General features: G+C 43.2%; 2 protein-coding genes, 16 non-coding genes and 1 pseudogene across 18 annotated transcripts; 14 read left to right on the forward strand and 5 right to left on the reverse strand.

Moving 5' to 3' along the window:
• Positions 1–5,517: 5,517 nt before the first annotated feature.
• On the reverse strand, positions 5,518–36,656 carry LOC139310017 (zinc finger protein 721-like; annotated as a pseudogene).
• A 4,368-nt stretch (positions 36,657–41,024) lies between these two features.
• LOC139311918 (zinc finger protein 558-like) lies at positions 41,025–46,992 on the reverse strand. The gene is made up of 5 exons (XM_070936444.1): positions 46,588–46,992; positions 46,210–46,327; positions 46,024–46,106; positions 45,000–45,126; positions 41,025–43,320 (listed from the first exon to the last, which is right to left on the reverse strand). The coding sequence occupies exons 1-5, from the start codon at positions 46,990–46,992 to the stop codon at positions 42,362–42,364; spliced, it is 1,692 nt and encodes a 563-aa protein (XP_070792545.1). The 3' UTR covers positions 41,025–42,361.
• Positions 46,993–55,163: 8,171 nt separating this feature from the next.
• TRNAV-CAC (transfer RNA valine (anticodon CAC)) lies at positions 55,164–55,236 on the reverse strand. The gene has a single exon. It is a non-coding gene; the product is annotated as a tRNA-Val (tRNA).
• A 291-nt stretch (positions 55,237–55,527) lies between these two features.
• On the reverse strand, positions 55,528–55,600 carry TRNAN-GUU (transfer RNA asparagine (anticodon GUU)). The gene has a single exon. It is a non-coding gene; the product is annotated as a tRNA-Asn (tRNA).
• A 683-nt stretch (positions 55,601–56,283) lies between these two features.
• On the forward strand, positions 56,284–56,357 carry TRNAN-GUU (transfer RNA asparagine (anticodon GUU)). Its single transcript has one exon. It is a non-coding gene; the product is annotated as a tRNA-Asn (tRNA).
• An 11,729-nt stretch (positions 56,358–68,086) lies between these two features.
• TRNAV-AAC (transfer RNA valine (anticodon AAC)) lies at positions 68,087–68,159 on the forward strand. Its single transcript has one exon. It is a non-coding gene; the product is annotated as a tRNA-Val (tRNA).
• A 2,756-nt stretch (positions 68,160–70,915) lies between these two features.
• TRNAN-GUU (transfer RNA asparagine (anticodon GUU)) lies at positions 70,916–70,989 on the forward strand. The gene has a single exon. It is a non-coding gene; the product is annotated as a tRNA-Asn (tRNA).
• An 867-nt stretch (positions 70,990–71,856) lies between these two features.
• On the forward strand, positions 71,857–71,929 carry TRNAV-AAC (transfer RNA valine (anticodon AAC)). The gene has a single exon. It is a non-coding gene; the product is annotated as a tRNA-Val (tRNA).
• A 611-nt stretch (positions 71,930–72,540) lies between these two features.
• LOC139310018 (zinc finger protein 675-like) lies at positions 72,541–75,483 on the forward strand. Its single transcript, XM_070934195.1, has 2 exons — positions 72,541–72,647; positions 74,709–75,483. The coding sequence occupies exons 1-2, from the start codon at positions 72,541–72,543 to the stop codon at positions 75,481–75,483; spliced, it is 882 nt and encodes a 293-aa protein (XP_070790296.1).
• A 3,453-nt stretch (positions 75,484–78,936) lies between these two features.
• Positions 78,937–79,008, forward strand: TRNAE-UUC (transfer RNA glutamic acid (anticodon UUC)). The gene has a single exon. It is a non-coding gene; the product is annotated as a tRNA-Glu (tRNA).
• Positions 79,009–80,105: 1,097 nt separating this feature from the next.
• TRNAN-GUU (transfer RNA asparagine (anticodon GUU)) lies at positions 80,106–80,179 on the forward strand. The gene has a single exon. It is a non-coding gene; the product is annotated as a tRNA-Asn (tRNA).
• Positions 80,180–81,921: 1,742 nt separating this feature from the next.
• Positions 81,922–81,994, forward strand: TRNAV-AAC (transfer RNA valine (anticodon AAC)). The gene has a single exon. It is a non-coding gene; the product is annotated as a tRNA-Val (tRNA).
• A 3,292-nt stretch (positions 81,995–85,286) lies between these two features.
• On the forward strand, positions 85,287–85,358 carry TRNAE-CUC (transfer RNA glutamic acid (anticodon CUC)). The gene has a single exon. It is a non-coding gene; the product is annotated as a tRNA-Glu (tRNA).
• A 2,142-nt stretch (positions 85,359–87,500) lies between these two features.
• Positions 87,501–87,571, reverse strand: TRNAG-UCC (transfer RNA glycine (anticodon UCC)). Its single transcript has one exon. It is a non-coding gene; the product is annotated as a tRNA-Gly (tRNA).
• Positions 87,572–87,732: 161 nt separating this feature from the next.
• TRNAN-GUU (transfer RNA asparagine (anticodon GUU)) lies at positions 87,733–87,806 on the forward strand. The gene has a single exon. It is a non-coding gene; the product is annotated as a tRNA-Asn (tRNA).
• Positions 87,807–88,635: 829 nt separating this feature from the next.
• On the forward strand, positions 88,636–88,709 carry TRNAN-AUU (transfer RNA asparagine (anticodon AUU)). Its single transcript has one exon. It is a non-coding gene; the product is annotated as a tRNA-Asn (tRNA).
• Positions 88,710–88,731: 22 nt separating this feature from the next.
• Positions 88,732–88,813, forward strand: TRNAS-GCU (transfer RNA serine (anticodon GCU)). Its single transcript has one exon. It is a non-coding gene; the product is annotated as a tRNA-Ser (tRNA).
• Positions 88,814–95,324: 6,511 nt separating this feature from the next.
• On the forward strand, positions 95,325–95,398 carry TRNAN-GUU (transfer RNA asparagine (anticodon GUU)). The gene has a single exon. It is a non-coding gene; the product is annotated as a tRNA-Asn (tRNA).
• Positions 95,399–95,665: 267 nt separating this feature from the next.
• On the forward strand, positions 95,666–95,738 carry TRNAV-CAC (transfer RNA valine (anticodon CAC)). Its single transcript has one exon. It is a non-coding gene; the product is annotated as a tRNA-Val (tRNA).
• Positions 95,739–101,478: the final 5,740 nt, after the last annotated feature.

Raw genomic sequence — 101,478 nt, forward strand, 5'->3', positions numbered from 1 at the left:
GCTTTCATCACTGAGCCAAATGGCTTTCTCTGGCTAACTATTATTTTATTTAATATAATTTAATAGACAGTTTAATATCATTTCTATGGCTGCACAGTTAAAAGCAACCATTTGCACAATCCAAATCACAAATGTCCCAGGTTGCAAACAGCAATTGACGTGAAGAGCTCTCTAAATCCATTTAATAAGTAAACAAATCAACTAGGGAGTTCAACACCCAGGATTGACAAAGGCCAAACTTGACAAAAAACAACAACATTGGCCTAATCATATTGTTTGAATGATACATCTCAGCCCAAGGAGCACCTCCCTCCTCCAACATTTTCCTTCTTTACCTGGCAGCAGAACCAAACTGGTGACAGTGGCAGGAAAGCAGGAAATTGAGTCCCACCTTGCATGCGGAGTTGAAGCCTTGCATGCAAAGCCAGCAGGAGGGACTGGAGGAGAGGGAAAACCCTTCTGAAAACGGGGCCACGAAATACGCAAGAAATTGCAAGGCCGGCGCAACATGTAACATGTTCACACTGGTGCAATAGGACTGAGTATTTGTTAATATGATTTATTGAGTTAGGGATTTTCGGTCCTCACTGTGAGTTGTATTGTGTTGGGGGGGGTGCATTGAGGGAGGTCCACCAATCTCATTGTACATATGTTGTGCAGTGATAATAAAGGTTATTATTATTATTAATTGTCCAGGAGTCAAGGCGGACTTGGAGGCACAAATCTCTCATTTGCAAAGGCGACCTCTCCTCCTCTCCCTTCCATGCAGAGGTTTTCCCATCCAAATGGAGGGTAAATAAATGGCTCCCTCCTTTCTGAGGCTTTCTTCTCTCTAGGGGCAACGGGAAGGATCCGAAGCTTTGCTTTCTCCCCTGCCTGGCCTGTGCATGCATAGGGGCTGCAGGGGAACATGGGACCACTGCTTTCCCCCCTCCATCCCAGGACTCCGAATCTGGTGCAAGTTTTGCATGTCTCCATGCGAGCCCCCATCATTGAACCCCCAACTCACGTCTGGGTCTCGGACCGTGCAAGACTTCCCTGCAGCCTCTTCCCTTTGCTAGAAAGGCTTACCCGAAGGCTCACAGCGGGGGGAGCAGAATCGGAGAGCGGAGAACGAGCGGAGAAGCTTTCAAGCCTTTGCTGGAAAATGTCTCGGGAAACACGCATCTGTCTTTTGACTTGGGGAAGAGGCCGGCGCATGCTCAGTTCTCTTGTAAGGCGGGGGGGGGAGAGGGAGCTGCCCTTCCTCTTTAAGGGAGCCCCCTAGAGGATCCTGTGCACAATGTCTGAGTACCTTGCAAAGGCTCAGAACCTGAGTATTTTTTAACAAATTACGAGTTGGAAAGGACTTTGTAGGTCATCTCCAACACACACACACCCGCCCAAACAGGAGACCCTACACCATTTCTGACAGATTACAGTCCAGTCTCTTCTTGAAAGCTTCCAGTGACGAAGCTCCCACAACTTCTGAAGGCAACTTCTGTTCCATTGGTTGACTGTTCTGTCAGAAAGTTTCTCCTTATTTCCAGGTTGAAACACTCCTTGGTCAATTTCCATCCATTATTCCTGGTCTGCTTTTCAGGTGCTTTGGAAAATAGGTTGACCCCCCTCCTCTCTGTGGCAGCCCCTGAAATATTAGAATAGAATAGAATAGAATAGAATAGAATAGAATAGAATAGAATAGAATAGAATAGAATAGAATAGAATAGAATAGACAGAGTTGGAAGGGACCTTGGAGGTCTTCTAGTCCAACCCCCTACCCAGGCAGGAAACCCTACAGACAAGGAACAAAGGTTTCTCTATGAAACCCAGCCTGTGTCATGTGGCTGATGGCAAACTCAGCCTTGAAGTGAGGGAAGATCAGGGGGCTGGCAGAGACACAGGGAGGAAAGCGACAGGTTGAGGAAAATTAAGATTTGTATTGATTTTTTCCCCAATTTAATTAAAAAAAAAATTTTTTTTTCTAGCCAAAAGTAATTAAGATTTCACTGGCTTGAAAAGATTACGCTGGATTTGGAGATAAGAGTTTTAAGAAAAAACAGATTTATCCACAATTAATTAAAGGAAGGAAGGAGGGAAAATTGTGGTTAAGAAGCAATTTTAAAGGAGTGCCCATAAACTCTCATTCTGGCTCTGTTCTGTCCATCCCATTTCTCTATATAGCTCTATATAGATTCTCTCTATAAAAGAATCTATGGATTCTCTAAATCCAAGGTGTTTCATTTTTGTGTCTTCCGTGATGAAAAAAATTGACATGATTAGAAAACCATAATCAGTGCCGTTTCACCTGTTTGAGGCAAAACCGTCAATGAACAATATTGGAATAAATATTTTCAAAGAAGCCTGGTCCTCTGAAAGCTGAAGTATTGCCTCCCACAAATCTTTCAAAAAGTTTCATGTATTTTTAATTTGTACAGTTAGAACAAAGTGGAATTTAATAACGTCTCATGAATAACCATACCAGTGATATTTAATTATATTTTAATCACATTTAGACTTTTTCCTAAACCTTGTCATATAATATAAAGGCAAAATGCTTGAAAAAGGTTTTTTTGAACATGCATTTCATGGGTTCCCCTCATTCTGGCTTCTTTTGTGAGAGGAATTCTTCATCCTGAAGCTTTTTCAAAAGGGATACAATGATATAAATGGGATGCGGCCTTTGATCAAATAAATTTCAATCGATCAGAATATAGCTTGCAGGGACCTTGGAGGTCTTGTAGTCTGGCCCCTGCTCAAGCAAGGGATCCTATACAATTTCAGACAAGAGGCTATCAAGTCTCTTCTTAAAAACCTCCAGTGATGAAGTACCCACAACTTCTGAAGGCAATTCTCCTCACTGTTAGGAAGTTTCTCCGTAATTCCAGGTTGCTTCTCTCCTTGATTAGTTTCCATCCATTGTTTGTGCCTCGTGGTGCTTTCGAAAATAAGTTGACCGCCTCCTCTTTGTGGCAACCTCTCAAATACTGGAACACTGCTATCATGTCACCCCAGTCCTTCTTTTCTCAAACCATACCCAACTCCTGCAATCGTTCATGTTTTTAGACTCCAGGACCTTATTCATCTTAGTTGCTTTTCTCTGCACTTTGTCCAAAGTCTCAACATCTTTTTTGGAATATGGTAACTAGTAATGAATGCAGTATTCCAGGTATGGTCTTACTAAGTTTTTGTAAAGTGATACTAATAGTTCACAATTTATTTTTTGCCCCCGTTTATTCACCCAAGGATTGTATTCGCTTTTTTGGTTGCTGCCACACATTGCTGGCTGATATTTAAGTGATCGTCCACCAGGACTCCAAGGTTCCTCTCAGTTACTGTTTTTGAGCTAGGTTTCGCCTAATCTGTACTTGTACCTTTTGGGTTGTTGTTCTTGTTGTTGCTTAACTTAGGTGTAAACCCTTGCTTTTCTCCCCATTTTTATTTTCTTGGATAGGGCCCATTCTTCATTTTTGTCAAGATCTTCTTGGATTCTGAACTTGTCTCCTGGGGTGTTGGCTCTTCCTGCCAATTTGGTGTCACCTGCAAATTTGATGATTCTATTCCCTCATCTAAGCCTTTTATCAAGATATTGAAGAGTACAGGGCCTAAGACAGAACCTACTAATTTAGTCACTTTGTCAAAGAATAAAATCATTGTTTTGGCACGATCTTTTAAGCAAAACCATGCTGGCTTTCTGTGATACTACCAAGGAGCCTTGGTAGTACAGTGGTCTAAAGCACCCTGTTATTAAAACCAGCTGCCTGCAATTACTGCAGGTTCGAATCTCGCCAGGCTCAAGGTTGACTCAGCCTTCCATCCTTTCTAAGGTAGGTAAATTGAGGATCCAGTTTGTGGGGGCAATAAGCTGACTTTGTATAAAATATACAAAAGTATGAAGGCTATTGCTTAGCGCATTGTAAGCCACCCTGAGTCTCCGGAGAAGGGCGGCATATAAATCAAATTAAAAAAATAAAATAAAATAAAAATTTGCGAGTAGGATGATCTACATCTCCCAGAGCCAGTTCTCCCCACCTCTATCTATCTATTTGTCAAGAGAAACTGAAGTTAATTTCTGAATATGACCCCAGGGCACTGCAACTGGCATTAATAGGAACCAGTTCACAAGCATTTGATCACATGTTCATGGCGATGGTGCAGAGCAGGGGTGTCAAACTCTATTTCATTGAGGGCTGCATCAGCATTATGGTTGCCCTCAAAGGGCTAGTTGCATGTAAGACTATGACAACTCACAGAGGCCGGGTGGGCATGGTCAGTTCGATACCACTCACTGGGTGAGGCTGACTTGGGACAGCTGGGTCAGGATGGAATAAGTTGCACTGGCTAACTCAAGGTGGGGAAAATTCGGTGCCTTCTTCTCAAGCCCAGCCATGATTGGCAGTTTGCAAGCTCAAATGCGGATAAGTCTCCAAGCTTGGATTGGTGTGTGTGTGTGTCTGTGTGTGTACGTGCACAGCATGCCGAGGGAGACGTACTCCCAATCTCAGACATCGTTCGGGTTTGTTTCCCTGTCCGGTAAACCCCTCCCTGCAAAGCAAGAGGTGGAGGACAACTCTGCTAAGTGTGGAAGAAGTGGAGGAGAAAGTTTGCTGGGAGCAGTTCCCTCCGAGTCCAACTTCCGCCTTGACAGACCTTTGCAGAGCAAGAGGAAGGCAGTCTATGAGTCAGAGGGAGGCCCACTTCCTTTCCATGCAAGGAGACACGGCTTTGTAAGCAAAGCATCCTCACTGTTAGATGGGAGATGGAAATGTGATAATTGCATTTGGTATTTTGGAATATCTGAAATATAATGAAAAACACTCAAGAATATTTCTACATTTAGAATTGGACTTAGTAAAAATTACAAGCAGGATTAGGGATCTACACTGTGTGGGTTTGCACTAGAAAGGCAATTTATGCATACATAGCTAAGAAGGTCTACAATTTATTTGGATTATTACGGAAATGGTCCTAGCATAAGATTTGAGACAACTATAGGTAGTCCTCGATTTTCTACAGTTCGTATAATGATTATTCAAAGTTATAGAAGCACTGAAAAACATGACTTCTGAACATTTTTCGCACTTATGAACAACATCCTGATGGTCACCTGATCCAATTTCAGATGCATGGCAACTGATTTGTGACAGCTGCAGAATCCCTGGATCATGTGATCACTTTTTGTGAGCTTCTGACAAGCAAAACCAATGGGGAAGCCAGATTCATTTCACAACAGTGTTACTAACTTAACAATTACAGTGATTCTGTTAAGAAATGTGGCAAGAAAAAGTATAATATACGCCAAAACACAGTAAGTCTTTTACTTAGCAACAGAAATTTTGGGCTCAATTGCAGTCATTACCTGAGGACTACCTGGATTTCTCTTGGGAATTCTACCCACACTTCCTTTATTGATATGGTTTCTGCCATGTGTGATTCCTCTATGGCGAGTAAGAGCATTACTCCTTACAAATCTCTTTCCTCACTACATGCATATGGTTTCATACGGTTTCTCACCTGTATGGATTATTTTATGGGAAGTCAGATCACAACTCTAAGGTCATCTCCACATTTCACACATTTATATGACTTCTCTTTGGTCTGGCTCCTCTTGTGGGAATTAAGACGATTACTACGAGTAAAGCTCTTTCCATGCTTCATGCATTCATACGGTTTCTCTCCTGTGTGAATCCTATTACGGGAAGTAAGATGACTACACTTCCTAAAACCCTTTCCACACTCCATGCTTTGATATGGCTTCTCTCCTGTGTGGATCCTCTTGTGGGAATTAAGATGACAGCTACGCGTAAAGGTCTTTCCACACTACATGCATTTATAAGCTCTTTCTCCTGTGTGATTCCTTCGATGATTTATAAAAGACTTAGAATAACAGAAGGTCTTTCCACACTCCATGCATTAATATGGTTTCTCTCCTGTGTGGATCAAATTGTGGGATTTCACACCACTGCTACAACTAAAGGGTTTTCCACACTCCATGCATTTATAAGGACTTTCTCCTTTGTGATTCCTCTGATGGATTCTAAGTCTTATAATAACAGAAGGTTTCATCACACTCCATGCATTGATACGGTTTCTCTCCTGTGTGGAACAACTTGTGAGTATTAAGATAACTGCTATGAGTAAATGTCTTTCCACACTCCATGCATTGATATGGCTTTTCTCCTGTGTGGATCCACTTGTGAGTATTAAGATAACTGCTATGAGTAAATGTCTTTCCACACTCCATGCATTGATATGGCTTTTCTCCTGTGTGGATCCACTTGTGAGTATTAAGATAACTGCTATGAGTAAATGTCTTTCCACACTCCATGCATTGATATGGCTTCTCTCCTGTGTGGATCCACTTGTGAGTATTAAGATAACTGCTATGAGTAAATGTCTTTCCACACTCCATGCATTGATATGGCTTCTCTCCTGTGTGGATCCACTTGTGAGTATTAAGATAACTGCTATGAGTAAATGTCTTTCCACACTCCATGCATTGATATGGCTTCTCTCCTGTGTGGATCCACTTGTGAGTATTAAGATAACTGCTATGAGTAAATGTCTTTCCACACTCCATGCTTTGATATGGCTTTTCTCCTGTGTGGATCCACTTGTGAGTATTAAGATAACTGCTATGAGTAAATGTCTTTCCACACTCCATGCATTGATATGGCTTCTCTCCTGTGTGCATCCTCTTGTGGCTCTTAAGATGAGTGCTACATGTAAAGGACTTTTCGCATCCCATACATTTATAAGGTCGTTCTCCTGTGTGGATCCTTTGATGTCTTATAAGAACGTGATTATAAGAGAAGGTCTTTCCACACTCCATGCATTGATACGGTTTCTCTCCTGTATGAATCCTATTATGGGAGGTAAGATGACAACACTTCCTAAAACCCTTTCCACACTCCATGCTTTGATATGGCTTCTCTTCTGTGTGGATCCTCTTGTGGGAATTAAGATGACAGCTACACGTAAACGTCTTTCCACACTACATGCATTTATAAGCTCTTTGTCCTGTGTGATTCCTTTGATGATTTATAAAAGACTTAGAATAACGGAAGGTCTTTCCACACTCCATGCATTCATATGGCTTCTCTCCTGTGTGGGTCAAGTTGTGGGAATTAAGACTACTGCTACGAGTAAATGTTTTTCCACACTCCATGCATTCATATGGCTTCTCTCCTGTGTGGGTCAAGTTGTGGGAATTAAGACTACTGCTACGAGTAAATGTCTTTCCACACTCCATGCATTCATATGGCTTCTCTCCTGTGTGGATCACGTTGTGGGATTTCAGACTACTGTTACATGTAAAGGTTTTTCCACATTTCATGCATTTATGAGGTCTTTCTCCTCTGTGATTCCTCTGATGGATTATGAGAGTCCTAGAATAAAAGAAGGTCTCATCACACTCCATGCATTGATATGGTTTCTCTCCTGTGTGGATCCTCTTGTGGGTATTAAAATTACTGCTACGAGTAAATGTCTTTCCACACTCCATGCATTCATATGGCTTCTCTCCTGTGTGGATCCTCTTGTGGGTATTAAAATTACTGCTACGAGTAAATGTCTTTCCACACTCCATGCATTGATATGGCTTCTCTCCTGTGTGGATCCGCTTGTGACACTTAAGATGAGTGCTACGAGTAAATGTCTTTCCACACTCCATGCATTGATACGGTTTCTCTCCTGTGTGGATCCTTTGATGTCTTATAAGATGGTAATTATAAGAGAAGGTCTTTCCACATTCCATGCATTGATACGGTTTCTTTCCTGTGTGGATCCTTTGATGTCTTATAAGATGGTAATTATAAGAGAAGGTCTTTCCACACTCCTTGCAGGTAAATCGTTTCTCTTCTGAATGTGTCTTTTTATGAGAAATGAGATTATCAGATTTTTTGAATCTCTTTCCACACTCCATGGATTTATATAGTATTTCCCCCTTATCGATAACTTTATGGTTAGGAAGCCAAGTGACCCGAGGAAGACTTTTTTTAATTCCACGTCGTGATTGCTTTGTTTCATCACTCTTTGGTTGCATCTGATCTACAAATTTCCTTTTTCCCCCTTTCAAATGGATCGCTTGGCATTCCGCATTGCAATTCTTATTCTCTTGCCCATTAAAGCCTTATGGAAAAAATGAAAACGGTGACAAGAATAAGGGAACAATCAAAACTTTTCTTCTGAAATCATTGTTTTGTTGGCAAACATGAAGAGTCCAAACTAAGATTATAGCAAAGACCCATTTCCAAGTAAAATGATCCTCATATAATAGGATTGGACCACAACCCTGATCTAATCTTTGACCTGGGACAACTCCATGGTGCCACAAACTCCCAAGGTATATTGGACACTGTATTATGTTGGGGCAGCAACATACCCAGCACCTCCCAACTTCAATAAAAGTCTCATCCCCACTTGTCTGCAGAGCAGAATCTTTGAAAGTCAAAGGGAATTTCTGGATGGCAATAGCTCCCCACCCTCAACTTAGGCGGATGCCAAATTTGGTATACAAGTGAGCGTATCTCTAAGAAGGGAACCTCCCGCTCAGGGCCATCAGGAACCCGGTGGCCAGGTTCAGGAGGGAATACCGAATCCTGGTAGGCAGAACCTTGCTCAAAAGAGGCCACACCATCAGGACATTCAGCCTCGTCCTCAGATTCTTGGTAATATCTTCTAGGAAACGAATATTATGCTTTATGAGCAGAAAACATTAAAAAAACCAATTTCCTTTATGTAAAAAGCCAGGGCATGCAGTTTTTCCAATTTCTCTTTCAATAAATTTCCTTCTTTCATAAAGTCAGATTGGGTTAGGACACCGGGTTAGAAACTAATAAATTAATAGACATTTCTAAAATTTTCTTTTCACTTTGTCATTATTGGGTACCCAGTGTAGATTAATGAGAAAAAAATAAATTTCAACACCTGTAGAATCATGCTGCACCATAACAACATTCTACAAGTCAGAATGCTTTCTGAATGCATTGCAAATAAATGATTTTTTTCCCCCAGAAATAACATTCAAGCCGCTTCTCTATGTTCCTGAGCACAGACAGTGATTCTTACCCAGAGAAAGGAGATTCCTGGAATTCTCCAGCATGACTTCTCTGTGGAGCACTTTTTGGTCAGCATCCAGTTGAGACCATTCCTCCTTGGAGAAATACACGGCCACTTCTTCAAAAGATACAACATCCTGAACAAGGACACAAGTTTCCTTATTAACAGTTAATCCCAAGAATAATGGGATAATTTTCTTCAACCAATTCTAGGAAAGAGATCAAGTGAACAAAATGGGCATCCTCTGCAGAATTCAGAATAAGGTCTCACCGCTTTTGGCTGATGGCACAACTAAATCATGTTTGATCAAGCTGGAAGTGTTTGGAATGCCTTACAGTTTAACCAACTAAAATATTCTTGGTCAATTGGTGGTTGGGTCTTAAATCCGCTACTTGTCAGTGACTCCCATTCTTCCTAGGATGGGCAGAGCAAAATCCTGGCAAAACCCAGCTGACATGTTTTTCAATGGCTCATTTTATCCACTGTGCAATCAACGTACCCGAACTCCACACCTTCATGAAGAAGTTGAAAGAGCTTGTAATAGTACTCTATATGTCTATAGCAGTAGTGGGTTCCTCTTATCTTTGCTACTGGTTGGGAATAGGGAGGGCGTGCACACTTATTTCACTCCTGCACAGTGCTTCTGCACATGCTTTGCTTGCGCAGCACTTCTGTGCATGCGCAGATCATCTGTGATGATGTCCGGGCGAGTGGGTGGAGCCTGCCGCCACCGCCACTACTATCAGTTCGCCCAAACCGGGGCGAACCGGTAGAAACCCACCCCTGGTCTATAGAGATTCTCAATCACCAGGTCACAGTTGTCCCAAAGATGCTTTTCAAAAGGGGAAAAAAGGGGTATTGGTCTGTGTGAACAACCCTGGGAGACAGAAGAAACAGCCCTGATGCTGACAACAGTCTGGTCAATGAAATCTGATGGTGAAGCAGGAGGGGTGGAGAAAGCAACTCACAAAGGATCCCCTCAGAAGGGAGAGGGTAGGTCAAGTTGAGTGTGAATGTTCAATGACCTGATATGAAATTTGTATTGCTTAGAAACAATAATTTTATACATTGAACTCTAGAACAAAATGAAATTCATCCAAGATTTATGGACCTTTTCCGATCTTATTTCTCCTTACCTGAAGTAATGGTTCAGCTAATCTTTCAGCTCCAGCACAAAGAGGTGATTCTAAAAAGTCCAAGGACAGCTTTCTACTCTCTATGAGAAAGAGGAAAATAGTGGAAGCAGGTTTGTTAAAGAGAGAAACTCCAATAAAGTGGAGCAAAATAATCAGCTAAATGTTGAAATCTCACCTCACCCAGAAAGAGCTTTTCTTACCTTGCGTAGCGTCTTGGCTTTGATCTTTCTGGAAGTTCTCCCTGAAGAGCAGCTCTTGAGAAGTTCTTAATGAATCTTTCCCCCCCTTGGGATACTCAATCAAAGCCTCCACGGATTTCTGGACATGATGTGATATGAGAAACAAAGGAAGAGCAGAGAGATAGAAATGAATTATTATACTGCACCTTTAAATTACCAGACCCCAATGTCCATTGCTACAACTTGAAACAGAATGGAAGAATTACCCCAAATAGATCCTCTGGAAAAATAAAATAAATTCCCTTAGGAGTTAATAAGCCCAGAAAACTCTGCCAGAAAGGAATTGAATTCAAGGTTGACTCAGCCTTCCATCCTTTCGAGGTAGGTAAAATGAGGACCCGGATTGTGGGGGCAATAAACTGACTTTGTATAAAAAGAACACCGCTTGGGGGGGGCGAAAGCCCTACTAACCAGGTATATACAAAAGTATGAAGACTATTGCTTAACGCATTGTAAGCCGCCCTGAGTCTCCGGAGAAGGGCAGCATATAAATCGAACCAATAAATAAATTGACAAATTCAGAGATCCTCTTTAGAATCAGAGATGATTCACACCCTGGTCAGTGTCTCTTCGCACTTGTACCATCGGACAGAAGACATTGAAGCATAACCAGCCAAACAAATAGGTTTAAAAATAGTTTCTATCCTTGGGCTGTCAGACTCTTAAACACAACCACAATCACTCCATGCACATGTGGAAACATATGACTAGTTTTCCTTTCTTTCTTTCTTTTTTCCTCTAATTACTTGCATAGGGATTATGCTTTATACTATTTATGTTGTATTTTTTTGTCATGGATTGCACCAGAGGCTAAAACAATTTCATTGTAAACATGATGCACAATGACAATAAAGACTAGACTAGACTAGACTAGACTAGACTAGACTAGACTAGACCTCCATGATTCCATTCTCCCACCTGAAATTCTTCTTGAATGTTTTCCTCCTCCTGAGTCAGCAAGAAGCCTTCTGCCAGGGACACCGCCTGGGAACTGGTCTCTGCTCCACACTCCTGCACCCATTTCGCCACCTCTGGGGGAAGGACAGCCAGGAATTGTTCCAGGAGCACCAGGTCCAGCATCTGAGCCTTGGTGTGTTTTTCTGGTTGCAGCCACTGACAGCAAAGGTAGTGAAGCTGAGTGCAAACATCTCGGGGACGGCTCCCCTCCTGAAACTGCACTTTTCTGAAGTGACAGCATTGGACCTCTGAACTGTTGGATGCCACTTCGTGGCTCCTCCGTCCAGGACTTGCCCCATTCTTCCCACAGTTCCAAGGCTGAGCAGCTGGAGGGCCTTTTCTAACTTCTGCATCTGCTGGGTGTTGTCCCTCCATCTTCTTTCTGGTCTCTAATAAAGCTCCAGAACAGAAGGGAAGGAAAAATCAAAAAAAGAAATTTGGATGAACCTACCAATGTCTGGGACGGGAGAGGGAGGAATCTTGATCTCTCTATATGGAGAAAATTGCAGAGAACCCTTCAGAATGTCAATGTCTATCAAAATGCTGGAAAAATATATATAAATCTGATTTTGATTTCTACTTCTTAGTTTCATTAAAATTTAACTGTTATTTTTATGTCTTCTGTATTATTGTAAATAATAATGATTAAATTACTCTAGCCAGTCCTTAATATTTCCCCCCCAACAGCCCTGTGAAGTAGATTGGGCTGAGAGTTGGGATGGGCTCAAGGCTTTCATGACAAAGGTTGGACTAGATGTTAATTTCTTGGTTTCAAGCCTTGTGCTTTCATCACTGAACCAAATGGCTCTCTCTGGCTAACAATTATTTTATTTAATATAATTTAATAGACAGTTTAATATCATTTCTATGACTGCATAATTAAAAGCAACCATTTGCACAATCCAAATCACAAATGTCCCAGGCAGGGATGAAATGTAAAATTTGTTACTACGGGTTCTGTGGGCGTGGGGGGGGGGGGGGGAGATAATGTGACTGGGTGGGCGTGGCCAACTTTTTTTTTTTAACTTTTCAAAGCATTTTTTCTGCAAATGCAAAAAAAAATGCTTTGAAAAGCCTCTGCCAGTCAGGCAACACAGCTGGGATCGTCAGAGCCTTTTCAAAGCATTTTTTTAAACCACCTCTTCCTCTGAAGAGGTTGCAGAAAAAAATGCTTTAAAAGTCTCTCTGATGATCCCAGCTGAGTTGCCTGATCATCAGAGAGGCTTTTCAGAGCATTTCACCCCTGGTCCAAGATCACAAATAGCAATTGAGGTAAAGAGCTCTCTAAATCCATTTAATAAGTAAACAAATCAACTAGGGAATTCAACACCGGAATGACAAAGACCAGACTTGACAACAACAACAACATTGGTCTAATCATAGTGTGTGAATGATGCATCTCAGCCCAAGGAGCACCTCCTTCCTCCTTCTTTACCTGGCGCCAGAACCAAACTGGTGATAGTGGGGAAAGGCAGGAAAGCAGGAAACCGACTTCCAGTCCTTGCACACCTTACACCCAACTTGCATGCGGAGTTGAAGCCTTGCATGCAAAGCCAGCAGAAGGGACTCCGACCGCTCGCTTCTCCCGGCCTAGAAAGGGGGAGGAGAGGGAAACGTCTGAAAACGGGGCCACGAAATATGCAGGAAATTGCAGGACCGGCGCAACGTGTAACATGTTCACACTGGTGCAATGGGACTGAGTGTTTGTTAATATGATTTATTGGGTTAGGGATTTTCTGTCTTCACTGTGAGTTGTATTGTGTTGGGGGGGGTGCACTGAGGGAGCTCCACCAATCTCATTGTACATATGTTGTGCAGTGACAATAAAGGTTATTATTATTATTATTAATTGCCCTGGTGGCGCAGCAGGCTAAAGCACTGTTATTAACATCAGCTGCCTGCAATTACTGCAAGTTCAAATCTCACCAGGCTCAAGATTGACTCAGCCTTCCATCCTTTCAAAGGTAGGTAAAATGAGGACCCAGATTGTGGGGGCAATAAACTGACTTTGTATAAAATATATACAAAAGTATGAAGGCTATTGCTTTTAAGCCGCCCTGAGTCTCCGGAGAAGGGCAGCATATAAATCAAATCTAAAAAAAAAAAAAAAAAATTGTCCAGGAGTCAAGGCTGACTTGGAGGCAGAAATCTCTGTTTTGCAAAGGCGACCTCTCCTCCTTTCCCTCCCCTGCAGAGATTTTCCCATCCAAATGGAGGGTAAATGGCTCCCTTCTGTCTGAGATTCAGATTTTGTTTTTCTCTAGGGGCAACGGGGAAGATCCGAAGCTTTGCTTTCTCCCCTGCCTGGCCCGTGCATGCACAGGAGCGGCAGGGGAACATGGGACCACTGCCCCCCCCCTCCATCCCACGACTCCAAGTCTGATGGAAGTTTTGCATGTCTCCATGCGAGTCTCCAGCGCGATAGAAAAGCCGCCCCCCCCCTCCATCACTGAACCCCGACTCACGCCTGGCTCTCCGACCGTGCAAGAAAGGCTCACCCGAAGGCAGAATCGGAGACCGGAGAAACAGCGGAAAAGTTTTCAAGCCTTTATGGGAAAATGCCTCGGGAAGCAAGCATCTCTCTCTTGACTTCGGAAAGGGACCGGCGCATGCTCAGTTCTCTTGTAAGGCGGGGGAGGGAGGGAGCTGCACCGCTTTTCCAGGGAGCCCCCTAGAGGATCCTTTGCGCATTGCATGAAGACGCTGCAAGGGCTCAGGACCTCATGTTCCATGCGGGTCTGGGATGATGGGCATTATTTATTTATTTATTTTGTCAAGCATGTATTAGATAACAGATATAAGCATAAACATGATTATGAATACATGACATGGATAGGAATAAAAGTAGAAGTAGAGTTACAAAGGACCCTGGTGCGCTTATGCACCATAAACTTTAATAATTCATGCCTCTGCTTAGCCAAGGAAATACTAAAGGCAGCCTGTAATACTGAGAATAACCATACATCCCAATAAAAATGAAGCATTAAAAGAAAAGTTCCAAAATGGAGAAAAAGCTCAAACTTGTTGACCTTTAAAATTTTTTACCTCAAAACAAGCCGCCATGATGGAAAAATTAAGATTGGCTGAATAAAGTCATATGTGACTAGTGAAAAAATAGAGTTACAAAATGAAGGAAGGCAAATACTGAAAAATAAATATAAATCTCAAATACCACAAAGTAAAAGAGAGAGAGAGAGAGATGAATCGCTTTATTTTGGTTGTTGAGTAGGAAATTTACCTCAGGAAATTTGAGTAGGAACCTTAAGAGCTTTGGAGTAAAAGACCTAGTTATCTTCGAGACCGCCTGCTGCTACCAACGACCTCCCATCGACCCGTGCGCTCCCACAGAGAGGGCCTCCTCGGGGTGCCATCAGCCAGACAATGTAGGCTGGTGACCCCCAGGGGGAGAGCCTTCTCTGTGGGGGCACCTACCCTCTGGAATCAGCTCCCCCCAGAGATACGGAGAATCCAAGACCTCAGTGCCTTCCGTCGCGCCCTTAAAACCCATTTATTTAAACAAGCCGGGCTGGCTTAAGATGAAATTTTTAACTGTTTTTTAAATGTTTTAAACGTTTTTAATTGGTAATGAGTTTTAATTGGGCCAAATTTATATATCTTTTAATTGTTTTTAATATTTGTTCTGCATGTTTTTTAATCTGGCTGTACACCGCCCTGAGTCCTCAGGGAGAAGGGCGGTATAGAAATCCAATATAAAATAAAAAAATAAAATAAAATATTTTTTGTCTAGCCAAATGTAATGGATATTTTACTGGTTTGAAAAGATTAGTCTGGACTTGGAGGTGAACAATGCAAGAAAAGAGAGATTTAGCTATAATTAGTGACAGAAAGGAAATTGTGATGAAGAAACAATTTTTAAAAAATGGCCTTAACTTCTCATTCTGCCTCCGTTTTTTCAGCCCATTTCTTTATATATAAAGGCTCCTTCTAAGTCCAACCTGACTAATTTTGTCAGTCTTCCATTATGAAAAAAAAGACAATGATTAGAAAATCAAAATCACTGCACTTTCGCCATCAGTGAACAATATTTGAATAAATATTTTCAAAGTAGCTTGATCCTCTGAAAGCTTGAAGTATCACCCTCCACAATTACAATCAAGTTTCGTGTATTTTTAATCTTTACACTTAGAACAAAACAGAATTTAAAAACAGCTCATGAATAACCATATCAGTGATATTTAATTAAGTTTATTTAAATCAAATTCAAATCCTTGTCATCCCTTAGAAAGGCAAAAAATGCTTGAAAAAGGTTTTTCTGAACATGTATTTCATGGGCTTCCTCTCATTTTGGCTTATTTTGTGAGAGGAATTCTTCATCCTGAATATTTTTCCATACAGGATACATTGATATATATGTGATGAGTTTCTCACATAAGAGGCCTTTCATCAGATAAGTGTCCATGATTTGCAAGTATGAGGATCCACACATCCCAGAGCCAGTTCACCTCACCTCTGTCTATCTATCAGGAAAAATTGAAGTTATTTTCTGAAATAGTTCTTAATTTCATATTATTTTATTAGATTTATTTATTTTGGCTGTCAATAAACTAAAGCTCTTTCACTCTCATTCTTCTGAGTATCCGTAACTTCACAGAGAGAGAAACTATAACTAAACTCCATTGAGCTCTGGAGGCGCAGTGGTTAGAATGCAGTACTGCAAGCTATGTCTGCTGACTGCCGGCTGCCTGAAATTTGGCAGTTCAAATCTCAAATCTCACCAGGCATAAGATTGACTCAACCTTCCATTCTTCCGAGATTGGTAAAATGAGGACCCAGATTGATGGGGGCAATATGCTGACACTATGAAGTGTTTAGAGAGGGCTATAAAGCACTGTGAAGTGGTATATAAATCTGTGCTATTGTTATTGCTATTGTAGTGTCATCTTTCATATTATATGAATGCACCCACAGTCCCTGATGTCTCTCCTTTGCTACAAACTTTGTTGTTTCCTGCTTCATTTTTGCAATACAGGTAGTCCTTGAGTTACAATCACAACTGAAGTCAACATTTCTGTTGCTAAGTGAAACATTTGTTAAGTGGGTTTGTCCCATTTTATGACTTTCCTTGCAATGGTTGTTAAGTGCATCATTGCATTTGTTAAATTAGTAACATGGTTCTTAAAGTCAATCTGGCTTCCCCATTGACTTTCCTTGTCAGAAGGTCGCAAAAGCTGATCACATTATCCCAGGACACTGGAATAGTCATAAATATAAACCAGTTGCCAAGCACCTATATTTTGATCACATGATCATGATGACACTAAGGTCGTAATCAGAGGTGGGATTCAGCCAGTTTGGACTGGTTCGGGTGAACCCGTTAAGATTTTGCGCAGTTCAGAGAACTGGCTAATTGCACCATTGGCTGGCCCCACCCACCCCTCCCAATCACTCATCTCACCTCGCCTGCTTTGGCCGGTGTCTAGAGTCACCCCCGACATATAGTTGCTGCTGCTGCTCTCTGGTTCCCTCTCTTGCCTCAACCACACAGCACAGCTGATCTCTGCCTGGTGAGTTTTCCTTCGCTTCTCACCCAGCTGCCTCCCACGTGGTCCCCTTGGCCCAGCCTGTTTGCCTACCTTCCCACACGGTCCGGCAGCCCAGCCTGCTTGCCTACCTTCTCACTTGGTCCCAGCAGCCCAGCCTGCTTCCCTGCAGCCTCCCACACAGTTCCAGTGGCCCAGCCTGCTTGCCTACCTTCCCACATGGTCCTGGCAGCCCAGCCTGCTTTCCTGCCTTCTAGTGGTGGGTTGCCCCTGGTTCGGACCAGTTCTATAGAACCAGTAGAAAAACTATTGACCTGGCAAACAGCCTTCCATCCTTCCGAGATCGGTAAAAAATGGGACGCCGACTTGCCACAGAGCAAAATACCATTCTCCAGAAAAATCATTTATTTCTTTATTTATATTCCATCATTATTTTTATAAGTAATTCAAAGCAGCAAACATTCCAAATATCCCTCCTCCTTCTATTTTCCCCAACACAGTCCTGCGAAGTAGGCTGGGTTGAGAGAGGGAATGACTGGCCCAAAGTCAGCCAGTCAGTTGTTAACTCACTGAGCCGTTTCTGAACTTTCCTGCAATGTGAAAAAGAGAACTATCTACAGCCAGTGTTTTTTTTTTTATAAAAAAAGTTTTTATTTTATAAACAAACAAGCAAACAATATATAAACAATCATTCAATGTATCATCTAAGTACATCTTTTGTGTCTTCTTCTTACTCCTCCAATATTTATCATATCTTAATATTATCATTTCATTTATTATAACATTTCCACCACATTTCTTACTTCTCTATTAATACACTTATCTATCTTTTTATTTTATTAAAAATTTTACAACAATTTCAACCCCACACAACCTTCAATCCCCCCTCCCCACACACCCCTGACTTCCCAGAGCAAAAACAGGGTATAACATTTAACAAACCTAAAATAAAATATGCTAACTTACTAGAAGATTCAAAATTCCCTCACATTCTTTTAACTCCCCTTTTAAAAGTTATTCATCAACCTTCCTTTTATAAATTCTCTTATCACATTTCACATTTATTACTAAAATCCTTTCCATATCTTCTTTTTCAGCATTACTCCTAGTAAAATTCTAAATTAAACATTTATCCTCTTTGGTCATTCATAAACCACTTGCCAATTTCTGATTGTAATAAAACATTTTTCAGAATACAACCTTAGAGATACTGTTAATCCATTGGGTTAAGTTATTTCTAAATCTGAAATTCATTCTTCAATATATAAGTTTCAAAACTTTCAGGAAGCTATCCATTAAATTTTAAATTAAACATTTGGATACCTCAATAACTTTTAAAAAGCTATCCATTTTAGTTAAACATTTTTACTTCAATAAGACATTCTTCAAAATATAACCCTCAAAAGGCTATCCCTTAAATTATATCCAAAGCTAAATATAATAAAATACTTCCTTTATATCATTGTCTTAAAAAATACTAATTTCAGTAAACTTTTCAGATTTATTACTAAGATCCTCCCCAAAAGAAATTAATCTTCCATTCTTCCGTTCTTTCTATATTTTTTCCAGTCCTTCTTCTTCAATACTTTCTTCTTCAGCATTGCTCTGTAGGAAGTTAGCACCCACCCCTTTCCTGGAAGAGTGAAATATTTTAGGAAATATGAAAAAAGGCAGAATATTATATTTCCCTGGATGAGAAATGGAGAAGCATATTTTACAGACAAAGCAGCTCCCACCTTCCTGCCCCCCACCCTTTGTCAATGGGCCAGAGGCAGAAACCCAATCCTTTGTCAAAGGACATTTGCAACACAATAGCAACAGAAACTAACACAATGGGCCCCATCTAGCAACCAAAACTCACTACGTGACCTGGGAAGCACATGTGACCATCAACCAGCAAGGTTAGCTAAGACCCCCACCCCCTGGGAGTCTGACAACCAATCAGGATACTCTTTCGGGGGCCCAGGAAATGTAAAGCCAGAGAGCATAAAAGCCCGTGGACTCACTGTATTCCGCCCTTTTCTGTTCAGGAGCTCAAGCCATGTGATCCTGTCCACCATTAAACCATCTTTCCAAGCAGTCTCCATGTTTCCAGTGTCTGTTTCCCCACTTGGAGCAGAACCCAGAAGGATGTTTCTTCCAACAGCTCCTCCCCCTGCTTTTATTTTTGAGAATTTTTCTCTTCTCCATTTTTTTGGGCTTTTTTACAAACTTTCTTCTTTCTTTCTTCTCCAGTCTCACTCCTCCGCCACAATCCTGTTCTCTTCCTCTCGGTAAGAACACCTCTTTAACTGCGATTGAGAATCCATCCCTGCAACAAAGTTGTAAAGTTCCATTTCAAATGTTCCTTTTTGTATAAAAAATCCCAACACCTCCTGACAAGTCTCCATTTGCCTGTATCAAAACCTCTGGAGGAATATCTCTCAATATACACTCCTTCAAGCCTCTCTGCTCCTCCCTCTCAATTTGAAAAGCCTCTATTTCATTTTCCAAAGGCACAATAAATTGGTTTTTTTCTTCCACCTCCTCTTCACTTATATCCTTGTTTGGGATTTGAGTAAAATCCTTCTTAAGAAACCCTTCAATTCTTTCCACGAACACTGAGGCAAATGATTCCAAAACTTCTTCCAAAAAATCCACAGTCAGCATTTGTGAGCCTTCATCACTTTCAAAAAAGCCAGCCATTTTTTTTCTTAGATATAATTTTTAAATCCTTCTCCTTTTAAAATAAAATCCTCTTCTTTTAAACAGGGGCTTTCAACACCACATAATACTTTGTATCTAAGTTTCACTTTTCCACGCCCCGTTAGTCACACGCCATCTTACTTTCTCTTTCTACCACAGAGATTCAGAGGGAAGTGATAGATTTTGGAGTTAAAGTTTAGTACTTGCAATTTTCGTTTCTCCTGTATTTGCTCTGCCAACTTTCAAGTCCAAAATTTTTTCCCTTAAAATTGAGTTGCTGATGCTGGTGTGGTTGCGATGCCTCGTTCTGCATAAAGCAGACTTGTCCCGGATCCAGAGCACTGAAGAGCTTTCAGGGAGCTCTCACCCTGCAAATCCTAGGCTTAAAAAGAAAAACCTGGGGGTCTAGGGGAGCTCTACCCAAACCCCTCTGCTCTTCTCTCCCCCTTTTCCCCAGCTGATTTTCGCTGTTCTAGCGGCAAACGGAATCGCGGGGCTGGAGCTCCTAAAGGAGCGTCCATCGGCGATCGCGGAGCCACCGGAAGTCGCCAGTGTTTTGTTTAGAAGTGTGTTCACCTGTCTTGAAAAAGCAGAAAAATTATAAACGTAGGAGTCGGCTTTGCTATGGTGGACAGGGATGCATTTGTCTGCAATTCTTTAAACAAAATAATTTTCTGGGGAAGAAAGGCAGCTGCATAATCCCAGGAAAAAGGAGCTTCCAGAGAAGATTGTGGAGAATAATAGAGCTAAGAATCTGTGGGAGTTCCGGATCCAGAACTACAGGCAGGCATTAGATAATCAGCTAGACATTGTAGTAGTAGACAAATGAATAGACAAAGACCAGAAGAGTTTAGGAGGTCAGGCAAGCGGGGTGAGTTGCCCCTGAATGTGAGTGATGTTGAATTGGCCACACCCACCCAGTCACATGACCACCTAGTCACGCTCACCCACCCAGTCATTAGGGCAGAGAACCGGTTGTTAAATTATTTGAATCTCACCACTGGTCGTAACTATGAAAAACTGTCATAATTCAAACTTTTCATTGCCATTGTAATTTTGAAGTTTTGTAAATGAACTGTTGTGAGGATTATCTGTATATATCTAGAGAGATTCTCTTTTTTAAATTTTATTTGTTTTATTATATATAATACAAAGAAAAAATAAAAATAGGAAATTAAGGGAAGGAAAAGGAGTGAGGAAAAGGGGATGTGAGGCAAAAAAGGGTATTGACTTCTGATTCTTAGCACAGTACAAGTAAAAACACTGCAACCTCAACTTTTTGCTTTTACACATTAATATATAACTAGCTATTTCTATAATAACAACTCTTTCTGATCAATAAGTCAAAATTGTGTCAACGATCCCATTGATTTAGGCATCAAAAGAAACTCCTGGAACATTATTTTACCAAGAGTAGAACTTCATTGAAAATTCCATTGGGGTACAGAAGTAGAAAAGCCAGTTTTAACATTTTTGCCTGAAAACAGCATAAGTAAACTTTCCTTTTGTAGCCTGACCCTCCACTGTCAATTGTTCATCAATTTTTTGTATTTGTCTTGATTTGGAAACAATCTGATTACCTTGTACGTTCCCAGCTGATGACCTTGGGGTACTGTCTTTTAAAGTATTTATCAACTCAGCCAACGAGACTGCCACAGGGGCCCCTTCTGGGAGTTTTGGCATAGGCATGTACTCTGCACCAGTGGCCACTTGAAAGGAGGTGAATTGATGCTGCTGTGTACAGTTATTGTATGCTACCTCAGTGAAAGGTAAAAGTTCAACCCAATTGATTTGCTGGTGATTCATGTGACATCGAAGGGAATCATCCAGGATAGCATTCAGACATTCATAGACTCCATTTGTATGAGGATGATGGGTGGAGCTAAGACCCTAGGACAGGCCTATAAAACTGGTGGCCCACGGGCCAGATGCGTCAGACACAGGCCACACCCACCCCAGCTCCACAAAGGCAAAAAACATTGCAATACATCACAGTATGTCACATGACGCGATCAAGTTTTATACCCGTGCTGACTTACTTCCGGTTGACGTTGCGGTGATATCAGACACAGGGAACAAATCTCCGTCTTCCCTGTGCTGACTTCTCCCTGTTTGTGGGCTCTGAGAGGAGCCAAAGCTGCCCTGTAGGGGTGGTGAAGCAAAGAGGGGCACCCTGTGAGATTGAGGAGAGTCGCAGCTCTCCTGACTGACCCGGGGTTCTTTTTCCCTCTCAGCCACAGCAAGAAGAGTCAGCCTAAAGATGGCTGCCACAAAGCTGGGACAACCGAGGAACAACTAAGACTGGCGCTGGAGCAAAGTAAGTGAAGAGTGACTGGACCGGGGTGGAGGATTTCTTTTTGCTTTAAATTTAACCCCAAGGAACAATTTAGGACTATTTGCTCAGAATTATTTGTTAAAATGTTGTCTAAGCATTCTGAGAAACTACTAGACCAGAAGTGAAAGGCACAGGAGAGAAAAATAAATTTTGAAATATACAAAAAATTGAACTCTAAACTGGGAAGATGTGGTACTGGGAAGGCATTTTAAAATGCTGGAATAGTTTACTTACAAAACGTATTCTGTTTTTATAATTGTTTTACAACAAAAATGATGCTTGATTAGTGGCAATACTGAAATTTAAGATGAGTGTACCACCTGCTGACAAAAGGAAAAATTACAAGTATGGGAATACCTACATGAAGGACTGTGAAAATATCTATTGGATTATTTTTAACTACCCTATGACTACTGGAGACCCAAATATGAAAATAAGGAAGTTATTTAATTAAAGGGGCCCCTGAATGTTATGCTAGAAGACTGAACCTGTAAAGCGATACAAAGAGGCCTTTGATAATCTCTGGGATTATCTAAATGGAACTGACTGTTTACCTATGGGATATAAAGAACTGGGGCTAGTACACTCCTTGAAGGGCAACTTAAGGACTGAATAAATAGTTCTTTAGACTGCTGGACAAAAGTTGAATTTTTTAAAATAAAATAAGATGCTTTATAAGGAAGAAATGAGTGGAATTTCGAAGGAGATGGTGTTACCTTTTCAAAACACAAAAGACATCATGGAGAAAGGATTTAAGGAGATTATGGAAAAAATGGAAAATACCATACGAGGGATGATGAGTAAAGACCAAGACACCCAGGAAAGTCTGGGAATCAATTGAAGAAATGAAGGAAGAAGAAGACAAAGAGGAGAGAACAATGAAAATAACAGTGATTGATGAATTAAACCAGGGGGAAAATATATTAAGAGAGTTGGAAGATATGTTTGAAAGGGAGATAGGGGCTTGGGCAGAAATTTTGGAAACTAGGCAGTGGAAGAGGGTAGAGGTGGGAGAAATACCTAGATTGAATAGTCAAGATGCAGATGCAGACAGATAAAGATCCAAGAGAGGAATTTGGGAGGCAAATTAAAAAAAACATAGCAATTAAAGTATTGAAGCAGGCAAGAGACGATGGATAGGTGATTTCTCTTTTTTGTTATTCTGATTTGCTTTTCCTTTTCTCTCTTTCTTTTTTTTAGGTAGATGACATGATTAGAAGTTAGGTAGGATAAAAGAAAACGTTTTTTAGTAAAGGGTGACATGATTAAAAGTTAGAATAAGTGATAGAAATAAGAGAAGGGAATATTAGTGTATACACCTTTATATAATAAAATAAAAGTAATAAGAGAAAGCATGGAATAATTGAATAATGACAGATTGCAATTTAATATGATTGTGTATCATTATTAGAAATATATACTGTAAGTTGATTGAATGTAATAACTATGATTTTACTAGTTTTATTTGTATTAGAATGTATGACACCCAGGTGCCAGACTGTTCACGCATTGATTTGATATGTTTGTAAAAAAAAAAAAACTTAAAAGTTTTACACCCGTGCCATAGGAGGACTCTAACAAGCTCGGGAATTCACACCAAAACTTTGATGTTGATTGCATTCCCTGATCTGAGATTATATGTTTCGGAACGCCATGCAACAATACAATAGCAATAGTTAACAATATATTTGCTGTAGAAATAGTATATCAGAGATCAGCAATCCCCAACATTTCCAGCTTGGTGGCCCGGCTGGGGGGAGAGAAGGGGTGGTTATGTTTGAGTGGCAGCTATACACGAACACGCACAGTTCCATCTGCATGAGTGGCAGGCATGCGAATGGAACTTCACACTCACATGAACTTGTCTGCAGCTCATGCAAGTGGAGTTGCACACTCATGCTCATCCACTACCTGTGCGGCCCAGTTCTGAACGGACTGAGGCCCAGGGCTTGGGGACCAAGAATATAGATGGACATCAGTATATAGCATAATAACAGTATCATATAACTCCATTTGCATGAGAGGTGGATGAGTGCGTGCATGTTGCTCAATTTATGCACCCGCCACTTAACGCAAATGGAGCTGCACACACTTGTGCGTGTCAGGTTTCGATGTCATCTCAAATAAATTGCATTTCCAAACAAATAATCTTTGCTGAAATCTTCCATTTATTGAGTACAACAATCTGTTCTTGACTCCGTTGTAGCCGACACTAACCCTCTGACCCCAAACCCTTCCCTTTCCGTTCCCCAATTCTCAGCGTCTCATTGGCCATCTTCCAAGTCAGTCTCCCCATCTCCTGACTTCAACTCACAGGAATGTCCCCCCTCCCATCCCATCTCCTAGGAGATATTATCTACAGAGAAAATAAGTAGGTGAAAAGTCAAGCCTCTTCTTCTTCTCTTTATGGCAGCACTAGAATGCTGACAGTGCGCACCTGCCACTCACACAAAGCCATCCCCTCTTCCTCCACCCCTCCGGGCCACTAAGCCGGAAGGGATGGGGACCACTGTAAATATATTGAAAACAAGGGCCTGGTGGCTCAGCAGACTAAAAGCATTGTCATTAACACCAGCTGTCTGCAATTACTATACACTCGAATCTCACCAGGCTCAAGGTTGACTCAGCCTTCCATCCTTTCTAAGGTAGGTAAAATGAGGACCCAGTTTGTGGGGCCAATAAGCTGACTTTGTATAAATATACAAAAGTATGAAGGCTATTGCTTAACGCATTGTAAGCCGCCCTGAGTCTCCGGAGAAGGGCGGCGTATAAATCAAATTAAAAAAAAGAAAGAAAAGAAACGAAAGAAAACAAACAGAGAAAGAACTTGCACATTGTATGTTTCTCTTTTGTACCTTGGATATTTTTTTCAAAATAAAATATCTCCACAATCCTTATGGGGAGACAGAAAACTTAAATTGTCTAGAATCCAGTATGATTTGAAATGAATCCATTTGTGGAAGCAGCCGACGCACACATCCGCCTCTCACACCAAATAGAGCTTTCAGTGGAGCTAGGCACGTGCGTGCTTACCCATTACTTCTGCAACCCACTTCCAAACAGGCCATGGCCCGGGTGTCGCGCACCCCTGGTTTAAAAAGAACCCATGACAAATTGGTGGCAGTAGTGGGATCGGTTCGGACTCAAGAGGCTCATTAAGTTAGTACTGGGTATGAAAACAAATCTAAGCTGCTAAAGGAACAGAATTTAGCTCTCACAAACTGCAAGACTTTGCAAACAGCAGCCAACAATCTGGATGCAGAAATGAGACCTCTCACTTGAGCCTTTCTCAGACAAGAAAGGATGGAAAAGAATCACAAAACACATTTTAATAACTGTCTCACTTGGCAACATAAATTTTGGGCTCAATTGCAGTCATACGCCGAGGATTATCTGGATTTCTATTGAAGGTTTTCCCACACTTCCTTTATTAATATAGTTTCACCCATGTGTAGATGCTTCTATGGCAAGTAAAAGTGCTACTCCTTGCAAGAGCTCTTTCCTCACTCCATGCATTCATATGGTTTTTCCTCCTGTATGGATCCTTTTATGGGAAATGAGATCACAACTCTTTCTAAAGCCCTCGCCACATTGCAAACATTTATATGACTTCTCTTCTGTGTGGCTTCTCTTATGGAAATTAAGACCATTACTACGAGTAAAACTCTTTCCACACTCCATGCATTGATATGGTTTCTCTCCTGTATGGGTCCTTTTATGGGAGGCAAGAGAAGAATTCCATACAAAGCCCTTTCCACACTCCACACATTTATATGGCTTCTCTCCTGTGTGGTTGCTCTTGTGGGCATTAAGATGACTGCTGTAAGGAAAGGTCTTTCCGCATTCCATGCATTTATAAGGTCTTTCTCCTGTGTGGATCCTCTTGTGGCGATTAAGAGTACTCCTACATCTAAAACTCTTTCCACACTCCATGCATTGATATGGCTTCTCTCCTGTGTGGACCATCTTATGGCCATTAAGATGACTGCTACAAGTAAAGCTCTTTCCACACTCCATGCATTTATAAGGTCTTTCTCCTGTGTGATTCCTTCGATGAATTATAAGAGAGTAATTATCACAGAAGCTCTTTCCACACTCCATGCAGGTAAATCGTTTCTCTTCTGAATGTGTCTTTTTATGAAAAAAGAGATGACTGGATTTATTAAATGTCTTTCCACATTCCATGGATTTATATGGTCTTTCTGCCTTATCGATCACTGTATGGTTAGGAAGCCAACTGACCCGAGGAAGACTTTTATTAATTCCACTTTGTGATTGCTTTGTTTCATCACTCTTTGGTTGCATCTGATCTACAAATTTCCTTTTTCCCCCTTTTGAATGGATTGCTTGGCTTTCCTCCTTGTAATTCTTTTTCTGTTGTCCATTAAAGCCTTGGGGAAAAAAAAGAGAAAACTGTAGCAAGAATAGAGGAACAAGCAAACTTTTCTTCTGAAATTTAGCCAAAGAATCATCAAAATATTTCAGTTGTTTTGTTGGCAAACATGAAGAGTCCAAATTAAGATTATAGCAACGACCAAGTGTCTCCCTAATGATCCTCATATAATAGGATTGGATCACAACCCTGAACTAATCGTTGACCTGGGATAATTCCAGAGGTGGGATTCAGCTGGTTCGGACCAGTTCGGGTGTACCTGTTGTTAATTTTCTGTGCAGTTTGGCGAACCGGCTGATCATACAACTGGCTGCCCCCACCCCACCCCGCCCAGCCCCTCCTTATCTCGCCTTGGCCTCTTGCCAGTCACAGCCAGGGCCCAGCTTCTCTCTGGCTGCTCTCTGGTTCCTTGCCCAGGTCCAGCCTTAGATCTGCAGCACCGCCTTGGCCCCGACCCCTGGGTGTGCACACAGGAGGTTGCGAGCGCACAGGGCCTGGCGTCCCTGGGGACTGCTTGCTGAGTGCTGCCCTTCACCGAGGATGCCACGCGCTTGGAGCCTCCTGTGTGTACACCAGGGGGCGGGGCCAAGGTGGCAACCTGGATCTAAGACTGGCCGCAGGTGGCACCGGTGCCTCCATGCCCCGCTTGCTGGTCTTTCCCTGGGACCGCCCCACCCCCGTCTGGGAAAACCACATCCCTATCTGTGCATGGAGGAAGGAAGAGATAGGAAGAAGAGGGCATGGGATCCAGGGGACTTCTGCCTGCCAGCACTAGGAGATCGCATGGACTCTGGGGGGGACGTGGAAGGTGAACGGCGGTGGCATGCAGCTTCTGGCATTGCGAAGGGGGGGGGAACAGAACTGCCCTTTTGGCATCAGGCATGGAGAGAACGGAGGGGAGGGTGACTAAACGGGAAGCTCCGCAGGTTGTTTTTTTTTTTAAAAAAATGGGCAGAGCAGGGGTGAAATCTGTGGGCGTGGCATGGTGGGGGAATAATGTGACTGGGTGGGCGTGGCCAATTTTTTAAAAACTTTTAAACTTCGGCTAAGAGGTTGTAAAAAAAATGTTTTCAAAAGGCTCTGAGGATCCAAGCTGAGTTCCCTGATCGGCAGAGGCTTTAAAAAGCCTCTGCCGATCAGGGAACTCAGCTGGGATTTGGCATTTAAAAGAAAACAAGGTTTTTTTTTCTTTTAAATGGCTTTGATGAGCTGCGCAATCATCAGAGGTTTTTTTTTTTTACTTTTAAAAGCATTTTTTCTGCCGAAGAGATTGTAGAAAAAATGCTTTTAAAAGTAAAAAAAGAGCCTCTGATGATTGTGCGGCTCAGCTGGGCATGGGGGGGGATTTTTGCTACTGGTTCTCTGAACCACCCGCCTCCATTGCTACCGGATCGGGCGAGTCGGTCCGAACCGGGAGCATTTCACCCCTGGGGCAGAGTCTTCCCATTTTGAACCCCTTCACCTGTTGTTGCCTCTGTGCCTGATGGACTTCTGAGTGACTCTCAGATCACCTCTCCAGCCCGTGTGTGTGTGTGTGTGTGTGTGTGTGTGTGTGTGTGCATGCACACGTGCGTGCCTGCCTAAGGTCTCCCCCCTTGCAGCTCAATGTTGTGACAATGGGGAGGAAAACATCGGGAGAGGCTGCTGCGGGCTGAGAAAAACAAACATTGCAAAAAAAGAGTTTTTGTTAGTTTGCACTTTTCAGCCTACCATCACAGAAGTTTGTTTGAGTGTGTGTGTGTGTGCGCATGTGGGGAGAGGGGGCAGGGGGAGGTGTCTCATTCATTGCAGCCTGCAAGCTCACTGTAGGCTGCAAACTAATGAAAGCTCTTTTTTTGCAATGTTTGTGTTTCTCAACACCCCCAATCCCCCCCCCCAGCCCCCAGCCCAGACTCTACCGATCTTTTCCAATGTCACAGTGCCGGGGCGGCAAGGGGCACACACATGCACACAAACATACATGAGTCTGGGAGATGTGAGTTAAAAACCACGCTGAAGCAACAATGGGGGAAGGGTTCGAAATGGGAAGAGGGAAGCAAAAAGAAGAAAAGGGAACAAAGGAGGGAGGGAGGGAGGGAGGGAGGGAGGGAGGGAGGGAGGGAGGGAGGAAGGAAGGAAGGAAGGAAGGAAGGAAGGAAGGAAGGAAGGAAGGAAGGAAGGAAGATTATAATGAGGGAGTCAGATTCTGAGGGAAGCACTTGGACACCAGCAGCCCTGCTGCCCTTTCGCCATCCCCTTGTCCCCTTCTCCTGGTGGTCTCCCATCCTATTGCTGAGGATGCTTTGGTTACAAAGCTGGGTCTCCTCACATGGAGAGGGAGTGGGTCTCCCTCTGACCCACACACTTTGCCCTCCTGCATACACCATGAGCAACATGCCCAAGGAGAGTGAGCACAGCAGCAGCAGCCTTGAGGTAAGCGCAGTCGGGCAGCGCCTCAGTGAAGCAGAGCTGAGCTGTGGGGTCCCAGTGCCCAGGGAGCTTGTCGGCCAGACTGGGCTGTCCTTTGCATGGCCTGAGAGGGACAGCGAGGCTCCTCTGGAGAACGAACATTTGGCTGTCACCCTGGTCTTGCCTGAGAGCTGCCTGGACCACCATAGGCGCCCCCTGACATGAGCGATGTCGAGCTGGCCACACGCTGCCACCCCGACCATCTCCACTTTGGTCATGCCCACTCAGTCACATGCCCACTCGGCCACACCCACCCAGCCAGTCATTAGGGCAGAGAACCGGTTGTTAAATCCCACCACTGGATAATTCCATGGTGCCACAAACTCCCGAAGTGTATTGGACACTGTATCATGCTGGGGCAGCAACATACCCAGCACCTCCAAACTTTTTTTTTTATTTATTTATATGCCGCCCTTCTCCGGAGACTCAGGGCGGCTTACAATGCGCTAAGCAATAGCCTTCATCCTTTTGTATATTTTATACAAAGTCAGCTTATTGCCCCCACAAACTGGGTCCTCAATTTACCTACCTTAGAAAGGATGGAAGGCTGAGTCAACCTTGAGCCTGGCGAGATTCGAACCTGCAATAATTGCAGGCAGCTGGTCTTAATAACAGGGTGCTTTAGACCACTGTACTACCAAGGCTCTTCAATAAACTTCAATAAAAGACTCATCTCCACTTGTCTGCAGAGCAGAATCTTTGAAAGTCAAGGGGAATTTCTGGATGGCAATACCTCCCCACCCTCAACTTAAGACTAATGCCAAACTCGGTACAGAAGTGGGCATATCTCTAAGAAGGGAACAACCCTCTCAGGGCTCACCCGGTCTTGGTTATAACAGCTCAGAGCCACCAGGAATCCAGTAACCAGGTTCAGGAGGGAATACCGAATCCTGGTAGCTAGAAACTTGCTCAGTACATCCAGCCTCTTCCTCAGAGTCTTCCTAATATCTTCTATGAAATGAGTATTTTGTATTTCATAAGCAGAAGACTTTTTTTTTAAAAAAAATAAACCAATTTCTTTTATATAAAAAGCCAGGCTATGCAGTTTGCCAATTTTTCTTTCAATAAATTTTCTTCTTCCATAAAGTCAGTTTGTTCAAAAGGTTTCTGACACCAGGCTACAAACTAGTACATTTACAGACATTTCTAAAATTTTGTTTTCACTTTGTCATTATTGGTTACCCAGCGTAGATTAATGAGAAAAAAATGAATTTCAACAACTGTAGAATCAGGCTACAACATAACAAAATTGACAAAATGGAGTTTGAATACCTTCTGAATGCACTCTATATCTAGAATACAATAATAGAGTTGGAAGGGACCTTGGAGGTCTTCTAGTCCAACCCCCTGCTTAGGCAGGAAACCCTACACCACTTCAGACAAATGGCTATCCAACATCTTCTTAAAAACTTCCAGTGTTGGAGCGTTTACAACTTTTGGAGGCAAGTTGTTCCATTGATTAATTTTTCTAATTGTCAGGAAATTTCTCCTTAGTTCTAAGTTGCTTCTCTCCTTGATTAATTTCCACCCATTGCTTCTTGTTCTACCCTCAGGTGCTTTGGAGAATAGCTTGACTCCCTCTTCTTTGGGGCAGCCCCTGAGATATTGGGACACTGCTATCATGTCTCCCCAAGTCCTTCTTTTCATTAAACTAGACATACCCAGTTCCTGCAACAGTTCTTCTTTTGTTTTAGCCTCCAGTCCCCTAATCATCTTTGTTGCTCTTCTCTACACTCTTTCTAGAGTCTTCACATCCCCACATCTCCTTCCTTTAATTTTTGTAAATAATAAAGGCAGCGGAAAAACCTGATATTCCTTCTTCCTGCTATTTTCCCTATAACAACCCTGTGAAATGGGTTGAGCTGAGAGCGTTTTGGCCTAAAGTCACCCAGCCAGCATTCATGCCTAAGGCAGAAGTAGTACTCGCAGTCACCCAGTTTCTAGCCTGGTATCTTAAACGACTTGATCAAACTGACTTTAAAGAAGAAGAAAATTTATTGAAAGAAAAATTGGAAATCTGCATAACCTCCCTTATTACATAAAAGAAATTGTTCTTTTTAAAATAAAATGCTTTCTGCTCATAAAATACAAAATACTCATTTCAACAACTATAGGATCATGCTGCAGAGTAACAAAATTGAAAAACTGAAGGGGGTTTGAATACTTTCTGAATGCACTGTAAATAAATGACACCCCCCCCCCCAGAAATAACATTTAAGGTCCTTCTCTATGTTCCTGAGCACAGAAAGGGGTTCTTACCCAGAGAAAGGTGATTCCTGGAATTCTCCAGCATGACTTCTCTGTAGAGCTCCTTTTGGTCAGCATCCAGTTGAGACCACTCCTCCTCTGAGAAATACACAGCCACTTCCTCAAAAGACACAACACCCTGAACAAGGAAACAAGTTTCCCTATTAACAGATAATCCCAAGAATAATGGGATAATTTTCTTCCACCAATTCTAGGACCGAGATCACGTGAACAAAATGGGCATCCTCTGCAGAATTCAGAATGAGATCTCAACACTTTTGGCTGATGGCACAACTAAATCATGTTTGAACAAGATGAAAGTATTTGGAATGTCTTATGGTGTAACCAACTAAAATATTCTTGGTCAAGTGATAGTTGGATCTTCAATCCACTACTTATCAGTGACTCCCATTCTTCCTAGGATGGGCAAAGCAAAATACTGGCAAAACTCATCTGACATGCTTTCTAATGGGTTATTTTATCCACTGTGGAACCAACGTACCCCAACTCCACACCTTCATGAAGGAGTTTTACATATTAATAGAGTTGGAAGAGACTTTGTAAGTCCTTCCCAAGCAGGAGACCCTACATCATTTCTGACAAATGGCAGTCCAATCTCTTCTTGAAAATCTCAAGTGATGAAGCTCCCACAACTTCCGAAGGCAAGCTGTTCCATGAGTTTTTTGTTCTCGCTGTCAGAAAGTTCCTCCTTATTTCCAGGTTAAATCTCTCCTTGTTCAGTTTCCATCCATTATTCCTTGTCTGGCCTACAGGTACTTTAGAAAATAGCTGGACCCCTTCCTCTCTGTGGCAGCCCCTCAAATATTGGAAGACGGCTATCATGTCTTCTCTGGTCCTTCTCTTCACTAGACTAGCCATGTCCAGTTCCTGCAACCGTTCTTCGTATATTTTACTCTCCAGTCCCTTAATCATCCTGGTTGCTCTTCTCTGCACTCTTTCTAGAGTCTCCACATCTTTTCTATAGTGTGGTGACCAAAACTGGATGCAGTACTCTAGGTGTGGTCTTACTAAGGCTTTATAGAGTGGTATTAGTACCTCAGTATTCCAACTACATCATATCTGCCTTCATGTATTAGTAGTTCGAGTTTACCCTGTTTGCTCCCCAGACTTTGTGCATTTGTATATAGGCACTTGAGATTTTTATTCTCTGATGCTGGGTCTGCTTCCTATGTATCCTATTTGGTGTTTGAGTCAGTCTTCCTTCCCATCCCTCTTTACTTCATTATTTGACTTGCTTTCTAGGGGTTTCTGCTTGGAATTAGGTCCTGGAAATCCTAAAGATTGGTCACTCTCCCCCCTCAATTTTAGTTTAAAGCTCTCCTGATAAGTTGAGCCATTCGTTTTCCGAAAATATCCTTCCCAATCTTTGTGAGGTGCAACCCATCCCTTGCCAGACATCATGGAGATAGTACAGACCATGGTCCAGGAATCCAAAGGTTTTTTGGCGACACCAACCCTTTAGCCAGTGGTTCATTTCTAGAATCCTTTCTTCTCTTACCAGGTGTTGTCCTTTCATTGGCAGTACAGATAAAAAAAATACTCGTTCACCTAAGTCCCTGACTTTCTTGCCTAGCTGCTCATAATCATTCAATATTGTTTTCAAGTCCTTTTTTGTGTCATTCGTCCCTACGTGTAGTAATAGAAAGGGGTAGTAGTCTGTGGGTTTTATTATTTTGGTTAGCTTCTCAGCCACATCTTTGATTTTAGCTCCAGGGAGACAACATACCTCTCTGGTCTACAGATGGCAGGTTCTGTTCCCTTGAGAATTGAATCTCCTATCACCAGCACTCGCCTTTTTTTTTTCCTTGGGAGGTTTGGGGTGTTTTTCTATCTGTCACAGAAGCATTTGATGGTGTTACTTTTTTAGGGACATTTGATGGTGCTTCTTTTCTACGTGTTTGCATGTTTTCTTCTAGTGAGAGTCCATGACATCGATTGCTTAGTACCAGTGGGGCTGCATCAGAATGGGTTAGTTTAGACAGCTGTTTTGTACTAGGTTTGTGTTTTTTTTTATGAGTGACATGTTTCCATCTGTCGTCTTCATCCTCTACGGGGTCAATTATTTTAGAAGTTGTTTGATCATTATTATGTTCACTTTGAGCATATTCTTTTTGCAAGGTTTCGGGTTTCTCATTTTGTAGGTTGAGTTTCAGAGTGGTTTAGAGCTTCCTCTAGACCCTTTACTTTTTCTTCTAGTAACTTGATTAGTTTACATTTGGTACATATAGTGGCAGCGGTGGGAGGCTCCGCCCACCCACCCGGATGTCATCACAGATGCTCTGTGCACGAGCGCTCAGAGTTCCGAACCGGTAACAAAGGTAAGTAGAACCCACTACTGGGTACATATACAGTTTGGGTATTCTATGGGCATGTGTATACATGGAACATGTTCCGCAGATCACAATAGTATCAGTTTCTTCTTCCATGAGTGGATTTAAAAAAATTAAAAGTGGATGTGTAGTTACCACAGTAGTTACTACAGATTTTTAAAGGGAAAAATGTCCAATTTGGAATATATATATTCTAACAGATCATTTAAGTTTCAAATTAGGGGCGGAAAGTTTAGCTAAAAGTTTAAGGTTCTAGCAATTAGGAGAATGTCTAATTTAAGGATTTAAAGTTCCATAGTTCAGAATTGTCTAGTTTAAAAATCTGAAGTTCTAGCAGATCATTTAGATTGGGCAATTTAAAATTTTTTAGTGTTGATTGGGCTTAAGTGCGAGTTGAAAAAGCTTGTAGTAGGACTCAATATGTCTAAGATTGTCAATCACCAGGTCACGGTTGTCCCAAAGATGCTTTTCAAAAGGCAGAAAAGGATATATTTTTTGTAATGGTGTGTGAGAATAACCCTGGGGGACAGAAGGAGGAGCCCCGATGCTGACAACAGTCTGGGCAATTAAATCTGATAGTGAAGCAGGCGAGGTAGAGAAAGCGACCCATAAAGGATCCCCTCAGGAAGGGAGAATGTTCAAGGATCTGATATCAAATTTGTATTCCTTAGAAATAGCAATTTTATGCATTGAACTCTAGAACAAAATGAAACCCATCCAAGATTTATGGACCTTTTCTGATCTTATTTCTCCTTACCTGAAGTAGCGGTTCAGCTAATTCTTCAGCTCCAGCACAAAGAGGTGATTCTAAAAACTGCAAGGAGAGCTTTCTACTCTCTGTGAGAAAGAGAAAAATAGTGGAAGCAGATTTGTTAAAGAGAGAAACTTCAATAAAGTGGAGCGAAAGAATCAACTAAATGTTGAAATTTCACCTCACATAGAAAGAGCCTTTCTTACCTTGCGTAGCGTATTGATCTTGATCTTTCTGGAAGTTCTCCCTGAAGAGCAGCTCTTGAGAAGATCTGAATGAATCTTTCCCCCTCTTAGGATACTCAGTCACAGCTTCCAAGGATTTCTGGACATGATGTGATATGAGAAACAAAGGAAGAGCACAGAGATAGAAATGAATTATCATACTACACCTTCTAACTAGCAGATCCCAATGTCCATTGCTGAAAGAATTGCCCCAAATACATCTTCTGGAAGAATAGAACAGATGCCCTTAGGAATTAATAATCCCAGAAAATTCTGCCAGAAAGGAATTGACAACTTCAGAGAGATCCTCTTTAGAGCTGCCATGATTCCATTCTCCCACCTGCAACTTTTCCTGCATGTTTTCCTCCTCCTGAGTCAGCAAGAAGCCTTCAGCCAGGGACACCGCCTGAGAACTGGTCTCTGCTCCACACTCCCGCACCCATTTTGCAATCTCTGGGGGAAGGACAGCCAGCAATTGTTCCAGGAGCACCAGGTCCAGCATCTGAGCTTTGGTGTGTTTTTCTGGTTGCAGCCACTGACGACAAAGGTAGTGAAGCTGACTGCAAACATCTCGGGGACGGCTCCCCTCCTGAAACTGCACTTTTGTGAAGTGACAGCATTGGACCTCTGAACTATTGGATGCCTCTTCGTGGCTCTTCTGCCCAGGACTTGCCCCATTCTTCCCACAGCTCCAAGGCTGAGCAGCTGGAGGGCCTTTTCTAACTTCTGCATCTGCTGGGTGTTGTCCCTCCATCTTCTCTCTCGTCTTTAATACAGCTCCAAAATGGATCCATGGATCTCCACAGGTCTTTCTGTTCACAAGAGGTCTGGCCAAATTTTCCAAGGCCATTCAGCTCTCCTCTCAGACAAGATACTTAAGATTCCAGAAGAACCAGAAAATATTTCCACCTTACATACCTGAAATGGAAAACAAATAATTCAGGTGTTTATTAGGGTAATTAATTGAACTACTGAGCATCCTTATCAAGAGAGGAAATTGAAGAGAAGGGTAGGGGGAAGGAAAAATTTTAAAAAAGAAAATTGGATGAACCTACCAATGTCTGGGGGGGGGGAGGAATCTTATTAATTAGTTTAATCTCTCTACATATGGGGGAAATTGCAGAGGATGTCAGTCTATCAAAATATTGGAAAAAAACATCTAAATATATTTTTGATTTCTAATTCCTAGTTTTTATTAACATTTAATTTTTATTTTTATGTCTTCTGTATTATTATAAATTAGGCAGCAATTATACACAATGCTCAGTCTTACTATTTCTCCCACATCAGCCCTGTGAAGTAGATTGGGCTGCTAGATGAGATGGACTTAAGGCTTTCATGCCACAGGTTGGACTAGACATTAATCTCTTGGTTTCAAGCTTTGTGCTTTCAATCACTGAACCAAATGGCTCTCTACGGCTAACTATAATTTCATTTAATATAATTTAATAGACAGTTTCATATCATTTCTATGGCTGCATAGGTAAGAACGACGATTTGCACAATCCAAATCATAAATGTCCCAGGTCACAAACAGCAATTGACACGAGGGGGCGCTGTAAATCCACTTAATAACTAAATAAACAAACAATGGGTTTAGAAAGGCCAAGCTTGACAAAAACACTGGCCTAATCCGGGGCATAGCGACAATGATGCACCTCCCTCCCTTCAACATCTTCCTTTTTTACCTGCTGGCACAGCCAGCTGGTGACATTGGGGAAAGGCAGGAAAGCAGGAAACAAGAGTTCCAGTCCTTACACACCTTGCACCCAACTCCTTGCACACTCAGTTGCAATCGGCCTAAGAAGGGGGAAGAGAGGGAAACCCCTTCTGAAAAAGGAACCACGAAATATGCAGGAAACTGTGCAGGAGTCAAGACTGACTTGGAGGCACAAACCTCTGCACAGACCACCTCTCGTTCTCTCCCTCCCATACAGAGGTTTTCCCATCCAAATGGGGGTGTGTGTGGGGTGTAAATGGCTCCCTCTTTTCTGAGACCCCGATTTTTTCCCCCTGGGGGCAATGCGAAGGAGCCAAAGGTTTCCTTTCTCCCCTCCCCGGCCCGTGCATGCACAGGGGCGGCAGGGGAACATGGGACCAGTGGCTCTACCCCCCCCCCACCCCAATCCCACCACTCCAACCCTAATAAGGTTTTGCAGGTCTGCATGCGAGCCTCCAGCGCGGGAGAAAAGCCCCCACCGACTGAACCCCGAGTCGTATCTGGATCTCCAAGTCCAAGACTTCCCCGCAGCCTCTTCCCTTGCCTGAAAGGCTCACCCGGGCACTGGAGAAAGAGCAGAGCAGCTTTCAAGCCTCTGCTGGAAAATGCCTAGGGAAGCACGAATCCCTCTTGACTTGGGAAAGAGACCGGCGCATGCTCAGTTCTCTTGTATAACGGGGGGCGGGAGGGAGCAGCGCCGCTTTTCCACGGAGCCCCCTAGAGGATCCTGTGTGCATTGCGAGAAGATCCTGCAAGGGCTCAGGACGTCGTGTTCCATACGTATCTGGGTTGATGGGCATTAAACTTGAAGGAAAGGTTCCCTCTAAGGTTGCCTATCTAGAAAGGAAGTGGCCTCTCCAGCAGGCGTCACTTTCTAGATTTTCCCCATTCCTAAGGGGTCTGTAAGGGGCGTGCATAAGAGCACCAGCCGTCCCTGTCCTAATGTTTCCTCTATTTTATGTAGCCAATCTAGGTTTATACTTATTACCTAATATGTTCTTGACAAATAAAATAAAATAAAAAAATTGCGAAAATCTCTTGTGGAGACTCAAAAATCCCTTTCCTGAAGAGCAGTTTTTATTCTAGAAAGGAAACGGGCCTCTCCGGCAAGCATCAGTTTGTAGATTTTCCCTCTTTTTAATTTCTAAGAACCGTCTGTGATCTTGTGAAGATTGAGAAAAATCTCTTGTGGAGACTCAAAAATCCCTTTCCTGAAGAGCAGCTTCTCTGAAAGGTCTCCAGGGATTCCCAGGAGGCGGCGTCAGAAATGAGGAAAATCCTGTCAGAAATGGCAGGGCAGTCAAAAGACAAGGAAGAAAAGTCTCTCTATGAAACCCGGCCTGTGACTTGTGGCTGATGGCAAACTCAGCCTTGAAGTGAGGGGAGATCAGGGGGCTGGCAGAGACACAGGGAGCAAAGCGACAGGTTGAGGAAAATTGAGATTTGTATTGATTTTTCTTTTTCAATTATTAAATGTGCCTTTTCAAATTCATGCCTCTAGGTCGCCAAGGAGGATTGGAAACACCAAGAAGCAGCCTGTAATAATGAAAATACAGGTAGTCCTCAACTTACAACAGTTCATTTAGTGACCATTCAAACTTACAATGGCACTGAAAAAAGTGACTTATGACCATTTTTCACACTTACGACCATTACAGCATCACCATGATCATGTGATCAAAATTTAAATGCTTGGCAACTACTCATATTTATGAGGGTCGCAGCGTCCCAGAGTTACGTGAGCCCCTTTCGTAACCTTCTAACAAGGAAAGTCAATGGGGAAGTCAGAGTCACTTAACAACCGTGTTACTATTTTAACAACTGCAGCGATTCACTTAACAATTGTGGCAAGAAAAGGCGTAAAATGAGGCAAAACTCACTTAACAAATTTCTCACTTAGCAACATAAAATTTTTGGCTCAATTGTCATCATAAGTAAAGGACTACCAGTAATACTGAAGAGAAGATTCTGATGAAAAAGAGGCATCAAAAGAAAAGTTCCAAAATGGAAAGTTCAAACTTGTGTGGACCTTTTAAATTTTTTACCTCAAAATAAGGTGCCATGATGGAGAAATGAAGACTGTATAAAGTATAAAGTCTGATATGCGATTGTATATGGAATTAAAAAGTATGAAAATGAAGGAAAATACTGAAAAATTAAATATAATTTTATAGCTCCAATACCACAAGACAATAAAAAGAGGTGAATAGTTTTATTTGTGTGTTGAGTAGGAAATATGCCTCAAAAAATATGAGTAGGAACTTGAAGACCTTTGGTGCTAAATAATGTACTTCTTTTTCTAGCCAACAGTAATGAAGATTTCACCGGTTTGAAAAGATTACTCTGGATTTGGAGGTGGGAGTGCAAGAAAAAAGGAAATTTAGCTACAATGAATGAACGAAAGTGTTGGAAGAAAAATCCGGTCTGGTTCCAAGTCGGGAGAAAGACGCTGGAAATAAAATGGAGGCTGGCTGAAGGAAAGGTCTCTGTTTATTTGGATGCCAGAAATTTCAGTGACAGCCGAATGTTTCTGGGGTGGATGAAAAAATGGGGTTGAGATAGGTGGGTTAGGCTTATACGTTCTTTGGGGCTTTGTGATTGAGATGCCTGTTCCTGTGTAAGAATGTGTCCTTTACTATCCCAAATGTGCTTTTTCAAGGGGCAACTGGACTTTCTGTTTTTTCTTTGAAGACATTTCGCTTCTCATCCAAGAAGCTTTTTCAGCTCTGACTGGATGGTGGGGAATGGAAGGATTTATACTCCTTGCAGACAGCTGGTCATTTATATTCTTTTAGCTAGCTGCTAGTCATTAAGGCTATCTGAAAGGTTTATCTGTATCATCAGGGTCACCTGAGTGGTGCAAGTGGGTGTGGAGCCTTCTTGGAACTGTTGAAAGTTCCAATCCCCACCATCCAATCAGAGCTGAAGAGGCTTCTTGGATGAAGAGCAGGGGTGAAATTCAACCAGTTTGGACCAGTTTGGGCGAACCTGTAGGAACAATTTGAATCGGTTCGCCAAAGTGGTAAAAACCACCCCTGGCTAGCCCCGCCCATGCCTGCTCGCTCGCCGCTCACCCCTTCCAGCCACTCACTCACCCCTTTAGGCCGCTCAACCCATTCAATGTTAAATGGAGGGAGAAAAGTTCCGATTCTCTCCACCACAGCATTCATTAAGAGCCCTTCTGGTGCTCATACACACATTTTTTCCTACCGGGTTCTGTGGGCATGGCTTGGTGGTGGTGGGGTCATGTGACCGAGTGGGCGTGGGTGTGAGTGACCCCCCCACCAAGCCACGCCCACGGAACCAGTAGGGAAAAAATTTGAATGTCACTATTGATGAGAAGCTAAATGTCTTCAAAGAAAAAAACAAAGTCCGGTTGCCTCTTGAAAAAGCACCTTTGGGACAACTATGACCTGGATGACTGAGAATCTCCATAGATGTGTCCTCTAATATTTTAATGGCTGTTGCCAGATTCCTATGGAGTCATGTAGGGGTCCTGGCTGGCTCTACAGACAAAAGGAGAAATGCAAATTTTAGGTGTTTGTCTAAGCTAATCTTGTCAGCTCTGGTTTGCCTTATTGTGTTGCTTATTTGGAGTCTCTTTGCTTATGAATAGATTGGCCCAGTCTTTCTGAATGGATACAAAATCTTCATGCCAAAAGACCAGCCTCTTCAAGCTTTTTTGTTGTTGTTGTTAGTTGCGAATTCGTGTCCGACCCATCAGACCCCATGGACAATGTTCCTCCAGGCCTTGCTGTCCTCTACCATCCTCTGGAGTCCATTTAAGCTCACGCCTACTGCTTCAATAACTCCATCCAGCCACCTCATTCTCTGCCGTCCCTTTCTTCTTTTGCCCTCAATCTTTCCCAGCATTAGGTTCTTCTCCAGTGACTCCTTCCTTCTCATTAAGTGGCCAAAGTATTTCAGTTTCATCTTCAGGATCTGGCCTTCTAAAGAGCAGTCAGGGTTGATCTCCTCTAGGACTGACCAGTTTGATCGCCTTGCAGTCCAAGGGACTCGCGGGAGTCTTCTCCAGCACCAGAGTTCAAAGACCGCCATTCTTTGGCACTCAGCCTTTGATATGGTCCAACTTTCTCAGCCATACATTGCAACTGGGAAAACCATGGCAAAAACGCACTTTTGTTGGCAGGGTTCAAGCTTCTGCTTGAGGCTATTTTCCTATGGCAAGAATACTGGGGCTGCTTTCTGCATTTAAGAACATGTTTCTCCTCTTCTCCTTTAGGGGAAATATAATATTTTGCCTATTTTAATATTCCCCAAAATATTTCATTCCCTGGGGGTGTGGGCTTCCTACAAAAGGTGGAGGGAAAGTAGTGGTTAAGAAGCAATTTTAAAAGAATGGCAACTTCTCATTCTGGCTGCATTCTTTTCAGCTAATTTCTTTACATATCAAGGCTTCCTTCTAAGGACAACCTGCCAAACTGTGTCAATCTGGTATTATGAAAAAAATTATGCTGTTTGATCCAGAATGATCAGTGAACAATATTTGAGTAAATAGCTTCAAAATAACCTGAACCTTTGAAAGCCTGAAGTATTGCCCCCCAGAAATCCTTCCAGGCGTTTTCATCTATTTTTAGCTTTTACAGAATTTAATCACATTTCATGAATAACCATTCCAGTGGTTTTTAATTAAGTTTATTTCAATCAAATTTAGTGTTTTCCCTAAACCTTGTCATCCCATAGAAAGGCAAAAAAAAAAAAATGCTTGAAAAAGGTTTTTTTTCAAAGATTTTTCCACACAGGATACATTGATATATGTATATGTGATGAGTTTCTCAAATAATAATAGGCCTTTGACCAAATCTTTTCCATGATTTGTAAGTATGTTGATAAAATAAATAGTGCCAAAGGAATTATGCAATTAAAAGGTAGAAAAGTCTGCAGCTGCATAACAAGCAAAGAAAGAAACTGAATAAACAATCGAACTTGATCTATCGGGCTATTTATTACCAGTATTTATTTAATTTATATGCACACATCTTGCAGTTCAAGGCAACCTTAAAAGTGATCACGGATGTGTACTTTCAGACTTGCAGCATTCTATTAATAAATTAGCCTATTCAGCTATGTTTCCTATCTGGATAACCTTGGAGTCTGGATAACCTTAGAGGAGTGACAGAATATTGTTGTCTTGTGTGTAAATGATTTCAGGTTGCCATGAATTCCAAAACCCCTATGTAGGCTCCTCCAAACATAACCCAATGCTTGAAATTGATAATCAGCCCAAAGTTTATTAACTACCGTGTTTCCCCAAAAGTAAGACCCTGTCTTATATTTTTTTGAACCCCAAAATAAGCGCTTGGCCTTATTTTCGGGGAGATATTATTTTGGGGCACGTGGAGCAAGACGGGGTTCCTCTTGCTGTCTTACTTGATTTCCAGCTCTGTCTCCGTAACCCTAATCAGAGGAAATGGCGGGGACCAGCTGCGCATCTGTTTAAATATTTTCGGGGAGGGCTTATTTTCAGGGAGGGCTTATTTTCGTGCATGCGCTCAAAAGCCCAATTGGGCTTATTATCAGGGGATGTCTTATTTTGAGGGAAACACGGTATATAACTAGAAAGAAATCATACCAACTGTACTTAATTTAATCGAAGGCTACAGGTATATGTTCCAAAAAAAATCCATTTTAGCTTTTGTCTGGGACAGGAAAACAGAACTTGGCACCTTCACTGGAGAAAAACTTTGGCATGTGCATTTATAGGACTTTTCATTATTGTAGCTCCTTTTCAGAGCTCTTCCTCTGAGTCTTCTTCCTGTTCAATAACAGGCTGGACAGATCCCTGAAATGGCAATTAACACCCTTTATCTCCACCGATACTCACTTTTTAGTTCTAACCTTCTACTTAGCAAAAACCACAAGTAAGATTTAGGATACACCTTGTTCTGGTTTGGACTAGATAGGCAATTTATGTATGAATATCTAAAAAGGTCTAGGGTTTATTTTGATTATTACTCAAGTGGTTCTTGTATGAGATTTTAGATAACTACAGGTAGTCTTTCACTTACAACAGTTTTGTTTAGTGAGTGTTTAAAGCTATACCACCACTGCAAAAAGTGACTTATGACTGTTTTTCACACTTACGACCGTTACAGCATTCCTGATCATACTATGTCACCTGATCAAACTTCAGGTGCTTGGCAACTGACTCATATTTATGAGGGTTGCAGTGTCCCTGGGTCATGTTTTTGTTTTGACGAACAAAGCCAAGGGGAAAGCCAGACTCACTTAACAACAGCGTTACTAACTTGACAACTGAAGTGATTCACTTAACAAATGTGGCAAGTAAAGTCGTAAAATGGATCCAAATTTACTTAACAACTGTCTTGCTTAGCAACAGAAATTTCAATCGCAGTCATAAACCGAGGATTACCCTTATTGCTATTGAAGCTCTTCCCATACTTCCTCGGCTGATATGGCTTCCCCTGTGTGTGGATCCTTCTGTGGCAAGTAAGAGCGTTACTCCTTGCAAAGCTCTTCCCACACTCCATGCATTCATATGGTTTCTCCCCCGTGTGGATCCTTTTATGGGAAGTGAGATCACAGATCCAACGAAAGCCCTCTCCACACTCCACACATTGGTATCGCTTCTCTGTTGTATGGATCCTCTTGTGGGAATTAAGACTACTGCTAAAACTAAAGCTTCTTCCACACTCCTTGCACTCATATGGTTTCTCCCCCGTGTGGATCCTTTTATGGGAAGTAAGATCACAATTCCACCGAAAGCCCTCTCCACAGTCCACACATTGATAGGGCTTCTCTCCTGTGTGGATCCTCTTGTGGGAGTTCAGGTAACTGCTATGAATAAAGGTCTTTCCACACTCCATGCATTTATATGGTTTCTCCCCTGTGTGGATTCTCTTATGGGAAGTAAGGTTACTGCTACAACTAAAGGTCTTTCCACACTCCATGCATTTATATGGTCGTTCTCCCGTGTGATTCCTTTCGTGACTTCTAAGAGAGTGATTATTACAGAGGGTCTTTCCACACTCCTTGCAAGTAAATTGTTTATCTTCCGAATGTGTCTTTTTATGGGAAATGAGATGAGCAGATTTATTAAAGCTCTTTCCACACTCCGAGCATTTGTATGGTTTTTCTCCTGTATTAATGCCTGTATGGTTAGGAAGCCAACTGATCCGAGGAAAGCCTTTTATAATTCCATTTTGTGATTGGCTTGTCTCACTGCTCTGATCCGCAAACTTCCCTTTTACCTCTTTCGGATGCATTGCCTGGCCTTCCGCCTTGTAATTCTTATTCTCTTGCCGATTATAGCCTGGAAAAAGAAAAACGAAAACTGTAGCAAAAATAGGGTAATGATGAAAGATCAAATCTTTTCTTCTGAAATTTAGCCAAAGAATCATCAATATATTTTGGCTGCTTATTGGCAGATATGAACATACCAAACGAATACTTTACCAAATACCCATTTCTAAGTGGGCTCCTACGAATTCTGATTTATCAGGATTGGATGACATCGCTACAAACGGAAGACAAATCCGTGATCTAATCTTTGAGTACTACTCTGTGTCAACCTGTTGATGACCTACCAGTAGGACAATTCCATGGTGCCATGAACTCCCAAAGTTTTGGACACTATATCATGCTGAGCAGCAACATTACCCACCACCTCCCCAACTTCAATGAAAAGTCTCACCTTCACTTGTCTGCAGACCAGAAACTCTGAAAGTCAACCTTCCTGGAAGGCAATAGCTCCCCACCCTCAACCTGGAATGATACCAAAGACAGTACACAAATGGGCCCATTTCTGAGAAAGGAGTGTCCCTCTCAGGGCACATCTGGGTCTTGGTTATGAATGGCAGTCTGGTATTTCATCCACCTTCAGTTCGTGGCTGTGGACAGTCATACTATTTACCAAGCTGACATTCAATAACATCTGCCTTCGAATAGCAGCTCAAGCCGAGTTACCAGGCTCAATATTAAGCCCTGGAAGGCAGGATCTTGCTCAAAGGCCACACCATCCCTACGTACAGCCTCTCCCTCAGATTCGAGCTAATATCTTCTATGGCAGGGAAATGAGTATAAGACGTACTTTCCCCCCCTAAAAGAGGGTGAAAATTTGGGTGTGTCTTATACAACAAATGTAGCTCCGCCCACCTGCTGGCCCCCACCCTTTAGCCTCTGCCTCCCAGCAATTTACCTCCTTGCAGCAAGCAGCAAATGGCCCATTTCAGCTTCAGCACAGCCTGATTATCATAAGCAGTTGATTGTCCATTGGATCAGCCTCCTGATTCTCAGCTGTTTCGGGCTGAAGGGATTGCCATTGCCTATTGCCGCGCGGGCCTCTGGTGTTTGCTGCAAGGAGGAAAATTGTTGGGAGGCAGCTTTTTTTTCCCTTGTGCTAAAGATGTGCTGAAAATGAAAATGAAACTAAAGCAGGCTGTTTGCTCTTTGCTGCAAGCAGGCAAATTGCTGAGAGGCAGAGGCAGATTTTTTTTCCCTTGTTTTCCTCTCCAAAAAAAGGTAGCGGCCTCTTATATTCCAGAGGGTTTTATACCCCGAAAAATACAGTATTTTTCATTTTATGAGCAGAAAGCATTTTGAAAGAAAGCCACTTCCTTTATGTAAAAAGGGAGCCTGTGCAGTTTTGCAGTTTTTCTTTCAATAAATTTCCTTCTTCCAGAGAGCCATTTGGTCCAATGGTTAAGGCACTGAGGCTAGAAACTGAATGACTATGAGTACCAGTTTTGCCTTAAGCGTGAATTCTGGCTGGGTGACTTTTGGCCTATCTTTGTTAGCCCAACCCATGTCACAGGATTGTTGTTGTGGTAGGAAAAACAGCAGAGGAAGGAGTATTAAGTATGTCTGCTGTCTTTTATTTACAAAAAATAATAAAGGCAGCATAGAAATAAGTGATTTGTCCCCAGAAATAATATTTAAGCCCCCCCACCTCATGCCTTCTATAAATTTCTAAGCACAGTTATGGGTTCTTACCCAGAGAAGCCAGATTCCTGGAATTCTCCAGCATGACTTCCCCATGGAGAGCTTTTTGGGCAGGATCCAGTTGAGACCACTCCTCCTCAGAGAAATAAATGGCCACTTCCTCCAAAGACACAAAATCCTGAACAAGGAAACAAGTTTCCCTATTAACAGATAATCCCAATAATAATTTGACAGTTTTCTTCCAATAATTCTAAAAAAGAGATCCAATGAACAAAATGGGCATCTTCTGCAGAATTCTGAATGATTTGATTGATTGATTTATTTTGATTTATTATCATTTTTATATGTCGCCCTTCTCCCGTAGGACTCGGGGCGGCTCACAGAATAAAAGCAACATAACAATAAAAATGCTAAAACAAGCCAATTTAAAATCCCCAGACAATTAAAACCTCGCAACAGATCAGAGAATTTGCTGAAAAAGCCATGTCTTCAGGTCGGCGTGGAAAGTGCGGAGGTCGGGAGCCGTCCGGAGCCCGGTGTGTAACTCACTTTTGGCTGACAGCACAATTGAAGCACATTTGATCAAGTTGGAAGGACTTGGAATGCCTTTCAGTGAAGCCAATTAAAATAGTTTTCTTGGCCAACTGGCCTTACAACCACTACATATCAATGGCTCCAATTCTTCCTAGAGTGCACAGAAGGAAACACAGAGAAAACCCATCTGACATTTTTTCCAATGGTTTATTTATCAATGGAGGGAAACTACCCTTCCTTCCCATCCACACCTCCATGAAGGTGTTGGGGGAGCTGGTAATGGTACGTGAGAATGACCCTGGAGACAGAAAGAGTATCTCCAGCCAAGATAACATCTGGTCAAGAAAATTTGGGCCTGAAGCAGGAGGGTGGAGAATGGACAGGTTCTTATCAGAAGGGACAGGTTAAGCAGTGTGTGAATTTTCAATGATCTGATCTAAAATTTGAGTTGCTTAGAAACAACAATATTATACACTGGACACCAGAACAAAATGAAACCCATCCAAGATTCATGAATATTTATCAAGGTTTCTCCTCCTACCTGAGACAGAAATTCAAGCACTCTTACGGCTCCACCAGAAAGAGGAGGCGATTCTAAAAAAACCAAGGACAGCTTTCTATTCTCTGTGAGACAGAAAATGGTAGAAGCATGTTTGTTAAAAAGAGAGATTACAATCAAGAGGCCGGATGTCCAAACTCCACGTCACATGTAAGGTGCTTCTGTTACCTGGCCTTGTCTCCTGACTTTGATCTTTCTGGAAGCTCTCCCTGAACTGCAGCTCCTGAGAGAATTTGGATGACTCTTTCCCTTCCTTGGGATAATCATATACATCTTCCAAGGACTTCTGGAAGTGATGTGCCAGGAGAAGCAAGGAAAGAGGGAAAGAAATGAATTATCATACTGCATTCTCAATCTAGCAGAAGACCACAATGTCCAACGCTGAAGCTGGAAAGCAAGAACAGAACAATTGCCACAAATACATCCTCTGGAAAAAGAATGGAACAACAGCCTTTAGGAGGTCATAATTCCAGAAAACTCTGCCAGAGAGGAATTGACAAATTCAGAGAGATCCTCTTTAGATGTGCCACGATTACATTCTCACACCTGCAACTCTTCTTGCATGTTTTCCAACTCCTGGGTCAGCAGGAAGCCTTCGGCCAAGTCCACCGCCTGGGAACTGGTTTCTGCTCCACATTCCCGCACCCATTTCTCCACCGTTGGGGGAAGGACAGCCAGGAACTGCTCCAGGAGCACCAGGTCCAGCATCTCAGCTTTTGTGTGTCTTTCCGGCTGCAGCCACTGACAGCAAAGGCGGTGAAGCTGAGTGCAAACATCTCGGGGACTCCGCCCCTCCTGGAACTGCACTTTTCTGAAGTGACAGGATTTGACCTCTGAACTGTTGGCTTCATTGTTTTGGGTCTTTTGCCCAGGATTCTTCCCAAAGCTCCAAGGCTGAGCAGTTGTAGGACTTTTTCCAACTGCTGCATCTGCTGGGTGTTTTCCTTCCATCTTCTCTCTGGTCTCTAATCCAACTTCAAAATGGACTGATGGATCTCCACAGGACTTTGTATTCACAAGAAATCTCGACAAAACATCCAAGGCCTTCAGCTCTATTCCTTCACAAGATAGCTAAGCCTTCAGAGGAACCAGGAAAGATTTCCAACTAACAAATCTGAAATGGAAAAGAGATGAGAGATTCAATAGGGTGAGTAACATAACTACTGAGCATCTTCCTCCTCCTCCGAAAAAAGCCCACCTCAAAATAAGAAATTCTTATGAACCCTCAATGTCTCAGTAGAAGGCAGGAATCTTATTAGTAAGACTGACATCTATGTTTGAAGAAAATTCCAGTGAGCCCTTTTGTATCAGCTACTATCAAGGACTATTACATGAATATCTGATCCGTTTGGGGGTACACTGTCATAATTTTAAACTGTTTTTAATAGGGTTGCTGATTTTAATTTTATTTCATTGTGATCTGTATTGGAATTTGTCATTTTGTAAGCCGCCTTGAGTCCCCAGGGAGAAAGGCGGCATATAAATCACAATAATAAATAAATAAATAAATAAATAAATAAATAAATAAATAAATAAATAAATAAATAAATAAATAAATATGTTAAAATATGTTTTGGATTTCTATTTCCTAATTCACCTAATTTCAATAGCCGCTTATAAAATTTAACAACTATCTCAGCACAATCCAAATCAAAATGTCTGAAATCACAACCGAGATAGCAATTGGGATGAGAGCGGCTATCTAAATCGATTTAATAAGGAAAATAAATGAACATCTGAACTTCTCTAGAACATAAAGCTTTAAACTAACAGAACCCCGTTAACCTCCTGGCCCTAAACCCTGGGTGAACTCCAGAAGCCAGAATTAACAAACCACCATTCAATGCATATAGAACTTAATATCCCAATGAATAAAACCATCTATGCTTTAAGATGATGTTTCGATTCAGGCACATCCTAGAAACAGTTTCCCCCCCACCCCCTTTTAGCCTAATCCCGTCTTTTTCAAAATTGTCCACTTGAAAACTTGTGGACTTAAAAACTGCAGGAACTTAACACTGCCCAAACTTAAAAACAAACACTGGCTTAATATGAATACACAGTGTGTGAACGATGCACCTCAACCACAAGCGCACCTCCTGTCCTCTCAAACATCTTCCTTTTTTACCTGCCGGCAAAGCCATTGGGAAAAGGTATTAAAGCAGGAAACCCGAGTTGCAGTCCTTGCACACGGAGTTGCAGCCTTGCGTGCAAAGCCAGCAGGAGGGACTCGGACCGCTCGCTTCCTCTGGTCTGGGAAGGGGGGAGGAGAGGGAAACCCCTTCGGAAAACGGGGCCAAGAAATTTGCAGGAAATTTCTCAAAGGCTGATTTGAATCTCCAAAGTCGACCTCTCCTCCTCTCCCCATCCACGCAGGGTTTTTCCTCCCGCAACGAAACGGAGGCTAAATGGCTCCCACGTTTCTGGCGATCCTGGTTTGTTTTGTTTTTCCTCCCAGGGGGGGGGGGGTCACAATTTTTGCTTTCTACCCTATCTGTCCCGTGCATATCCAAGGGCGGCAGGGGATTCGGGGCTTCCCACTTTCCCCCGACCTCGAACATTATAAAGCTTTACGTGTCTCCCTGAAATCCTCCGCCGCGAGATAAAAGACCCACCACGCTCACTGGACCGAGTGGATCACGAGTGGATCACCGTCTGCTAAAATCTTCCTTTAGAGGCTCCGGGGGAAAAAAAAGGCTCCGCGTAAGGCTCGCAGCGAGGTGCGGGAGGGGAGCAGAATCGGAAACTACAGGAAAGGCTGACGCTCTTCCAGCCTTTTCTGAAAAAAAGAAAAAAAAAAAGCCTAGGCTAAGCAGCACGCGTATCTCTTGAGCTTAGAGGGCCAGGCGCATGCTCAGTTCCCTCCTGAAGCGGGATGTAGGGGAGGCTGCTCGGTTTTTCCAACAGCTACGGACAGAGCCCCCTGCTGGATTCTGCGCGCAATGCCAGAGTTTTTCCGCAAGGGGAGAGAAGTGATCGTGGTTCCCTGTGGGCCTGGGGGTGATGGGCCTGGGAGTCGAAAACGAGATAAAAAAAAAATCCTGTCAGAAACCGCAGGGCTGTCAAAAGACAAGAAACCAGGAGCCTCTCTATGAAATCCTGACTAGGTGGCTCAGTGGCTAAGACACTGAGCTTGCCGATCAGAAAGGTTGTCAGCTTTTGTTGGTTCGAAACCCTAGTACAGGTCTCCTGCGTGAGCAGGGGGATGGACTAGATGACCTTCCAAGGTCCCTTCCAACTCTGTTACTGTTATAAACCCAGTTTTTGTCTTTGTGACCGATGGCAAAGTCGGACCTGAAGTGAGGGGAGGATTTGGGGGCTGGCTGGGAAAGGACAGATTAGGAAAATTAAGATTTATATTGATTTTCCCCAAGTTTTACAGCTGCCCTTCTCAAATTCATGCCTCTGGGTAGCTAAGGAGGGTTGGAAGCACCAAGAGGCAGCCTGTAATAAGGAGAAAAATCCTGGATGAAAGATCCTGATGAAAAAAGAGGCATTGAAATAAAAACTAGTCCCAAAATGGAGAAAAAACTGGAACTCATGGAGATTTTAGAAAATTTTACCTCAAAACAAGGTGCTATGATGGAGAATGGGAGAACGCGTCTCATCTGTGACTGGAGAACAAGTGGCATTACAAAATGAAGAAGAGAAGAGAATGATAACTTTATTGTCACTTTGAATGTACACTAATCAGCATACATTAACATGAAATTTCACTGCATATAATTTGTCCCGGGCCAAATTATTTAATGTAGTTTTATACTGTCTTTTAAATTTTGTTATCTATGTGTTTTATTTTTTGGCTGTTCACCGCCCTGAGTCCTTCGGGAGTAGGGCGGTATATAAATCTAATCAAATCAAATCAAATCAAAATCATATAGCTCTCAAAGGGTCACTATCTCCAATATACATTACATAAACATGACAAAATAAATAAATAAACAAATAAATCCAAAAATATGCATATAACCACATATATGACTCAGAGAAACAACACAGTCTGGTTCGGATGTATTCATGTACATGGCGAGAAAAATGAATCATGTGAGTTTACCAGATGGATGGCATAGGGAACAAAGCTGTTACAGAATCTGGTAGTCCTGCTAGAAATACTTTGAAACCTCCTCCCAGAGGGGAGCAACTGTGGAGTGGGTGTGTGGGGTCTCTAACAATGCTTTGAGCTCTAAGCACATAGTGCTTATAAGCAATATCCTGAATGACAGGAAGCGAGCTTCCTATAATCTCGGCTGTCCTTACCACTCTCCTTATGGATTTTCTATCTGAGACACTGCTGCCCCCAAACCAAACAATGGTGCAGTTTGTTAAAACGGAAATTCTCATTTAAAGCCTTATCCTGTATTGGGAAGGTGCCAGGGCTTTATCTGCTGCCCATGAATAAACAAGAAAAATAACAGAGGAAATCCTAGAGAGGCTTTAAAGACAGACCAAGGTTTGTAAAAGCATGATGTCTAGAAAAAGCATGATGTCTAGGACAGAAGTCTAGACATCTAGCTTCGCTGGCTGAGGAACTCTGGGAGTTGAAGTCCACAAGTCTTAAAGTTGCCAAGGTTGGAGACCCCTGGACTTGGAAGCACAATCAGTAGTGGGTTTCAAATTTTTTAACTACCGGTTCTGTGGGTGTGGCTTGGTGGGCGTGGCATGGCTTGGTGGGCGTGGCATGGCTTGGTGGGCGTGGCAGGGTACAGGATCCCTTAAAATCTCCATTCCCAACCAACTCGGGGGGAAGGTTAGTGCAAAATCCCCATTTCCTCCTGATCAGCTGGGACTTGGAAGGCAGAGAATAGATGGGGGCGGGGCCAGTCAGAATTTTTACTACCGGTTCTCTGAACTAGTCAAAATTTCTGCTACCGGTTCTCCAGAACTGGTCAGAACCTGCTGAAACCCACCTCTGAGCACAATCCTCTGTTTTGCAAACACAACCTCTCCCCCCCCCAATGTGGTGTTTTCCCCCAACGAAACAGAGGGTAAATGGCTCCCGCGTTTTCCCTCTTCCCACGACCTTATGAAGTTTTTACATGCATCCATGCAAGCCTCCAGTGCGAAATAAAAGCCCTTCCTCACTGAACTCCGGGCAACGTCTGGGATGTCTATCCGCTAAAGACTCCCTTGCAGCTTCTTGGCTCCTAGAAAGGCTCCACTTAAGCTCACAGCGAGGAGAGAGCAGAATCGAACACCGTAGAAAAGTCGGACTCACTCCCGGACTTTTCCGAAAAAAGCCCCGGTTAGCATAGCACGCATCTCTCTTAAGTTTGGGGGAAAGAGGAAGGCGCTCAGATTCTGCCCTCAATGCCAGAGTTCTACGCAAGGGGAAAAGCGATCAAGTTCCACGGCTCTTTAATAACATTTTCTTGATTGGGGTGTCGTTTACTTGATTGTTGATCTGACGTTAACCTTGGAGTTAATCTACGTTGATCTGGGTGCTGATTGCTGGTGGAGTGGTGCTTGGGTCTTTTTGATCTTTTTTTAGGCTGGGTGTTATTCTCTTTTGCATAATCTATAGATGTTATTAATGCAGTGGTGAAATTCAAATTTTTTTTACTACCGTTCTGTGGGCATGGCTTGGTGGGCGTGGTGTGGCTTGGTGGGCGTGGCAGGGGAAGGATGCTGCAAAATCTCCATTCCCTCCCTACTCCTGGGGGAAGGATATTGCAAAATCTCCATTCCCACGCCACTCTGGGACCAGCCAGAGGTGGTATTTGTCAGTTCTCCGAACTACTCAAAATTTCCTCTACTGGTTCTCCGAACTACTCAAAATTTCCTCTACTGGTTCTCCGAACTACTCAAAATTTCCTCTACTGGTTCTCCGAACTACTCAAAATTTCCTCTACTGGTTCTCCGAACTACTCAAAATTTCCTCTACTGGTTCTCCGAACTACTCAAAATTTCCTACACTGGTTCTCCAGAACTTGTCAGAACCTGCTGGATTTCACCCCTGTATTAATGTCTACGTGTCTACAAGTCTGTAGAGATTCTCAAGTCAATCAATCAACCAATGGAACAGCTTGCCTTCGGAAGTTGTGGGAGTTTCATCACTTGAGACTTTCAAGAAAAGATTGGACTGCCATTTGTCAGAAATGGTATAGGGTCTCCTGCTTGAGTGGTGGGGGGTGGATGGACTAGATGACTTATAAGCAGTGGTGAGATTCAGCCAGTTCGCACCACTTCGGGCGAACCGGTTGTTAACTTTCTGAGCAGTTTGGTGAACTGGTTGTTGGAAGAAATCATTAGGGCAGAGAACTGGTTGTTCAATTATTTGAATCCCACCACTGTCTATAAGGTCCCTTCCAACTCTGTTAATCTGTAAAAAAATCCAGGTCATCCAGGTTGTCCCAAAGGTGCTTTTTCAGGAGGCAACTGGACTTTGTTTTTTCTTTGAAGACGTTTCACTTCTCATTCACGAAGCTTCTTCAGCTCTGACAGTGTTAAGGATATTGTTGTTGTGTTACCAACCAGCAGAGTGTAGAGCACAGAGAAACGTTGCTGAGAGCAATGAATAAAAGATGTGCAAACTGGTTTATCAAAAGTTTACTTTATAGTGAAAAAACAATCTCATAGTCTTTAAACAAATCCAAGTCTTTGCCAGTTAAATCAGTCCAGTGATACAGAAACTCTTCTTACCACACAAACAGTAGTTGGTTAGAATAACAAACTCACTCTGGTTCACAAACCACGATGGTAGCAGATCCATCCAACGATGATAGCTCAATGATAACAACTCCACACACTATGGTAGCTTATCATCAACTGAATACTTTACAGTACCTTTCTTAAATACGGTCACAACTAGCGATTATCTAATTATAGCATGACTCAGCATTACAATGAATCAGCAGTAAAACTTTAAAGTCACACAATACATATTCATATTAAAGTCACAGAACACATATATTGCCTGGACAACTTGTTAGGCTCAGACCATATCTTAACAGGATAGTGGGGAATGGAAGGATTTAATACAGGGGTGTCAAACTGTCGGCCCACCGGCCACCCTCACCCCAGCTTTGTGAATGGGAAAAAACATTGTGAAACATCATGTGACGGCAATGTGACGCAGCAAGTTTGACACCCGTGATTTAATACAAATCCTTCCATTCCCCACTATCCTGTCAGAGCTAAAGAAGCTTCTTGGATGAGAAGTGAAACATCTTCAGAGAAAGAAACAAGAAAGTCCAGTTGCATCCTGAAAAAGCATCTTTGGGACATTTTTTGTGTCTATCAATGGCTGATTTGTCAGAGTGCCAGGCTTCTGGGCCTGGGATGATGGGCCTTGGAGTGGAAGAAAAGGGTCCCTCTAACATTACTTAATTCAAAAGGTGGTGTCATTTCCAGCAGGCAGCAGTTTCTAGATTTTTCCTCTTTTTTATTATTATTGTTATTATTATTTATTAAAATTGTATACCGCCCTACTCCCGAAGGACTCAGGGCGGTGAACAGCCGAATAAAATACATATAATATAAATGTTAAAAAAACATTAAAATACAATTAAATAATTGGCCCGGAAAACGAAATTTAAAACACCCCAAATTCATAAGACAAGTTTTAAATTTAAAAATTTAAAAAAATTTTAAAAACAATTTAAAAGAGAGGTTAGGCCAGGCTGGCCTGCTGAAATAGAAATGATTTGATGGCACGGCGGAAAGTGTGTAGGTCCGGGATCCTTTTTTAATGTCTAAGCATTATCTGTGATCTTGTGAAGACTGAGAAAATCTCTGCGGAGGCTCAAAAGTCACTTTAAAGGAAGGCCTACAAAACAAAGAGCAAAAATCCTGTCAGAAATGGCAAGACACGGTCAAGAGACAAGAACAAAGAGGCTGTCCTTGAGGCACCATTTGTGTCTTGTGGTTGTCAGTGTACTGTGGCTCAAAGAGACAAAGCATAATTGGTCTGGATCAGGGGTCTGCAACCTTAAACACTCAAAGAGCCATTTGGACCCGTTTCCCACAGAAAAGAAAACACTGGAAGCCACAAAACCCTTCCCGTGCCTGACTATTTCTTGAGAGGCCACAAAACTAGCATATGTAGTTGAATTAAACGTTCTGTTTTCTTCTGAAACTTTTCTTTTCTTGGATTTATCCATGGTTGGCCTACTGGGGGTTGAAAAACTCAATAAATTGCATGCCGGCGGGTGTCACACATTGGCGGTTGTGACGCATATTTTGAGTGACAGGGAGCCGCAGCAGAGGGGTGAAAGAGCCACATGTGGCTCCAGAGCTACAGGTTGCTGACCCCTGGTCTGGATGCACCTGGAGAAATCTCCCCCTCCCACCTTCTCCTGTTGTGGATTAATTAGACCAACACAACTTTTCTGGGTTAGCTAGAGACAGTATATTGCGCAATAGGTTCAAAGCTCATTTGTACATGAAGCATTGAACAAAGACAGAACCTAGTTACAATGGTTTTATACCCTTCTAAGACAAAGGATTCTGTTAACTCAGCAGTTTATGTGGTCATATACATTTGTTATATTTAATTGACATTTCCTAATTACTAAGTTTCACATTATCTTTGCCAAACAGTCATAATTCTTCTTGTAAATCACTGAAGCATAGATTCAGATTATCTCTTGTTGATATTTCATGTGGTCATCCTTGGTCTCTTTTAACCTTCAAACTGTATATCACCAAATGTCTCTATCTCTGACAACTGAGGGGCCTCTCTTGTAGAATGTTTCTACTTCAAAGGAATTTCTCATTATCTTTGTACTGTTTCAACTGGATATAATTGCTTCTCTCAAACAAGCACATTTTCTTTCTTACAATACTATGAATAAAGAGGGCCCCTCAGTGATCATCCAGCTGGACTCGCATTACCTACATTACTCCTGTTCTTAAGGTGATTCAGGTAGGCTATGGATGGGGAACCCTCCTTCTTCCCTCATGCTCAGAATTCTGGGAGTTCAAACTTAGACAGGCTTTAATTTTCACTAGTTGCTCCATCGGGATAACCAGCCCTTCTTGACTGGTGTCTTGAAATCCATCTCTTCTCATTCATTCCCACTCCAATAAAATAGAAAAGAGAATAGGGTTCTTGCTTGTCTCAGTGCAGCCTTTTCCTGCTCTTTCTTTGAGCAAGGAGTGGCTCTGATGCTGGGGGAAAAATGTGTTTCTGCCTGGTTTTGATCCAGGGACCTTTTGCGTGTGAGGCAAATGTGATAACCACTACACCACAGAAACGGGCTGTTCTCAGCCAGCATGCCCATATCTTTGGCTGGCCATCCCAGTCTGACATTTACAGCATCAGTGGGGTTAAGGAGATGTTATTCTTTATGTTTCCTCCCCCTTTTGCATTCTGGAAGGTAAAAAATAATACAAATATTTAAATCCTGGTGAGAATCCTTGCATTTCGGGAGATAAAGCTGACACAACAGATGAACAAATATTTATGCCTCAGTAACAAAAAAGCATCAACAGTGTGGGAATCAAAGCCCACAGACCTTCATCTCTGGATCATGCCATCAAGCAGGCCATCCCTGGGTGGGCTCAAACCACCATCCTTCTGGTTAACAGCCAGATGTGCTACCCCTTGCACCACAGAGACTTGGCATAGGGCAGTGATGGCTAACCTTTTTGCCGTCGCATGCCAAAAGTGGGGAGAGCGTGGGGGGTCATGGGTGCGGGTGCCCACATCCATAATTCAATACGCCCTGCCCTCCCGCGCATGCACACGTGACCCCCCCACACTTCCCCCTGCTTTTGGCACGTGATGGCACGGTGGGCACGGTGGGCCCGTTTTTTCCACCTCCCCAAGCTCCAGAGGCTTTCTAGGAGCCTGGGGAGGGCAAAAACAGCCTTCCCCATTCCCCCCGGAGGCCAGAAACAGCCACTTTCCCGACTTCCAGTGGGACCGGAAGGCCTGAAAGTGAGTTGGCCGGTGCGCACATGCGCGCTGGAGCTGAGCTAGGGCAACACTCGTGTGCCCACCAATATGGCTCCGCGTGCCACCTCTGGCACTCGTGCCATAGGTTCGCCATCACGGGCATAGGGCTTGGCATCAGCCTCCCTCAGTCAGGAGATGCATACTTGGTGCCAGGGCTTCTTTTTGGCTTTTGTAGTGTGGCTTTTTTTCTCCCACTGAAAATAAAATCTGGGATGAAACCTAGAAGGGATTGTTCTTATTGTTATAAGGCACAGTGTCTTCTGACCAACATATCTGATTGGTGTCTATCCAGCCCAAACTACAGATGCTCAGGTGAAGGGAGCTAAGGGGGAGGCCTGTGCCAGGTCTCTGTGGCGCAATGGGTTAGCGCGTCTGGCTGTTAACCAGAAGGATGGTGGTTCGAGCCCACCCAGGGACGGCCTGCTTGATAATTCAAATGTGAAGGGGGTGGATTTTTAATGCATCAGGCTCTTCATATGAGGGCTTCAATTCCCATCCTGTCAATGCTTTTTTGTTACTGAGGCATAAATATTTGTTCATCTGTTGTGTCAGCTTTATCTCCCAAAATGCAAAAGGGAGATGAAGACACCCTACAGCAGGGTTGGGCAGCTATGGCAACATTACGACCTGTGGACTTCGGCTCCCAGAAGTCCACAAGTCGTAATGTTGCCATAGTTGCCCACCTCCGCCCACCAGTATCTTTCTCTGGGCTTCTGCTGGCCACCGGGAAGAGCTGGAGCAATGTCCTTTTTAGGCAAAGATAATGCAGCCCAAATGAACCTATGTTCCCCTCTCTACATGGGGCTCCCCTTGAGGAGCACTCGGAGGCTCCAACTGGCGCAGAGTGCGGCCACACGGGTGGTGATGGGAGCGACGTGGCGCTCCCATGTAACGCCTCTCCTGTGCGAGCTGCACTGGCTCCCAGTGGTCTTCCGAGTGCGCTTCAAGGTTTTGGTTATCACCTTTAAAGCGCTCCATGGCTTAGGACCTGGTTATCTACGGGACCGCCTGCTACCACCAATAGCCTCCCACCGACCAGTACGCTCCCATAGAGAGGGGCTCCTCTGGGTGCCGTCGGCCAAACAATGTCGACTGGCAGCCTCCAGGGGGAGAGCCTTCTCTGTGGGGGCACCTACTATCTGGAACGAGCTCCCCCCGGAGATACGGAGGATCCCGGATCTGCGTACCTTCCGTCGCGCGCTTAAGACGTTCCTATTTCATCAAGCTGGCCTGACCTAAATTTTCCTCTTTTAAATGGGAATTTTAAATTTGGTTTTAAATTATTGGGGTTTTAAAATGGTTCAGCCAAATTTATTTAATTTGTTTTATCACTATTTTAAATTTTGTATCTATATGTTTTATTTTATGGCTGTTCACCGCCCTGAGCCCTTCGGGAGTAGGACAGTATACAAATTTAATTAATAATAATAATAATAATGTTGGGTGCTCTCCGTGGTCCTGAAACATCAAGCTCTTTCTTTGTGTCTGTCCCTATACAATCCATGGCTGGTTTTCCTGGGACACCTTGAATTAGAATCAGAATCAGAATAGAGCTGGACCTTGGAGGTCTTCTAGTCCAACCCCCTGCTCGAGCAGAAGACCCCATACCATTTCAGACAAGTGACTGTCCAGTGTCTTCTTCAAAACCTCCAGTGATGAAATACCCACAACGTCTGAAGGCAAAGCTATTCCACTGGTTAATTGTCTTCACTGTTAGGAAGTTTCTTCTTAATTCCAGGTTGCTTCTTTCCTTGATTAGTTTCCATCCATTGTTTCTTGTCTTGCCCTCTGGTGCTTTGGAAAATAAATTGACCCTCCTCTTTGTGGCCGCCTTTCAAATACTAGAATACTGCTATCGTGTTCCTGCTATCCTTTTTTTCTCTAGGCTACTCAAATCCTGGATGGAGTGGTCAGGGACTTTTTGATAAAGTTGCATGGATATCCTTATTTTTTTGTACTATATTGCAGTGGTCCCCAACCTTTTTATCGCCGCGGACCAATCAGCCTTTGATAATTTTACCATGGCCCGCTGAGCGCGCGCAGGGGTGGGGGCTTTGGGCCACATGTGCGTACCTGCGTGGGGCTCTCTTCCCTGGAGCCTTTGCGCACGGCCCAGGAGCTTTTGCGCACGGCCCAGGAGCCTTTGCGCTGCAGCGTTCATGTCCCCCGGCCGCTGCGCGGCCCGGTGCCAGGTACTCCACGGCCCGGCACCGGTCCGCGGACCGGGGGTTGGGGACCACTGCTATATTGTATAGTTGCTCTATTTCCTTTTTCTGTTGTTCCGGGTTGCTGCAGTATGTTTGGGCTGATTTAAATAAAGCCCTTAGGAGCTTTTCTTGCAGGAGGTTGGGTTGTTGCTTTGGTAGTGGAGCATCTGGTTAGTATGGGTGGTTTTTCTGTAGGTGTGAGTTTCTAGTTTGCCATTGTGGTCTTTGCTGATCAGGATGCAGAATGCATCTATGAACATCAACTAGCAGTCAGAAGACATGACGAAAATTCTTTAATTTCACAACATATAGAGCGGTGGTGGAATTCAAACTTTTTTACTACCGGTTCTGTGGGTGTGGCTTGGTGGGTGTGGTGTGGCTTGGTGGGCATGGCTTGGTTGGCGTGGCAGGGGAAGGATAGTGCAAAATCCTCATTCCCTCCCTGCTCCTGGGGCCAGCCTGAGCTAGTATTTGCCGGTTCTCTGAACTACTCAAAATTTCCGCTACCAGTTCTCCAGAACCTGGCAGAACCTGCTGAATAGCACCCCTGATATAGAGAGATTTAACCATAATTTCAACTGGGAAATTATGGACCATCTTAGACCAAGCCAAATCCAAAAATGCCAGGGAATTTCTAGAAGCCTGGCACTGTGACAAATCAGCCATCATTGGACACATAGATATTAACAACATCTATAGACTATGCAAAAAAGATTATCAACCAGGCCAAAAGGGAACAAAAATACCCAAGCACCTCTCCACAGGCAATCAGCACCCAGATTACCATAGAATAACTCCAAGGTTAACATGAGACCAACAATACCATTGTTAGGATATGGTTTGAGCCTAACAAGTTGTCCAGGCAATATATGTGTTCTGTGACTTTAATATGAATATGTATTGTGTGACTTTAAAGTTTTACTGCTGATTCATTGTAATGCTGAGTCATGCTGTAATTAGATAATCACTGGTTGTGAACGTATTTAAGACAGGTACTGTAATGTATTCAGTTGATGATAAGCTACCATTGTGTGAGGAGTGCTATCCATTGTGCTATCATCGTTGGATGGATCTGCTACCATCGTGGTTTGTGAACCAGAGTGCGTTTGTTATTCTAACCAACTACTGTTTGTGTGGAAGAGTTTTTGTATCACTGGACTGATTTAACTGGCAACGACTTGGATTGATTTAAAGACTATGAGATTGTTTTTTCACTATAAAGTAAACCTTTGATAAGCCAGTTTGCACATCTCTTATTCATTGCTCTCAGCAACATTTCTCTGTGCTCTACACTCTGCTGGTTGGTAACACAACAACAATATCCTTAACAACCACAATCAAGAAAATATTAAAGAGCCAACAGTAAACAGCCAGCAAAGCATTTCTAAGACCACCCCCACCCACACTGACAGGGCAAGCCACCAGAATATAAACTAACAGCAAACTGCACTCTACTAGCACTGACGATGTTTACCTAATTTTGGTAAAGAAACATCTGCAAGAAAACAAGCAAGCTCAGAGAGCACCATGTCAATCCTCATGTCCCTCATGTCAACCCTGAGCTACAAATATTCTCCTTCATTAGTGCCAGTGTAAACATTTAGGACACCCACAAGCTTTTCCCATAATGGTCTCTATGTTAGCACTCCAAACTATGATTTCCCCAGCGCTGACATGAATGAGTGGGAAAAAGCCTGTTAGAAGTAGTAGCTTGACTTTTCACCCAGTTCTTTCCCCGGGCAGATAACGTCACCTAGGTGATGGGAGGAGGGGGAAATTCCTGTGACTTGAAGTAATTGAAATGAAAGATGGACTTGGAAGATGGCCAATGAGACACTGAGATTTGAGGAACGGAAAGGGAGTGGTTTGGGATCAGAGGGTCAGTTTCGGCTGCAAATGAGTTCAGGACTAGATCGTTATTCTTCAATAAATAAGAGATTTCATCAAAGACTTTGTGTTTGAGAATGAAATTTATTTGAGATAACATCGGAACCTGACACTCTAGCTCTCCTGTAAAGTTTTATTATAATTTTTTAGTTAAAAATCATTAATCTGTTCTGCACCTCCTCTTTGGCATATAGTTTGGTATAATAGTCCACAAAAGCTTCTTTAATTAATTTTTGTTGAAAAATTTCTTTCCCTCCAGTTTCAATACTATCAATAGTCCGTATACTTTGTTTTTTCCTCAATGTGTAAGCCAGCCATCTGCCCGGTTTATTAGCGTTGCAAAATGTATTATGCTTCGCATATTGTAAGTTTGTTGCAACTTGTTCCGCCATAAGCATTTGAAATTGGTCTTTCAAAAGTTTTATAGCACTTCGTATTCTTTCATCTGTTGAGTTTTTAATAAGTAACTGTTCTTTATTCTTTATTTCCGTTTCCAATTCAGATCTTTTCTTTTGTCGGAACAGTCTATGTTTAGAGTTCATATAGATAAGTACCCTCTCATATAAGCTTTACTTGCGTCCCAAACAATTTCAATTGGGGTACCTTTATTCAAATTTGTTTCAAAAAATTCTTTCAAATGCTTTTTAAGTTCTATTGTATTTTTTTCATATCTAAACAAGTTCTCATTTAATCTCCAAGAACGTCTCTCAACCTTATCCATCTCAATTTCAATCCATACAGGGCTATGGTCAGTCAAAGTTCTTGGAAAAATCTTTGTTCTTTTTGTCTTAACAAGTAGATCATTTGACAACAGGATAAAATCAATCCTAGAAAAGGATCTATGTCTATCAGAAAAGAAAGTGTAGTCCAATTCATTTGGGTTATGTATTCTCCAAACATCTTTTAGTTCCATATCTTCTTTCATATCAAAAAAAGTCTGTGGTAGTCTAATTCTAGACTTTGCCAAACTCTTTTTATCTAATTTAGAATCAATTACTCCGTTCCAGTCTCCCATAATTAAAATAGATCTATAGTCCCATTGCAATATTTTAGTATGTAACATCTTATAAAAATAGTCCTGTTGTTGATTGGGAGCATAAATTCCAATCAAAAGAATTTGGCCATTTGCTGTAAACAATTCAATTGCTACAAACCTACCATCTTGATCTGCTTCTATAACTTTAGCTGTTAACTTTTTATTTACATAAATAACCACACCATTCTTTTTCTGCGAAGTTGAAGATATAAAGTGTGCTCCTAGTTTTGAATTTATCAAATATTTTTGATCTTGAGTTATAATATGCGTTTCTTGTAAACATATTATATCATTATTAAATTGTTTCAAATATGTAAATAGTTTCTTCCTTTTTTGTGCTGAATTCAACCCATTAACATTCCAAGATAAACACTTAAAGGTCATCAGCCTCTTTCTGGAGCACAGAGCAAAATACTTGAAGTTCATCCGAAAGCTTCGATCTCGCTCCTCCCATAGCTCCACTCTCTTGTACAGTACTCTTAGCTGCCTTCTTGTCTTGTCTTTCCTGTTGTTGTTGTTGCTTTTGTTTAAGTAGCTTAGATTGAGCTCTAGTTATACGTTGATCTTTAACTTCAGTCAACTGAATCAAATCCAAAATTGGAGAAGAATCAAGCAAGGGCTCACTCAGAAAACCTCCTTCTGCACCTTGCACTACTTCTAATTCCTGCTTAGACTGTTCTTGCAATTGCCTCTCTTCACTCTCTTTAATCTCCAAAACTGTGGATGTACGTGGAGATGGTGTTCTTTCCTTAAGAATAGTAGTGTAAAAGTGTTGTGCCTTCTCCACGGTATTCAACCGATATCCTTCTCCCTTATATTTGAAAATTATCCCAGCTGGTGCGTCCCACCGGAAGGGTATCTGTAAATTTTTCAATTCCTTAACAAGAAAACCAAATTCTTTTCTGGCTTTCAGCATTTTAGGAGGTAATTCTTTAAAGATTTCAAGTCGTGAACCCCCCACTTGTACTGAAGTATGAAAAGATTTTTGCAGGATATCATTTCTAATTTCCCTATCTGTAAAGTATATGACCACATCTCTAGGCAGTTGTCTTTGTCTGGCCACCCAAGAGTTCACTCTGTAAATTTTATCTATTTTGTGAAATACCACATCAGGATTAACTTGTAAAATCTTGGCCAAGGCTTCAGAGCAAACTTGTCTCAAATCCTGTCTCTCCTCCTCTCGAATTCCCCGAAGCCGTATGGCGAATTCCATCGCCCGGAATTGTATCATAACAATCTCATCTTCAATTCTCTGCATTTTATTATCAACTTCATCAATTTTATAATCATTGTCTTTCATCTTGACATTAACTTCTGATTTAAATTCTTCAACTTTAAAATCAACTTTCCCAATAAATTCTGCCAGGCCAGACGCCACTTCTGATATTTTTTTGGTCACCTTATTTTGATTCTGTTTCACCATATCTTTAACTTCATTAATTTCCTGCATGAATTCCTGATGTGATTTTTGAAGTTTATCATCTATCTCCTGTTGAGATTTTAGAAATTTATCATCCAGAGTTTTAGAAATAAATTGTTTTAAATCTCCCACATCAAATTCTTTTTTCTGGGTTTGTAACTGCTGTGCAGAGGGAAGCTGCGTTTCTTGTTTATGTGTGGGGGATCCCCCCCCTGCTGCCTTCCCTTCCTGCTTCTTTGAAGCCATCCTGCTGCGTAGTCTGGATTTTCTGAAAAGGGAAGTTCCTTTTCCTTTCCCTCCTGCACAAAGACTTCTAAAAAAGTCCCCCAGATTTGATCAATTAAAAGCTAGGGTAAAACAAAGTCCAATATTAGAAAGGGAGAAATTTTCCACTTGCTTCTCTTATAGCAAACAAGGCAACTTTGCAACAACTTGAAAACTTGTAACACAAAATAACTTCACCAATCCACACTCATTGGCTCGTTAACTTTAAGGCTAAGCGCCATGTTTTTTTCAAAGCACTTTCACTCACTCAAATTTGTCTCAGTTTGAAAAATCAACAAAGCGCTGATACTTGCGTTTCCAAATTTGAGGGTTCCGATAGGTTCGCTGTTTGTTAAAACTGATTCTTTTCAAATTACGTTTCCTGCAGCCGGCTTGTTTTGCGAAAGCAAAGTCGTCCCACGTCGCCCGGAGTTTCCGCAGGTTGGGAGGGAGCCACACCCGTGGACTTATAGAAAAATATTTAAATGATAAGAGAGTTACAAAAATTACTGATCAACAAAAGGAAAGAATGAATTATCCTATAACAGAGGAGGAGATAACAGCAGCAATTAAACAGTTAAAAACAGCTAAAGCTCCTGGCACGGATGGTTTGACTGCAGTGTATTACAAAACTTTACAAGCTGAAATGGTGGGACAACTTAGAGATTTATTTTGCAATATTCAACAAGGGGGTAAAATACCCCCATCATGGACAACTGCCTATATATCTTTGATACCAAAAGAACAAGTTGGTCCTAAAAAACCAGAGAATTATAGACTAATATCTCTTTTGAATACAGACTATAAAATCTATGCGAAAGTATTAGCCAACAGGTTGATGCCAGTAATCCAAAAGGTGATTCATGAGGATCAAGCGGGATTTATTGAGGGCAGATATATGAAGGACAATGTAAGGCAAGTAATAGATTTATTGGAATATCTTGATAAGAATAAACAGATTCCTGCAGTGCTGGTTTTTTTGGATGCAGAGAAGGCCTTTGATAGAGTGGATTGGAATTTTCTACTAAAGACTTTAAAAAAGATGGACTTTGGGGACTGATTTATACAGGCGATTTCAGCAATTTATCAAGAGCAAAAGGCACAGATTATTATTAATGGAAGTTTGACGACAGAGTTTAAAATTGAAAAAGGAACAAGACAGGGATGTCCGTTGTCCCCACTTTTATTTATTTTAACATTGGAAGTCTTGTTAAATACAATACGGGACTCTAAAATTTTGAAAGGCATAATGATAAGGCAAGAGGATTATAGAATAAAGGCATTTGCAGATGATCTGGTTGTTACCCTATCACAACCTATGGAATCAACAATCTTGATGAAGGACATTATACAAGACTATGGTAGAGTTTCGGGTTTTAGACTGAATTCAAAAAAGACTAAAATGATAGTTAAAAATATGACACAAGATCGTAAACATGAGCTTGAAAGGAGGGCAGGTTTTGAAATTGTACCTAAGGTAAAATATCTTGGAGTTCAGGTTGCAGAATCAAACATGAAATTGTTTCAAAATAATTATGAGGTGTTGTGGCGAGAGGTTCAGAAAGACATGGAGACTTGGAAAAAGCTGCAACTGTCTTTACTTGGAAGAATAGCAGCAGTTAAGATGAACATTTTGCCAAGATTTCTGTTTTTGTTTCAAATGATTCCGGTGCTTAAAAGTGATAAACAACTGAAAGTTTGGCAGTCTGGTGTGAATAAGTTTGTCTGGAACGAGAAGAAGCCGAGAGTGAAATTGAAAATTATGCAAGATGTTCCAGAAAGAGGAGGCCTTAAACTCCCAAACCTACAGTTATATTATGATGCAGCAGCTTTAACTTTAACAAGTGATTGGTTTGGAAGTAAAAAGACTGGAATATTGAATGCAGAAAGTTTTGATCTTGAATTTGGATGGCATGCTTATTTATTTTATGACGATAAAGTAGATAAAGTATTTAAAAGTCATATACTTAGAGACTCTTTGATGAGAGTTTGGAAGAAGCACCGACTCAAATGGGATTATAAAATACTGCTATGGCTGGATCTTGGTCATACTTTGTGGAATACAAATATAATGTCACTCGGGGGGTTTTTATATAAAGAGGTTCTTTTTACAGATGCGGGCAGATGGCAGCTGAAGACATTACAGACACTGTTGGATGAAGGGTTTAATTTAACTTGGTTACAATATAATCAATTACAACTGAGATGGAAAGAGGACCAAAAAACTGGCATTATGTTGCATGAGGAAGAATTGGTTAGACATATAAGAGAGAAAGGTCCAATGCATATTAAAAGGCTTTATAATGTTTTGTTAGAAAGAGATTCAGAAACGGAATTAGTTAAAGATTGTATGATTAAGTGGGCACAGAATTTTGAAGAACCAGTGATGCTGGAAACTTGGGAAAAAATTTGGGTTCAGAATGTTAAATTTACACAGTCGCAAAACCTGAGAGAAAATTTTTATAAAATGTTTTATAGATGGCATTTAGACCCTAAAAAGTTGTCATGTATGTACCCTAATGTTCAGCCAAAATGTTGGAGATGTGAATGTTTAGATGCTACGTATTATCATGTTTGGTGGACCTGCAGGAAGGTTAAGGCTTTTTGGATAAAAATTTGGTGGGTCATGCAGAATGTTTTGAGGAAAAAAATTCAATTTTCTCCACAGTTGTTTTTATTGGGTATAGTTAAGGGTTTTACACAGGGTGAAATAAAACTGATATTGTATATGATAACAGCAGCAAGATTGTTGATAGGTAAATATTGGAAGAATGAAGCTTTGCCCACTATCGAGGAATGGACATTGAAGATGGCTAGTTTTGCAGAGATGGCGAAGATTTCAGCATATTTAAAAGACTGTTCACAAGAGACTTATGAATGGGAATGGAAAAGCTGGATAGAATACGTCCAGAACAAATACCAAACTAGAAAGTATCAAATAGCTTTTATTTGAAAATAATGTATTAGAAATATTTTAATGTAAAGAGATAAAGAGGAAAAATTATACAGGGGGAGGGATGGGTTCAAGCTTATATATCAGTGTTATTAGTTATGAATATATAATAGGGAAGTCTGGGGGGGGGGAAGGTTAGGGAGGGTTAGGGAGGATGGGAAGTTTGGGGAGGGAGGTGGGGGGGGTGAAAAAAGGGGTGAAAATGTAATTGTAAAACTTTTGCAATAAAAAAAAAATCATTAATCTGGGTTTGGAGAAAATAAATCTGCCATAGTGCAGAGCAACTGTTTCCAATTTGCATTAGGATGGCCATTCCTTTTGAGCATCAACAGCTGGTCTTCGGTGAAGCACTTTCTTTGCTGGGAGCAAAATGATGTGAGACATTTGGGGCTTCGATTTCCTGACTTGCATTCATTTCTCAGGCAATTTGGTTTCACGTCACCCTTCCCAGGCGGTCCCCTGGGAAGTGAGTGTTTCTTTGCCTGGTTGCATTCACAATGGCAGCCTTTTTCTAAGTTACCCATCGATCTCCCCTCAAAAGACCCCTCGCATCCTGGACATAAACTGTTTCAACTCCTACCCTCAAAACGACGCTATAGAGCACTGCACACCAGAACAACTAGACAAGAGGTGGGTTTCAGCAGGTTCTGACCAGTTCTGGAGAACCAGTAATAAAAATTCTGACTGGCCCCGCCCTCATCTATTCTCTGCTTCCCAAATCCCAGCTGATTGGGAGGAAATGAGGATTTTGCGGTAATGTTCCCCTGAATTGGGGAGGGAATGGAGATTTTACAGTATCCTTCCCCTGCCACGCCCACTAAGCCATGCCCGCCAAGCCAAGCCACGCCCACCAAGCCACGCCCACAGAACCAGTAGTAAAAAAAATTTGAAACCCACCACTGAACTAGACACAAGAATAGTTTTTTCCCCGAATGCCATCACTCTGCTAAACAAATAATTCCCTCAACACTGTCAAACTATTCACTAAGTCTGCACTACTATTAATCTTCTCATCGTTCCTATCACCCATCTCCTCCCACTTATGACTGTATGACTGTAACCTTATTGCTGGTATCCTTACGATTTATATTGACTGTTTCCTAATATGATTTGATTGCTTATTTCTTCCCTATGACTATCATTAAGTGTTGTACCTTATGTTTCTTGACGAATGTATCTTTTCTTTTATGTACACTGAGAGCGTACGCACCAAAGACAAATTCCTTGTGTGTCCAATCACACTTGGCCAATAAATAAAGAATTCAAAAAAAAAATCATAAATGTGACCGAAAAAGTCAAAAAGGTTTGGGCTTTACTGTTGGGATCAACTTTTGAGTGTTCCTGCCAGAAATGGAACCCTTGGTCAATCTGTGGGATAAAATTGGACTTTTTTTCCATCTGATGGGAGTTGGAGGGATTATAATGTGACTGTCAGTAATATGTTTAATTCTTGGGAAATTAAAAATAGATAAGTAGCTGTTGCAGAAAGGTTGTCTAGGTTTTTAAGTCTAACAAAAGTTACATGGGGGAATCTTTTGCAAAAAAAACCCAAAAAAACCTTTCCTGAACAACAGGATTCAGCCAGCAGCCCGAAAATGCCTTAAATTATGCTCCCTTATCCTTTACTTTGCCACTGAGTTCTGTAAAGGCACAAAACAATAGCAGATCTTTAATCCATTCCCCAGGGGTGAAATGCTCCCGGTTCGGACCGGATCGCCCAATCCGGTAGCGATGGCGGTGGGTGGTTCGGAGAACCGGTAGCAAAAATCCCTGCGGTCCCCCCCCCATTGCCCAGCTGAGCCGCACGATCATCAGAGGCTTTTTAAAAAAACTTTTAAAAGCATTTTTTCTACAACTTCTTCTGCCGAAAAAAATGCTTTTAAAAATTAAAAAAAAGCCTCTGATGATCGCGCGGCTCAGCTGGGATCTCAGAGGCTTTTCAAAGCTTTTTTTAAAACCATCTCTTCCCCGGAAGAGGTTGCAGGAAAAAATGCTTTAAAAGTCTCTCTGACAATCCCAGCTGAGTTGCCTGATCTTCAGAGAGACTTTTCAAAGCATTTTTTTCTGCAACCTCTTCAGTGGAAGAGGTGGTTAAAAAAATGCTTTGAAAAGGCTCTGACGATCCCAGCTGTGTTGCCTCATCGGCAGAGGCTTTTCAAAGCATTTTTTTGCATTTGCAGAAAAAATGCTTTGAAAAGTTAAAAAAAAAAGTTGGCCACGCCCACCCAGTCACATTACCCCTCCCCCCACCAAGCCACGCCCACAGAACCGGTAGTAACAAATTTTACATTTCACCCCTGCCATTCCCTATTGCAAGCAACAGTCTTGGATAGCCAGCAAAAGATATGGGCATGCTGGTTGAGCCCATCCCATACCAGTGGTTTCCGTGGTGTAGTGGTTATCATGTTTGCCTAACACGCAAAAGGTCCCTGGTTCGAAACCAAGCAGAAACACATTTTTTTTCTCAGCATGGGAACATTTCAAGTTCCAAGCCTAAACAGGAAATATCTCCCTGCATCACCTCAGTTCTGCCTGAGTTCCTGGAATGCGGCAGACTGTTCCTCCTTCCTCATGTGCAAAAGAAATATATTTTGTCTCAGCAATGGCAACCAAGAACTAATCTAGCAAAAATTAAGAAAAAGAGATGCTGTATAATTATGGGTTTCCTTTATTCCTTCTCTTCTTGACTTTGCTGAAGCTCGGCTATGAATTCCTATAAGAGCTGTTTGAAGATTGGCTAGCCAGGAAAGGAGCTTTGAGAAGTCAAACCCTTCATCCACATTGGATTAGCCCTTTGAGCCACTTCTAATCCAGTCTGGGAAAGGAGATCCCAGAATTCCCTCATTGTGAGAACTTCCAAGCTAACTTATTTTGGATGAAAATAGAAGGGGGACTCTCCTCATCCCCCTTTTTTTACCTTTCTTCCTCTTTGAATAGAGGTTTTGGGCATCAGCTATGACCATCTGGGATGGTCATTACATCTGGGATGTTGGAGAAAGAGCTGCCATCTGCATCAAGTCAGCTGGAAGCAATGGTGGGATTCAGCCGGTTTGCACCAGTTCAGGAGAACCAGTTGTTAACTTTCTGAGTAGTTTGGCAAACTGGCTGTTGGAAGAAATCTTTTTCCTACCAGGATTAATCCTATCAGGAAGGCAGGAAGGAGCCATTCTGGTGGGCCTGTGTGTGTTGTTTCTAGCCTACTCCTTATCTTTATTATTGCCCTGCTTAAGTATTTTCAGAAACTGCCTCTGGGTTAAGCCTTGTTACATTGTAACAGCCCTTAAAGGTTCTTGGCAGTATGCCCAGACTTTCTGTAGCCTGAGCTTTTACAGCGGTTTCCCCGCCCATCCACCCCTTTGATGGTATTTTTACACTTTGGGCTTGGGAGGAAGGACTGGTTGGATTAAGAGCTATTTACATAAGGATTAGCATAGTCATAGAAGAAATGGCTGAGAAGCAGCATGCAAGCTTGGCACTCTAATTTTTTTACTACCTTTCTAGGGGCATGTGATCTTTCCTTCAATCTGGATGATTTCCTTAGGATATCTTGTGTGGTGAGTGAGACTGGCTGACATCTTTAAGTGGTGCAAATGGATCTAAGGATTGCTTCTCCTGGGTGGGAAAGGGTGCTTTGTCATTTCACTGAGCACAGGAGTCTCTTCTCTATGGGGATTCTCCAGTTATCCAGGTCATGGTTGTCCCAAAGGTGTTTTTTTCAAGAGGCAACTGGACTTTCTTGGTTTCCAGAAAGTCCAGTTGCCTCTTGAAAAAACACTTTTGGGATAGGATGTCAGAGAGTTTACAGCGTGACTACTATTTTGAGACCACCCAGGAGCAAAATACAGGACACAGAGTTTGTCTTACAAATAGTGGTTTATATACAAGACTCACCACTGGCTGGAAGGTAACAAACCTGGCAACATTAGCAATAGATCTCTGAGAAAATTTTGAGGAAGCTTCTCCATCCCCACCAGTCCTTCTTCTTCCTGAAATCCTGGGTGGTGGGGCAAGGGTCTCTTTACAGGCCACCAACAGTTGGGGTTTTCTAAAGAGGGAGAAAGTGAAAATCTCAAAGGAAGAGATTCTCTGGCTCTCTTACAAACCTTCCCAATTACAGAACCTGAGGCTGGGGTTGATGCACCTTTCAAGGAGAAGCTGGAGGGATAAAGGCCTCCTTGTTCTTCCCTGGTGGTCTAGTGGTCAAGATTAGCGCTTTCACCGCTGTGGCTCGGGTTCAATTCCTAGCCATGGAAAGCTTTTACTTCCAAAACATTCATCATCCTGCAGGTGAAATTTTCAGGGAAGTTCATTTTCATGGCAAAATAGGCTGAACTGGCCAGAAAATTGCCCTAAATTTCCTTCTTTTCTCTTTTCCCCCACCCCACCCCATCCCTTGGTCCTCCAAGAAGGCTTGACAGAGTCTCCATGCAACCAGCTTGCCTTGGACCTTCAAAGAAGGCAGATGATGACGGCAGGAATCACAAGTGATTTGGATAGTGCAAAGCTGCCTATGATCCACTAGGGGGAGACAGGTGGATGTCACCTCTTCATGTTGGCTGAGGTGGAGCCGTATCCCACATCTCTGGAGCACAAGGGGTCAAAGGGTCTGGCTGTTGAGCAGAAGGATGGGGTGGTTTGAGTTCAACCAAGAACTCCTGAAGGTACCCTTCCTTTACTTAGCAAAATGGCTGAGTGGGGAAATTGAAAGACAACTCGTGCCATGTACTCTGTATGCATGGATTTGAATCTCATCCCTGTGGGCACTTCTTCCAGCTGATAATGATTCTGGGGCTTCTGCTCCACCTATCCTCATAAGAGTTAAACCAAAAGCAGAGAGAATGCAAGGTGATGTCAATGCCAGCCATCAAGAGCATTTCTCCGTTTCTCCCACTAAAACAGAATCTGGGATGAAAACTTCATCCGGTGATGCTGCCTGTACATCCTAGAAGAGCAAAAGGTGGAAGGAGACCTGCGCCAGCCGGGACTCGAACCCGGGTCGCAAGATTGGGAACCCTGCATGATGCCCCTACACCACTGGCACAGCTGTTGAGAGTCTGTCTTGAGAGAAGCAATATTTATATCCAGGGATTTTCTTTTCCCATCTGATGGCGGGAGAGAAGAACACACTGGGTCTGGTGGCCAAAGTATCTTATTGCTGTCCAGCTCTGGATGCTCAAGTGGGGGGAGCCAAGAAAGAGGCCTGTGCCAGGTCTCTGTGGCGCAATGGGTTAGCGCGTCTGGCTGTTAACCAGAAGGATGGTGGTTCGAGCCCACCCAGGGACGGCCTGCTTGATGTGTTTAATGATTAAGGCAAGAGATTGTTTATCGATTGGGTTCTTCATTTTGGGACTGCAGTTCCCACCTTCTCAGTATTTTTTCTGCCAGATTTAATGATTTAGCCATCTGCTTGAATATTGTTACCTCCCAGAATTAAAAAGCAGGAGCAGGATACAGGCTTAATTAAGGGAGGGGAAATCGGGAAGGTATTTCTACATTTTGGTTCCTGCTGAGAATACAAGGTCAGATCAATGCCAGCCTCAGCTTGGACCCAGGTTGCAAGTTAAGAAAGCTGAGTGATGCTTCACAGCATTGTGCTACTGTGGGACTGTTAAGCTTTTTAGGGCAAAATGTTTCTGCAGAAGAGACAGGCAAGTAGCTGCAGGATCGTGCAGAAGCTCTTTATAAGAGGTGAGGATTTGGCAATTTCACAAAGACGGAATGCAGAAAAAATTCCCAGATAGCCTTTCTGAAATCAGCTGCTTGCCTTTCACCTCCCAACAACCAAATTCACCCAGCTGGGCAAATCCCTGAAAGATCAGTGGCTCCCTTCCACCGAACTGCACCGAACTGCACACATGACCTCTTCAATCAGCTTCTTTCCATGTTTCATCGTTGCCTGTGATGTCACGTAATAGCTTGTATGGAGGAATCTTATGGAAAAGAAAAACTCTCCTGAGATGCAGGATTTAACCAGTAGCCTGACAACAACAATACATTTTGCTCCCTCATTTTTCACTTTATCATTGACTTTTGGAGAGCACGAATCTCTGGGGAACATCAGTTCTTTAAGCCCTCTCATACTGCAAACATCAGTTGGGATTGATCCGTAAACGATATGGGCATGCTAGTGAAGAGGCACCCATACCTGTGGTTTCTGTGGTGTAGTGGTTATCACATTTGCCTAACACGCAAAAGGTCCCTGGTTCGAAACCAGGCAGAAACACATCTTTTTCTCAACATGGGATCATTTCAAATTCCAGGAATATACAGGAAGTAGCATCCCATTTTCTTTTCTCCCTTATTCCATAGGGAATGAGTAAGCAGATGATGCTTTTAAGCTATCGATCTAGCTTAAACAAGACTAGTCATCCCAAGCCAGCGGCTCTAGAGAACAGAGGCCCTACGAGTTTTATGGCTTCACATTCTGCAGCACTAGAGAAAAGTGGCAGTTTCCCACCTCTAGTCGGTCCTGGTCACCATTAAAAATGTGTGATCTTCCAGTACAGGAGAGTTTAAATCCACCAACTTCTGGAACCAGTCTTAGAAATTTGCTGTTTGACGTGTGATGGACTATCCTTGGCTCAGTGGCTCATAGGTTCCCTTCCCCACAGATGTGTAACTTCTACTTGTAGATTCCAAACTGGTGACTGGGGATCCATTGTCCATTCAACCAAATATTCTACCGCACAGGCTTGATCCCAGCCAGGAGTACTGTAAAATTATTACAGACAGAGAGGTAGTTGAGTGCAGAGACAATGAATGACAACTATTTGTGTGTATCTGTTTGCTTACTCATTTATTCTTAGAAATCAGCTTTTTCTTCTGACTAGAGCAATGGTCCCCAACCTTTGCAGCTTGGTGGCCCTGGAGGGGAGAGGGAAACCGGGCTGCATGATCAGCGGGCCAGCGCACAAGAGCATGCTCGCTGGCCCGCCACTCCTGTGAGGAACTGTGCATGCATGTGTAGGAAGTTAGCACCTACTCCTCTCCTAGAAGAATGAAATAGGAAGAATATTATACCTCCCTGGATGAGAAAAGGAGAAACATGCTCTTGGAAAGCAGCCCCCATCTTTGCTAATAGCTCCAGAAAGACTGGTGCCAACCTATCTACAAGACAAAAGGCTGGGCCAGCTTATCTACAACACAAAAGACCTTCACCCTCAGGACATAATAGGATTAGCCCTCTACCCATCTCACCACATGGCAGCTGGGAAGATTACATCACCCAGCAAGATTCAACCAAGCCTGGGACTCAAGACAACCTACAAAGTTACCCCTGCATGACCCCATGGGAGTCTGACAATCAATCAGAATACATTTCTTTCAAGGAACAGGAAGCAAGTTCAAAGCCCAAGAGAGGGTATAAATATATCTCACTCTCCACTCCATGTGGTCACTTACCCAGGACTCCAAACAATGTGGTCCTGTCCACCATTAAACCATCTTTCCAAATAGCCTCCATGTTTCCAGTGTCTTTCTCCCCTACTTGGAACTGAACCCAGATGGACATTTCTTCCAACACATGTGTGGGCCAGCCCACCTCTCGTATGGACAGTTTTCCTCTCCCCTCCCCAGCCAGGCTGCCAAGTTGCAAAAGATCAACAGGGACAGAAACATATTTTGGTTGCCTTAAATTCTCTAAAGATCTTAAGCTTACTACTCATATTTCCTGCCGTATTTTCGCTATACAATACCTAAATAAATTTATTTTTGTCTTATTTTTGCCTCATGCTACTTGTATTTCTTTTTGAGTAATGGCCTTTTTTCGATTTGTAATTCCTTTTCTCCGGTCACATATGAGACATGTCCACCCATTCTCCATCAAATTTCTAAAATTTCCATGAGTTTGAACTTTTTTCTTCATTCTGGGACCTGTTTTATTTTGATACCTCTTTTTCATTAGGATCGTTTCCTTGGGATTCTTATTATTACGGGCTGCCTCTTGGTACTTGCAACTCTCCTTCCACCATTTCAGGCCTAAGTTTGCTAACAGCCACAAGACACAATCTGTGTTTGAAAGACGAGCTCTTATTTCTTGTCTGTTGACTGCCCAGAGGCATGAATTTGAGAATGGCAGCTGTAATACTTCAACTCACTAAATAACAATACAAATCTTGATTTTCCTAACCCATCACTTCCCTGCCAGCCTCCATATTTTCCATCATTCCAGGCCTAAGTTTCCTGACAGCCACAAGCTCCTATTTCTTGTCTGTTGACTGCCCTGCCATTTCTGATAGGATTTTGCTCATTTTTGAGGCCTCCTGGAATCTCTACAGACCCTTCAGAGAAGCTACTCTTGAGGAAAGCGACTTTTGAGACTCCACAGAGATTTCCTATATGTTCACAAGATCACAGGTGGTTCTTAGGCATTAAAGAGGAAGATATTGGCCAAAATATTTCCAAAACGTTCACCCGAATGCTGGAGATGTAGATATAAACAGGGAACTTTCTACCATATGTGGTGGATGTGCCCCAAAGCCAGGAAATATTGGCATAAAATAAGGGAATGGCTGGAAGAAATTACTGAACAAAAGATTGAATTGAAGCCAGAACTATTTTTATTGGGCATTTCGCTGCTTTTATCACCACTAGGTAATTCCTAATAGGAGATCTTACCAGTGTCCGGTCCGATTCTGAAAGACTGGCCCTCCAACTACTTAGATCAGGGTTTTGTCTTAGGTTCATCATCAAGTGATCCATTCCTGATGTACAGTATGGCAGGAGCCCACTTGGAAATGCATATTTGTTTAAAAAAAAAAACACCTTACTTTGGATCTTCATATTAGTCAACAAAGCAGCCAAAAGATATGGATCAGATGAATTTCAGAAGAAAAAGTTTGATCTTCAATCATTACCCTATGCTTGCTACAGTTTTCATTTTTTCTTTTTCAAGGTTTTAATGGGCAAGAGAGTAAGAATTACAAGGAGGAAGGCCAAGCGACCTGATCACAAAGTGGAATTAAAAAAGTTTTTCCTCAGGTTCTTCAGCTTACTAACCTTAGACTGATCCATACAGGAGAAAGACGATATAAATGTGTAGAATGCGGAAGGGACTTTAGGAGGAAGGGTGATCTTACTGCCCATAAAACCATCCACACAAGTGAGAAACCATATCAATGCAGAGAGTGTGGAAAGAGCTTTGACTTGAGTAGTGCTCTTACGGTCCACAAAAGGATCCACTCGGGGAAGAAGACATATCGTTGCAGGGAGTGTGGAAAGAACTTTGATAAATCCGATCATCTCATTTCCCATAAAAAGACACATTCAGAAGAGAAACGATTTACCTGCATGGAGTGTGGAAAGACCTTCTGTGATAATTATTCTCTTAGAAGACATCAAAGGATCCACACAGGAGAAAGACCTTATAAATGCTTAGAGTGTGGAAAGACCTTTATTCATAATAATGGTCTTACTTACCACAAGAGGATCCACACAGGAGAGAAGCCGTATAAATGTGTGGAATGTGGAAAGGGTTTTAGGAGGAATTTTGATCTTACTCGCCATAAAAGGATGCACTCGGGAGAAAAGCCATGTCAGTGTAACGAGTGTGGGAAGACATTTACTCAACGTAAGAGTTTGTCTTCTCATAAAAGGATCCACACAGGAGAGAAGCCATATCAATGCATGGAATGTGGGAAGAGCTTTAGATTCAAGGGTGATCTTACTAGGCATAAAAAGATTCTCCACTCAGGGGAGAATCCCTATCAATGCAGGGAGCATGGAAAGAGCTTCTGTGACAATGGGTCCATTATAAAACAGAAAAGTATCCACATGTGAAAAAACCATTTAAATACAAGTAGTCCTCAATGACCACAAGTGAGCCCAAAATTTGTGTTGCTTAGTGAGAAATTTGTGAAGTTTTGCCCCATTTACGTCATTTCTTGCCACATTTGTTAAATGAATTCCTACGATTGTTAAAATAGTAACACCGTTGTTAAATGAATTTGTTTTCCCCATTGACTACCTGTATGTGAAATGTGGAAAGGGGTTTAAGAGGAATCGTGTTCTTACTTTCAATTGAAGGATCTACCCGGGATAAGCCATAACAATGGAGTGAGTGCAGGAAGAACTTCAATACAAATAGCTGTCTAAAATCTCACTTATTCAAGGGTCCACTTGAATAACAGTCCATGTTCTGTTCCCCAGGCATCTGGGAACAGGCAGATAAACACTAGCAAACAGGTTTTCATGCAGATTTTATTTATTTCTGGTATCTTCAAACACATAGACTTACAATCATGGTGAGTCAAGGTGAGGTTCATCCTAGTATTTCATAATCTATCCCATTTCCTAGGTAAAATGATGGTAGTTCTGTCCCCCTGTTCAGAAAGCATGCTTCTCTCTTCTGTGGTAGTTCAAAATGGCTGGGTCTTTGTTCTGCACCCAGGCAGAGAGCCTCAGTGGCCAATCAGACACACAGATGTGGTCATGTCATGGACTACATTTCCCATAATGCAATCTCTCTCTACATCTCCCACAATGCAATCTCTTAAGGAGACAGCTCTTAATTCTTAAGGTAACTAATTCACTATAATTCACTATCTGAAACAGCACAGCACAGTCCGTATCAAAACTAAATCTACTTCAATATGCATGCATAAATTACCTTTCTACTCCAGATCAGAACAAGGTGAATTCTAAATCCTCCCTGTGGTTTTTGCTAAGTAGGAGGTTGCAAACAAGTGGAGATTAAGAAAATTAACTGCCCTGCCAGCAATGTGTCCTGCCTATTAGTTAATAATTGCAGATTCCCCAATTGTTTTAGAGGAACTCCATCTGAACAACATATCCCTGCTGTGTCTCAGGAAGAGAAAACTTGATAATCATTTCTTCATTTAGAGCAGGGGTCTCCAACCTTGAGTTGAGTTGGAGACCCCTGCTTTAGAGCAGATGTGTGGGGAGAAATATAATCCTCCACCCCTTTCTAGAGTTCAAGTTCTTCCTTTCCTTAATCTTGTTACAATCTACGTTTCCACCCTTACTTCTCATTATGAAACCAAACCACGGCAAAAGCCCGGGAAGAAATTTGACGGATGCTGAATTGGAAAAAGCAGTTCAGAGGCTGTGTCCTATCTTGTGATGGCTTCTTCTTCACTTGTTCTGCTTTATATAAGAGTGGAAAAAAGAATTTAATGCATGCTGGGATGACAGTCAAGCATCAGCTGAGGAAAGGGATTTTTGGAAACCGTGGAAATAAAATTGGGACAATCACTCCAGGAATGGTGGTAGATATCTGCCACATTGAAAAGTGTTGCAATTTACTACTTAGTAGGAGTTACTACTTCACAGGGATGAAAATAACTGAATGTTAACTGGGAATGTTTTTCAGTCCAAAGTATCAGAGAATCTTCACCGTAAACCTCTGGAAGAAACTTCAGAGGAAGAACTCTGAAAAGGTGCTACCATGTTTTCCCGAAAATAAGACCCTGCCTTGTACTTTTTTTTAACCCCGAAATAAATGCTTGGCCTTATTTTTGGGAGGTCTTATTATTTTGGGGCTAATGGAGCAAGATAGGGCTCCTCTGACTTCCAGCTCTGCATTTAAATATTTTCGGGGAGGGCTTATTTTCAGGGGAAGACTTATTTTGCTGCATGCGCTCAAAAGCCCAATTGGGTTTATCAGGGGATGTCTTATTTTCGGGGAAACAGGGTACAATCTAGAAGTCCTCCAAATGGACGTGCAAAGACTTTTCTCCAGTGAAGGTTCCAAATTCTGATTTTCTGTGGAGGACTCGGACAAACATTAAAATGGATTTTATTTTGTTTTACATTTACCTGTAACCTTAAATTACTTAAATATGGTTGATATGATTTTTTTCAGTCATATATTTAATGAACTTTGGGTTGATTGTAAATTACAAACATGAGATGTTTGGAGGGGCCTACGTGAGGGTTTTGAAATCTAATGCTAGTTTGAAACGCCCATTTAACAGGAGACCAAGTGGAGAAGCTGAGGGGAAACTAATTTGCCCAAAGATCTGAATTTACAGCAGGAGATAAGAGTCCCAAGTCTCAGATCCCACCTTGGTACCTCAAGGGCACCATCCTCCCTCAGTCTGAAGATGTCAGAGTTCTCTTTGATTTTCATAATTTCTATTCCATTTGAAGCCATGGCTCTTTTCCTCCCACTGGGATGAAGACATTGGCTGGCTTTGTTGCCTGCAGATCCCAGAAAGGTAAAAGGTAAAAGAAGGCATGTACCAGCCAGAACCTGAACCCAGATTGCAAGATTGGCAACTCTGCATGATGCCCCTACGCCAGGGGTCCTCAACTACTACTGGGCCATGGCCTATAGGCGGTGAAATCCAAATTTTTTTACTACCAGTTCTGTGGGTGTGGCTTAGTGGGCATGGTGTGGCTTGGTGGGCATGGCAGGGGAAGGATACTGCAAAATCTCCATTCTCTCCCCACTCTGGGGCCAGCCAGAGCTTGTATTTGCCGGTTCTCCGAACTGCTCAAAATTTCCGCTACCAGTTCTCCAGAACCTGTCAGAACCTGCTGCATTTCACCCCCACCTATAGGCCTTTAGAGAGATGCCAAGAGAGAACTGCAATCTGCAGCAAGTCAGCTGGAAGGTAGCTGTCAGCGTTCCAAGTAATGCACCCATAGAAAGCAGAACTCTGAGGCAGGTAGATTCCTCCAAGAACGATTTATTGGATACATCATATTGGCACAACTGGTGAAAAGCGACTCTGAAAGTTCCTGCGGTTTTCACTTAATTAAAAAGTGAAAGTTCCCCCTTCCCCCCCAGGTCATCTGTCACATTGTCCAATGGGGTGCTGGTAGGATCCTTGGTTACTCTACTCCTCCTCAGCCACCTGCTAGAATGACCTTGGTTCCCACAAGAAAACTTTTTATTTTGACTGCAAAGCCGAGCTAACTTTCCCTCCTCCCTTTCTTCCCCCTCTGTCTTGTGGCAACCTTGAAGCATCAAAATGGCCTCAGCCAGGTTCGCTTCAGGGTTGACAGTAGCAAGCCTCGTAACCTTGGCAATGTTGGGTGCTCTGAGAAAGCCTCTCTCCACTCCCACCTGGCTATTCTTCCGCCTGAAAGCCTGGGTGGTGGGGCAGGGGTCTCTTTGCAGGCCACCAGTACTTGGGGTTTTCCAACCAAGGAGAAAGTGAAAGAAATTCTCTGGCTTTCTTACAAATCTTCCCACTTGCAGGACCTGAAGCTGGAGTTGATGAACCTTTGAAGGAGAAGCTGGAGGGATGAAGGTCCCCTTGTGCTTCCCTGGTGGTCTAGTGGTCAGGATTCAGCGCTTTCACCGCTGCGGCCCGGGTTCGATTCCCGGCCAGGGAAAGCTTTTGTTTGCAAAAATCCATCGTCCTGTAGGTGGAATTTTCAGGAAGGATCATTTTCATGGAAAAATAGGCTGAATTTGCCAGAAAAACGCCTTTCCTTTTTTTCCCCCTCATTCCATTCCACCCTATCCCACCCTCTGGTTCTCCGTGTAGGCCAGTGGTGGGTTGTCCCCAGTTTGGACCGGTTTGCAAGAACCGGTAGTAAAATCGGTGGGAAGCTCTGCCCACTGACCCGGATGTCATAGATGATCTGCACATGTGCAGTAGAGTCCGCGCGGACGTGATGCAAACCAGTAGTAAAGGTAAGTAGAACCCACCCCTGGTGTAGGCTTGTCGGAGTCTCCATGCAACTAGCTTCCCTTGGACTTTCAAGTTGGGGTAGATGAGTCACCTACCCCAACTTGGAGGATACAAAGCTGTCTATGATCCAATAGGGGAGACAGATGGGTGTCAGCCCTTCAAGTAGGCTCTTGTGGAGCAATATCTCCCATTTCTGGAACACAAAGGGTCAAGGTTATCTGGCCATTAAGCAGAAAGATGGAGGAGGTTTGAGTCTAGCCAGGAACACCTGATGTAGTCTTACCTTGAGAAGATGGCTGAGTGGGGAAGTTGATGGACAGCTAATGCTCTGTGCTCTGCATACCTGGATCAAAGCCCATCCCTGTTGGCAAGAATGGGGAAATCAGGAAATTATTCTTACAATTTGGTTCCTGCTGCCGATCCAAGGTGATGTCAGTGCCGGCCATCAAGAGCATTTCTCTGTTTTTCCCACTAAAACAGAATCCGGGATCAAAACTTCATCCGGTGATGCTGCCTGTACATCCTAGAAGAGCAAAAGGTGGAAGGAAACCTGCGCCAGCCGGGACTCGAACCCGGGTCACAAGATTGGGAACCCTGCATGATGCCCCTACACCACTGGCACAGCTGTTGAGAGTCTGTCTCGAGAGAAGCAATATTTATATCCAGGGTTTCTCTTTTCCAATCTGATGGGAGAGAGGAACACACTGGGTCTCGTGACCAAAGTATTTGATTGCACTCTAGCCAGCCCAGCTCTGAATGCTCAAGTGGGGGAGTCAGGAGATAAGCCTGTGCCAGGTCTCTGTGGCGCAATGGGTTAGCGCGTCTGGCTGTTAACCAGAAGGATGGTGGTTCAAGCCCACCCAGGGACGGCATCCTTGATAAATTGAAAATGTATGAAGGCAATGGATTGTTTATCCATTCGGTTCTTCATTTTGGGATTGCATGTTCCCAATATCTCAATATTTTTTTTTTTTTGCCAGACTTAAATATTTAGCCATCTGCTTCATTATCTTTACCTTCCAGAAGAAAAAGCAGACAAGGCCCCAGGCCTGAGAGAGGGGAAGTTATTTCTACATTTTGGTTCCTGCAGAGAATACAAGATCAGATCAATGCCAGCCTCAGTTTGTACACAGGTTGCAAGTTAAGAAAGCTGAGTGATGCTTCACAGCATTGTGCAGTTGTGGGAATCTTGTTCCTTTCAGGACAAAAAGTTTCTGCAGAAGAGACAGGTAAGTAGCTCCAGGATCTCACAGAAACTCTTTATAGGACTGTGATGCCGGAAACTGGAAGTTCATTTTCTGACATGCGCATGGCCCCTGGGTCGCATGACCTCTTCCTGGTTGCGGCCCAGATGAGCGCACACATGCTGTGTTTCCTTTTCGTCACTCAGTGCCAAATGCGCACGCTCCCTTTTTGGCATCACTGTTATAGGAGGTGAAGATTTGGCAATTTCACCAAGACGCAATGTAGAAAAAAAAACTCCTAGACAGCCTTTCTGAAATTAGCTGCTTGCCTCTGTCATTAACCTCCTAAGATTTGCAGATAGCCACATCCACCCAGATGGGCAAATCTTTGAAAGATCAGTGGTGCCACTCTATGTGGAAGCACTGAATTGCTTGCATGAGCTCTTCAATTAGGTTTCTACCAGTGGTGGGTTGCTCCCGGTTCGCACCGGTTCGCAAGAACCGGTAATAAAAATTTTTAGTAGTTCGGAGAACCGGTAACAGGAGTGGGTTCTAATTTTTTTTACTACCGGTTCTGTGGGTGTGGCTTATTTGTGGGCATGGCTTGTGGGGCGGGTAATGTTATTACCGGTTCTCCGAACTACTAAAAATTTTTACCACAGGTTTGTGCGAACCGGGAGCAACCCACTACTGCCCGGTAATAACATTGGTTGGCCACGCCCCCGAACCGGTCCCCGGCCCGGTCGCTGCTCGCTTACCCTGCCCACCTCATCAGAGGCATTTTTTTTTTAACTTTTAAAAGCATTTTTTCTACAACCTCTTCGGCCGAAAAAATGCTTTTAAAAGTAAAAAGAAAAGCCTCTGATGATCGCGTGGCTCAGCTGGGACCATCAGAGGTTCTTCAGCCGAAGAGGTTGTAGGAAAAAAAATGCCTCTAAAAGCCTCTGGCGATCCCAGCTGAGTTGCCTGATCATCAGAGGCTTCTAAAAGCATTTTTTTTCTGCAACCTCTTAAGGTTGTAGAAAAAAATGCTTTTAAAAGTAAAAAAAAAAAATTGGCCACACCCACCCAGTCACATTACCCCCATCAAGCCACGTCTACAAAACAAGCCACGCCCACAGAACCGGTAGTAAAAAAAATTAGAACCCACCCCTTGTTCCTACCACTTTTTATCTTTGCTTGTGACATAATGGCTTGAATGGGGGATTTTTTGAAAAAAGAAAAATTCTCCTGAAATGCAAGATTGAATCAACAGCCTGAGAATGCCTTATGTTTTGCTCCCACACTTCACTCTATCACTGACCTCTGGAGGGCACAAATCTCTAAAGAAAATACCAGCTCTTTAAGCCTTCTTATATTGTGAACACCAATTTGGAATGGCCAGTAAAAGATATGGATGTGCTAATTGAGAGTTACTCATATGTCTAGTTTCTGTGGTGTAGTGGTTATCACATTTGCCTAACACGCAAAAGGTCCCTGGTTCGAAACCAGGCAGAAACACGTCTTTTTCTCAGCATCAGAGCCATTTCAAGTTCCAAGCATGCACAAGAATTAGCTTTCCTTCCAGATCAAGAAACTTCCCGTTTTCTTTTCTCTCCTATCCAAGAGGGAAGGAGTATAAGCAGAGGATACTTCTAACTATTGACTAAAATAGACTAGTCATCCCAAGTCACCAGCTAGACAGAACAGAAGCTGTAAGAGTTTTATGGCTTCACACATTCCGGAGCACTATGGAAAAGTGGCAATTTTCCATTTCTAATCTGTTCTGGTCACCATCTAAACTGGGTTGACTTCCAGAACAGGAGAGATTAAATACACCACTTTCTGGAACATGGCTAAGAAATTTGACAAGCTCGATGGACCATCCTCAGGGGTGGGGCTGCTGGGGGTTCGTAGGGGTTCGGGAGAACCTCTAGCTAACATTCTGTGCAGTTCGGAGAACCCCCAAATCCCACTCCTGGCTGGCTCCGCCTACCCCGCCCCTCCCAGGAGTCCCCACACAGCCCATTTTGGATGCAGGTAAGTGCAGGGCACATGCGGAGGCTCAGGGAGGGCGAAAAATGGGCCTACTGGAAGTTCGGGAACGGGCCCATTTCCGGCTTCCAGAGGGCCTCCGAAGTCTGGGGAGGCTGTTTTTGCCCTCCCAGAGGCTCGAGGAAAGCCTCCGGAGCCCAGGGAGGGCTGGATCCAGGGGATTATAAATGCTTCATTGAGTGAGGGTGACTTTCCCGCCATCTTGAAAGAGGCGGTGATGAGGCCTCTCCTCAAGAAGCCTTCCCTGGACCCGGCAGTGTTAACAAATTATCTTACAGTCTCCAACTTTCGCTTTGTGGCAAAGGTTGTTGAGAGTGTGGTGGCGCAACAGCTTCCCCAGTACCTGGATGAAATGGTTTATCTGGATCCATTCCAGTTGGGCTTCAGGCCTGGGCCTGCGTACCTTTCGCCGCGCCTTGAAGACCCTCTTGTTCCAACAAGCCGGCCTGGCCTAATACGAATTTTAGAATGGGTGTATGTGTGTTTTAATCTATGGGCCAAATTTTTATATATTCAATTTTAAATTGTTTTAAATTTTGTATATTTATATGTGTTTTAATATAGCTGTACACCGCCTTGAGTCCTTCGGGAGAAGGGCGGTATAGAAATCTAATAAATCCTAAATCCTAAAACACCTGCCCCGCTCCCCCACCACGGTGCAGGAAGCCAACTAGGCCACGTCCACCATGGACACGCTCACCCAGCAACCGGGCAGAGAACCCCTTGCTATAATTTTTGAAGCCCACCCTCGGCCATCCTCCTTGTCTCAGTGGCTCATGGATTCCCTTCCCCACAGGAGACATGAAACTACCAGATTGGCCGTTGGGGATCCATCATCCATTCAACCAAATGTTCTGCCGCACAGCCTTGATCCCAACCAGGAGTATTTTAAAATCATCACAGGCAGCGAGTAGTTGAGTGCAGAGACAATGAAGCATGATTATGTGAGTGTTTGTGTGGGTCTGTTTGCGTGCTCATTCGTAGAAACCAGCTTTTTTCTTTTCTTACTAGAGGGTCCCTTCTGCATAAAACGGTTGATTCAGCCATGTTGCCTTCACAAAAAAAGGAAAGTTAAGGACTGTGCTAGGCAGGATTTCAACCTGGGATACAACATTGGCACTCTTGCTTGATGCCCCTTCCCCACTGGCACAACCATACAGAGCTGGCTCCAGAATGCTTTCCTTTTGATGGACAGAGGACCTGGGAAAGAAGCACTTGGTAGCCTGCCCTGAGTTTGCTGACATCTGGGAATCTTTTCTGACACTTGAAATTTGGAGAGGAGCAGAGGAAGACTCAATTTCCTCTGCCTGCCTTGTTTCTCAGATCCAGAGCATCAGGATCCAGAGATCCTATTACGGTCTCCTCCAGTGCTCCTTCTACATCTCTAGAGACTGGAATCCCCAGCCATGCAATGGACAGATGAAGCGGCTGAAATGCTGGAGTCCCTCTTCCCTTTTCCCAGCCACGGAAGTTAGTTAGTTAGTTAGTTAGTTAGTTAGTTAGTTAGTCCACCTTTGGTCCCCATCTGTCACTTACCGCTCACCTGTGGCTTTTAGTAGCTGTAGCATGCGCAGCGGCCACACCCCAGGCTACAGTTTCGACAGGTTGGCCAAACCAGGTTGAGAGTAGCCATCGGGTCATTGACCTTCGGTGAGATAGGGACTTGTCTATCCTGAGCATATGAAGAGAGATTCCGGTGGATTGAGCAGATGAAACCGACTAGAATAGGACAACGGTCATGAAGGCGGTTGTCAGCATTGCAACGCTGGCATAGAGAGAACAGAGGAGAGCGAAAGATAAACTCTGAAACTTTTGCCTGCAAAATCCCTTTGAAGCTTGGTTGTCATGGAAATCAGGGGAGGGGGCACATTCCTGAGAAATGACGAGGAGAAGAAGTCTGAAGAATGACTTGGAAGACAGCCAATGAGAAGCAGAGACTTGGGGATTGGAAAGGGAGGGATTGGGAGGCAAAAGGTCAGACTTGTCCGCATCGAGTCATGATCCGGTGGCTGAGCTCAATTAAAGAAAGATTTCCTTAAAGATTGGCAGTTTGGAAATTCATTTAATTTTGAGATAGTACCGCAGTCTGACAGCGGTCTCTGCAAACGATGTGGTACGCTAAGAGCATAGCAAGACACGAAAGATGCCCTGGTCAACCACTGCGCCCAGCCCATCTCCAACTGTCTTGACTCTTGTCCTGCTATTGGAGCAAGATGGAATCTGGGAAGAGAGAGTGAGGCTGACTATGCGCATCTCTCCCTCACTTTAATCCAATCCATGCACAAGTCTTGACTTCCCTCCCAATTTATTTATTTATTTATTATTTGTTTGTTTATTTATTTATGGGAATTTATATTGCCGCCTATTCACACATAGCAATTCAAGGTGGCTAAAACTTTGCATTTTGTCTGTCAGGGAATTGCGCAGCAAGTGTCCAAATGAAGTCAGAGACACTGACACGAACTTGTAGTTTTATATACTGTATTTTTTGGAATATAAGGCGCACCTTCCCCGATGTTCCTTTGCCCACCCCCCCACCCTGTCCTACATGTCTAGTCATGGAAGAAGCCTGCCACTGCTTTGCCCGAGTTCCAGAATTGCGGCAGCCCAGTTCCTCCTTCCTCACATGCAAGAAGTTTCCAAGCCGAGAGAAAGTCTCAAGGCAGGAGATGATCATGTTCTGCTGCAAACCTTTCCTGCAGTTGGAGTTGATGCCTTTTCCAAGGAGAAGGTGGAGGGATGATAGCCATTATGTCCTTCCCTGGTGGTCTAGTGGTCAGGATTTGGCGCTCTCACCGCCACGGCCCGGGTTCGATTCCCGGCCAGGGAAAGCTTTTGCTTCCAATTGATCCATCATTCTGCAGCTGGAATTTTCAGAGAGGCTCATTTTCACAACATAATAGGCTGAACTGGCCAGAAAATTGTCCTGCCTTTCCTTTCCTTCTTTTTTCTTTCCCCCATCCCACCCCTCCCTACCCTTTGGTCCTCCTAGCAGGCTTGACAGAATCTCCATCCAACTAGCCCAATGGTGGCTAACCTTTTTGCCATCGTGTGCCAAATGCGGGGGAACGTGGGGGGTGGTTCGTGTGCGTGCATGCCCACACCCTAATTCTATGTGCCCCGCCCCGCATGCATGCGCGTGCGACCACCCCCATGCTCCCCCCGCTTTTGGCACGTGATGGCACGATGGGCCCGATAGGCCCGTTTATTGCTCTCCCCAGGCTCCAGACCCTCTCTAGGAGCCTGGGGAGGGCGAAAACAACCTTCCCCACACACCCCAGGAAGCCCTTTCGCTGACTTCTGGTGGGACTGGAAGGCCCATTTTTTGCTCTCTCCAGGGTCCAGAGCCTCTCTAGGAGCCTGGAGAAGGCGAAAACAGCCCGTTTGCAAAGCTGGGAGGAATTCTGGGAGTTGAAGTTCACAAGACTTAAAGTTGCCAAGGTTAGAGACCCCTGAGGTAGGGCACATGATTAGCACAAGAATTGCAAGAGATGTGGAGGGTGCAAAGCTGCCTGTAGCTCACTGCGGGAGACAGGTGGGTGTCAGCCCTTCTTGTAGACTGAGGTGGAACTGTATCTCTGGGGTCAAGGGGTCTGTCCATTAAGCAGAAGGGAGATGTCATGTTCATCAGATCCCAGTTCAGAGGAGGAGTTGAATTGAGACCATCCGACAGGGACGTCTCCCTTGGAATGTTTGGAGGGGCCAGGGCAATGCTGTCCCAGGCCCCTCAGGCATTGGGGGAGGGGGTCGACCAGATGGAGAGCTGCTGCCCTCAGACATGGGAGGATCAGCTGCAGACGGGCAGTGGTACGGAGAGGCAGCAGATCCCCTCTGATGAGGAACAGCTGCCTCCTCCATTGATCCAAAGGCAAGAAGAGTAGAGCAGAGGCAAGCTCAAAGGAGGGCTGCAAGGCTGCTTGGGAGAAGGTTGCCCTGCCCCTCCTCACAAGGAAAACCTGTCATGGGTTGATTTAAGGAGAACCCGGGAGAGTTTGTCCTTGTCAGGAACAATGGTTTGCTTTGGCTTATACTCCCCCGGCTTTGGAAAAACTCAGCCTGGATTCTTGTTTCTGCCTGTGCCTTTGTCTTTGGCCTTGTGGACTTACCTTGCCCATTGGACCTTGACTCTGGATCTTGCCCCATTGAGGTTGTACCAGTGGTGGCATTCAGCCGGTTCTGTCCAGATCGCGCGAACCAGTAGTGGCAACTGTGCGAGGCTCCGCCCACCCACCCGGACATAATGTGCGACTACTGGGCATGCACAGAAGGGCATGCATATGCGCAGAGGTGACACGTGTGAGCGAAGCAAGCATGCGCACACGCTCACATTTGCGAACGAGTAGGGAAGGTAAGTGAATCCCACCTCTGGGTTGTACCTTCTCTTTGGACTTCCTCTCTGCCTTTACGAATTGGTTTTGTTTGGCGACTAGCTTTTGTTTGTGGGACTGAGGGTGGCTGCCTTCAGGGAAGTGTCGGGTGGAGCCTTAACAACCATTGTAGGGCCATTTGTTGTGGCAGCTAACAGGACAACGAAGGACAACGAAGGACTCTGTCAATGCCTGCCTCTGCCTAGGTGACCTGGGTGATAAGAGATGGGGTGGTTTGAGTCCAGCCAGGAACACCTGTAGGTATCCTTTCTTCGACAAGATGGCTGAGTGGGGAAGTTGATGGACAGCTGTACTCTGTATGCATGGATTCAAAACCCATCTCATCTGTCACGTCTTCCACTGATAGTTGTTCTGGGGCTTCAGCTGTGATAATCCTCACAAATCAAAAGCAGATTAATGCTCCGGGCCCAAGAGTGACAATATCCTGAAGTTATTTCTACATTTTACTTCCTGCTGAGAATGCAAGGTGATATCAGTGCCAGCCATCATTTCTCTTCTTCTCCCATTAAAACAGAATCTGAGGGAAAACTTCATCCGGTGGCGCTGCCTGTAAATCCTAGAAGAGCAAAAGGTGGAAGGAGACCTGCACCAGCCGGGACTCGAACCCGGGTCACAAGGTTGGAAACCCTGCATGATGCCCCTACACCACTGGCACAGCTGTTGAGAGTCTGTCTCGAGAGAAGCAATATTTATATCCAGGGTTTCTATTTTCCCATCTGATGGCGGGAGAGAGGAACACACTGGGTCTGATTGCTGTCTAGCCAGCCCAGCTATGGATGTTCAGGTGGGGGGAGCGGAGAGGGAGTCCTGTGCCAGGTCTCTGTGGCGCAATGGGTTAGCGCGTCTGGCTGTTAACCAGAAGGATGGTGGTTCGAGCCCACCCAGGGACGGCCTGTTTTCTTTGATTCAGAGCAGAGGTGATGGATTGAATGCTGCACTCAGTTCTTCATCTGGAACTTTCAATTCTCACCGTGTTGATCCTTTTTCTCACTAAATACTTTACCATCTTCTGCATTTTTTTTTTAACCTTCCAGGGTGCAGAAGGAAGATCAAGGCAGACTTACTCACAGTCAGTGACTAAAGCGAAAGGGGGAGGAATCGCCCCACGTGTCCTGAGCTTCTTCCTTGGGAGGGAGAAGTGCTGGAGAGGCATAAGGCAGCCCTAAGCGGTCCTCGGCGGGAGCTCTCCAGGGTCCTGAAACAGCTGCCTCTTGCAAAGATTAGGCCACCTGCATGTTACTTCTAGGAAAACAAAAGGGAGGAGGAGGAGGAGAGGAGCAGCAGCCGATACTCAGATCTGACTCACACAAACTTAACATTAATGCCTCCTCAATGCCTGGGCAGTTGCTGAGATTGTTTGCCTACCAAGTCGGTTGAAAAGCAGAAGCATTAAACATAGAAGGGCTTTGGCACTCGAGGCCAAGAGATGTTAAATGCAAAACAAGACGTGGTTGATTGTGCAGCTGCCAGCCTGGAAAAACGAGAACTGCTTGGAGACAAATTTAGCCAGCAGGCAGCCATCTATTAGAAAACAAAATCCCTTTTCGTCTCTCCTTTGCGGGGACTGAAGCCAAAGCCTGCATCTCTGTGGCAGGAGATGCTTCTGTTGCATCAATCTGGCACTGACAGTGTGCACCCCCAGAGGGGAGGGGGAGGGAGCCCCAACTGTCCTGCAGCAGCTGCTACACCTGAGAGAGAGTCAAGGGGAGGCCTGTGCCTGTCTCTGTGGCGCAAGGGGTTAGCGTGTCTGGCTATTAACCAGAAGGATGGTGGTTTGAGCCCACCCAGGGATGGCCGTGGGTGCCCCGCCCCCTTGACGAGGTGGCCGAGTGGTGAAGGTGATGGACTGCTAATCCATTGTGCTCTGCACGCGTGGGTTCGAATCCCACCCTCGTCGACACCTTTTCCTTTTGGGTGCAGGATTTGGGGGTGAAAGGATTTGTATATTGTATATTGGAAGGGTGCAAAGCTGAGCTGTGTCACTATTTTTGCATTGTTTGTGCTCTTTCTGTATGCACGGATTCAAATCCCATCTCAGCTTTCGCTTTTTCCACTGATAGACATTCTGGAGCTTCAACTGTGGTTATCCTCACAAACCTGTCACAAGTAAATGCCTTATTCTCTAATAGGGGAATTGTATATACACGGGGTATTAGGGGTTAATTTATTCTTCCTCCCTTAATATATTCATATGTAACCACTCCCATCCTTTACTCCGCCTTGTTAATATAAAAGGAGTTGTATGCACCTCCTCCTTGCTTCTATCTACAATCACTCAGAGAATATAGAATGCCTACTGTAAATAAATAATGTTAATGTTTGAATACTTCATTCTTGAATCATTTATTGAGTCTGATACTTAAAATTACGCAACAATCTGGTGGCAGAGGATGGTTAAATTGACTCAATAAAAATCAGATATGCCTAAGAGAGAAAACTCCACAAACAAAAGAGAAAGACCCAACACCAGGGCACACAGTAAAGAGATGGAAACGGATCAAGAAATGATCGATGAATCCACAACTATAATATCAAAAGAATCTGAAGACTGCACTACAGACAACGAGGAGATAATTGATGAAACTGATGACCAAGAAGAGAACGAGATAGAAAACAACGAACTCAGGTCAGAGATACTGAGACTTTTGAAAAGTCAAAAGGATGACGAAAATCTCATCGTGAACCTCCAAGACATCATAAAAAACAGCGGAGCAGCGAGAGAAAAACACATCGTAACAGATGAATCTAAAGAATCAAAAATGGTGAGCGAATTGCCCGTAGATAAGAATATAACAAAAAAGAAGACTAACGGTCCCACACAAAATTTTGAATGGCAGCCATCTTGGTTTCAACAGACCACTAAGATGAGCGAAGCAGAGCCAATCAGAAAACAGAATTCAAAATGTCTGGCGCGAAAAGCCCTACATAATGCAAAAGGCAAAAAAGAAAAAATCTACTCTTCAGAAGAATCTGACACAGACATCGAAGAGACTTCAATCGAAATGCAAATAGAATCAGCAATGAAAACTCTTTTTGCAACATTCGGTCCGAAATTAAGAATTACAAAAGAATCAACAAAAGCTAGCAATCGAGAAATAAAGAAAAGACAAGCAAGCAAGCAAACATCTCAGAATCTACCCGCTTCTATCCAGACGACGAGAGCACCGACGCCTGAACCCAGAGAACCCTGCAAATACTCCCCCACGCCACAGACGATTCCAGGAACCAGAGATCTCAACAAGAACTATTTCAGCGAAAAGAAACAAACGCCTGCCGTCACCTGGACACCCAAGATCGAACCGGAGACCGAATCATCGGAAGAGGAACACTACGAGGGAGCTGCAGCAGCGAGAACCTCTCCCGACAGCTTCAGAAGCGAAATGAGCAACGCGCATGCGCAAACACAGACAACTACGGAGGACATGAAGAGCAGAGAGAGCCATTTAGACTCATTGCAAGCATACCCACACCATTCTGCAACTATCAACACTTGCAAGATCACGGACTACCTTCAGTTGTAAGTAATGGAACAAATAATATTGGGAACTTGCCCAATGATTTCCCAAAACTGAGAATAGATGGTATTAATTTGCAGGAATGGTGTCAACAATTTCAGGTTGTTTTTCTAAAAGAGAACTTATTATTCTTTATAAGTAACCCCCCCAAAAGACCTTGGACTCTAAAATTGGACTGCCTGCACCACAGAGCATTCTACTTATTAATATCTAGTATATCTCCTGCTATGTACCATAGTATTAAGCATAATTTGACTGTCTCAGAAATTATTCAATGCATGTTTAAATTGTTTCATAGTGAAAGTGTAGCAACTACTACAAGAATGTCTAAAGATTTCTTCTCAGCTAGGATAAAGCCAGGGGTTACCATAAGTGAACATTTGATATCTCTAAACAAAATCAGAGCAGAGCTACATTTAAGGGGAGAGATAATTTCAGATCAAACAATGAAAAGTGTTATCATTAATTCATTAGACCCATCGTGGGATAACTATATATCACATTTAGACACAATTAATTTAGGATACTTATCCATAGAGAATTTATCAATAAGCTAATAGCTGAAGATAATTCAAGAAGGAGTCGCTGTAATAATCACATAGAACATAGACAAAGTAAGAGAGTAGTATTTCAAGAAAAATATCGAGAATCAATTGAATGTCACAATTGTGGATCCAAAGAACATTGTAGAAGAGATTGTCCTAAATTCCTTAGAGAAAGACAAAAACATGACTATAGAAGTAGATACCATAACAGACAATCATCCATTGATAGACATAGATATAGAAGCTCACCTAATTATAGAGAACATAGAGGGGGCAGGGATAATTCGAGAGATAAAAAGTCTGGATCACTAAATGGATTAAATAAACATAATATAACTAACATACAACATTCAGGGGACAATGATTGGCTCATTGATTCTGGGGCAACTAATCACACAACACATAACAAAAATATATTATCTTCATTTATAGAAGATAAATTTGTAATTAAGGTAGCCAATCAAGAAAAAGTCCAAGTTATTGGTAGAGGAAATGTAAACTTACCCGGTCTAGGAAAAATAGAGGGGGTATTATTAATACCAGAAATACCTCATAACATACTTAGTGCAATAAAACTAAGTAGAGATTCTGACATAAATATAGTATTCTCAAAAGAAAAAGCAACACTAGAGAAAAACAAAACAAGCTTGGGTAGTGTGATTATCAAAGGAGGTCTACCATATTTGGTTATAAAAGAAAAATGGTTACACAATATTGATTCTAACATGGAAGATGACAATAACATAGAGAATGAAGACAATAGCAATAGTGATAATGAGGAACATGAAACAATTCATAGCCACAAAGACACATCTATTAATGACACATCCAATAACAAAAAACCTACAATTGGAAAACCAATCCACGATGAATGTGCGCATATTTTACATAGGAAATTGGGACATGCTAGTTTTCCTGTAGTACAAAAAATGATTGAACATGCTGAAGGTGTTAAAATAAAAAATTGTAAAAACTATTTGGAATGCTCAGTATGTAAGTCCACAAAACTCAAAACTAGTCCCAAACCAAGAAAGGCAACAAGATCAACTAATCAAATTTTTGATTTGGTACATATGGATCTGGTTGGTCCATTAACACCATCAATCACATATAGAAAACGATATTTTCTGACTATTGTAGATGACTATAGTCGTTATGGATTTGTCTACACTTTAAAACACAAAGATGAAACATTTCAAAAATTTAAAGAGTTTTACAAACGTGTAGAAACACAACATAATATTAAAATAAAACAAATCATGACAGATAGGGGATCTGAATTCATGTCAAAAGAATTCTCCCAATGGCTAAAAGACAAAGGGATGCTACATTTCATGTCTAGCCCTTTCTCTGCATTTCAAAATGGAGTAGCAGAGAGAAAGAACTCGACACTACAAACCATGATTAGATGCACATTAGAAGATGCTGGCTTAGGAAAACAATTCTGGTCAGAAGCGTTACAATACTCCAATTATACACAAAATAGAACTTGGTCTAGCATTATAAACAAGACACCATACGAATTAATGTACAATAGAAAACCCAAAATAACACACATGCACATATTTGGAGTCACAGTGGATGTACACATACCAAAACAATTGAGGCGTAAAGGGGAGAACGTATCCAGAAGACTTAGATTCATGGGATACGAAACAGGCACAAAAGGGTACAGATTTATTGATAATAACAACAAATTTATAATTTCTAGAACAGCTGTATTTCATGAACAGGCCAATTGGTCTAAAATACATCTTAATGAAATATTCTCAACCACAAATTTAGACACTGAGCATCAAGATAAAATAGATAGAGAAGAACGCAATCACAACACACATAGAAACAAAAATAAAACATGGACAAATAGTCAACACAGAATAAAGACAGATTCATTAACAAAAAAGGAGGCAAGATACCTACGCGATAACGATAGCAAACTAGAAAAAACAATCAGATGTAACAGAAATCAAGTACCAAGCAAATATAAAGATTATGTAATGTACATGGATAGTGAAGCATCAACGCCAAACACATACGAGGAAGTATTAAAGCTCCCCACTGAAGAAAGAAAAAAATGGGAATCAGCCATGGCGAAGGAGATGGACAGTCTACGAGAATTAAATGTATTCACACCTACCCCTGCACCTAAGGATAAAACTATTATAGGCACCAGGTGGATATACAAAATTAAAAATCTGGAAGAAGGCAACACATTATATAAAGCTAGATTAGTTGCACAAGGTTATGCTCAAAAATATCCTGAGGATTACACAGACACATACTCTCCCACAGTAAGGACTGAGAGTGTCAAGACAGCTTTAGTTATAGCATCTGCACTTAACCTTGATGTATTTCAATATGACATACAGACTGCGTATCTACACGCAAAACTTGATAAAGAGATATATGTAAGGGCACCTCATAGTCAATACACAAACAAAAATGAAACTTGGTTATTGAATAAAAGTTTGTACGGATTGAAACAATCTGGCAAACGTTGGTATGAATGTTTAGTCAAAGTACTCAAAACTATGAATTTCAATGCCACCACTGCAGACAACTGTTTCTTTGTCAAAAAAGAGGGTGATTCCTTAGAATTTGTGTTAATTTATGTGGATGATATTTTATATATCGGTAAACATAAAGAAAAAAGAGATACATTTGTAACAAAACTAAATGAACATTTTTCTTTAAAATCATTGGGGAAGGTAAATAAATATCTTGGAGTTCAAATCAGTAAAACCAAAAAAGGATTCAAACTTTCTCAGAAAGATAAAATTATAGAACTCCTAAACAAGTGTAATTTGAATGATGCTAAGTCTTGTGACACTCCTATGCAAACAGATTTCTTAAGAAACATAGATGAATCATCCCCTGAATTTAAGGATAATACACTTTACAGATCAGTTATTGGTTCCCTTTTGTATATTTCTAATTGGACTAGACCTGATATTGCTTTGCCCCTCAATCTGTTATCCAGGTACGTTAGCAAACCCTTAATGTACCATTGGGAAGCCGTTAAAAGAATATTAAGGTACTTAAAGCACAGCTTAGACTTCTGTTTACTACTGGAACCTAATAATGTCAAAGAGCCCGTCCTCACTTGTTACGCTGATGCGGATTGGGCAGGTGATACCATATGTAGAAAAAGCACATCAGGTTATATATTTTTTCTTAACAATTGTCCAGTTTACTGGTATACTGGAAAACAGGATTTAGTAGCTACATCAACAACCGAGGCAGAATATGTTTGTTTGTCTAAAGCCTCCAACAATCTTGTATGGTTTAATGATTTATTATCAAATATTTGGAAAAATCCTTCATTACCATTTATCATACATGAAGATAACAAAGCTGCTATTGAGATATCTAGATCTGATGCTATTGGTCAAAGATCCAGACATATAGATATAAAATTCAAGAACGTGAGACAATTATCTCAAGATGGATTTATTAAAGCAGTTCACTGCGAAACATCAGAACAAATAGCTGACATATTGACTAAGCCTTTGCCATCTAAACAACACAAATATTTAACTTCTAAATTGCAAGTTTTGTATTGTTCTGAATCTGAATGTAATTATTGTTGTATATCGAATCGGCATTTAGAGGGGGATTTGTCACAAGTAAATGCCTTATTCTCTAATAGGGGAATTGTATATACACGAGGTATTAGGGGTTAATTTATTCTTCCTCCCTTAATATATTCATATGTAACCACTCCCATCCTTTACTCCGCCTTGTTAATATAAAAGGAGTTGTATGCACCTCCTCCTTGCTTCTATCTACAATCACTCAGAGAATATAGAATGCCTACTGTAAATAAATAATGTTAATGTTTGAATACTTCATTCTTGAATCATTTATTGAGTCTGATCCTTAAAATTACGCAACAAAACCAAAAGCAGAAGAAGGCCCCGGGCTCAAGAGTGAGGATATCCTGAAGTTATTTCTACATTTTGCTTCCTGCTGAGGATCCAAGGTGATGTCAATGCAACCATCATTTCTCTTCTTCTCCCACTAAAATAAAATCTGAGGTGAAAACTTCATCCGGTGATGCTGCCTGTACATCCTAGAAGAGCAAAAGGTGGAAGGAGACCTGCGCCAGCCAGGACTCGAACCTAGGTCACAAGATTGGGAACCCTGCATGATGCCCCTACACCCCTTGCACAGCTGTTGAGAGTCTGTCTCAGGTGAAGCAATATTTATATCCAGGGTTTCTCTTTTCCCATCTGATGGCGGGAGAGAGGAACACACAGAGTGTTGTGACCAAGGCATCTGATTCCTGTCTACCCAACCCAGCTCTGGATGCTCAGGTGGGGGGAGCCGAGAGGGAGGACAGTGCCAGGTCTCTGTGGCGCAAGGGGTTAGCGCGTCTGGCTGTTAACCAGAAGGATGGTGGTTCGAGCCCACCCAGGGACGGTCTACTTGATGAGTTGATCAATAATAGGTAAAGGTTACAGAATGTTTATCTATTGGGTTCTTTATCTTGGAATTGCAGACCCCACCCTCTCTATTTTTTTCTGCCAGATTTAAATATTTAGCCATCTGCTTCATTAGCTCTGTGCTCTGGAGGGCACACGTCTCTAAGGTATAATAATCCTTTAATCTATTTTATTCTGCAAATAACAGTCTGAAATAGTCAGCCAAAGATACGGGCAGGCCAGTTGAGAGGTACTCCTACCTCTGGTTTCTGTGGTGTAGTGGTTATCACGTTTGCCTCACACGCAAAAGGTCCCTGGTTCGAAACCAGGCAGAAACACACCTTTTTCTCAGTACCACAGCCATTCCAAGCTCCAAATAAGTGTGGGAAATACCTCCCCCACCCCGTAGGAAAAGATCAAGAAGCACCCCACTTTCTCTTTTCGCTTATCAGAAAGGGAATGAGTAAGCAGAGGATGCTTTTAAGCCATTGACCAAAGATTAGTCCTCCTGAGCCAAAAACTAGAGAATAGAGGCCTTAATAGTTTTATGGCTTCTCATTCTGCAACAGTCCAGAAAAGTTGCAATTTTCCATTTCTAGACTGTGCTGGTCAACATCTAAACTGGGTGACAGGAGAGTTAAAATTCATCAACTTCTGGAACTGGGCTTAGAAATTTGTTTTTTTGAGAAGCTTGATTGGCCATCTTCCTTGGCTCAGTGGATCACGGCTTCTGTCAAGGATATTGTTGTATTACCAACCAGCAGAGTAAGTGCACAGAGAAACGGTACTGAGAGCTCTCGGCTCCCCTAGGACTGTGTCCACGCTCAAAGAACACGCTTAAAGCCAAGCTGGTGTATCTTCATTTAATCGTGGCAATCAGCGCTTACAGAAACCGGAATGCAAAGCTAGCAAAACAAAGACGCAGTTGTCACACCCTTGTAAGCGAGTCCTTATATAGTTCCTTCCAGATTACATTCAGCTGGAAGGTCTCGTACTTCCTCATTTCCTTCGGACGTATTGGGATGCCGTCACTTTTCTAGAGTGTTCTCAGAGTGGTAAACTAATCCCACGCGACCCCATAAGGCACCCGTGCACATAAACGCCTACTCGGAAGCCTATTCCACCACCATCACCCATGTGGCTCAACCCCCCCCTTCCAGCCGGGTATCCATGTTCTGCCGGTGCATGGACACGATGTCGAGTGCTTCTTGACGCTTGACAGGCGGTTCCCCCTACCAGGTGTCCGTCTAAGAGGAGGAGACAAAAAGAGATGATATTAATGGTCAGGTAAGGGATGTGGTTTCTGGGGGTTTGCTTTGTGGAACTTTCTCAGTAATCTTGGGGCGTTTATGTCTTTTACAGGTACCCAGGATGCTTCACTATCAGGATACCCTGTCCAGCGAACTAAATAGTATAACTTGCCTCTACGTAGTTTGGAATCGATGATGTCTTGTATTTCATAGTGGGCACCGGTTACCGGGCCAGGAGGTGGTTTTGGTGTTGTAGTGGGTGTAGTGGCCGGTTTTAACAAACTAGAGTGGAATACCGGATGGGTCTTTCCCAATAAGGGGGGTAGTTTTAGCATGAATGTTACGGGGTTAATTACTCTAATGATAGGAAATGGGCCTATATATTTGGGTCCTAGCTTTTTACTTGGTAATCGTAGCTTTAAGTATTTTGTTGACAAATAAACCAGGTCCCCGATCTGAAAAGGTGGACATGTAGCCCTCCTTTTGTCTGCCTGGAGCTTGTATTAATCAGCTGCCCGTGTCAAAGCGGTTTTCACGTGAGGCCACACAGCATTCACGTTAGTAGCCCAGTCGTTGGGAGTCATAGATTTTTGGAGGGAAAGGTCTAACTCCGGGATAGCAGGGAAGTCCCTCCCCATGACTACCCGGAACGGTGTAAATCCGGTACTCCGATGTACTGCGTTATTGTATGCTGTTTCAGCAAATAGAAGGTAATCAACCCAATCGTTTTGTTGGTAGGTAACGTAGGAGCGTAAGTATCGTTCTACCATGGCATTCGTGCGTTCAGCAACACCGTTCGTACTAGGGTGATAGGCTGAACTAAGGCCCTGGGTTGACCCTATATCACGGAGAAACCCTCTCCAGAATCGGGCAGTGAATTGTACCCCTCTGTCTGATATTATCCTCTTAGGCACTCCATGCAAACGGTAAATATGTTGTAGGAATAAACGTACCAGGCGTCGGGCAGAGGGTAAGCCTTTACATGGAATAAAGTGGGCTTGCTTTGAGAAAAGATCGACTACTGTCCAAATAACGGTATAACCTCTGCTACTGGGAAGGTCTACAATGAAATCCATGGCTATTTCCTCCCATGGTCTGTTTGGTTCGGCTACGGTTTGTAATAAGCCCAGTGGCTTCCCTGGTTGTGGCTTGGATACCGCGCATGTGTGGCATCCCCGGACGTATTGGTCAATGTCTTTCCTCATTTTAGGCCACCAGAATTGTCTGCGCGTCAGATGTAGGGTTTTAAGGAACCCGAAGTGTCCGGCGGTTTTCCTATCATGGCACTGGAGTAACACTCGTTGTCTCGATGTTGCTGGAATATAGAGTTTATCTCCCCACCATGCTAGGCCATCATGGTGGGTTAGGGATGCTGCATTGTTTTGTGCCCATGCGTCCGTCCGAATGGCTTTCCGTAAAAGCGTCAGCCAATCCTCGGTCTGCGGGGCTGTCAATACATACGCTTTTAGGGGTGAGATTACTGCTTGTAAACCCTCATCTCGTTTACTGTGATATTGCGGCATCCGTGACAACGCATCCGCTAAAAACATTCCTCTAGCTGGCTTATACACGAGGGCAAAACGGAACCGCTGAAAATATTGTGCCCATCTCACCTGTTTTGGGGACAGTTTCTGAGGCGTTTGGAGGGCCTGTAGATTCTTGTGATCCGTCCAGACCTCGAACGGTATGGGATTACCCTCCAGTAGGTGCCGCCATGTCTGTAACGCCCATTTTACGGCATAGGCCTCTTTCTCCCACACTGCCCAGTTCCTTTCTGCAGTTGTAAATTTTCGGGAGGTGTATGCACAAGGCCTTAACATACCGTTCGCATCTTTCTGCATTAGAATAGCTCCTACTGCCACGTCACTAGCATCCGCTTGTATTACGAACGGTTGTGACGTGTTAGGGTGTATCAATACGGGTTCAGTGGCAAAAGCCCGTTTAAGATTTTCAAAGGCTTGTTGGCATTCAGATGACCATTGTAGTTTGTATCCCGGCCTAGGCTTTTTCCCAGGGGCCACCACACCTTTTGTTCGCAATAGCTCCGTTAATGGTAATGCTGTTGTTGCAAAGGACGGAATGAAATGTCGATAAAAGTTAGCAAAACCCAAAAAACTCTGCAGTTGTTTACGGGTTTGCGGAGCTTTCCACTCTAAAACCGCAGCTACTTTCTTCGGGTCCATCTGGATACCAGTACGACTAATTCGAAAACCTAGATAATCGATCTCCCAGTGGAACTCACATTTTGAGAGTTTTACAAAAAGATGTGCGTCCAGCAACTTGGTCAGGACCTGTCTAACCAGCTGGACGTGTTCTTCCATTGTATCAGAGTAAATCAAAATGTCGTCCAGATAGACTAAGACGCCCCGATATAGGTGTTCATGTAAAATACCGTTTATAAGCTGCATAAACACCGCTGGTGCCCCTTGTAGACCGAAAGGCATCACCAGGAACTGGTAGCTGCCGAGGGGAGTGTTAAATGTGGTTTTCCACTCGTCTCCCTGACGTATCCGTACCCGATAATAGGCTTCACGGAGGTCCAATTTCGTGAAGATTTTCCCTGACGCCAGGGTAGCCAACAAATCAGTTATCAGCGGCAGGGGGTACAACGGTTCTACGCAGACAGCATTCAATCCCCGGTAGTCAACACATAAACGTAAGCCGCCATCCTTCTTACCTCGAAAGAGGACGGGTGCCGCTAAATGCGAACGACTGGGACGAATAAATCCCCGGGCCAGGTTTTTATCTATATACGTTCGCAATTCCTTCAGTTCCTGTGGTGTCATCGAGTACATACGGGGTTTTGGCAACCGGGCTCCGGGAAGTATTTCGATAAGCACAATCCGTGTCCCGATGGGGGGGGCAGGATGTCACATTCTTCCTCGCTAAATACCCAGGCGAGGTCATTATATGCTTGGGGGTATGTACCTTGCCTTGTTGTTTCTTGCTGGAGAGCCACCCTCTCTTTTGTACATGGCAGTCTGAGCCTACGATAACCCCCCTCCCACCAAATGTGTGGTTCCCACCTGTCCAACCACGCGAGCCCAAGAATGATGGGTTCGATCATCTGGGTTACTACAATGAACCGGATCATTTCCTGATGGGCTCCTATTTGCAGGAATACGGGTTCTGTAACACTGGCGGTAGGTGTGCCTCCCAGGATGGACCCATCCATCTGCTCGAATTTAATGGGGGTACGAAGAGTCAGGATCCGAAGGCCCAAGCCCTCAGCTACCGACTGCCGCATAAGGCATCGAGTACAGCCTGTATCAATTAAGGCTTTTTGTTCACACTCCTTCTTAGTAACAGGATGTCTAAGGGTCACCGGTATCAGGAAGGGGTGTACAGGGTCACTTACCATAGGATCCTGCAACTCGTCTCTGTTGTCGCTTTCTTCGGATGCATCGGGGACACGAGCCGTCCCTGGCATGGTATTGCTGGACCGGGTTGTTGGTTCTAACGAGGGCGTCTGCGTGGCCGCTCTAGAGCGTTCTGGTGTTCGTAGGGGTCGGTCACGTGGCGTGGTAGTCGGAACGGATGGCCGGGGAGTTGACAGTCGCGGGGCTGCGACGGGGCAGTCCGCAGCTCTATGACCCTCTTGGTTGCATCGAAAGCACCGGAACGGGCGTCTGTTCGTCTCAGTAGCGGTCGGCCCAAATGCCGGGGTTCCTCTAAACGCCCCGCGGTCACTGGATCTGCCACCTGGACCACGACGGGACTGGAGCTGTGGTGTGTTCCGAGGCCTGAATTCTCGTAAACCAACGTCTAGGCTCACCGCTGCCTTGTACCATTCGGACAATCGTGGGCCTAGACCCCGGTATACACAGGCCTGTTTTATTTCTCTATCTAGCCCTGCCTGGAATTGGTGGATAAGTAAGCGCTCTGGCCACGAATGGAGTTTCCCTGCCAGATTACGGAACTCCTTGACATAATCCTTGGCAGGGCGACCACGCTGTCGTAGGTTGACCAATTCACCTTCGATGACCTGGGTCCGAGTTTCATCCTCGAACCTATTGCGTAATGCTTCAAGGAACAGGCCCAGATCCGTTAACTCGCAGGCGTGTTCACTATGTAAATCGGAGACCCATTCAGCTGCCTCCCCCGTTAGCACTGCTGTGACCGCCACGACCATGGACCACTGCGAAGGATATAATCTGCCATAAAGGTCCATATGGCTTATTACCTGACTCAGGAACAGTGCCACCTTTCCTGCAGTTCCATCAAATGCAGCCTGCACAGGCGGTAATCCCCAGGGATGTTGCTGGAGGGGGGGTGCCCAGGGACCATGGCCCCATGCCGGCAGCGGGTCTCTGTAACGCTGTTGCGGTGGCCTATTTCCTGTGCCAGGTAGCTGTCGAGGGGCGTCTCTCACGGGATCTACTCTCCTCTCTCTCCCGGGCTGTGTAGCGGCACTGGGAGTTGCGTGGCTGCCCTCGCCCCCACCGTATGAATGTACAGCCTGTCTCCGCTCTCCACTCACCCAGCGTTGTCCACGCCCCTCCAACTTCAGCTTCGGGCTGGCAAGGCAGAATTTGCTGTCAGAACTCCCACCCGCCATACCGCCTCCCGACCAGGAGGTGGCTCCCTCCATGCTGGGCGCCCATGGCTGCCAGGAGGGCGCATCGCGAAAGCTCGCCTAGCCAAAACGGTCGCGTAGGATCTCTAGGGTGGAAGCCCCCAGGCCAGTGGAGTGGCTCCAGTCCCCTTCCTCGTCTTCCAGCCATCGCCGTTCCCTCCAATCCTGGAACTGGGAACCGGCATAAGGCGGGGTTTGAAGACGCATCCCACCTGTCTCTGGGCCGGGCGTCTCCCGGGCGTTGCGTTCGCG

Source organism: Pituophis catenifer, unplaced genomic scaffold (assembly GCF_029215685.1).
Source record: "Pituophis catenifer annectens isolate HBS135680 unplaced genomic scaffold, rPitCat1.0.hap2 SCAF_2, whole genome shotgun sequence".
NCBI lineage: Eukaryota > Metazoa > Chordata > Lepidosauria > Squamata > Colubridae > Pituophis > Pituophis catenifer.

What these genes read in the sequence shown, in the direction of transcription:
- LOC139311918 (XM_070936444.1), bottom strand. Translation starts at nt 46,992, where the DNA reads ATGGAAGGAAAACACCCAGCAGATGCAGCAGTTGGAAAAAGTCCTACA. An exon ending in AAGTCAGGAGACAAGGCCAG is followed by an intron (nt 46,107 to 46,209) that starts GTAACAGAAGCA and finishes TCTGTCTCACAG; the next exon opens with AGAATAGAAAGCTGTCCTTG. An exon ending in TGCTTGAATTTCTGTCTCAG is followed by an intron (nt 45,127 to 46,023) that starts GTAGGAGGAGAA and finishes TTCCTTGTTCAG; the next exon opens with GATTTTGTGTCTTTGGAGGA.
- LOC139310018 (XM_070934195.1), top strand. Translation starts at nt 72,541, where the DNA reads ATGGTCCCCAACCTTTGCAGCTTGGTGGCCCTGGAGGGGAGAGGGAAA. An exon ending in CTCGCTGGCCCGCCACTCCT is followed by an intron (nt 72,648 to 74,708) that starts GTGAGGAACTGT and finishes TACTAACCTTAG; the next exon opens with ACTGATCCATACAGGAGAAA.